General features: G+C 49.9%; 1 protein-coding gene across 1 annotated transcript; it reads right to left on the reverse strand.

Annotated features, from left to right (window-relative positions):
* Positions 1-32,603: 32,603 nt before the first annotated feature.
* On the reverse strand, positions 32,604-120,245 carry ELP3 (elongator acetyltransferase complex subunit 3). The gene is made up of 15 exons (XM_083178833.1): positions 120,053-120,245; positions 114,980-115,079; positions 106,805-106,943; positions 105,970-106,040; positions 105,164-105,227; positions 102,536-102,604; positions 97,677-97,831; positions 75,991-76,152; positions 69,604-69,730; positions 60,897-61,090; positions 46,392-46,482; positions 45,676-45,741; positions 43,208-43,435; positions 42,695-42,776; positions 32,604-32,911 (listed from the first exon to the last, which is right to left on the reverse strand). Exons 1-15 carry the CDS (start codon positions 120,072-120,074, stop codon positions 32,835-32,837), a joined length of 1,647 nt encoding a protein of 548 aa, XP_083034959.1. The 5' UTR covers positions 120,075-120,245; the 3' UTR covers positions 32,604-32,834.
* Between the last annotated feature and the right edge of the window lie 1,651 nt (positions 120,246-121,896).

The raw sequence follows: 121,896 nt of genomic DNA on the forward strand, positions 1-121,896 counted from the left end.
TGTTTGTCTCTTACCCTTTGTGTCCTGGTATGGCTCCAATCGTGATTGGAGCATGTCTACTGGCACCTTAATTTACTGTGCCTTATTCAAATGAATCTCGAAATTTCTTTTTTCTTTTTTGGCAGATCCTCCTTAGTTGTAAATGTGCCTTCAATCAGAACTCAATCTAATTACACCTTTTTGTTTACGTTTCTTTCCTTAGGTCTGGGATTCGATAGGCTCAAAATCTGGGTAGTCGGCCATTCCTTTATCTTTTGGGCAGCCAGGTCAGTCTCCGCAGGCGAGGGTCCGGCTTTCGCTTGCTCCCAGGTAGTTAGGTGGTTAGGTGTTCGGGGTATGCGCTGGAGGGACCTGCGGACGTTCCTTATGGTGAACGTTCGTCGCTACGGGTTGCCATCTGTCTTAGCAATCCATTTGGGTGGCAACGACCTCGGGAAGTTGTCCCAATTAGAGCTGCGGAGCTTGATCTTGGACGATCTTGCTGCCATCAAATCAGCATGGCCGTCTTGCACCATTGTGTGGTCCTACGTAATTCCCCGACTTAGTTGGAGAGGGGCTAGGGATCCCAGGGCGATAGACGAGGCTAGGAAAAAACTTAATGCAGCCGTTGCTCGATGGGTGCTGGCTAATGGGGGGGGGCGGTTGTCACCCATGCTAAGATTAGATTCGGTTGCCAGCATCTTTTCCGACCTGATGGGGTTCATTTAGTGAGTGAGGGTCTTTTTATATTTCTGGAGGGTCTGCTGGGGGTTATTGATTCATTAGTCTAGCTGGTGGCGGGGCGGGGGGAGTTCATTAGAATCCCCCGCTTTGGCGGGAAAGAACGGCAGAGTTAATCAATTAGTTCATACTAAGTGTTAAGGTTGCCATTTTATTGGCCTATTTTTGCGGTGCTCTCACCTCTCATTGGCTTAGGCCTTCGCTGTATCACCCGTGTCGGGGACAGCAACCTACCTGGCTTGGTGGGTAGTCAATGGGTTTGGTGTAGTTGGATACCGTTTGTTTTGAGTTAGGACGATTACGTCAGATTTTGGGGTGGAGTTTTGTAGTTAGCCGTTCTTTCTTGGCCACCATTAATTAAGGTTAATACAAATATAAAATAATCAATCTAGCTTAAAAAGTTGCTATAAATAAATCAGTTAACAATTTCTGCCAAACCTATGCCTCCGAGTCTTTATTTCAGGTTTATTTAGATAAGTTAGAAATGTATAAGGTTATACATGCTAAAAGGTACACATAAGATGTGGGATGTTTAGAGTAACGTAATGCCAGCAGTAAAAATGGAGTGGATTAAACATCCCCATAAGTGTGTCACACTGGGAGCATGTGACTCGGGGACCAATAGGGGCATAGGCTAGGCTAGGTGGGCTGATGCTTAATAGGGCAGGAAGAAGAGGGATCTACCTCTTCTGCCTGCTGAATTTCCCGCCCTCCCTTCCCTTTTTGCTTTATGGGGGGGGGGGGGGGGTTTAATCGCGTTAGCTGATAGGCGGGAAAGAACGGCAGAGTTAATCAATTAGTTCATACTAAGTGTTAAGGTTGCCATTTTATTGGCCTAGTTTTGCGGTGCTCTCACCTCTCATTGGCTTAGGCCTTCGCTGTATCACCCGTGTCGGGGACAGCAACCTACCTGGCTTGGTGGGTAGTCAATGGTTTTGGTGTAGTTGGATACCGTTTGTTTTGAGTTAGGACGATTACGTCAGATTTTGGGGTGGAGTTTTGTAGTTAGCCGTTCTTTCTTGGCCACCATTAATTAAGGTTAATACAAAAATAAAATAATCAATCTAGTTTAAAAAGTTGCTATAAATAAATCAGTTAACAATTTCTGCCAAACCTATGCCTCCGAGTCTTTATTTCAGGTTTATTTAGATAAGTTAGAAATGTATAAGGTTATACATGCTAAAAGGTACACATAAGATGTGGGATGTTTATGTGTTTTATATTGGATACGGTAGAATACAGGTAACCAATGGGGGGACTGGAAGTGTAGATAGTAGTGCCCTTTAGACTTAGCAGTGACCAGATCATTCACTACTTTAGTCAGTGCTGTATATCTGGCATGTAGGGAAAGCCTGAAATAGCTTAATACAGTGCCAGGAGCATTTTAAGAGAGGAGCCAGCCCGTGTGCAGTCCCTTCCAGCGTTGTGTAGTAGGGCAGGCATTCCCAAGCACGGTCCTCAAGGCACACTAACAGTGCAGGTTTTGTAGATATCCAGGCTTCAGCACAGGTGACTTAATTAGTACCTGAGTGATTCTGATTAAACCATCTGTGCTGAAGCCTGGATATCACTAAAACCTGCACTGTTGGTGTGCCTTGAGGACCGTGGTTGGGAATGCATGTAGTAGGGTCGGAGCATTAGAGCGCCATTCACGGCTGGAGAAGACTCGTTAGAAAGTCACGCTTCGTTTTGATACTGTACAATATGTCCTAATATAGTTGTAAAGCAAACACCTACCGTAAGATCGATAGTGCTCTTATACACCCCAGAAGTACAGTACAATAAGTGCGAGCGCATACCTCCCAACTGTCACGATTACAGCGGGACAGTCCCGATTTTCGGGTCCTGTCCCACCCGCGGCAGGCATTGTCCCGCTGCGGGGGGTGGCAGTTGGGAGACCCCCCAATCTAATAGAATAGACGCTGTGCGCATGCGCACAGCGTCTATTCTCGTATGAAAATGAGGTTGCGGCTAATTAGCATAAGTCACACCCTCATTTGCATACTGCCCGCCCCTTTTCGCCGCGCGAGTGTCCCTATTTCACCAACACAGAAGTTGGGAGGTATGTGAGCGTAAGAATAGAATCAGGACAGAATTACAGAATGTGACGCACACTGATGTAAAATAACCTTGTCTGGACATTTCATGGATACACACAGAATTCCAAAATTACTTTGGGGAATTGTCGGCCAAATAAAGTAATACAGACGTGAATGGAGAAGAACTACAGTACCTACACAGGACCCGATTCCGAGTTGATCGCTGATGTGCGAGTTTGCAATCCTATCGATTACTGAATGACTGCACATGCGTACGGATCATTGCGGGGCGAAGTGGGAACTTCATTCCTGTTTTTACTACACCAACTGGGGAGTTTTCGAGGCTGCGGCCTCGGACCTGGATGACGATGATGATGATCGGATATTGGCTTTTGTGAAGATATCTGCGCTTCAGCCAAAACGCTGTATATTCAGGAACAATAACCCGTGGTTCAATGCAGCTTCGTCATGCTAAGGATGAGGCCTATAGCAGCGGGCAGAGGGTCAGAAACACCCGGTATTGGGAGATCAGGGCGACAAACAAGTGCTTCTCTGATAAGCGGATATATAATGATCCCGTGTCAGTGCGCAGAGGAATGCAATCTATTATGAATGATAAGAAACTGTCTTCCCACACTGTTATGAGCCGGAAATTGGCAGACGAGCTGTATAAATGTTATTGCAGGTTTGGAAAGTCTGCACCCACTTCTGTTCTTAGTTCTCAACAGGAAAAAACTTTCCATCATTTCTAGACTTTTGTGTTGTCCTCCAGGATTGCAGGTAAGACAGGCTGAGCCAGTGGTGTAACCAGTAAATTTGTACCCCCCTGCCGAAAATTCCCGCCCCCCTGCCCCAAGGTAGAGTTAACCTCCCCCCAACCCTGCCTTAACCCTCTGCATGCCACGTCCGCCACCGGTCTTGTCTGCAGTCTCGGCACTCCTCGAACTACTGCTAATAAGAACTGAACCTCACAAAATGGCTGCCCGCTGCCGCCTCCTCTAGCATCCTCAAGAACTGTCTGCTGTATGGGGGCAGCCATTTTGTGTGTGTCAGTTTTCATTAGCAGCAGGAGCAAGGAGGAGATCCAGGACCGCAGACAAGTAAATCTGCGGGTCCCGGCCACAGACGCGGCAGATCCCGGTAGGCGGCAACGGAGTAACATTTCCTGGAGACCCCTGGTTTCCACACTTTCACAGCGTCTCCCCGCCACCACGGAGTCTGCGGGGCTATTGTTACACCACTGTGCTGAGATAGGAAGGCACTTGGTAAAATGCGGGTAAATCTACTAAGGCACCTGGGCCCTGATTCTGGTTTGAGATGCCACCTGCCACCCATCTGAACGGCCGCCCCCCACCCCCCGTCATATCCGATTCCCCTCGTTAACATGCGTGGGGATGTGTAACGAAAACACAACCCCTCGCATGCTTTCGCTGTAGGAGAGTGACCCGCCTTCGTACCCATGGGAACTCCCAATGTTTTCATTGTGACCCTGCAATAAAACACAGGGTGCTCCCATGGGCATTCCCTATAACTGCCACTGTCCGCCCCCACCTCCACCACTATGCAAGTCGCTGAAGCCATTCGCAAAGGACCCTCTCTCATCCCTCCATGTCTTTGGCAGGTAAATGCAGGACGGATGAATACCCTCATACAAATGAATGTTTTCTGTAAAATTATAATGTAGCAGTACATACAAGCACTTTACAGAAATGGATAATGGAATGCATTAAGGGAATAAGATAAGGGTATTCCTGAGATGAATTAAGGTCCATGATGTATACGGTATTTGTCAAGTACTTCCTCCCTGGATTGTTTGAAGTAAAGTGAACTCCTCAGCGGCGATTGCCACGGATGGTCCCGGAAAAGTCACGGCAACCAGTCACATTGGGGCAGATGTATTAAGCCTTGACAAGAGATAAATGCAAGGGTGATAAGGAGAGATAAACGTCCAGCCAATCACCTCCTAACTGACTTTTTTCAAACACAGGCTGTAACATGGCAGTTAGCAGGTGATTGGCTGGATGTTTATCTCTCTTTATTACCCTTGTATTTATCTCTTGTTAAGGCTTAATACATCTGCCCCAATGTGTGCTATCAGTTCCCCATGACATAGAGCATACACATTCAGTTTGCTTAAAAGACAGAAGCTCTTAGACTAGGGATGACCATCGACCATTGAAGGCAGAGGAGAAAGAAGGACGGTGGTGATGATGTCACTGTGAAACAGAGCTCAGATGGTCGTGCCGAAGCCTCTCTGCTTACTAAATCAAACACCATGCAATTGTACTTGGCATAATAGTCTATGGCAGTCTGTACAATTATCATTCATTAACAGCAGTGTGAAGGGAAAACGCTTTTATCAAACAGATTTTTATTGCTTGCCACAAAGATTTATGGTTAATAAAATAAAACATCCTGCATTTTGCTGCTTTCATCTCAGTTTGTTATGAGACTGTCAAGTTGTCTAAAGAGATATCACTTATTTGTCATCTTAAATATTCCCAAATCTTCAATTGTCAAGCGAAACAGTACGTGTGTCACCTCTGTATAATGAAGCATCAATTACCACTATGCACCTGTATCCTGATTACAAGGTTAATATAGAAGCTGCGCTGTGATTGGCAGAACACTGACGCTGATCTGTGAAACCGCTGCCAAAATGTTTCTAATTTTCTAAGTACTTAGTATGATTTTATCAAATTAGGAAAGTGATGCGTCTTCTACTAAACCGATGTACAGTAGTTATAGGATAATTGGCAAGATACAGTTAGTCACTCCTCTGATACTTCTTGGCCAATAAAGGGGCACATATTAAAGGTGTCCACACAGTCGTTCATACATGATAAGTATTAAAATGTTATTTTTATTTTACCCATAAAAGTATACTATTTTTCTACTTGTACGTGTGGCCACACCAACACAGTGCATGCCACACCTACATGGCACTAGCCACGCCCTCACAGTACATGTCACACCTACATGGCACTAGCCACACCCTCACAGTACATGTTACACCTTCATGACACTGGCCACACCCACAAAGTACGTGTCACACCTTCATGGCACTGGCCACACCCACACAGTACGTGTCACACCTTCATGGCCCTGGTCACATCCACACAGTACGTGTCACACCTTCATGGCACTGGCCACACCCACACAGTACGTGTCAAACCTTCATGGCACTGGTCACACCCACAAAGTACATGTCACACCTACATGGCACTTACTACACACACACAGTACTGGTCACACCTACATTGCACTAGCCACACCCACACAGTACATGTCACACCTTCATGGCACTGGCTACACCCACACAGTACGTATCACACCTTCATGGCACTGGCCACATCCACAGAGTACGTGTCACACCTTCATGGCACTGGCCACACCCACACAGAACGTGTCACACCTTAATGGCACTGGTCACACCCACAGAGTGTGTCACACCTACATGGCACTGGCCATACCCAGAAAGTGCGCGTCATACCTCCTCTGCTTCTCACAATAGGCCTCTGATGATTTTCAGCCCCAGGCCCAGGGCCTGATTAAGGGTTCCAGCAGCCCTAGGCTAATACAGAAGTGGGCGTTCATTTTGCCACTTGCCGACCTAGCAGTGCTGGTAATGGTGGCAGTGGCCTCAGCCACAGCCTCTACAGTGGAGTGAGCCATGGCAGTCCACTAGAATTTGGTGCAAGGAACTAAGTGCGAGTCTGCAAAAGGCAAATGCGAAGTGTTATACTCGCGCACTTCACCTTTTATGGGTACTGGGAAAGGTTGGGTGACCCCCAAAAAAGTGACAACTTCACTAACAAAAAGAAACAGAAGGCCATTAATGGGCAAAAAGAAAATACTGAACGCTCTTAAAAGGTGTAACGGATGATTTCTGTATTTTTTTAGGTTGTTTTTTTTTAAGTAAAAAATTATTAGAACGCTTCCATCTCATTACAAAGGAATTACACACAAAAAAAAGAAAAAAGTGCTTTGGGTTAAAGGTGAGTTCGACTGCCACACCGCACCTCCGGAAAACTTGGACTTATCACATCCTGCCAAATGTTCTTAGTTGAAGAGAAAGGTGAAAACTTTTTGATGGGGTGTAGGGAACATCCGGTGAACTGCTCTACCATCACAGAATATGAGAAAAGGCGGCTTGCCAGACAAAACTCTCAACTCAGAGAGACACCTGGCTGAGGTAATGTCCATAAGGAAGACCAGCTTCCAAGTAACTAGCTGAAGGTCCACTGAATACAAAGGCTTAAATGGAGATTTCTGGAGTGTGAAGAGAACCAAATTAAGATCCTATTGTGTAACCTGTGGACAAGCTGTGGCTGTATACACAACACACCCTGTAACAAGGTTCAAACCTCTGGAAGAACGGCCATATGCTGCTGGAAATACATTGACAGAGCCAAAAATTCTACCACACTGGCCTCCAAAAGTCCAAGAAACAAGAGAAGGACAAAACTTGTTCACACCACAAGATGTAGATGATCTATACTCTGAGGGAATTATGTGATGAAACTGGTTGCCAGGCTCCTAGCATAGTAAGGAATATCGAGGGAACATTACCAGGCCATTAAAGCAAACCAAGAAACGTTGAGTATAAAAATGGACCTTGTAGGAGGAGAGCTGGATGGAGCAGAAGATAATACGCAGGACCTAGTGGAACTTTGAGAACTGTAGCATAGCACAACTTGCGTAGGCAATCTTGAGCCACTTGGGATACCGTCCCCCCTTGATCTGCTCGAGTATCCTAGGTCACATTGGAAATGAGGAAAATCTTACAGAATCATCATGGCATCTACAGTGAAAGCCACTGGATTTTGTGATGTCACATAAGACTATGAAACCCTGAAATTGTGTTTATGGCCATGAGGCCTACGTACAAAACCACGCCAACTTTTGGAAGACCTCTAGATGAAAAGACCATTCTTCCAGGAGAATGTGGTTTTGCTGAGGAAGTCTGCTTTGCAAGTTCCCATTTTTGGAAGGAGCACTGATGAAAATGCTGGGACAAAGGCCCCTGCCCATGAAAGAACTCAGTTCGCATTTACCCCTCTACTTGCAGTCCATGCTTCCATGAGGATCCACCTATGCCACCACAATGGCCTTGTCCAATCAAATACGCACTGGCTGAACAACTAGAATGAACTGGCACCAAGAGAGTCAGAAAGACGTTTTAAATGTTCAATGAAAGGAATGGACATCTGGAGACCATTATCTCCTAGGCCACATATTAATAGCAGAATCAAAAAGAAGAAAAGAAATGTCCTTTGTAGGTGCACCAGAAAGGAGAATAAAACTTAACCTTTATTATTTATTTATCTAAGAACTGCGAGATAAAATTTAAACATGTAACAACAAACTAAGGGTGGGGTTCACACAATTTTAAAACCAAGGTGGCGGGCAGATGTTGTGGGAGCTTTATTCAAATGATGATGTGTTTCAAGAACAGTGTGTTCCCAGTCTGTACAGAAGAAAACGTCTGTTCTGACAGGCCAGGGTACTTTTATGAGAGCGGGTTACATTAAAACCTCTTTAATATTAGGCTCTCATTGACGCTTGCTCATATAATAAATGAGTGGACCCATAGCCTGGGGGTGGCGTTGGATACGGATCGGCACACACTGCAATAATTGGACAGTGTGTGTGTAACAGATCACTGTTAACTCCAATAAAGGAGGATCCTTTGAACGCCGTAACCCCCTTAGGATTAGTGTGCTGGGCCGGTGCAGCTTGCCCACAACCGTCTGGTATAGGTTGCCTTTAGTGCAGGGGTACACTATCAAGCGTGGAAACGCTCTGTAATTTGATAGTGCAGACTCCCAGTAGCAGAAATTGTATCACTGCACCGCCTAAGTATCTGGTAGCACAAGTCCAGTGGAGCCGCCTCCAATTGGACTGACACACTCAAACGTGAGCGCCTTAAAAAAGGCTGTAGCGTCAGTTCACTGTCTAAGTACAGAATCAAAATACATCAATATGAAAAATAGCGGTGCGTGGGCAGATGTTTGTGGTCTTCATTATTTTTCATATTGATGTACTACTCTTTCTGTGAAGTAATTCCTCCTCAGATTTCCTCTGAATCTTCCTCTAGTTTCAGTGCATGACCTCCATAGCAAACATTAAGTCGACAGAAAATAGAATCCACAACCACTTTATTTTTGAATCCGCTTGCTCTAGGTACTCTTCCTCCGCCTTTATTCACATGAAATGGCTCAAGTGGAGTGAGTACAGGGAGAACTCAGGATAATATTGTATATCTAGTGCCCCCACTGATCTATCTCTTCTACATTCTCCAGACTCTAATTCACACTCTGAGCCTTAATGCTAGCGGGAATGTCACACTTGCCTTGTTTGTACTGACATGCCATGATATCCTTATTTCTTTTGTCCCCTTTGTTATGATGTGCTTTGATTGCACGTGCATTGCTCTTTAACTGACATGTTATACCTTCCCCCTTGTATATATTACTTTTGGTATCCTTTTTACACTTTTTGTATCTCTGAAAAAAACTCAATAGAAACTCATTGCTAAGACAAAAATGTTCAATGAAAGCAGCAGCAGCTGCACTTTTACCGCGGGCCAAATTGGCACAAAAGTGCTTACCGCCATAGGACAGCGATCAATTCTGAGCGAATTGAGCCCAGGAAGGGTGACGGCATTGAAATGCTGTGGCAATGGCACATTGCACCCTCGGATTGACCCCATTGAACCCAGAAATAAGTAACAGACAAAACAGAAACGAATATGTATTACACTCTATGTTGAAACGTATCCATAACTGTACCATGGATCCTTGCATAGTTTATCCTCTCTGTGACAATATATTAAACACAACATAATAGTATATTGGAATGCCTTCATTTTCATATAGCATTCACCGGTAATAACCGAATGACCAGCGGACATAATGCCGTCCCATATTTCAAACAGCTGTCGTGTCGCAATTCGCGGTCTGACATGGAAATCGTTTTTTTTCCTTCACATCTTTCAAGATGATTGAGCTACAGCATTTGTTGTGTGAAAGCTAAACTGTGATTCAACAACATCATTCAGTAACGCACAAAACCGCAGGCAATTTGCACACAAATGGGAACTTTGCACCCCCCCCCTACCAAACACAATCTGAGAAAGTCAAATCATTTAGATCGGCTTTCTCATTTGTAATCAGCAACGCTACTTCTCATACATTATGATAGCCGATCCTGCGGTACCGAGGATATAATAGTCCCCTTGTCCCTTGTTTTAACTAATAACTTCAAACTGAGTTAATCATTTACTGGTGATGTGCAGCTTGCAACATCGTTTAATCTCATTTCCTATTTATGATCATTTCATTTACAAAAAGTTAATGGTGTAACATAGCAATATAAACAGAATAGATATTTATATAAACATAAATGTGTAATGCATTTTATTAAGGGACTGCTGTGAGTAGATATTGTCACATTGGGGGTGCCACATTTCTGTAAACCTAATAATGTTTTTTAGTCTGTTGTTTTTGTTATCTGGTCAAAAGGTCGACAGACAGAGTTGACCTGCACAAGGTTGACATACTGTAGACAGAAGGCCAACACAAGCAAGGTTCAACATGGCAGTGGTCAACACACTTAAGATGTACTGTATAAGAAATAAAACATCTTTTTATTACCAGCAGGAAACAGCCTACAAGTGGATACAACAATTCAGAGGTCCCGAGCATAGTCCCCACACCCAAAGCCTATTGTCCAGCCACTAACAGGCATTGGGAAACGTGACAATTTGTGGGATAGTGCACTTCCTATGGTACAACTCTGGAATCGCGATGGGTTTGAGGTGAGTGAGCAGTGGGGGTATAGATTATAAACAATAGGTACCTAATTTGTGGTATCCGTCATCAGTGTTATCCACTTCAGGGTTTTGTGTTCTCTTCCTCACTGATTGTGAAATGGCGACTGCATGGCATCGCATGCTGGAGGCCATCCACAGGGGTAAAATAGAGGGGCGTGGCCACCAGGAGGGGGCATGGCCTATCCCAGTAAAAAAAAAAAAAGAGCGAGAGAGAGAACAGGCTGCCGCTGCAGCGGCCTCTCTCCCCAGCTCAGGACACAGCACTGGGCAGCATGTGCTGAGCTGGTGAGAGGGGCTGGGCTTTCTTGCTGTTGATCGTGGTCGGAGCTGGCTTCAGAGACCCACCCTGACAAAAATCTGAGTCTGACACTCCCAGAAAACAGCAGCTTATGACCCCCAAACGCCGGCTTCCTGTCAATCAAGCTGCGAGGGGATTGTGTTTGCGATCCATATGCATTTTCTGTCGCTATTTCCCCTCGCGTATGCACATTGCGTTTGATAATCGCTCGATCTGTTTCTGCTTGCAGTCACCACATGAGTACCATGCTGCTGCCATTTTGGGGGCTTTGACGGGGAGAAAACAAGGTTTCGTTATCCCCTTTTTCTGGGTAGGCCGAAGCCAGAGCCTGTGTGAATTTTCTGGACATCCTGCCTAACCTAAGGGTTGCTTGGCTGTTTTGCTGATGTTTTTTACTTTGGGATAACCAATACGGTCGCCCGATAAAAAAAAGAAAAAACTATTTCCTCCGAAAAGACAAAAATGGTGCTGTTTTGGGGGGATTTTGCTTTGACTGTCTAGCAATATCAGGATACGGCTGCAGGCCGGAATCACAGGGGGTATCGGAGGTATATGCTGCGGTCCCTCATACATACAAACATGAAGGGTATACTTAATATTTGCGGCTAACACCCGAAGCGTTTCTGGGGAGTAGCCGCAATATGCAATGTTGCTGTGGCATTCTTCTTATCCAACACCAACAAATGTTTTTTTTTCAGTCTATAGAGGTGTGTAGGAAAATGAACGATGTTGGGTGACATTGTCATGAATGAATGGTTGCAATTCAATTAAAAGTGATTTGCAGCCGGAACGGTGCGGAAACACTATTAATTGAGGCACATCATCACTACTTCTACCTCCAACCTCGTGCAGCAAAATGGGAGTCGTTGCTGTAATTATCGTTGACGTACGCAGCCGCCGCACCTTGCAGATAATTGCACTGCTTCAAAAATAAAAGGAAACCAAATCAAACCTTTTTTTGGTATTTTATTTAACCGACCAATATAAGCTGAGAACTGAGCACTTTAACAATTAGACAAATATATAAGAAGCTGATTTTGTTACACTGAAGTCTGAGTGCCCTAAAACAGTAACGTAGAAATCACACAACGGCTCAGCTGTGGACCGCGGGGAACGTATCTTCTGTCTCTTCTGGTTGAGCAGCCCCTACAGTTATTTGAAGCAGCCGGTCCAAAATCCTATCACTCTGTCCCTCAGGCTGTGGCCGCAGTATGCCTGGGGAATGGGAAGGTGAACCAGCATCGCTTCTCGTCACCAGCGCTCAGATTTCTACATGGCGCCAGAGGTTTTTCAAGGGCGTTACACAGCAAAGGCTGTGAGTAAGATGGTTACCTTCGGGCAAGAGCTCCTTGGTGAGTGCCTTAACCCTTTGCGTGCCAACATCTCTGTGAGAAACGCGCAAAATATCCGCTAATAATACCAGCGTCGCTCACATTTGTTATATAAATTCAAATAAAAGTACAAATAGCACGTTTTGACACGTATAAAAAAACCACACATTACAAATCACATACATATGTTTTCTTATAAAAATATCAAGTTTATGTAATAGGGTGCGATTTTTGGTAAACATTATCAAAAATCGCACGCAAAATAGACAGACCGGTGCCGGCTGGCGAGTTTGACAGAACGATGCACAGATCAGTGAGATCCGTGTTCAGATCAGTGAGATCTGCATACAGATCAGTGAGATCCGTGTTCATGTCAGTGAGATCTTCATACAGATCAGTGAGATCCGCGTACAGATCAGTGAGATCCGCATACAGATCAGTGTGATCCCTGTACAGATCAGCGAGATCCGCTTACAAATCAGCGAGATCCGTGTTCAGATCAGTGAGATCCGTGTTCAGATCAGTGAGATCTTCATACAGATCAGTGAGATCCGCGTACAGATCAGTGAGACCCGCATACAGATCAGTGTGATCCCTGTACAGATCAGCGAGATCCGCTTACAAATCAGCGAGATCCGTGTTCAGATCAGTGAGATCTGTGCATGGTTCTGTCCATAAAGTGTTTACAAGCATAACCAGCCCCAGGCTCTTGGACCGGTCCTGGTTCCCCAAATACAGGGGAAAAAGAACATGGAGGTCCAGGGGCGGATTGGTCCACCGGCCCAAAACTCATTAAAACTGGGCCAACCGCGCTCCCCCCCCTGGGCTGCGACACTTTGCACAAAATCCCAAATGGCCACGGGAAGGCTAGTGCGCACAGCACCTCCCATGAGCCTTCAAGCTGGCTCCCAGCTCCCATTCCCCCTCCGCCAGTGTACCCGGCTAGCAGAAAGAAGCAGCAGGTGAGCCCCCCGCGCATTACATATACATGCACCACCGCCGCCACCCCCCAACTTACTTACGCCGTCGCCACATCCCCCCCCCCCTTCCCCGCTCTGCAGGAAGATTCCCGCGCCGGATTCAAGTCCCAATCCTCCCCGTGGAGGTCCCCCGTATTTGGAACCAGCACCAAGCTCCAACAGCCAGCGGTGTCGTGCCACAACCGGGGGTCACTTTTTATACAATGTCCCCCAGCCGAATCATGACTACTGTGGCTGGTCAGCCTTGGAAGGGGTCCCTGGGGGAGCTCCAGCAGTCCAGACACCTAAAAAAAATATGGCACAGTCGACATGGACACTGAAATGTAGCACTACATCCCCTCTCTTCAGGGACACTATATTATTCTCCCACCACGCCCTAGTGGATGGTAGGGCATGATATACCGCCTGTCGGCACATGTCGGCTCAAAAAAACAGTGAAACACCCCATGGCGACTTTTTGACTGTCGACCTTGCCCATGTAGACCTAATGCTTGTTTTGCCTTAATGACATGTCGACCTACACCCATGTCGACCTTTCTGCATGCTGACCTAATGGTGTCGACCTAATGATTGTATCCCTCCAAATTGGCTCACTGGCAGTTGGTGTCTCAGCTATTTGATTTTTTGAACTGTGCTGCAGCCTCCCCTCTGGATCCGCCACTGGTAATATGTGTTACATTTCAGCATATCTATCTGCCAAGGAAAGAGCCTAATCTCTGTGGGAGAATCTCTCCTTGATAGCCCCAAATGCCTGTACAGCACAGAAAGCCTCTGCCGAGCGAGGTATGCTGTGCGTTCTTCTCTGGGACATATTGGCCTTGAACTCAAAGGAGAGACTCGAAGCATCTGAGCAGGAGAAACGCGGCAAGTAATTATGTTACGGAGAAACGCGTCAGAGGTCTGGTGCGTAGTCTTATCTGTAATCCTGTTCTACAGGTGCTGTCCTCGGGGCAATCACATTATTACTAATCTACACATTGCCCAACATCAGACGATCTAGAATCTGTTTTAGAAACCTGGAATTGTATTTGTGCGTTATGTGGAGAACCAGCTCTGTGTAGTCAGAGGCCAGCGCAGAGCTTTTATAGATGGTTTTAATGGTAAAAACTGTTTACTCTAAATCAGTTGTTCACAGGCCAGTCGGTCAAAGAAAATGGATGACCATCGATAGTTTGCACCATCGATGTTGACTGCAACGATGGCCTTCCCTATATAGTATTCCGTTTTTATTAATAAAAATGAAAACATTACTGTGTAGAGTTAAAGGCTCCCGTACACTAAGCGATTTGGGCCTAATTTCACCCCATTCCGGATGATGGGGCCGAGAAATCAGGTGGAATCGGCCCAAATAGCATGTGCCTGACGCCCGATCCGATCTGATGAGCGGTCCCATACGCATCAGATCAGAGGTCACACGTGCTGCACATAAGATCTCAGGGTCGGACCCCCTTCCTGGCGGCAGGGAACGGGGATCGCATGCGATACAAGATGCGACCTCTCCCGTAGGGGCATTTACACCTACACACATGGGCTCCCCTTGGGGCTGACTGAGTCACACGCACTGACGATGTCAGACGCAGTGGATAAAGGGCGCCGTTGCGGAGCATGCGTTCTGATTGTTTATGCACAGTACGGATTCATACGCACATCTTTGATGTGTATGGACTTGGTGGTGACAGGCGTGGCCTGTCTTGTGAGCGTGGTGCAGCCGTGTAGCTGAAAGTGCTGCTCACACTGGGGCATGCCCACCTATCACGGGGTTGGTGCAAGTTGTGATGATGCACCAGGTAGGATTCCAGCTCCAAGTGGGCGTCTCAGAGCTTTCATGTTTAGACGCATGGCTGTATTTCAAGGAAGGGCTTGGTAGCTGCACTGAGTGACCATCGATGTGACCACCGATGCTGTATCATCTTGTCTTTAACACAACTTCGCTTGTCCATCACCCAAACTGCAGTACAGCACAGGAAGGATGGTGTATGTGGTAATGGTTAGCACTACTGCCTCACAGCGCTGAGGTCATGGGTTCTATCCCCACCATGTGTTATATATACGGGGCAGTACGGACGGTGTAATGGTTAGCATTACCGCCTCACAGCACTGAGGTCATGTGTTCTATACCCACCATGTGTTATATATACGGGGCAGTACGGACAGTGTAATGGTTAGCATTACCGCCTCACAGCACTGAGGTCATGGGTTCTATCCCCACCATGTGTTATATATATGGGGCAGTACGGACGGTGTAATGGTTAGCATTACTGCCTCACAGTGCTGAGGTCATGGGTTCTATCCCCACCATGTGTTATATATACGGGGCAGCAAGGATGGTGTAATGGTTAGCATTACTGCCTCACAGCACTGAGGTCATGGGTTCTATCCCCACCATGTGTTATATATACGGGGCAGTACGGACAGTGTAATGGTTACATTACTGCCTCACAGCACTGAGGTCATGGTTTCTATCCCCACCATGTGTTATATACGGGGCAGTACGGACGGTGTAATGGTTAGCATTACTGCCTCACAGCACTGAGGTCATGGGTTCTATCCCCACCATGTGTTATATATACGGGGCAGTACGGACGGTGTAATGGTTACATTACTGCCTCACAGCACTGAGGTCATGGGTTCTATCCCCACCATGTGTTATATATACGGGGCAGTACGGACGGTGTAATGGTTACATTACTGCCTCACAGCACTGAGGTCATGGGTTCTATTCCAACCATGTGTTATATATACGGGGCAGTACGGACGGTGTAATGGTTAGCATTACTGCCTCACAGCACTGAGGTCATGGGTTCTATCCCCACCATGTGTTATATATACGGGGCAGTACGGATGGTGTAATGGTTAGCATTACTGCCTCACAGCACTGAGGTCATGGGTTCTATCCCCACCATGTGTTATATATACGGGGCAGTACGGATGGTGTAATGGTTACATTACTGCCTCACAGCACTGAGTCATGGGTTCTATCCCCACCATGTGTTATATATACGGGGCAGTACGGACGGTGTAATGGTTACATTACTGCCTCACAGCGCTGAGGTCATCGGTTCTATTCCCACCATGTGTTATATATACGGGGCAGTACGGACAGTGTAATGGTTACATTACTGCCTCACAGCACTGAGGTCATGGGTTCTATCCCCACCATGTGTTATATATACAGGGCAGTACGGACGGTGTAATGGTTACATTACTGCCTCACAGCGCTGAGGTCATGGGTTCTATCCCCACCATGTGTTATATATATGGGGCAGTACGGATGGTGTAATGGTTACATTACTGCCTCACAGCACTGAGGTCATGGGTTCTATCCCCACCATGTGTTATATATACAGGGCAGTATGGATGGTGTAATGGTTACATTACTGCCTCACAGCACTGAGGTCATGGGTTCTATCCCCACCATGTGTTATATATACAGGGCAGTATGGATGGTGTAATGGTTACATTACTGCCTCACAGCGCTGAGGTCATGGGTTCTATCCCCACCATGTGTTATATATACGGGGCAGTACGGACGGTGTAATGGTTAGCATTACAGCCTCACAGCGCTGAGGTCATGGGTTCTATCCCCACCATGTGTTATATATACGGGGCAGTACGGACGGTGTAATGGTTAGCATTACAGCCTCACAGCACTGAGGTCATGGGTTCTATCCCCACCATGTGTTATATATACAGGGCAGTATGGATGGTGTAATGGTTACATTACTGCCTCACAGCACTGAGGTCATGGGTTCTATCCCCACCATGTGTTATATATACGGGGCAGTACGGACGGTGTAATGGTTACATTACTGCCTCACAGCACTGAGGTCATGGGTTCTATCCCCACCATGTGTTATATATACGGGGCAGTACGGACGGTGTAATGGTTACATTACTGCCTCACAGCACTGAGGTCATGGGTTCTATCCCCACCTTGTGTTATATATACGGGGCAGTACGGACGGTGTAATGGTTACATTACTGCCTCACAGCGCTGAGGTCATGGGTTCTATCCCCACCATGTGTTATATATACGGGGCAGTATGGATGGTGTAATGGTTACATTACTGCCTCACAGCGCTGAGGTCATGGGTTCTATCCCCACCATGGCTCTAACTGTGCGGAGTTTGTATATTCTCCCCGTGCTTGCGTGGGTTTCCTCCGGGTACTCCGGCTTCCTCCCACAACCCAAAAATATAATGGAAGGCTAATTGTCTCCCAACAAAATTAGCCCTAGAATGTCTGTGTGTGCATGTACATGTGGTAGGGAATATAGATTGTAAGCTCCACTGGGGCAGGGACTGATGTACAGCACTGGGGAATATGTGTGCGCTATATACAGAACTGGTAATAATTAAATAAGGTGCATGTGCTGTTGCCACAGCGTTTTAACTCCATTCACACCATTCGGGGACTGATTCAGCCCCACTGCGCACAAGTGTTTGGAGCTCACTTCTGTGCAAATCTCGTCCGTGATGACATCACACCTGCGTGTATAGAATAGGATTGACCCCTTGGTAAAAGCCAACCAGCACCCAGCGAGTGCACTTTGTAATTCCCAGTGTGCAATGTTGGAAGTCTTTATTAGGGATGTGCACCGGCCACGTTTTGTGTCTATATCTCCGAACCTGTTTTGGGTCTGGATCTGTTCCATAACACCACCATTTTTCATGTTTTGTGTCTGGATTTACGAAAAAAAAAGAATTCTAAAAATTGCAGAATTTCAGGTTTTTTTGCTCCTAGGCTATTAACCCCTTCCCGACATTGCCTTTTAAGGTAATTTTTTTTTTTTTTTTTCCTCCTTGTGTTCAAATAAGCGTAACTTTTTTAATTTTCCGGCTATATAGACACATGAGGGCTTTTTTTTTGCGGGACAAGTTGTACTTTCTAATGGTACCATTTACTATACCGTATAATATTCTGGGGAATCAGGAAATAATTCAATGTGGGGTAAAAAAAAAAAAAAACGCAATTCCACAATTTTGCGCTGGTTACGGTTTTTTTGGAGTTCATAGTTCGTTTAAAATGATGGGTTATCTTTATTCTATGGGTCGTTACGATTCCGGTAATACCAAACTTATATAGTTTTCGTTACATTTTACCACAAAAAAAAAAAATAGAAAATGTTACGGTTTTTCGAATTTGCGTCGCGTCGCCATGTTCTGCGGCTTATAACTTTTTTATTTTTCCACCTACGGACCTGGGTGAGGGCTCATTTTTTGCGGGCTGAAGTGTACTTTTTAATTAATACCATTATGGGATATGGGCGACTTTCTGATCTCTTTTAGTTATTTTTTTTTGGGTACGCGATGCGACCAAAAAGCGTAGTTTTGGCGTTGGGGATTATTTTCCGTTTACGCCTTTAACCGTGCGGGATAACTAATGTTATATTTTAATAGATCGGACTTTTAGGAACGCGGCGATACCAAATATGTTTATTTTTTTTATTATTTATTTATTTTTATTTGGGAAATGGGGAAAGGGGGGTGATTTGAACTTTTAATATTTTATTATTTTTTTTTTATTTTTAAACTTTATTTTTTTTTTTTTTTTACTTTTACTACAAGGCCCCCTAGTGTACTTGACCACTAGGGGGCGCGATCGCCTGTACTAGGTTCAGCCATAGAGCTCTATGGCTGAACGTAGTGATTTTTTGCACTTCCTATTACATCCTGCCTGAGGCAGGATGTAATAGGTATGAATACACGGACAGCACAGGGGTCTACATTAGACCCCTGGCTACCATGGCAACCGATCGGCACCCTCCGATCGCGCTGCGGGGGGCCCCGATCGGCGCCGGAGGGGGGCGCCCCCCCCTCCGATCAGCTATTTAAGCACTGCGGGCGCTTTGCCCGCGGTGCTTAAAGGGTTAAACGGCCGCGATCGGCGAACTCGCCGCTCGTGGCCGTGAGAGCAGGGACATGGCTGTAATATACAGCCATTACCTGCTCTCTATCAAGCCAGCTCACTCCGTGAGCTGGCTTGATTCACCCCCAACCGACATATGGCGTAAATGTACGTCATATGTCGGGAAGGGGTTAATAACCTCAATAGTATTCATCTCCACCCATTTCCAGTCTATTCTGAACACCTCACACCCTGTACGGGTGTGGTATAGGGTTCCGACAGTCAGGATCCCAATAGTCATTAACCCGACATCGGGATCCCGACTCGCCGGACTCAGACAGCATGGTTAGCGCAACAAAGCCCCTTGCGGGCTCACTGAGCTCGCCACGCTGCGGGCGCGGTGGCTCGCTATGCTTGCCACCTATTCTATTCTCCCTCTATGATACGGCAAAGGAAGCATCACCCATGGACTGATACAGCGCACGTAGCATCACTGTTTTTCACTGTTATTTGAGCCGACAGGCGGTATTTCACGCCCTACCATCCAATAGGGCGTGGTGAGAGAATAAAATAGTGCCCGGAGCATGACGAGTGCAGCGAGCCATGCGAGGGGACGTGGTGCACTTAATCCTACTCCAAACGCTAGCCAGTATTGCTGAGCAATGTCCAGTTACTGGGACCAGTCCTTATCGCCGGCACTCGCCAGTGAAAGGGATCTGGCGGGCGCCGGCCAAGAATGAAGCCTGCTGCATCTGTATAATGCCTCAAAAACAATGAGAAAAAAACGTCATTGATGTTTAAACGATAAATAAAACATTACGCCTAAGTTTGTCCCTTTTGATAACCTGTATTTGATTACGTTGGCTTTATTCTGTGGATATACGATATATGAATATATAATATTCATTATTCCAAGAACTGTCCTGTGTATTCGTTGTACGACGCACTGACGTTCCTTTTGACTTTAGATAATGGTAAATGTAATCTTCTGCAAAGGACATAAAGTGATGATAAATACACCAAAAATAACAATGTGAGTCTAGCAATCAATGATTAAGAAGCACAGACCATTCATATTCTCCGGGCCTGACTGAGTCATTGAGTCATTGAGCAGTCTCTCCAACAAAGAGAATATAATAGGCACTGTGCTCGTTAGTAGATGGGGTATGTGTGTTTTTATGTCTTGAGACCTAAATTACTGATCAATACTGTCATCTTCTTCTACATTGTGTTTTAGAAGAAGCACGGGCGAATGAAATCCTAATTCATATGTACGGTGATGTCCATGGTAATCTTTATTGAAATTAATGAGCAGAACTGAATTGAAGCTGCCAACCAATAATTGTCAGGTTTAATTCATCACTGTGAATGAGGCTGATGTGGTAAAGGATCCTCACCATTGTACTGCAAGTTGTGTGATACGCAGGTATATGGATTTTTTTTTTTTTGTAGCTACAATTTTGAACAATATACGGCATAACACCAGCACAAAGTGCCGTGACTACTACCACCCTGTCACACACTGCGCATTGACTACTACCACCCCGTCACACACTGCGCCGTGACTACTACCACCCTGTCACACACTGCGCTTTGACTACTACCACCCCGTCACACACTGCACTGGCAAAACCTGTTACTGAACCTGTTGCAATCCAAAGACTAAATATAGTATAAATGGCACTATAATGGAAACTACTGAGGAAGAGAGGGATCTAGGTGTCACTATTTCAGGGGACTTAAAAGCAGGTAGGCAATGTAACAAAGCAATGAAGAAGGCAAGTCAGATGCTTGTTTGCATAGGGAGAGGTATCAGCAGTAGAAAGAAAGAAGTAATAATGCAACTGTATAGGTCATTGGTACGACCAAACCTAGAGTATTGTGTTCAGTTCTGGAGGCCATATCTCCAGAAGGATATAAATATATTAGAGACTGTACAAAGAAGGGCAACTAAAATGGTGCATGGCCTACATCACAAAACGTACCAGGAAAGACTAAAAGATCTTCATATGTATACTTTAGAGCAGAGAAGGGAAAGGGGGGACATGATAGAAACTTTCAAATATATCAAGGGCTTTAACAAGGTACAGGTGGGAGACATTCTTCACAGGAAGAGGAGCAACAGAACACGGGGACATGCACTGAAACTAGAGGGAGGAAGGTACAGGTGGGAGACATTCTTCACAGGAAGAGGAGCAGCAGAACACGAGGACATGCACTGACACTAGAGGGAGGAAGGTACAGGTGGGAGACATTAGTCACAGGAAGAGGAGCAGCAGAACACGAGGACAGGCACTGACACTAGAGGGAGGAAGGTACAGGTGGGAGACATTAGTCACAGGAAGAGGAGCAACAGAACACGAGGACATGCACTGACACTAGAGGGAGGAAGGTACAGGTGGGAGACATTAGTCACAGGAAGAGGAGCAGCAGAACACGAGGACATGCACTGACACTAGAGGGAGGAAGGTACAGGTGGGAGACATTCTTCACAGGAAGAGGAGCAGCAGAACACGAGGACATGTACTGATACTAGAGGGAGGAAGGTACAGGTGGGAGACATTAGTCACAGGAAGAGAAGCAGCAGAACACGAGGACATGCACTGACACTAGAGGGAGGAAGGTACAGGTGGGAGACATTCTTCACAGGAAGAGGAGCAACAGAACACGAGGACATGCACTGACACTAGAGGGAGGAAGGTACAGGTGGGAGACATTCAGGGGCGGGCTGGGCCGGGGGGCAGGGTGCCATGTGCCCCCCGGGCCGCTCAATCTATTTGTGTGCGGGCGAGAGTTTCCACTTTCTGAAGCTGTTACTGCAGCCACGGCTGACCAGTCTCTGACTGGTCTTCCGAAACATGGCCGCCGGCCTCCTGCACTGAGGACATGTCTAGTGCAGGAGGCCGCTATAGAGAGAGTGGCTGTGGACTCTCTGAGGAGCTCAGTCCTCTGTGACTGCCAGCAGCTGCTGCGCCTGTGTCACACTGCATTACAGGCAGCATCAGGGACAGCACAGAGGATCCCTCCCTGCTCCTGGTCAGCGTCCCTGCAGGGACCGAAAAAGGGGCGGGGCTAACGTCAGGAGGGGGCGGAGCTACACGATTGTCAGTGTCTATTGGAAAAAAGGAGATGATGAGCTGCCAGCCTGAAGTGCCCTGAACTAATTAAGTAAAATGTGAGTGTACTTTAACTGGTGTCAGCATGTGTACAAGCAGCGCTACTAGTGTCGGCAACTGGTGTCAGCATGTGTACAAGCAGCGCTATTAGTGTCGGCAACTGGTGTCAGCATGTGTACAAGCAGCGCTATTAGTGTCGGCAACTGGTGTCAGCATGTGTACAAGCAGCGCTATTAGTGTCGGCAACTGGTGTCAGCATGTGTACAAGCATCGCTATTAGTGTCGGCAACTGGTGTCAGCATGTGTACAAGCAGCGCTACTAGTGTCGGCAACTGGTGTGGGCATATGTACATGCAGCGCTACTAGTGTCGGCAACTGGTGTGGACATATATACAGGCAGCGCTACTAGTGTCGGCAACTGGTGTGGTCATACAGTATGTATAATCAGCGCTACTAGTGTCGGCAACTGGTGTGGGCATATGTACAAGCAGCGCTACTAGTGTCGGCAACTGGTGTGGACATATATATAGGCATTGTTACTAGTGTCGGCAACTGGTGTGGGCATATGTATAATCAGCGCTACTAGTGTCGGCAACTGGTGTGGACATACTGTATGTTCAGGCAGCGTTACTAGTGTCGGCAACTGGTGTGGCCATATGTACAAGCAGCGCTACTAGTGTCGGCAACTGATGTGGGCATATGTATAGTCAGCACTACTAGTGTTGGCAACTGGTGTGGGCATATGTATAATCAGCGCTTCTAGTGTTGGCAACTGGTGTGGGCATATGTATAATCAGCACTACTAGTGTCGGCAACTGGTGTGGACATATGTACAGGCAGCGTTACTAGTGTCGGACAACTGGTGTGGACATATGTATAGGCATCGTTACTAGTGTCGGCAACTGGTGTGGGCATATGTATAATCAGCGCTACTAGTGTCGGACAACTGGTGTGGACATATGTACAGGCAGCGTTACTAGTGTCGGCAACTGGTGGGGGCATATGTATAGGCAGCGCTTCTAGTGTCGGCAACTGGTGGGGGCATATGTATAGGCAGCGTTACTAGTGTCGGACAACTGGTGTGGACATATGTACAGGCAGCGCTACTAGTGTCGGCAACTGGTGGGGGCATATGTATAGGCAGCGCTACTAGTGTCGGCAACTGGTGTGGACATATGTACAGGCAACACTACTATTGTCGGCAACTGGTGTGGGTGTTACATATAAGCAGCGCTACTACTGTCAGCAACTGGTGGGGGCATATGTACAGGCAGCGTTACTAGTGTCGGACAACTGGTGTGGACATATGTACAGGCAGCGTTACTAGTGTCGGCAACTGGTGTGGACATATGTACAGGCAGCGTTACTAGTGTCGGCAACTGGTGGGGGCATATGTATAGGCAGCACTACTGCTGTTGCGACTGGTGTCGGTGTGGGCGTTACGTATAAGCAGCGCTACTACTGTCAGAAACTGGTGCGAGTGTTGGCATGTAGGCATGTGCAGCATACCTCCCAACTTTTGATCTGATGGAGGCGGGACGGTGCTGCTGCACGCCGAAAATTTCGGGGGCGTGACCTAATTCCGGGGGCATGGCATATACTTGCGGCTCTCCAGTGAGGCCACACCCCCATTTTGACGCTATGGGGGCATGACCCAGAGGCTCTGTGAGCCTCTAGCCATGCCCCCAGCCCCCTGGCTGCGGGAATAGACGCTGCAGAATATTCCCCGCTGCTTAGCAGCCGACAGGGGGGACTCCCAACAGCCCCCCCTCACCGCGGGACACTGCCGGCCACGGGAGGGACAGCGGGACAGGCCCTGATAATCGGGACTGTCCCGCTGAAATCAGGACTGTTGGGAGGTATGGTGCAGGTGTATTTGGGGCATTGCGTGGAGCATAATGTGTGTCGTAATATCATATGGGCATTATGGTGTGCTGCATATTGTGTAAGGGGCATTACGCTGTGTGGCATAATACATAATGGGCATTACTGTGTGTGGTATAATGTGTTATGAGCATTACGATGTTATTAGTACTTTTACTAACACCTCTTCCCCATGAAGTATCGCTCCTACATTTTGCCGAGCGCCTTCGGCGCGCACTCTCCTGTTTTTAGTGTGGTGGTGGGGCACGCACCAATTTCCTTTCTGACACAGGGTACCAAAATGGCTAGTTACACCACTGGTTCTGGCATAACTAGCCAGGGGGAGAATCCTGTGGGGGTCCTGATATTATACAGGGGAGCAGCCTGTGGTGTCCTATTATTGTTTTTTTTTTTTTTTAAGAAAAACCTCCATTTAACGATGCGCTGTTACTTATGGGCCGGTGCTCTGGACTTGCCCCCCAGGCTAAAAGTTGCCAGCCAGCCCCTGGAGACATTAGTCACAGGAAGAGAAGCAGCAGAACACGAGGACATGCACTGACACTAGAGGGAGGAAGGTACAGGTGGGAGACATTCTTCACAGGAAGAGGAGCAACAGAACACGAGGACATGGACTGACACTAGGGGGAGGAAGGTACAGGTGGGAGACATTCCTCACAGGAAGAGGAGCAGCAGAACACGAGGACATGCACTGACACTAGGGGGAGGAAGATTCAGGGGAAATGTGAGGAAGAATTACTTCACAGAAAGAGTAGAAGATAAGTGGAATAGCCTACCATCAGAGGTGGTAGAGGCAAATACAGTAGTACAATGTAAACATGCTTGGGATAGGCATATTGGTATCCTTACAAAAAAATAAGGATCAAATATGGTTTGAGGTAACATGTTTAAAAAAGGGGCAGACTAGATGGGCCAAGTGGTTCTTATCTGCCGTCACATTCTATGTTTCTATGTTTCTAAGCTGGTGCTGCCACATTGCCTGAGATCAGCTGACTGGTGCTTGATCAGTCCCAGACCTGATTTCCTGTACATTGCTCCAGTGGACCTATCAGCAGCCATGATGCCCTATATAAGTCTCCCCCTGGCCACTACTCATTGCCAGAACAATGTTAGCTGTAACTTGTTAAGTTCCAGTCTGCACAGTTTAGTGTGTTTGATCGGGTACTGTGATTCTCTAAGAGTTAGTCAGTATTGCTGAGTGCTGTCTAGTCTTCTGTGTATTCCTGACATATGCCAAGTGCTAGCCAGTATTGCTGAGCGCTGTCTAGTCTCCTGGTTATTCCTGGCATCCTCAAAGCCCTAGCCATTATTGCTGAGCGCTGTCCAGACTTCTGTGTAATCCTGATCTACTCCAAACGCTAGCCAGTATTGATGAGCAATGTCGTCTCCTGTGTATTCCTGACATCCTCCTAGCGCTAGCCAGTATTGCTGAGCGCTGTCTAGTCTCCTGGTTATTCCTGGCATCCTCAAAGCCCTAGCCAGTATTGCTGAGCGCTGTCCAGTCTTCTGTGTATTCCTGACCTACTCCAAGCGCTAGCCAGTATTGCTGAGCGCTGTCCTGTGTATTTTTTACATACAGTACTCCGAGTGCTAGCCAGTATTGCTGAGCGCTGTCCTGTGTATTTTTTACATACAGTACTGTGTGCTAGCCAGCATTGCTGAGCGCTGTCCTGTGTATTTTTTACATACAGTACTGCAGTACTGCGTGCTAGCCAGTATTGCTGAGCGCTGTCCAGTCTCCTGTGTATTATTTACATACAGTACTCCAGTGCTAGCCAGTATTGCTGAGCGCTGTCCTGTGTATCTTTTTTACATACAGTACTCCGAGCAGTGGCGTAACTATAAAATCAGCGCCCCCCCCCGCGCCGGCTAGCCAGTATTGCCGAGCGCTGTTCAGCCTCCTGTGTATTCCTGACATCCTCCAGGCACTAGCTATGGACTTACCTCCACTGCTTACACATAGCATAGGCAAGAGTGCATCAGGAACAAATTGGCGCGTTTTCTTACCCCCTGTACACTTCATCAGGGGGGATGGTGATAGGTTTAACAAAATCCTCTTAAATAGCTTATTAAAAATATTATTTCATGTGAGCTCTAGATATGTAGGACTTATATAAATCATGTTCATATAATAAAATAAAACCACCACAAAGTAATTGCAACAACTGCAAAAAAAATTATACTGTCACAGTGTACCGCGCCCCCTCGCTGCTCTCGCCATGCTTGGAGCACGGTGCCTCGCGCACACTATTCTCCCTCCATGCCGTAGTGGGCATGAAATACCGCCTGTCGGCACATGTCGGCTCAAAAAAAAAAAAACTCCTGCTGAAATGCTATCGGTAATCATGTTTGTACTGAGACGTTTATAAATATAAATGACTTATACTGTTTATGTATTTACTACATTCCCATGAGATTATATTATTACTGATTTATGTTAATAGCTTGGGGTTTATTTTTTATTTTTTTGCTTTTCAATTTTTAGCTTCACCGGACCTGAAATGCAGCAGATAATCTATCCGCTGGTATTACGTCAGTGTCAGCAGCCGCTGATCAGTGTACGTCACCCAACACCGATCATTACCCCGCACAACGGGCAGACGCCAGATATAGCTGCAAAATCATATTGCCGAACAAGTACAAGGTATAAACATCCGCTTGTCCGTCACTACATAAGGAGATGAAATATACTTCTACATTATACGATTGGTATTATTGTTGTGGAACAAACCAATTCTTCTCGGTATTTTTGTTTTCTTTTTGTGCCATGCTTGGAAATGTTTTTTGTGATACCTTGCCGCGGAGACCGACGGAGGCGCTCGCTCAGTGGGAGTAAATAGACGATAAAACGCAAACGTTTTTTTACTTTTACTACAAGCCAACTTTCGTTAAGCAATGGTGTCTCGCACATCTAGGATGTGATAATTAATGAAGGCCGCAGGCAAATAAATTGTTCCCTGATTGCATGCAGAGGCCCAACCGTGTGAAAAGAACCATCGTATTAATACCAGAGATCCGCCGTAATAAATGCAACTTGCCGATAGTGGTTCCAGTCTCACTGCATTGCGATGTAGCGCTCTACGTCGGCTTCTCAGCAGAGTACACAGAAGGGAACTGAGCGGCGTGGTGTCCTAGATTCACATGGCCAACCGGCGCGCAATAAATGTATTGAGAAAATGATCCATTGCTTTTCCCTGTTGGGGACTCCCGTTGTAACCTGCATTGATTGCTCGGTTTTTGTGACGGAATTAGGTCAACTGTAATTTACTGTGACTGTGGGCCAGTCTGCCCCCCCCCACCTGACGTTTTTTCATGCACAGCCTGTAACACGACAGCTAGGAGCTGATTGGCTGGTATTATCTCTCTCCGAGGATTAGTAAATAGAACTCCTAGTTTTGTATGTATAAGAGGTGCAGTGATACGTGTATAGGCTGTGCGGATTTCTGTGTGTATTGTAGCTCAGTCTGTGGTCGGATTACTGTATATATGTGTATTTAGCCCATAGGAGACATTAGCCATGCCTAACTATTGAGTAGGGATTTGAAAAAATGCTCGATCCAGGGATTGGCTCCCTAATAAACCCCCAAAACCGGCCACACTGCACATGTAATCTCGTAGCCATAAGAGGGCAGTGCGGTTGGGAGCGGTGGTGCGGGAGTAGCGGTGCGGTCAGGAGACGTGGTGCGGCGATACATCTGGGATCGGTGCAGCTGTACAGGAGAGCAGTGGTGCGGCCCACTCAGACGCTGTGCACCTTAGCACAGCCTGACGTGGTTAATGGTCACGCTGATGGTGTATCAGTATAAAATAAACATTTGCTTTACTGTTCTGACCTGAAATACACCCAGGGGTAGATTTATTAAGCTCGTGAAGTGATAAAGTGTCTGGTTTTTATCACCGGCAAATCAGCTCCTACCTGTCATTTTTCAAACCAAACCTGTAACTTCAAAGTTAGGAGCTGATCGGCCGGTGATAAAAACCAGACACTTTATCACTTCATCGAGCTTAATAAATCTGCCCCCCCCCCCCATGTCAAATCTGACAGTACACACTGAGACACACAATCACTATCAGCATAATTGACTTTAAGCAGTGTGCAATGGGGACAGGTCATAACCGTATGAAATCCCCCCATACATAATGGTTATCAGCAGATTGTCATAGAACCCGGGAGATGGTGCGCGTGACGTGTCAGGAATGATACAGGTTCCTCAGCAGCACTATTCCTGGTCTTGGTCCCCAAGGCAGCACAGAGCTGACATATAAGTCATATTGAGGGGCAGGGTCACCACTATGGCCCTTATTCAGATCTGATTGCAGTACAAATTTGTTCTCAAAATGGGCAAAACCATGTGCACTGCAGGTGGAGCAGATGTAACATGTGCAGAGAGAGTTACATTTTGGTGGGGTGTGTTGAAACTGAAATCTAAATTGTAGTGTAAAAATAATGCAGCCAGTATTTACCCTGCACAGAAACAAAATAACTCACACAAATCAACTCAATTTATACATGTTATATCTGCCCTACCTGCAGTGCACATGGTTGTGCCCATGTTGAGAACAAATTTGTACTGCAATCAGATCTGAATAAGGGCCTATATCGGGAGAGTTATTCTCAGGTAACGGATATGTTATTATTATACTCTGCGGTCTGGCGGTTCTCTCTTATAATGAAGATTACACAGAAGGATCAATAATCTGCATGAGATATGTCTCCTGCCGGTCTCAGTGTGTCATTGCTTATTATCCTGCATATTACATATGGATCCGTGCCTAATATTCCATCAGGAGAGGATAATGAGGGTAATAACTAGACATTTATGGACCCGGGATGATTCCCACTCAGAAACTAAGATTATTACTTTTAGTGCTGTGATCTCTGATTTGTAGACAAACACATCTACCCTTATACAGAATATGTGTGTGTGTGTGTATATATATATTGCATATTACACACAAACGCAGGGATGTCCTGTTATTACTAGTAAGCAGGCTTGAAGCAAAAGCTTCGAAAGCTAGTCTGCTACCTGATGCTTGTGCATGTGTAAGAAAGAGATGTAGTTTCACTCTCTGCCAGCAGGTGGCAGTGTTTCAGAGACTCACGGACACCAGATATATATATATATATATATATATATATATATATATATGTGATAAAGTAACAAAATGCAATCTGAATGAACAAGAGAAATGTAAATAACCCCTCCCCCTTCTACACAGCATTGAAGGAACTCGCCAAGGAGGTACCTGGGTCCCACTGGTTTCTGCAAGTTCAGAGCTGATGGCACTGCTGGACATCTTCCGATTTCAAAGAGAAGCATGTGGTGTCTTTCACCTGATGCACTTGGCTGACCACTGCATCTGCAGTTCTCAATGTTGCCCGTTGGTTTCTGCTTCAAAATAGCTTAAACAGCGCATCTTGGATGTCCAATCTGTTTTGAAACTTTAGCCTGGGAGAGACCTTGCTGATGCAGTATAATTACCTTGTGTCTTTGCTGCCGTGCTCAGTCTTGTCATGATGTATGACCACCGACATGACACAGTCTTCCACAACCTAACCTGTGTAGCAGTTTGGCTGTTCCTCACCCAGTTTTAAGCCTTCCATATAGCGGTTTTGATTTCAGTCAATGACTGTGTTTCAACCTACATATGAAAATAATGATCATTATCACCCGTTTGATATGATTAGTTAATCAGGGCGAGCAGCTGACATCCGGTGATGTCAGCTGCCCACCACCCGCAACCACATCATGGCCTCATTAGCCTGAGAATGTCCAGTGTTCTCATGGGAACGCCCCCGTAAAATGCTGTGCGTTCCCATATGGTAATGGGGCTGCCCGCCTCCCTCCCGCTCTGTATAATTGCACAGTTTCATGAACATTTGCATTGCGCACAAATACGAATTAGGCCCCATGACCACCGCTCCTCTGTAATGGAAGGTTGTGCACAGATACCGTTATTGCTCTCTATAAGAGCTCTCGGCCAGTCCATGTTTTGACTCGGAGATAACGCACTTTCCTGTTCAGTGCGCGGCTGCTTTTATTCTCCTCTTTAAGTTCATCACTGTAAATAGGGCACAAGAGTATTGTGGTAATTGTGGTAATTCCTGGCTCCTGCCGTGTGTGTGTAAGCAGCCGCTCTGCTCCCTTCTGTGCATTGGGCTAATGTATGCTGCCAGCGTAATTCATCATTAAGCCAATAGGAGGGTCTGTACACTGTGCTGCCTTCTTCGCTCTGCTAATAAGTCTCATAAACAGTCCAATGTTCCTAAACGGCTCATCCAGACCTGTACAATCATTCAGGGGAAATTTCATTTTACGCCATATTTCCAAGAATAAGAGGACTTAATGAGAAAGGTTTATGAGGTTTTTTTTTTTTTAAGAAAACAAGATGAGGGAGGATAAAGAAAAACACTTAACTGATTTAACTAGAGTGCTGCAAACACACGCACACTTAGAGGTAGAGAGGGAGCGCGCAGGGGGGGGGGGGGGGGGGGGGGGGGGGGGGGCAAGGCAAACTAGCCCCTGCAATACTTTTGGTAAATAAAAATTATACAAAAATAAAAACGCACAACCTTCTCTGTTGGGACTAATTGAAAACCTTCTATGTCGAAATTTACATTTTAACTCTATCTTTTTTTATTTGCTTCATGTGTAAATTTGCAACAAAGGAAATTCTCTTTCAGTTCCCCAATAGAGTCCTTACTTACTGAATGGCGACAGCAACGTGAAGAGCAGGGTCCCCAGCAGCACAGAGTATATCAGGAGATGAGTGATGTGTCAGAGAGGACAGGGCTGCATGTGACAGGGGCAGTGACATGATGTGAGGTGGGGAATGGGGACAGCAGGAAGCCACAGACTGAGAGTTATATAGTGGGAGGAGCAGGGTCCCCAGCAGCACAGAGTATATCAGGAGATGAGTGATGTGTCAGTGAGGACAGGGCTGCATGTGACAGGGGCAGTGACATGATGTGAGGAGGGGAATGGAGGCAGCAGGAAGCCACAGACTGAGAGTTATATAGTGGGAGGAGCAGGGTCCCCAGCAGCACAGAGTATATCAGGGGATGAGGGATGTGTCAGTGAGGACAGGGCTGCATGTGACAGGGGCAGTGACATGATGGGAGGAGGGGAATGGGGGCAGCAGGAAGCCACAGACTGAGAGTTATATAGTGGGAGGAGCAGGGTCCCCAGCAGCACAGAGTATATCAGGAGATGAGTGATGTGTCAGTGAGGACAGGGCTGCATGTGACAGGGGCAGCGACATGATGTGAGGAGGGGAATGGGGGCAGCAGGAAGCCACAGACTGAGAGTTATATAGTGGGAGGAGCAGGGTCCCCAGCAGCACAGAGTATATCAGGAGATGAGTGATGTGTCAGTGAGGACAGGGCTGCATGTGACAGGGGCAGTGACATGATGTGAAGAGGGGAATGGAGGCAGCAGGAAGCCACAGACTGAGAGTTATATAGTGGGAGGAGCAGGGCCCCAGCAGCACAGAGTATATCAGGAGATGTGTGATGTGTCAGTATGGACAGAGCTGCATGTGACAGGGGCAGTGACATGATGTGAGGAGGGGAATGGGGGCAGCAGGAAGCCACAGACTGAGAGTTATATAGTGGGAGGAGCAGGGTCCCAGCAGCACAGAGTATATCAGGAGATGAGGGATGTGTCAGTGAGGACAGGGCTGCATGTGACAGGGGGGAGTGACATGATGTGAGGAGGGGAATGGGGGCAGCAGGAAGCCACAGGCTGAGAGTTATATAGTGGAAGGAGCAGGTTCCCCAGCAGCACAGAGTATATCAGGAGATGAGTGATGTGTCAGTGAGGACAGGGCTGCATATGACAGGGGCAGTGACATGATGTGAGGAGGGGAATGGGGGCAGCAGGAAGCCACAGACTGAGAGTTATATAGTGGGAGGAGCAGGTTCCCCAGCAGCACAGAGTATATCAGGAGATGAGTGATGTGTCAGTGAGGACAGGGCTGCATGTGACAGGGGCAGTGACATGATGTGAGGAGGGGAATGGGGGCAGCAGGAAGCCACAGACTGAGAGTTATATAGTGGGAGGAGCAGGTTCCCCAGCAGCACAGAGTATATCAGGAGATGAGTGATGTGTCAGTGAGGACAGGGCTGCATGTGACAGGGGCAGTGACATGATGTGAGGAGGGGAATGGGGGCAGCAGGAAGCCACAGACTGAGCTTTATATAGTGGGAGGAGCAGGGTCCCCAGCAGCACAGAGTATATCAGGAAATAAGTGGTATATCAGAATGCCAAGAATCTACTGTCCAACAATGAAGCTCAGTAGTAACATATACCCCTTTCAAATCGCAAATGTCGGCAGCAACCCGGGATTTGTGAAGTGAAGCTGCCACTCAGCGACCCGGCTGCCAGTGTGTATGCAGCTTACCTCTGTCAGATGGTCACTTCTGTCTGTGCCCAGATAATTTATCCTGCCCCCATTCCACAGTCATACATCCGTTCAGATATTCTAATGCACCCGTGGTCTGTAACCATGTGACGCCGGGCGCAGGCAGACCACCAGGTCAATAACAACAATATATGGATTGTGTGCGTTTATTTGCATATAAATAGAAAATAGCGGTCTCTGTAACAATTTAAGATGCAAGAAATCCGTTCTGTAAAATATTTCGTCCTGGTAGATACAAGCTGCTAGGCTGTCATTAGGCTGTTCCGTAGGGGCCAGACCCTGGGGTGGGGGGGTGGGGGGGGGGGGTGGGGGGGGTGTTGAGAGGGGGTCACTGCTCATTCCTGGCCCTTCTCCCCACGGCTCAGTCCAGTCTCTTCACCATATACGGCCCCTCCAACTCATACCCAATCTTCCTGTAATAATTTCTAGTGCCGACACCTGAGGGAAAACAAAATCAACAGGTCAGCAACTCTGGAAACATATATGTCGACGGGGATCGGCTCTTGGAGAAATGAGAAATAACAAACGTGTAATAACCAATACGCAGATGGCAGTGGTCTAGTTTTAACCCCGTGAGGGCTAAATCTGCCTCTGCATACAGTAGCCAGCAAATTCTTCAGCATATCCCAAGTGGCAGGGTTGAAGAGTCCTGGACATTAAATCTAAAATATATAGCATAGCAAGGGTGTGGGTTCCTCCAAACCCTCCAAAATCTTACCATTCCGAGGGTCTGGGAGATATTCCCGGGGACTGCTGTGGCCACAGTTTCTGCTCCTACACTGACAGGAGCCAGATGCTGCATATATTGTTACAATGCAACATTGGGCTACTATTAGTGAGCAGCAGCCACCATTTAAGTGTCACCCCCGTCCCGTACCCCTATAGGTGACGCCACTGAGCACAGCAAAAGTTATTGAAATACATACGGTACTGTGCAAAAGTTTTAGACGGGTGAAAAAAACACTGCATAAGTAACAACGCTTTCGTAAATAGACGTGTTATATCGTTTATTTTTTATCAATTAACAAATTGCAAAGTGATCGGACCGAAGAGAACCATGGTAGATTGCGGTTTAATAATTACAATGATGGTTACCTATAAAGGGAGAACCAGATGCCGAATTGTTTCCCATTACACATAAGGCAGCCTGCTCCTTTAAACCCTTAATGTATGATATGTAGAACGTTGCTGTTTCCCAGGCAGACGGCAGAGGACACGTCACTACCTGCGATATAATTACACCTTGCGCACAACAATAAGTAACTTTCTGCAGAACTTCTGCGGTTCTAAGGCCAATGCAGAAAGTATCATTATTATGTTAAATTACACGGCATTGTCCCCAGTTCTTTGTCTGGTCTATACTTTATCTTGTGAGAATGTGTTTGTCCTTTTCTAAAAATATGTTTCTTACAAAGAGCTGGTGACAAAGTTCAAAGTGATTAAACCTCGCTGTATCCGCGCCTCGCGTCAGCGCAGGGAACGTAGTCAGGACAATTATTCTCCGCCTGAGTCCGACAAAGACGACTCGTCTCGTTCATATATTCCATTTATACGGGTTCATTATTAACTCGCTTAATGCAATGCTGGGGAACGCAAAGCGGGGGGGCTCTGACCCCAAGTGTGGTATCTGTCACCTCTACATATCAAACAATGGCAGCCCCCCCCATTTAGTGACATCTGTAGTCCAGCCCCCCCATGCAGTGACACATGTAGTACAGACCCTCCCCCCATGCAGTGACACATGTAGTACATACCCTCCCCTCCATATGTGACACATGTACAGTCGGGCAAAAAAGTATTTAGTCAGCCACCAATTGTGCAAGTTCTCCCACTTAAAAAGATGAGAGAGGCCTGTAATTTTCATCATAGGTATACCTCAACTATGAGAGACAAAATGAGGAAAAAAAATCCAGAAAATGACATTGTCTGATTTTTAAAGAATTTATTTGCAAATTATGGTGGAAAATAAGTATTTGGTCAATAACAAAAGTTCATCTCAGTACTTTGTTATATACCCTTTGTTGGCAATGACAGAGGTCAAACGTTTTCTGTAAGTCTTCACAAGGTTTTCACAAACTGTTGCTGGTATTTTGGCCCATTCCTCCATGCAGATCTCCTCTAGAGCAGTGATGTTTTGGGGCTGTCGCTGGGCAACACGGACTTTCAACTCCCTCCAAAGATTTTCTATGGGGTTGAGATCTGGAGACTGGCTCGGCCACTCCAGGACCTTGAAATGCTTCTTACGAAGCCACTCCTTTGTTACCCGGGCAGTGTGTTTGGGATCGTTGTCATGCTGAAAGACCCAGCCACGTTTCATCTTCAATGCCCTTGCTGATGGAAGGAGGTTTTCACTCAAAATCTGACGATACATGGCCCCATTCATTCTTTCCTTTACACGGAGCAGTCGTCCTGTTCCCTTTGCAGAAAAACAGCCCCAAAGCATGATGTTTCCACCCCCATGCTTTACAGTAGGTATGGTGTTCTTTGGATGCAACTCAGCATTCTTTCTCCTCCAAACACGACGAGTAGAGTTGTTACCAAAAAGTTCTATTTTGGTTTCATCTGACCATATGACATTCTCCCAATCCTCTTCTGGATCATCCAAATGCTCTCTAGCAAACTTCAGACGGGCCTGCACATGTACTGCCTTTAGCAGGGGGACACGTCTGGCACTGCAGGATTTGAGTCCCTGGCGGCGTAGTGTGTTACTGATGGTAGCCTTTGTTACTTTGGTCCCAGCTCTCAGCAGGTCATTCACTAGGTCCCCCCGTGTGGTTCTGGGATTTTTGATCACCGTTCTTGTGATCATTTTGACCCCACGGGGTGAGATCTTGCGGGGAGCCCCAGATCAAGGGAGACTATCAGTGGTCTTGTATGCCTTCCATTTCCTAATAATTGCTCCCACAGTTGATTTCTTCACACCAAGCTGCTTACCTATTGCAGATTCAGTCTTCCCAGCCTGGTGCAGGTCTACAATTTTGTTTCTGGTGTCCTTTGACAGCTCTTTGCTCTTGGCCATAGTGGAGTTTGGAGTGTGACTGTTTGAAGTGTTGGACAGGTGTCTTTTATATAGATAAAGAGTTCAAACAGGTGTCATTAATACAGGTAACGAGTGGAGGACAGAGGAGCCTCTTACAGAAGAAGTTACAGGTCTGTGAGAGCAAGAAATCTTGCTTGTTTGTTTTTGACCAAATACTTATTTTCCACCATAATTTGCAAATAAATTCTTTAAAAATCAGACAATGTCATTTTCTGGATTTTTTTTCCTCATTTTGTCTCTCATAGTTGAGGTATACCTATGATGAAAATTACAGGCCTCTCTCATCTTTTTAAGTGGGAGAACTTGCACAATTGGTGGCTGACTAAATACTTTTTTGCCCGACTGTAGTACATACCCTCCCCCCATGCAGTGACATCTGTAGTACAGACCCCTCCCCCCATGCAGTGACACATGTAGTACATACCCTCCCTCCATGCAGTAACACATGTAGTACAGACCCTCCCCCCATGCAGTGACACATGTAGTACAGACCCTCCCCCCATGCAGTGACACATGTAGTACATACCCTCCCCCCATGCAGTGACACATGTAGTACAGACCCTCCCCCCATGCAGTGACACATGTAGTACATACCCTCCCCTCCATATGTGACACATGAAGTACAGACCCTCCCCCCATGCAGTGACACATGTAGTACAGACCCCCCCTCTATATGTGACACATGTAGTACAGACCCCCCATGCAGTGACACATGTAGTACAGACCCCCCCTCTATATGTGACACATGTAATACAGACCCCCCATGCAGTGACACATGTAGTACAGACCCTCCCCCCATGCAGTGACACATGTAGTACAGACCCTCCCCCCATGCAGTGACATCTGTAGTACAGACCCCCCCATGCAGTGACACATGTCGTACAGCCCCTCCCCCCATGCAGTGACATCTGTAGTACAGCCCCTCCCCCCATGCAGTGACATCTGTAGTACAGCCCCTCCCCCCATGCAGTGACATATGTAGTACAGACCCTCCCCCTTATGCAGTTACACATGTAGTACAGACCCCCCCTCTATATGTGACACATGTAGTCCAGCCCCCCCATGCAGTGACACATGTAGTACAGACCCCCCCTCTATATGTGACACATGTAATACAGACCCCCCCATGCAGTGACTCATGTAGTACAGACCCTCCCCCCATGCAGTGGCACATGTAGTACAGACCCTCCCCCCATGCAGTGACACATGTAGTACAGCCCCTCCCCTCCATATGTGACACATGTAGTACAGACCCTCCCCCCATGCAGTGACACATGTAGTACATACCCTCCCCTCCATATGTGACACATGAAGTACAGACCCTCCCCCCATGCAGTGACACATGTAGTACAGACCCCCCCTCTATATGTGACACATGTAGTACAGACCCCCCATGCAGTGACACATGTAATACAGACCCCCCATGCAGTGACACATGTAGTACAGACCCTCCCCCCATGCAGTGACACATGTAGTACAGACCCTCCCCCCATGCAGTGACATCTGTAGTACAGACCCCCCCATGCAGTGACACATGTCGTACAGCCCCTCCCCCCATGCAGTGACACATGTCGTACAGCCCCTCCCCCCATGCAGTGACATCTGTAGTACAGCCCCTCCCCCCATGCAGTGACATCTGTAGTACAGCCCCTCCCCCCATGCAGTGACATCTGTAGTACAGCCCCTCCCCCCATGCAGTGACATATGTAGTACAGACCCTCCCCCTTATGCAGTTACACATGTAGTACAGACCCCCCCTCTATATGTGACACATGTAGTCCAGCCCCCCCATGCAGTGACACATGTAGTACAGACCCCCCCTCTATATGTGACACATGTAATACAGACCCCCCATGCAGTGACTCATGTAGTACAGACCCTCCCCCCATGCAGTGGCACATGTAGTACAGCCCCTCCCCTCCATATGTGACACATGTAGTACAGACCCTCCCCCCATGCAGTGACATATGTAGTACAGACCCTTCCCCCATGCAGTGACATATGTAGTACAGACCCTCCCCCTTATGCAGTGACACATGTAGTACAGACCCCCCCTCTATATGTGACACATGTAATACAGACCCCCCATGCAGTGACTCATGTAGTACAGACCCTCCCCTCCATATGTGACACATGTAGTACAGACCCTCCCCCCATGCAGTGACATCTGTAGTACAGACCCTCCCATATACAGTGACATCTGTAGTACAGAACACCCCCCCCCCCATACAGTGTCATCTGTAGTACACCCCCCCCAATCTCTCCTGCAGCAGTATCATTGTCACACAGGCCTCCTTGCAGTGACATCTGTGGTCTGAGGGTGCGTCTGGTGACAATATTTATCGGAGACTTTGTACACAGTATGGAGAAAGGGTTTTGTGTATGAATGGTTAGAGAAGTGTCAGCCATGAAGAAGGAGCCGGACGTCTGTCCATGTCTACGAGTGATATGAACATTGAGCGGATTCTGTTGGATAGACGAGTGGCAGTGGATTATGTTGCAAATCATTTACAAATCAGCCTATGCAATATTCCACGGCAGACTTGGGGGCATTCATGGACCGGAGCTCAGCCTAAAACATTTTTTAATGAGGGAATAGGAAAGCTCATTGACAGATGGACAAAGCCTACAGAAAAGCCAGATTAGGTAAAAAATTATGTATTTGTCTTTTCTGAGAGTGAATTAAAATAAATTCTACAGCCAGAGCCCAACGCAAGGTTGTAGAGCAACTTGGTGTAAGCCTGCGGTTATTGTAGGACCAGCTGACCAGCGACATGGCACGTACACAGATAAGGTGCCACAAATGCAGTAGAGCTGCTCAGTTACAGTATATAATAATAATAAATCAATATCTAGGAGTATATGTCCCATATTAGCCGGGTCCTCCATGTAAGTGGTCACTGTGTTCTTCTCCGCTGTTCTGAGATGGTGCGGTGACGCAACAGGAGGGACGCGGCAGGAAATGTTACAGAACACATCCGTTACATGGGATTTATTTACTCCTACTGTATATACAGTCCCACATCCCCAAACCTCGTGTTACTAAGTATGTGCAAATAACGCTGCCATTTAATGCCGACAGCTGCCATAAGTTACCACCGCTGCCGCCGCACCCAGATCACGGCTTACACAGACAGCGGCGCTGTGAGAATGTTCCCATCCCAGAGATGTTTGCTGTTATAATGCCAAGCGATAAGGGAGCAGAGTAACGCGTGAGGCCAATTGAGCCGTGGTTCATATGTAAATTGATTTATTAAATGACAAGGTTCATTTCCAGAGAAACTGTTCATTTCCTCTGTACGGAGAAGTGACACCTGTTCATGTCTACACTGTATGGACAGAAGCTGCAGCTTACACTGTAGCCAACAATGCACTGTTCTGTTCTGTTCTGTTCTGTGGACATTCAAGATGGTAAATTCACGAGGAACGTAGACATGACGGACCGTGTGCCTCACTAGTATCTAGCAATTTAATAAACTGCTTTCTTATGAGCACTGCTCCAAAATATTAATATATAGGGGGTTAAAGGTCTGTAAAAGTGAAGATGCTGAGTAGTGCCTGAAACCTCAGCGATGCCACCACTTCTCAGGGAACGGACAGGCCGCATGCCCCTAAATACCGGGTCAGCCGTAACAATGAAGCAACAACCACTAACAGCAATGCATATACGTTCCATATGGCAAGTAGAGGGAGGTGTTTTGTGATCCAAACATACGCGTAAAGTTTTTATCCTGAAAAAAAAAAAGTGCATGACTGCACACATCTGACAGCGTTCACAGGGTCTCTGGCTGATCGGTCAACAATGTCTAGGATGTCACCAGAAGGTCCACAGGGTACAGTAATTGGGGGTCCGCATTACCCCAATTGTACACAATACAATAACGCAATGAAGGGCCACGGCAGTTTTATTTAAAAAAAAAATTTGTTGCCTTTCTCATAGGAAATGCCATTAAAAACCAAGCAATCAACATAGACGGCAGTCACGCAACATAATCATACTGCAACGCTATTGGATAACACGCCAGCAGCCAATCAGAAATGGCTATATACTGCTGCTATCACAACCACAATGTACCAGGACCCAGAACAGATCCAACTCCTGAGAAGCTCATCAACAAGCGTCTAAGTGGTATTCAATGTGCCGCCACTTTTCCCGACGGGGGGAAAATAGCGGCGGCACCCTATTCAATGCTGTCTTTAGCGACAGCACTGATCACGGCAGACCGGGCCCAACTTTAGAAGCTGTCAGGCCCGTTCTGCCGATAACGGCCATGGATTGTCCCGATCCCGGCCCCAGATCCCGCCTGCCGTTCAGCTGTCGATCAAAACGCAAACGAGCCAGGATCATGGCTGTCAGGAGGGATCCTGTATTGAATAACCCCCCCCCCCTATGTCTCTATGTCTACCTAGTGCGGCCCTAAAGGCGGGGCAACTAGGATGCGCCAGGAGACTGTGCTAAGACTGGATATGGTGTGTGACAGTGTCTGCATAGGAAGCACAGGCGAAGTGGCGCGGAGAATGCCAGTGGCCGCTTCATCATGTGTACAGATTTGGAGTCTCATTTGCACCCTGTCCAAGTGCTGCAAATCAGACATACAGTGCCAAGTACCACACAAATACACACAGTATCCGCATCATGGAAAATAAGACGCCCAACTCCACCAGCGTCTCACAGGATCTGGCGCATTGAGAGGGGCAGAAATAACATATTGAGGACACTTCTGTCCCACACCGCATCATGTGACCGTGGGAACCAATCCTGCAGGCCGTGCGGCTGTGCTAGCCTCTCAGTGGTGTCACAGGAGAACACACAAAGTGGTGATTTTCCACCGGATCACGACTGAGTTTTAAATTAATTTAAAGCCGGGTGTATCCGGTCACCAGACCCCAGTGACAGGGGGTGACTGCAATGTCTCATCAGCCTCCTTGTAGCTATAGGTGGTAATTATTGTAGAACCAGCACTACAATTGTACTAGCAACCCATGGCCAGAGGACATTGGGGGGCAGAGACGCAACTCCTGAAGTCTCTGAGGGGCTTGAAGACTCATATGGAAGTCAAGACAGAATACATATGACAAAGGCAGGCAGATATAAGGTCATGTCACAAAGACAGAGAGGAATCCAGGGGTTTTGGAGCCGGGAGAACGCCAGCCATTGCCCCATCTACGGATGACTGTCACACAGGACCGGCATCCAGCTGGGACGATACCAGTATCCCTGTAGCGCTGCCACTGGGAACAAGAAGGAATTTTACAGCGTTTTTGTTTTACGCCCTGACTACAGATCCGTGGCCGGTCCTTACCGCCACGCCAAGAGCTAAGCAGCCAGGAGCTCGCCCATATACACAGGACTGGTGGATGCCAACCTGCGCTGTGTAACGCACTACAGAAAAGTCACGGCCCAGTTCTGCCCGTTCCCTGGCTGATGTCCATGTTCATTTTCTCCTTCAAGGATCCTGGATCACTGCGGCACAGTCCCCCGTGCCCGGCCTCATTCAGGGGAGTATGAGGCGGGGTGACTGGTGCAGCACTTGCCAGCTGTAATCTCCGCTCTGAACGCTGGGCATCATCGCACAAGTTACCCGCTTCCTCCGTGTGGGCTTGGAATGAAGAGACAGTAGCAGGCAACGTGGGCAATCCAGGATCCGCCGTTCACCCATCAGAGGACAGCTTAGCAGGCTGATGGGATCGGATACTGCGTTTTAATTCAGACACATGAAAGATTTCATTATCGCAGAACATCCAGAGCGGTGGCGTGAATGGACAGAGGAATGTTATCGCGGCAGAGGGGACATCAGCGATGACTCACAGGGTTTTCTTTCATTTGTTTATTGTTTTTTAATGATAAATAATCTCCTGGAGAAGTAAAGGGAGCCTGGTCTGTTCCCGTCATTACCGAGAACCAGCCATCGCTGGAGAGATAACACGAGTGCGAACAGTGAAAGTGTCATTGTACAGAGACGCTTATGTCACAGACAGGCCGCATCCTATTGGGTACGGCCTGGCAACAAAGAGCGATTCATATTCAGGGTCCGCGTGCAATGGCGCCAGGGATCGGAACAAAGGGAGAAGGCAGCACCGTCAGTGAATGCTGCATATTTCATTACTGCAACTTATTAAAAGGGCTTGCACTCCGAAACGACACAGCATCTGGGCACAGCGCACCTGGTAGCCAAACATCACCACGCTGTGTCATTAGGCAATCATTAAAGAAACTATCAGTGCGGGGATGGGGGGGTAAAGCGCTGTCCTTGTGCCACACACATGGGAGACGTGTACACCAGCTCGCTCGCAGTTCTAGAAACCAAGACCAGCGAGGGAACAATAATTATTCTGCAGAATGCAGGGATTCTGGAGGGGAAGGGTGCACAGGACACATGGAATAGAACCATGATCATCAGATGATATTGCTGGTTTGCATCACGCTCTCCTTTAACCCCTTAATTGCCACTACACACATCACACAGCGGGATCAGTATGAAATCCCTGCGGTTGGAATCCCGAAGGTCACAATACTGATGCCGGAATCCCGACAAGAGGGGCCATGGAACCCCCCCGCGGGCCCGGTGCCTCGCTACGCACACTATTGTGTTCTCCCTCTATGGGTGCCGGCATTGTGGTGGTCGGGATTCCGGCTCACTCGTGATTCTGTGAGGAGACCTGCAAAACATGCACTGTTGGTAGCTGTCGAGGACTAGGGTTGGTTACCCCAGGGTTAGTCTATATATTGTTTTAGTGCACAGTATGGCTGGCGCTGTGCGCAGGTGATGGGGACAATGCAATGATATTGCTGTGAAAGAGGATTCAACGCAGCTGGGAAACAGCCGGTCTCTCATTGGAAGGCACATGCGTCCCTCCTCATCCAATCAGAAGCTGCCTGCATCCGATCCCTCCCTAGATTGGTGCTCAGAGATTATAGATACTGGTCAATTGAACAGTACGGTTAGTGCGGACACCACTGATCCCACTAAGACAGGCATAGCCAAACTATGGCCCTCCAGCTGTTGTGAAACTACAAGTCCCATCATGCCTTGCCACAGCTTTGCTATTAGGGAATGCTAAAACGATGGCACGGCATGCTGGGATGTGTAGTTTCACAACAGCTGGAGGGCCACAGTTTGGACATGGATGCCAGATATGATGATATATTACACAGTACACGTTAGTACATATGAAATCACCTGAGATGACAGCGATCTTGCATGAGCCATGCTCGTCTCTGGCTACGCGTTCCGCCTCCTCCATCAGTAACATCCCGAAGCCCTGCGCGTGGAGAGAAAGAAACGCGTTACAGTATCACCCATCCCCCATGTGGTAACCGCTAGGAATGCCTGTGGTAATTGACCATTACTGTAAAGATGTGACAGTTACTGGCAGCAAAGACCTTGTTATTGGTTAAGATTGGGGGATCAGGGATATTAAACAAGCGTAACAATCCCGATTCCCCGATCCCAGTATTTGTTCCAAGATGGCCGCTGTCACGCTAAGACACTGCTTACAAGACCCAGCGCAGGCAGACCTGCCCACTCAGGGGGAACACCAAGAGAAGTGTTTTGGGATTCTTCATTGATGAGAAGTACAAACGGTATTAATCCATAAAGCCAGTTTAAGGAACCTGTGGAACTAAAAGCCCCAGCATACTGTGCCAGACGGTGAGCTGCACTTGTCACATATCCCTGACCACACATCTGTACCTGATGCTGAAACTTGGACGGGTCGCGGCTGCTGACAGGGACCACGCTGCCGTACACGTGAAGCTCTCGCACGATGGACACGCCTCCCTTTAGCTCCGGTCTGAAGGATTCCGGGGAGCACTTCCTCAGACGCAGGAGGCCAATGAGGATGTCCTGTTCCGGGTCCTCATAGGACAGAAACGTCTCCCAGCCTCCATTGGCCACATAATCTCTGCGGATCAACTCTACCTGCACAAATAACAGTATTAGTAATATATCTGCTTGCCGGGGGCCCCACGTCTGTGATAGCGCACGGGTGTAACTAACAGAGTGGCAGGGATGGCGGCACTCCGAACGGAAATAAGTAGCCAACAAAGCATCTGGCGGACCAATGTTTCAGCGCTGCGGTCAAGACCCGCACACATAATACAACAGTGGGTACTAACCCATCAAATAACCCAGCCTGGCAGCCACTTGGCGCAGATTCCTTCAGCCAAACAGCGCTGGCGTCGCTCGGGAGTGACATCAGCAAGGCGCGCCCCCCCATAACCTGGTAACAGAAATACAAACAAAATAATCATATAGACCTATTATAGGAAAGAATGTACTGTAAGACTGGTGTCCCGATTGTTCCCCTTGGGGAGAACGTTCCTAATTTATAGATCCACATTGTTTCACGCTGCATTAACCCTTGACTTCTATACGGGGGAAGATAGTCAATCATCCTATATTTGATAACAATAACATTGTGTTTTCCGAATACTATTGACTACACCCCCTGCCACACAGAGGTCTGTTGTTATTGGTGTGAAACAATGTGGATCAATACATTTGGAATGTTATCCCCCAGGGTGACAAACGATACCCTGAGCTTACATGGTTTCCAAATATAGATAGTATATGTCTGTATTGTTTATTTCTACAGTCGCTGTATCAGTCTACCACTTACATAGTAGTCATTCTTATGTCAGCGCTATTTAGCAGTTTTGCACTTCTGTTATATACATCACGTGGAACATTGGGGCAGATGTATTAAGCCTTAACAAGAGATAAATCCAAGGGTGATAAGGAGAGATAAACGTCCAGCCAATCACCTGCTACCTGCCATGTTACAGGCGGTGTTTGAAAAGGTCAGTAAGGAGCTGATTGGCTGGACGTTTATCTCTCCTTATCACCCTTGGATTTATCTCTTGTTAAAGCTTAATACATCTGCCCCATTGCTCCTTGTCCCTGGTATATGATTTTGACCCACTGCCTATGGGATTATTTTGTTAGAATTTCTGTACCCAGGTTACAGGTTACGGGGGGGGACCTGCATTGCTGACATCACGCTCAAGGGATGCCTGCGACTTGTGGATGCGTTGGCTTGGCAGTGTTCACCAAGCCATCGGCCATACATACCACTGTTGTACAATGCGTGCAGGTCTGGACCAAAGCGCAATAAACAGATGAAACACCGATCCACCGGATGCTTTGTTACAGCAGCGCCTTGCATCTGAGAGAGATGTGCAAAATAACCGCTAAAAATGCCGACATTGCTCACATTTGTTATATAAATTCAAATAAAAATGAGGTGTAAAAAAAAAAAAAAGATGATATTTCCTATATAAGTAACGTTACAGGTCATTATGAAGAATAAAAATGTTTGCTGGGCAATTTTCTCACCTATTGTGACAAACCCACTTGGCATTCAAAGGGTGGCTGGCACCTCCGCTTACACCCAATACGACGGACATTTATATTAGTGATATAACTAATGAGCATCATTACAGCAATAGGGCCTGTCCGTGTTATAAGCCCCCACAGACAAATGTCTGAGTTCTGTCACTGTACTCCGCATCACTCACCTTGTAGGGACCAGTCACGCTGAATATTGGATTTGTCCCCCCTGGCTACAATAGGCAGCAATGTCCCCATATACCGATGAGAATGTGCATTAAAGTACAAAATAATAATAATGTCATTTACATTTATTATATGTCAACGAAAAATAAACTGAGCAACGAGAAGACGTCTCCGGCTCGCCCCGTCTGTGGCAGCTGCTGCTGGCGGCTGCGCACGTCCGCCGGTTCCTAAGCATGTGTTACTAATGAGATTTCAGAACATATAGCGACGTTCCTAATGTGATTGCTTATTACGCACTAGAAGCTGTAATATGACGGAGGGGAACCACTGCATCCACATAGGCAGGTTCCCCGGCGGGGGGGGGGGGGGGGGGGGGGGATGGGATGGGATGACGGATTACTTCCTCTGTCAGGGGACACAGAACAGTCACAGATGTGGTTACGGTGGCATTGATAATACTAAGCCTGTAGGTGTTCACTGGCCAATGGCCTACAGAGAGGAGGCTGAAGCAATCATTTGCTTCTAATCAGCGAGGTCTTTGTGCCTCATGCCTCAATGAGATTCTGAGTGGACTGAAAGGCGCACAACATGGCTGACTCCATTATAAGTAGGGTCAGGTATGCTGTAAGGTACTTGGGTCTCACCTGGTACGGTCTGACTTTGTGGTGGATTTCTTGGATCCCTACTTCTCTTGTCCGGACATCCCGGCTCTGTGTATGGTGCAGAATAGAGAGATCAGGTCTACAGCAAGATGTCACCAGGGCGGATACAACAGTCAGTACATAGGTGTCTGTATGCCGACACCAGCAGCTCTGTCATCCCCACTGCCACCCGTGTCATGTGACATGGAGAAATGGAGAACAGGCCACCCCTGCCAACTCCGTAACGCCCCTCTGTAACATACCTCCCTTGTAATCCTCTGGGTTACTGACCCACCCTGTCACATCAGAATCCCCCCTCCGGGTTACTGACCCACACTGTCACATCAGAATCCCCCTCCGGGTTACTGACCCACCCAGTCACCTCAGTAATCCCCCCACTCTGGGTTACTGACCCACCCTGTCACACCAGCGACCACCTCTACCCTCATACCATTCCCCCCAACACAAAGTGCGTGTGACACCGATTCACCAATGTACAAGTTCCCACCGCCTCCGCACATGGCACCTGCTGTATTCTGCAGAGCACAATCACAATTCTCTGAATGTAACGCTGCATAGTAAACTGGTGAGTACAGACACGCGGGCACCCGCCTATGTAAGACCCTACTATAAGGCTAGATTGGCACCTGTCACCTGATAGCAAGCGGTCCCAGCTCTATACCCTCTGTAATTACCAGGGGTCTCTCCGGATGTCTTACCTCTGTGCCTAGATCCTTCATCCGGGCTAGCGCCAGCTCCCTCAGGTTACCGTGCTCCACCCCAGAGCTCACCAGTGGCATCGGAATGTCTCTGCAAGGCAGAAGGAGGTTATAATGCTGCAATAGGTGCTCCCGGTACAGTATAATGTGCCGCCTCTGCTGTATTACAGGGTGACTAACCCCCGCAGGAACTGATCTGCCACCTACACACAGAGCGTCTGCAATAGGTGCTCCCGGTACAGTATAATGTGTCGCCTCTGCTGTATTACAGGGTAACTAACCCCCGCAGGAACTGATCCGCCACCTACACACAGAGCGTCTGCAATAGGTGCTCCCGCTACAGTATAATGTGCCGCCTCTGCTGTATTACAGGGTAACTAACCCCCGCAGGAACTGATCCGCTACCTACACACAGAGCGTCTGCAATAGGTGCTCCCGGTACAGTATAATGTGCCGCCTCTGCTGTATTACAGGGTGACTAACCCCCGCAGGAACTGATCCGCCACCTACACACAGAGCGTCTGCAATAGGTGCTCCCGGTACAGTATAATGTGTCGCCTCTGCTGTATTACAGGGTAACTAACCCCCGCAGGAACTGATCCGCCACCTACACACAGAGCGTCTGCAATAGGTGCTCCCGCTACAGTATAATGTGCCGCCTCTGCTGTATTACAGGGTGACTAACCCCCGCAGGAACTGATCCGCCACCTACACACAGAGCGTCTGCAATAGGTGCTCCCGGTACAGTATAATGTGCCGCCTCTGCTGTATTACAGGGTGACTAACCCCCGCAGGAACTGATCCGCCACCTACACACAGAGCGTCTGCAATAGGTGCTCCCGGCACAGTATAATGTGCCGCCTCTGCTGTATTACAGGGTAACTAACCCCCGCAGGAACTGATCCGCCACCTACACACAGAGCGTCTGCAATAGGTGCTCCCGGTACAGTATAATGTGCCGCCTCTGCTGTATTACAGGGTAACTAACCCCCGCAGGAACTGATCCGCCACCTACACACAGAGCGTCTGCAATAGGTGCTCCCGGTACAGTATAATGTGCCGCCTCTGCTGTATTACAGGGTAACTAATCCCCGCAGGAACTTATCCGCCACCTACACACAGAGCGTCTGCAATAGGTGCTCCCGGTACAGTATAATGTGCCGCCTCTGCTGTATTACAGGGTGACTAACCCCCGCAGGAACTGATCCGCCACCTACACACAGAGCGTCTGCAATAGGTGCTCCCGGTACAGTATAATGTGCCGCCTCTGCTGTATTACAGGGTGACTAACCCCCGCAGGAACTGATCCGCCACCTACACACAGAGCGTCTGCAATAGGTGCTCCCGGTACAGTATAATGTGCCGCCTCTGCTGTATTACAGGGTAACTAACCCCCGCAGGAACTGATCCGCTACCTACACACAGAGCGTCTGCAATAGGTGCTCCCGGTACAGTATAATGTGCCGCCTCTGCTGTATTACAGGGTAACTAACCCCCGCAGGAACTTATCCGCCACCTACACACAGAGCGTCTGCAATAGGTGCTCCCGCTACAGTATAATGTGCCGCCTCTGCTGTATTACAGGGTGACTAACCCCCGCAGGAACTGATCCGCCACCTACACACAGAGCGTCTGCAATAGGTGCTCCCGGTACAGTATAATGTGCCGCCTCTGCTGTATTACAGGGTAACTAACCCCCGCAGGAACTGATCCGCTACCTACACACAGAGCGTCTGCAATAGGTGCTCCCGGTACAGTATAATGTGCCGCCTCTGCTGTATTACAGGGTATCTAACCCCCGCAGGAACTTATCCGCCACCTACACACAGAGCGTCTGCAATAGGTGCTCCCGGTACAGTATAATGTGCCGCCTCTGCTGTATTACAGGGTGACTAACCCCCGCAGGAACTGATCCGCCACCTACACACAGAGCGTCTGCAATAGGTGCTCCCGGTACAGTATAATGTGCCGCCTCTGCTGTATTACAGGGTGACTAACCCCCGCAGGAACTGATCCGCCACCTACACACAGAGCGTCTGCAATAGGTGCTCCCGGTACAGTATAATGTGCCGCCTCTGCTGTATTACAGGGTAACTAACCCCCGCAGGAACTGATCCGCCACCTACACACAGAGCGTCTGCAATAGGTGCTCCCGGTACAGTATAATGTGCCGCCTCTGCTGTATTACAGGGTAACTAACCCCCGCAGGAACTGATCCGCCACCTACACACAGAGCGTCTGCAATAGGTGCTCCCGCTACAGTATAATGTGCCGCCTCTGCTGTATTACAGGGTAACTAACCCCCGCAGGAACTGATCCGCCACCTACACACAGAGCGTCTGCAATAGGTGCTCCCGGCACAGTATAATGTGCCGCCTCTGCTGTGTTACAGGGTGACTAACCCCCGCAGGAACTGATCCGCCACCTACACACAGAGCGTCTGCAATAGGTGCTCCCGGTACAGTATAATGTGCCACCTCTGCTGTATTACAGGGTATCTAACCCCCGCAGGAACTTATCCGCCACCTACACACAGAGCGTCTGCAGTAGGTGCTCCCGGTACAGTATAATGTGCCGCCTCTGCTGTATTACAGGGTGACTAACCCCCGCAGGAACTGATCCGCCACCTACACACAGAGCGTCTGCAATAGGTGCTCCCGCTACAGTATAATGTGCCGCCTCTGCTGTATTACAGGGTAACTAACCCCCGCAGGAACTTATCCGCCACCTACACACAGAGCGTCTGCAGTAGGTGCTCCCGGTACAGTATAATGTGCCGCCTCTGCTGTATTACAGGGTGACTAACCCCCGCAGGAACTGATCCGCCACCTACACACAGAGCGTCTGCAATAGGTGCTCCCGGTACAGTATAATGTGCCGCCTCTGCTGTATTACAGGGTAACTAACCCCCGCAGGAACTGATCCGCCACCTACACACAGAGCGTCTGCAATAGGTGCTCCCGGTACAGTATAATGTGCCGCCTCTGCTGTATTACAGGGTGACTAACCCCCGCAGGAACTGATCCGCCACCTACACACAGAGCGTCTGCAATAGGTGCTCCCGGTACAGTATAATGTGTCGCCTCAGCTGTATTACAGGGTAACTGACCCCCGCAGGAACTGATCCGCCACCTACACACAGAGCGTCTGCAGTAGGTGCTCCCGGTACAGTATAATGTGCCGCCTCTGCTGTATTACAGGGTAACTAACCCCCGCAGGAACTTATCCGCCACCTACACACAGAGCGTCTGCAATAGGTGCTCCCGGTACAGTATAATGTGCCGCCTCTGCTGTATTACAGGGTGACTAACCCCCGCAGGAACTGATCCGCCACCTACACACAGAGCGTCTGCAATAGGTGCTCCCGCTACAGTATAATGTGCCGCCTCTGCTGTGTTACAGGGTGACTAACCCCCGCAGGAACTGATCCGCCACCTACACACAGAGCGTCTGCAATAGGTGCTCCCGGTACAGTATAATGTGCCGCCTCTGCTGTATTACAGGGTGACTAACCCCCGCAGGAACTTATCCGCCACCTACACACAGAGCGTCTGCAATAGGTGCTCCCGGCACAGTATAATGTGCCGCCTCTGCTGTATTACAGGGTGACTAACCCCCGCAGGAACTTATCCGCCACCTACACACAGAGCGTCTGCAATAGGTGCTCCCGGTACAGTATAATGTGCCGCCTCTGCTGTATTACAGGGTAACTAACCCCCGCAGGAACTGATCCGCCACCTACACACAGAGCGTCTGCAATAGGTGCTCCCGCTACAGTATAATGTGCCGCCTCTGCTGTATTACAGGGTAACTAACCCCCGCAGGAACTGATCCGCCACCTACACACACAGAGCGTCTGCAATAGGTGCTCCCGGTACAGTATAATGTGCCGCCTCTGCTGTATTACAGGGTAACTAACCCCCGCAGGAACTGATCCGCCACCTACACACAGAGCGTCTGCAATAGGTGCTCCCGGCACAGTATAATGTGCCGCCTCTGCTGTATTACAGGGTGACTAACCCCCGCAGGAACTGATCCGCTACCTACACACAGAGCGTCTGCAATAGGTGCTCCCGGTACAGTATAATGTGCCGCCTCTGCTGTATTACAGGGTAACTAACCCCCGCAGGAACTGATCCGCCACCTACACACAGAGCGTCTGCAATAGGTGCTCCCGCTACAGTATAATGTGCCGCCTCTGCTGTGTTACAGGGTGACTAACCCCCACAGGAACTGATCCGCCACCTACACACAGAGCGTCTGCAATAGGTGCTCCCGGTACAGTATAATGTGCCGCCTCTGCTGTATTACAGGGTAACTAACCCCCGCAGGAACTTATCCGCCACCTACACACAGAGCGTCTGCAGTAGGTGCTCCCGGTACAGTATAATGTGCCGCCTCTGCTGTATTACAGGGTATCTAACCCCCGCAGGAACTTATCCGCCACCTACACACAGAGCGTCTGCAGTAGGTGCTCCCGGTACAGTATAATGTGCCGCCTCTGCTGTATTACAGGGTGACTAACCCCCGCAGGAACTGATCCGCCACCTACACACAGAGCGTCTGCAATAGGTGCTCCCGCTACAGTATAATGTGCCGCCTCTGCTGTATTACAGGGTAACTAACCCCCGCAGGAACTTATCCGCCACCTACACACAGAGCGTCTGCAGTAGGTGCTCCCGGTACAGTATAATGTGCCGCCTCTGCTGTATTACAGGGTGACTAACCCCCGCAGGAACTGATCCGCCACCTACACACAGAGCGTCTGCAATAGGTGCTCCCGGTACAGTATAATGTGCCGCCTCTGCTGTATTACAGGGTGACTAGCCCCCGCAGGAACTTATCCGCCACCTACACACAGAGCGTCTGCAATAGGTGCTCCCGGTACAGTATAATGTGCCGCCTGTGCTGTATTACAGGGTGACTAGCCCCCGCAGGAACTTATCCGCCACCTACACACACAGAGCGTCTGCAATAGGTGCTCCCGGTACAGTATAATGTGCCGCCTCTGCTGTATTACAGGGTGACTAGCCCCCGCAGGAACTTATCCGCCACCTACACACACAGAGCGTCTGCAATAGGTGCTCCCGGTACAGTATAATGTGCCGCCTGTGCTGTATTACAGGGTGACTAGCCCCCGCAGGAACTTATCCGCCACCTACACACACAGAGCGTCTGCAATAGGTGCTCCCGCTACAGTATAATGTGCCGCCTCTGCTGTATTACAGGGTGACTAACCCCCGCAGGAACTTATCCGCCACCTACACACAGAGCGTCTGCAATAGGTGCTCCCGGTACAGTATAATGTGCCGCCTCTGCTGTATTACAGGGTAACTAACCCCCGCAGGAACTTATCCGCCACCTACACACAGAGCGTCTGCAATAGGTGCTCCCGGCACAGTATAATGTGCCGCCTGTGCTGTATTACAGGGTGACTAACCCCCGCAGGAACTGATCCGCCACCTACACACAGAGCGTCTGCAGTAGGTGCTCCCGGTACAGTATAATGTGCCACCTCTGCTGTATTACAGGGTGACTAACCCCCGCAGGAACTGATCCGCCACCTACACACAGAGCGTCTGCAATAGGTGCTCCCGGTACAGTATAATGTGCCGCCTCTGCTGTATTACAGGGTAACTAACCCCCGCAGGAACTGATCCGCCACCTACACACAGAGCGTCTGCAATAGGTGCTCCCGGTACAGTATAATGTGCCGCCTCTGCTGTATTACAGGGTGACTAACCCCCGCAGGAACTTATCCGCCACCTACACACAGAGCGTCTGCAATAGGTGCTCCCGGCACAGTATAATGTGTCGCCTCTGCTGTATTACAGGGTAACTAACCCCCGCAGGAACTGATCCGCCACCTACACACAGAGCGTCTGCAATAGGTGCTCCCGGTACAGTATAATGTGCCGCCTCTGCTGTATTACAGGGTAACTAACCCCCGCAGGAACTGATCCGCCACCTACACACAGAGCGTCTGCAGTAGGTGCTCCCGGTACAGTATAATGTGCCGCCTCTGCTGTATTACAGGGTGACTAACCCCCGCAGGAACTGATCCGCCACCTACACACAGAGCGTCTGCAATAGGTGCTCCCGGTACAGTATAATGTGCCGCCTCTGCTGTATTACAGGGTAACTAACCCCCGCAGGAACTGATCCGCCACCTACACACAGAGCGTCTGCAGTAGGTGCTCCCGGTACAGTATAATGTGCCGCCTCTGCTGTATTACAGGGTAACTAACCCCCGCAGGAACTGATCCGCCACCTACACACAGAGCGTCTGCAGTAGGTGCTCCCGGTACAGTATAATGTGCCGCCTCTGCTGTATTACAGGGTATCTAACCCCCGCAGGAACTTATCCGCCACCTACACACAGAGCGTCTGCAGTAGGTGCTCCCGGTACAGTATAATGTGCCGCCTCTGCTGTATTACATGGTAACTAACCCCCGCAGGAACTGATCCGCCACCTACACACACAGAGCGTCTGCAATAGGTGCTCCCGGCACAGTATAATGTGCCGCCTCTGCTGTATTACATGGTAACTAGCCCCCGCAGGAACTTATCCGCCACCTACACACAGAGCGTCTGCAATAGGTGCTCCCGGCACAGTATAATGTGCCGCCTCTGCTGTATTACATGGTAACTAACCCCCGCAGGAACTGATCCGCCACCTACACACAGAGCGTCTGCAATAGGTGCTCCCGGTACAGTATAATGTGCCGCCTCTGCTGTATTACAGGGTAACTAACCCCCGCAGGAACTGATCCGCCACCTACACACAGAGCGTCTGCAATAGGTGCTCCCGCTACAGTATAATGTGCCGCCTCTGCTGTATTACAGGGTAACTAACCCCCGCAGGAACTGATCCGCCACCTACACACAGAGCGTCTGCAATAGGTGCTCCCGGCACAGTATAATGTGCCGCCTCTGCTGTATTACAGGGTAACTAGCCCCAGCAGGAACTGATCCGCCACCTACACACAGAGCGTCTGCAATAGGTGCTCCCGGTACAGTATAATGTGCCGCCTCTGCTGTATTACAGGGTAACTAACCCCCGCAGGAACTGATCCGCCACCTACACACAGAGCGTCTGCAATAGGTGCTCCCGGTACAGTATAATGTGCCGCCTCTGCTGTATTACAGGGTAACTAACCCCCGCAGGAACTGATCCGCCACCTACACACAGAGCGTCTGCAATAGGTGCTCCCGGTACAGTATAATGTGCCGCCTCTGCTGTATTACAGGGTAACTAACCCCCGCAGGAACTGATCCGCCACCTACACACAGAGCGTCTGCAATAGGTGCTCCCGGTACAGTATAATGTGCCGCCTCTGCTGTATTACAGGGTAACTAACCCCCGCAGGAACTGATCCGCCACCTACACACAGAGCGTCTGCAATAGGTGCTCCCGGTACAGTATAATGTGCCGCCTCTGCTGTATTACAGGGTGACTAACCCCCGCAGGAACTGATCCGCCACCTACACACAGAGCGTCTGCAATAGGTGCTCCCGCTACAGTATAATGTGCCGCCTCTGCTGTATTACATGGTAACTAACCCCCGCAGGAACTGATCCGCCACCTACACACAGAGCGTCTGCAATAGGTGCTCCCGGTACAGTATAATGTGCCGCCTCTGCTGTATTACAGGGTAACTAACCCCCGCAGGAACTGATCCGCTACCTACACACAGAGCGTCTGCAATAGGTGCTCCCGGTACAGTATAATGTGCCGCCTCTGCTGTATTACAGGGTAACTAACCCCCGCAGGAACTGATCCGCCACCTACACACAGAGCGTCTGCAATAGGTGCTCCCGGTACAGTATAATGTGCCGCCTCTGCTGTGTTACAGGGTGACTAACCCCCGCAGGAACTTATCCGCCACCTACACACAGAGCGTCTGCAATAGGTGCTCCCGGTACAGTATAATGTGCCGCCTCTGCTGTATTACAGGGTAACTAACCCCCGCAGGAACTGATCCGCCACCTACACACAGAGCGTCTGCAATAGGTGCTCCCGGTACAGTATAATGTGCCGCCTCTGCTGTATTACAGGGTGACTAACCCCCGCAGGAACTTATCCGCCACCTACACACAGAGCGTCTGCAATAGGTGCTCCCGGTACAGTATAATGTGCCGCCTCTGCTGTATTACATGGTAACTAACCCCCGCAGGAACTTATCCGCCACCTACACACAGAGCGTCAATCATTTCTCGGTTATGGATCATTAGGTCCCCAGCAAGTAGGTCGACAATCATTAGGTCGACACCACTAGGTCAACATGCAAAAAGGTCAACATAACTTAAGGTCAACATGCTGGAAGGTCGACATGGGTTAGGTCGATAGGGTCATTAGGTCGACATTGAAAAAGTCAACATGGTTTTTTTTTTGCCACTTATTTTTACCCGAAAGTCGACACAGTCAACATAAACACTAAAACGTATGAAATAAATGCCTGTCGGCACATGTCGTGTCCACCGAAACATACCCCCGCTGCGCTCGCCATGCTCTCGGCACACTATTTTATTCTCCCGCCACGCCCTAGTGGATGGTAGGGCATAAAATACCGCCTGTCGGCACATGTCACCCCCAAAAAACCCACCATGTCGACTTTCTGACCGCCAACCTTCCCCATGTCGACCTAATGATCCTGTCGACCTTCCTGCATGTCGACCTTTAGTCATGTCGACATACTTGCTGGCGACCCAATGACCGTATCCCCATTTCTCTAGCAACTAAGGAGGCATGAGGCACTGGTTACCCCCTGTACGAGGTGCATTCTGTGAGTGGGGGCAATCGTTACAGAGTAACACGATCAGCATTGCTGTGCTATAACACTTGCTTAGCCAATGTGTAACAGCACCCTGACCGATGACATCATCATCATAGGAAATGATGCAATCACTGATGCGTATCCTCCAAGATTCCGGGTCTCCCTCAGGAGTAACAGACCTACACAACATGCAGTAACATAGGAGGGTTCCTGAGGTCGTCACCTTCAGCCACGTCTATATATCAGCAGGCCGAGGGGGTGATTACATGGCTCTCTAATGTATATACTACAGAGCTGATTCTTGTGTTATCCCTGGACAGCACAGATCGGTCTTCTAACACAGAAGCGCAGAACATGACCATAGTAAAAGTTACAAGAGGGTACGTCAAATAATTAAAGTCATCGGCGGAGGGGGGGGGGGGGGGGGGGCGTGTCCCCGCAAGCACATGGCTACACAATGGCATAGGTAAGATCCCAGCAATGAGGTTTGTCTTAAACACAGACACAAATAATAAAGTGACAGAGCGCCCCGGACTCTCCAGAAGATAAGAGACAGCCCCATTAGAGAACAGTCATCCGTCACTCTTTGTAGCTGAACCACTCCAGGGGACACTTGTAGTGCGAGACACCACGTTCGATGAGAGCAGAGGCTTTGAACATCTGGGCCACACAAAGGGATCTGAGAGTTCTAATGGAGAGCATCGCATCTCCAGCTGGGGCTAATTATGGAACTGTGGCATCCGATACGACTTGAATATCAAAAAGACCTCTTAGCAAGGGGGAGGTATAGGTGATGAAAATAACAATGAATGCATGTCGCTGTGAGGACATACAGAGAGGAGACGGCGTGAGCGCAGAGAGGAGACGGCGTGAGCGCAGAGAGGAGACGGCGTGAGCGCAGAGAGGAGACGGCGCGAGCGCAGAGAGGAGACGGCGCGAGCGCAGAGAGGAGACGGCGCGAGCGCAGAGAGGAGACGGCGCGAGCGCAGAGAGGAGACGGCGCGAGCGCAGAGAGGAGACGGCGCGAGCGCAGAGAGGAGACGGCGCGAGCGCAGAGAGGAGACGGCGCGAGCGCAGAGAGGAGACGGCGCGAGCGCAGAGAGGAGACGGCGCGAGCGCAGAGAGGAGACGGCGCGAGCGCAGAGAGGAGACGGCGCGAGCGCAGAGAGGAGACGGCGCGAGCGCAGAGAGGAGACGGCGCGAGCGCAGAGAGGAGACGGCGCGAGCGCAGAGAGGACGGCGCGAGCGCAGAGAGGAGACGGCGCGAGCGCAGAGCGGAGACGGCGCGAGCGCAGAGCGGAGACGGCGCGAGCGCAGAGAGGAGACGGCGCGAGCACAGAGAGGAGACGGCGCGAGCACAGAGAGGAGACGGCGCGAGCACAGAGAGGAGACGGCGCGAGCACAGAGCGGAGACGGCGTGAGCACAGAGAAGGACTTCTCTCCTCTACAAACGCTCCGGGGACATTATTAACCAAAATAATTACGAGGTCAATCATAAGGAAGACGGGAATCTCACTCAACAACGAGAGAGAGAGAGAGAGAGAGAGGACGAGGGCAACGGATAGGCTGTGGGGGGTTAGGAAGAAGCCTATATGCATGGCTATGGTGTAGGACGCAGGGAACAAGGGGTGGATGGCCCTGCACCTTTCTCACACCTACCAGTGACTAAAGTGGGCAAAACACAGACAGGAAGAGGCTTTGCGGGCGATATGGTGGCTGTATATTGGCCCAGGCCACAAATCATCTCCGGCCTTAGGTGAGGTCACTAGCGAACGGATGTCAGACTATTGGCTGGGTGCACAAGATGGCTGCCTCCACCCTGAACAGCCGCTTAAAGGAAAGGCGACAATAGTGCCATTTAATAGGTGGGGTATTCCACATGACTAAAAATTCAGATTTGTCACTGGTGGCCCATTGGAAGGGATTTGGGGTAGGTCAGTCCAGTCATGTGAAGATGGGCAGAATTGGCAGCATATTGGGAGAGGAGCCTCCTTCCTGCACAGAGGATGAGGAAGATTGGCGGTGATGGCCACTGATATAGGAGGACCAGCCCTGAAGGCGAGAGTGTGAGGTGCCATCGCCACGCCAGGCTACAGCTGACATCACAATAGGATATTAGCATGCCACCAGTTGGTACACGCCGGACAGGTACATAACGGTTATGGGAAATCAGCCACCAAGGTGTCATCCTATGTAGAGATAACAAAAGTCTGGAAAGGACCCGATCGTTCTCCAAGGTCAGCACTGTCCATGCCCAGCGGGCATCTGCGGGGTCCAATCATTTCATATATAATGCTCCCTCTCATAGCAGTCAAAGGGGGTTATTCAGTGGCTGGCATGCCTACATTCTTCGTGACACTCCCAGAAAACATCTGGGTGACGCCCACAAATGGCGCCTTACTGTCAATCAACTTGCAAACCGCTTGCGATTAGAAAAAAAAAAGACAGATATGTTTCGTTGAACGGCCCAGCGCAGCGATCAGTACACATTGTTCGATAATCGGATGCCTTGCGGGATCGCAGGGCTGCGATCAGATTTGAATAACCCCCACAGTGAGTTCTACAACACAGCTACAGAACCGCTCTTGCTGAGGTGGAATCACAACTCGATGTAACGTCAGGAACATGAACCATTCCTGGGTGTAAGAAAGCAGAACCCCCGGGCGTCACATCTCATACGGAAAGAACACATTTACTACCCTCGGATACAGAGAAACGGGATTGCAGAGGTGTCACTTTCTATATACAGGTGACAAGGCCAGCGGACTTATTACTGCTACATAGTACATACACGGCAGGGAACAGAGTGCATTAAACACAGCCTACGTGCACATACATGTAACGGGAAAGAAGACAGACGTGAGGTACAAGAGGAATTACTCTTAGATATAACATTTATATCAGCGGTGCCGAGTTTTTTTTGGCCATTTTTTTTATAAAAAAATCGGTACTTATGTAGTATCTGGGCTGCCGATTTTTTGATTGTATGCCTTAAGTTAAGGCATACAATCAGATGCGATGCGATGCGATATCGCATCGCATCGCATCGCATCCGATATCGGATGCGATGACCCGATTTTTCCATAGGAATCAATGTTAAAATGATTCCTATGGAAAAATGGGTCCTTTTCATACCCCTACTATCCAAGTGGGCATGGAGTTGGATATAAACCTGTGGCGGGCGTAGCGAGCCACCGAGCCCGAAGCGTGGCGAGCGAAGCGAGCCCCGCGAGGGGACGGTATTCGTCCCCTCGCGGGGCTCGCTTCGCTCGCCACGCTTCGGGCTCGGTGGCTCGCTACGCTCGCCACAGGTTTATATCCAACTCCATGCCCACTTGGATAGTAGGGGTATGAAAAGGACCCATTTTTCCCATTGAATTCCATGTTAAAATGGACTCAGTCCATTTTAACATTGATTCCTATGGAAAAATCAGGTCATCGCATCGCATCGCATCGCATCGAATCGCATGGTCGCATGCGATGCGATGCGATCTCCCGATCCGACCCGATTTAGAAATCGGCAGCCCAGATACTACATAAGTACCAAAAAATCAATTGCGGCTCTATTCCGATTGTATCTTTATAATTGTAAAGTTTAACATTAAGTTTTTGCTAATCCTCAGATCAGATAAACTCCGGAAGCCCAATTGCAGAGCTTGGTTTATCGGTAATAGGCCTGTCGCTTTCCGCCGTCATAACGATGTAATTCAGGAAACGCGATTCACTGTTCAATCAGCGAGTCCCCTTAATAATGCAGATAATGAACGTTGCGGATTCATCTGCGACCGGCTTATCTCCTTGTGCAATGTGGTTCTATCCAGGATGAGCTGCTAACATCTTATTAATACCAGCAGGTCCTCTGTACAGAAATATGAGCGTGCGCGCACACACACGCACGTATATATAAATCAGATACCATCTTATTCTTTTATCCTGTGGGGTACCAGATTTTAAGGTGGCCATACATCTACAGATCGATTGTCAGATTGGGCTGGATGGAACAAAAACCTGGTAATTTCTGAATGACAGTATTTGGCAGTTTTCCAAAATCTCACAGCAAATGGTCAACTGTCATTTGCTCTCATCCATTACCAGGATTTTGTTACAACCAGCCCAATCTGACAATCGATCTGTAGATGTATGGCCAGCTTTAGAAAGTAGCGCTGGGGATGAGAACACCACCTGCTATCAGACGACTCTCCCCATGAGCCCCCCACACTATATAGCACCTCTGTGTGCAATGTAGTAAAATGAAAGCGGTAACACCTAAGAAGCAGCTATTTGCTAAAGTGTTCCATTGCATCGTCACCGCGATAGTGCTGTGCAGCAAATCGTTCCGTTTATGGCACCTATAAGGTAATAGGCCGACGTCAGCACATACACAGGACAAAAATTAAATTCTGCCAGGGAACGGCATCACGGGATTTACAGGATCTGTGGCCATTGTCAGCGACAGGGAAGCGCTCACTGAGGGCCACATCGGACTCAGATGGGAGACCGCTTTCTGGGTGAAATAAATCCTGTTCAACTACTGGATCATACGCATGTCACCTGGATGCAAATCAGTCTCCGGTATAGAGGTAACGCAAGCTCTGACGTAGTGACAGGTGCTGCGGAACCAACACCTAAGGGATATCACATCAGTGGCGCCCAACCAGGGAGCAAATAAAAGGGGATGCTTTACAACAGGGGTACCCTCTTACCGCTGTAGAACTAAACATCCCAGCAAGCCCTTGCCAGTTTTGCTATTGAGCGTGCTAAAAGTGCGTCAGGGCATGCTGGGATGTTTAGTTCCAAGGCAGCTAGAATAATATTGGATTACGGGCGATCTTGATTATTTTAACATCAGAAGAAACAAACTGTCTGTCTGTAGCCACTGAATGACTCATACGCATCACATTCTGCAGTGCGGGAACACAGTGGGTCACTGGAATCTGAGCACAGCACCAGGGGAGCAACCTGAAACAAACACTATAATCTTACCAACCAAGCGCTCAGTAATGCACCAGGGAGTGACGATCACTGAGAGGTATATGGCACTGTCTTCAGAGCAACCAAACTAGGACTTGGCCACACACTGCATGCAACAACTGAACTCTGGAGGCTTAGGGCAACTTTAATACCAGCCACAGTAACAATGTCACCCCATTCCGGGTCACTGCTTTATAGCAATCTGCATCCATCCAGGAGTTAAATGTGAAAGCGGACAGATGGAAAATCAGATTCCCCAATCCTGGAGGATCCCTTCCAGCATCTGCACAGTTAAATGTTGGAGAAGGAATACAGAGGAAAGTCATTTATCCTTGTACGGCCATTGTCCCCAGCGCGCAGTCTATAATGGAGCATGAAACGTATTTGTTTAATGGTTTGATTGTTATTGGATCTCAGGAATCCGATAGTCTCTTTTATCCGGCCTGTGGTTCACAGCAAGGTCATATATTCTGCTGTCAGATCGCGGCGGTGTGTGACATGTGACAGGACCACCACAGCAGTTTCTTCTGTACCGCAGCGCACAAGCGGAACATCTTCTCTGCAAGGACAGGGGAGACCAGTGCAAATTGTCCTACCCCCCCCCCCCCCCCCCCTGTGCAGGGGAGACCAGTGCAAATTGTCGTTCCCCCCCCCCCCCCTGTGCAAGGACAGGGGAGACCAGTGCAAATTGTCGTTCCCCCCCCCCCTTTATTCTGGGACTAATATAAGGTATTTTTGTGTGTGTTTTTAGACTTACCTCTGTACCCGGTATACTCTTGTCCAGGGAGGAACCAGTGCCAGAATTCGAGCCACCAAATCTACCAGCGTGCTTGGAGAATAACTTCGGTATCTCCCGGTTTTCCAGAGTTCGTACAATCCGGTCCCTCGGATGACGAGCGTCGGATAGAGCTTCATTCCGTCTGGCCGGAAGGCCGGGTTTTCAAAAAACTCCTGCAACAATGAAAAAGCAGATGCATTTTTAGTAAACGGTGGGGTATACGCTGTATCGCTGGGTGCACACTGTATCCATGGTTACACACTGTATGGCGGGGTACACACACCGTTTCCTAGGTGCCCACTGCACCGCGGTGTACATACTGTATGGTGGGATACACACCGTATCCCTGGTTACACACTGTACAGCTGGGTACGCACCGTGTCCCTGGTTACACACCATACGGTAGGGTACACACAATATCCCTGGGCGCACACTGTACGGCTGGGTACATACGGTTTCCCTGGTTACACACCCTCCGGAGGGGTACACACCCTATCCCTGGGTGCCCACTCTACTTTGGAGAAAAAACACTGAATCCATGGTTACACACTGTACAGCAAGGTACACACCGTACCCCAGGGTGCCTACAGTATGGCAGTGTACAGATTGTATCCCTGGGTGTCCACTGTATGGCTTGGTACACACTGTGTCAATGGGCACATTATACAGTGTGTACCCAGATATACTTAATGTGATTTGTCTTCCGAGGAAGACCTCAGATAGTCACGTGTACACACTATGGCCCTTATTCAGATCTGATCGCAGTACAAATTTGTTTTGGGTGGGGTGTGTTGAAACTGAAATCTAAATTGCAGTGTAAAAATAATGCAGCCAGTATTTGCCCTGTACAGAAACAAAATAACTCACACAAATCTAACTCTCTGCACATGTTACATCTGCCCCCCTGCAGTGCAGCATGGTTTTGCCCATTTTCCAAACAAATTTGTACTGCAATCAGATCTGAATAAGGGCCTATATAATCGTTTCGTCCAAGCCCGCTAATTATCTGTCCTCCTGACTGGCTGGTAAGATCTCATGTCCCTGCACAGGCCGCACAGATAACAGTGATCACAGTGTACAACGTCCGGACTGAAAATCCAGTTGTGCAATCAGAACAATGTATCGGAATATTTGGAGACTGTACATATTATACAACCATCTGTCAGATCATAGCGTTCCCTGCTGATTGCAGACAATCGTACAGTGTGTATCCCGCTTCTATGGAGAAATAACACATGCTACAGATGTGAGGGAAAGATTACACAACACATTAGGTTATGTAACTACAGAATACACTACATTAATCCCTCCCATAAGGCCTGAGAGCTATCCTCTTATCCCATCCTTGTAAGATACATAAATACTGGCTCATGCACAAGCTACATGGTGCAGATCCTATGCAATTACAACATGTGTGACTCATCATCTGCCATGGAACTACAAGTCCCAGCATGACGGTACAAGCAGAGCCTGCTGCTGGGGTTTTCAGCTTGATTTGCAGGCAGTGCAGAATCCTCCAATCATGACACCGATCACGCCATCATTTCCCATCTACCGGTGACACGGCGACTGTGCGGGACATTTATCACCTGCTGAGGGTGCTGTGAATGTGTCAGTCTGCTTTATAGCTCCAGACTCATCAATTATCCTGTAATCGGCTCGGCCTGTGATGTTCAGCGATACCGCAGCCCGGTTACAGGGTCCCTGGCCGGCAATTACTACGCGACACGTGGACTGCGTTATAGCGGCTATGAATATATAAACAGTTTGTCATCGGACTACAAAGGAAATCAAAGCATAAATAATGGAAAAGAAATGCTGTCTGTAGTGAGACTTTAATGACTTTGTCTGTTCCCGAGGGGATGACGACACAGACCAACAAGCAGGATAAACAAAGGCGAAACGCGTCAAATAAAGTCATACAGCGGTCCCTGATACACCAACAACGCCATACTCATTTATTTCCAAATTTGTTGGTTTCACATGATACCCCAACATTAGCAACCATATTACAGTGCCCGTGTACATGAGCCAATATACCTAGGGTGGGCCTTCTCTATCTCCAATCACTCCAAGAATGAGAACCCCTATACACAAGACTAAAGTTTGGTGGGGTCAAGTGAGGACCCAAGGAAGGATTGTTACTACATTTTGTACTTACTATGACTAAAACCTCTATTTATATAGGAGGGGAACAGTGGTGACTCCAACATAGCTCCTGGGACCAACCTAAAACCGAACAGCGCCATGCTGGTTTTTGGGAAGGAAGCACCCCCCTTTCCAGAAGTCCCTCTGGATCCTGGAATCAGGAGAAAGCAACAAACAGGAATTGCGCTCGTACTTCGAGATATAAACTGCACAAGTTGCAGAAAATGTAACAGATGAGCTGGTGGCAGCGGCGGCGGCGGCCGTCTACTCCACCCAGCTTGTTCCACCTCACAACACAGAGATCTGATGATGGGGATTACTACATTACACAACCACTGAAACAATAGTTCTGTGCCAAATCGGGTCTTGCACTGGGTAACACAAATGTGTGTTATCCATCTGTATATCTTATGGTGATATCTAAAACCTCTTTTTCCCAACACTAAAAAAAATGGTGGTGGACCCAGGCATATCCCCAATGTCATCATAATAGAAACCTAAAGTTCCAAACAGCCCATGTCTCTGGTAATCAGGCCAAAGCCTTAAAACCATTTAACTTCTCTGAGAACTCTGAACTGCATCAGAGGGGCGAGTGTACCAAACAATGTTTTCTTGTCCAATCAGGAGCCTCCTCTCAATTCTGCAGCTGGGATCCAGTGTCTTGCAGAAATCGCTCCTACGCTAATAACTGTTGGGGGACAGATGAATAGAGGGGAGAATCACTAGTATACGAGATTAAGGTTTGTACTCTCCCCAAATCAGAGCGGGCACCCATTCCTAGAGGCCGGGACAGCAGGCGTACCTAGAATGAGATCCTACAGAAAAGAAAGGTCATATACGGACAATGCTCTCTTCTGCGCTGGTCATTGAGGGCACCCAGTGTCCTATCATTTGATACCATTGTGTAGAGACACTGAGCGCCTACTGAAGATGTCTCCAAACTAACCCGGAGACCGGGTAATAGCCACATCAAAGGCAACGGCACCAACATTGTTAATGTTGGTAAATACGGACAGGATGTGGCCACTCACGGCTGCAGTCGTGTTTGGTGGCAGCGATGCCGGGAATAATTTTGCAGATCTGGCCAAACTGAACTCTCTTCCTGCCGCTTGTTTAAGAGTTCTTGCCAACAAATAATAAGCGTCAGTCACCCCGAAGAATCAGACGTTTGCTTAGATCTGATGAGGATAAATAAGATTCACAAATACATAGCGCCCGCTTCCGCATTCCAAAAACATCGCCCATGTGCAAATATCGGCGTTGTGCGCGGCGCAATCTGTCCCATAGTTGCAAAAAGCCGCAGGAAGCGAAAAAGAAAATAATTTTCTTGAAAAGAGGGAAGCCAGTCAGCCATACGACATACGGAACATATACTGTACATTCTGCCAGAACATTATATAATAATCATTTATTGCCGTAGATCTGAATGAGTGAGAGCTGTCAGTCCGGGACTCCGCCGTTCCGCTCAGGTCACAGTCTGGGAGTTTGCGGGGCCGGAAGATCATTGCTGCACTTCAGAGCGTGGGAGTCCGTCAGCCGACAAGCTGTTGAAGTGGTTATAATTCATTTCTCAGAACATATTCTACTTTATAACATTAAATATAATTCTGACAGTCGCTTTGTCTGACGAGTGTGATTACCTATCAAAGACATCAGGGAGTGTGAGCTCTGGAAAGGCATAGCACAATGAAATGGGCCCCAGAGAATTCAGTGACTGCAGACACATTATTCCTGTTCTGTAACTGTATAATGCACTAACACCGCCTCGCTATTTTGCGCATTCAAATATTAAAAATTGGATTTTTCTTTCTGATAAACACAGAAGAGTAATTATAGGCAGAATGTAAATTAACGTTCGTGTCTGGTTAGGTGTCAGTGTTCCCGATCGGCTGAATCCACCCTGCCCAGAGTCTTACGCAGGTTGGATTAGAAATCGGTTGCACATACCTTTGCCTAATACTGTTTAGAAGGTTTGTACCTCCCTGCCTCCTGTACTTTGATGGCGGGGGAGATTCAACACCCACCTTGCACCCAAGAAGTTCATTTAAAAAGAAAAAAAAAAAACGGATCCCCGTCACAAAGCAGCAGCGATTTGGATTTGTGAAGTCTTACGATATTTTTGAATTTTGAAATTGTAACAAATAAATGAAAAAAAAAAACGAAAAAAAAAAATTGGGGTACCCCAAAATTGTATCTAGAACTACTAGGCATTGAAGTCTAGATTGGCGGTGGGAAACTTCAGAGGAACAGAGAAACAAGTTCGGCCTCGGATTGTCGAATTCACAGACTTTTTTTGACAATCCGCGGATTGGATTCCGACTGTTGAGTTCCTAATCGAACAGAACAAATACGGCCCGGGATTCCAACTCTCGGGACGTTCCGACAGTCAGAAATGCGGATTAAATAACCCCCTAAACTGGGTACAGATTATACGATCTAGTTAACGATATCGCTAACGATTTTCCTTTGCACTGCCTATGCTCCTGGACATACGATACCGTGCATACACATTGGACAACATTGTTATCTATATCATTAACGACCCGCAGGAGTGCACATGGTTAACGATATATTGTGTACACACTAAACGATAATATAGTTAGCGAAATTATTGTGCGTATCGTTACAAAAATAACTCGTACAGTGTGTAAACACCTTTAAGTTCCGTACGTTGTGTTTGCACATCGGGGATATTCCCAGTCTATTGTTGACATAGCTTTACAAGAAGTCATTACCATAGACAGGACATTGCTAATTAATAGCGGCTCTACTGGGATCGAGAGCCATTACTAATTCAGATCATAAATCTATTTGGCTCTGTAATACCGGGGACACCAGCGGAAGGCAGGATGGCGTACAGGGCTGGCACAGACAGTGGCAGTAAGCAAAGGTCACCATCGTACCTAATGGTATTGCTGGGACACTGCTGACTGTGCCGTGTAATAATGAGATATCAGCGCTGACGATAAGAGTACTTAGATCTGGAAGTTCCCTCTAGTAAACAGCATCCTGGTATTGACTTCTGTTTCTCGGGTCCAATTCTGCAGCCGTCAGAGAAGCGGTGATTAATGAGCGTTCGCCTGCAGGCCAGTTACGGTGCCTCGCCGCCCCCCCACTCTCGCGGAGCTGCAGAACAGTGGAAGAGTTGATCGCGATCTGGGGAATGATGTGTCAGGACCAGCCAGAGCCCCATTAATCCTGTCTCAGCCAGTCTGTGATTTATTTCAACTATTACTTTAATTATCTTATCTGTGGCACCACGAACACTCAAAGCCGTTCAGCGTAGAATATCCATTTGCCGGGGGAGGCAGATCGGAGGATGCTGACTCTGCGACGCGGAGGGTGGCCGGAACAACTACAACCACTGTATATAACACATTCTGGGCACTAATAAAGGGATATCCACACCTGCTTCCCTCTAATCTAATCGGGGAACCATAATGACCAGATACATAGAGGCGAAGACTTAATAAAGGAAACTTCCCTGGCTGTACATTCTACATAGACCTGTCATGCATGGAAGATGGTATTCCCTGGCATCACCACATGAGGGCGCACTCCTGCAGCCAGGGTATCCCACATTGGGCACCTTCCAATGGGATGACTAGCTGTAAAACCAGGCGCACACTTACATGCGATCGCATCTTTCTTACACAAAATGTGCCTGCGCAGGCAGACAGGGGAAGGGCGCGGCAGGCAGACAGGGGAAGGGCGCGCGCAGGCAGACAGGGGAAGGGCGCGCGCAGGCAGACAGGGGAAGGGCGCGCGCAGGCAGACAGGGGAAGGGCGCGCGCAGGCAGACAGGGGAAGGGCGCGCGCAGGCAGACAGGGGAGAGGCGCACGCAGGCAGACAGGGGAGAGGCGCACGCAGGCAGACAGGGGAGAGGCGCAGGCAGACAGACAGGGGCAGGGCGCACGCACGCACGCAGGCAGACAGACAGGGGCAGGGCGCACGCACGCAGGCAGACAGGGGCAGGGCGCACGCAGGCAGGCAGACAGACAGGGGCAGGGCGCACGCAGGCAGGCAGACAGACAGGGGCAGGGCGCACGCAGGCAGGCAGACAGACAGGGGCAGGGCGCACGCAGGCAGGCAGACAGACTGGGGCAGGGCGCACGCAGGCAGGCAGACAGACTGGGGCAGGGCGCACGCAGGCAGACAGGGGCAGGGCGCACGCAGGCAGACAGGGGCAGGGCGCACGCAGGCAGACAGGGCGCACGAGGGCAGACAGGGCGCACGCAGGCAGACAGGGCGCACGCAGGCAGACAGGGCGCACGCAGGCAGACAGGGCGCACGCAGGCAGACAGGGCGCACGCAGGCAGACAGGGCGCACGCAGGCAGACAGGGCGCACGCAGGCAGACAGGGCGCACAGGCAGACAGGGCGCACAGGCAGACAGGGCGCACGCAGGCAGGCAGGCAGGGCGCACGCAGGCAGGGCGCACGCAGGTAGACAGGGCGCACGCAGGCAGACAGGGCGCACGCAGGCAGGGGCAGGGCGCACGCAGACAGGGGCAGGGCGCAGGCAGACAGGGGCAGGGCGCACGCAGGCAGACAGGGGCAGGGCGCACGCAGGCAGACAGGGGCAGGGCGCACGCAGACAGGGGCAGGGCGCACGCAGACAGGGGCAGGGCGCACGCAGGCAGACAGGGGAGAGGCGCACGCAGGCAGACAGGGCGCACGCAGGCAGACAGGGGCAGGGCGCACGCAGGCAGACAGGGGCAGGGCGCACGCAGGCAGACAGGGGCAGGGCGCACGCAGGCAGACAGGGGCAGGGCGCACGCAGGCAGACAGGGGCAGGGCGCACGCAGGCAGACAGGGGCAGGGCGCACGCAGGCAGACAGGGGCAGGGCGCACGCAGGCAGACAGGGGCAGGGCGCACGCAGGCAGACAGGGGCAGGGCGCACGCAGGCAGACAGGGGCAGGGCGCACGCAGGCAGACAGGGGCAGGGCGCACGCAGGCAGACAGGGGCAGGGCGCACGCAGGCAGACAGACAGACAGGGGCAGGGCGCACGCAGGCAGACACACAGGGGCAGGGCGCACGCAGGCAGGCAGACAGGGGCAGGGCGCACGCAGGCAGACAGGGGCAGGGCGCACGCAGGCAGACAGACACACAGGGGCAGGGCGCACGCAGGCAGGCAGACAGGGGCAGGGCGCACGCAGGCAGGCAGACAGGGGCAGGGCGCACGCAGGCAGACAGGGGCAGGGCGCACGCAGGCAGACAGGGGCAGGGCGCACGCAGGCAGACAGGGGCAGGGCGCACGCAGGCAGACAGACAGGGGCAGGGCGCACGCAGGCAGACAGACAGGGGCAGGGCGCACGCACGCAGGCAGACAGGGGCAGGGCGCACGCACGCAGGCAGACAGGGGCAGGGCGCACGCAGACAGACAGGGGCAGGGTGCACGCAGGCAGACAGACAGACAGGGGCCGGGCGCACGCAGGCAGACAGACAGGGGCAGGGCGCACGCAGGCAGACAGACAGGGCGCACGCAGGCAGACAGACAGGGGCAGGGCGCACGCAGGCAGACAGGGGCAGGGCGCACGCAGGCAGACAGACAGGGCGCACGCAGGCAGATCTGATCGCACTGAGCCATAAATACCTGTCAGCACATTTCTGTAACAGATCTGTTCTAATGTTAGTTGCAGTCTGTAAATGTAGGACAACAATTATGTGTGTAGTGACACCGCAGGGAGCCGCAGCATCAGGTCACACAGATACCACGCAGCCTGTTACGGATCAGGACCATGTTCTCCCAGAATCTGCTCTTCTGTACACTGCTGCTCCGTGTGTGCGACACTGCCACTTGTGTTCTTGTCATCTGTGAGCTGCTGTACTACACCCCGGAGAGCAACGTTACACTGATCAATACATGATGTAAACAGCTCTTAATGGCAGCAAGCTGGATGCACAGAAGTGTTTAACACCACAATCTCCATGCATCAGTTTCCCTGTCACATGCAGCCCTGTCCTCACTGACACATCACTCATCTCCTGATATACTCTGTGCTGCTGGGGACCCTGCTCTGCCCACTATATAACTCTCAGTCTGTGGCATCCTGCTGCCTCCATTCCCCTCCTCACATCATGTCACTGCCCCTGTCACATGCAGCCCTGTCCTCACTGACACATCCCTCATCTCCTGATATACTCTGTGCTGCTGGGGACCCTGCTCCTCCCACTATATAACTCTAAGTCTGTGGCTTCCTGCTGCCCCCATTCCCCTCCTCACATCATGTCGCTGCCCCTGCCACATGCAGCCCTGTCCTCACTGACACATCCCTCATCTCCTGATATACTCTGTGCTGCTGGGGACCCTGCTCCTCCCACTATATAACTCTGTCTGTGGCTTCCTGCTGCCCCCATTCCCCTCCTCACATCATGTCACTGCCCCTGTCACATGCAGCCCTGTCCTCACTAACACATCCCTCATCTCCTGATATACTCTGTGCTGCTGGGGATCCTGCTCCTCCCATCATATAACTCTCAGTCTGTGGCTTCCTGCGCCCTGGCTATGGAACACATTACCCTCTGGATACTTACTATGAACTGTTCGATATCTCGCTCCAGGCCCATGTTAGGTAGATCCGGCATCATGTGAGACACCACTTTGAATCCAGCGTCCTTGGACATGTGGAAAGACTCGCACACCGCCTTTACAGTGTGGCCCCTGGAAGAGAGAGAGTGTAGTGAGAGCTCAGAATGGAAAAGGCAAGTGTGTCATTATACACAATACAGGTCACCGAGCTCATCAAGGGCCCAGGCGTAAAGAAGAAAATATATAAAGGCTAACTACTCCCCACCTCTAGGAGGTAAAGTACCTCCATTGACCACTAGAGGCCACTCGACAGTCCAAATTACTCCTTTGTGTGCTAAAGGATGTAATAATAGAAAGTGAAAGCAATTTTTGCAGGGACATTGATCTGTTTCAAACTTGCTGGACATGGAGAGAGGGAGCGGGGAAGACAGAGATTGGAGGTAGGAACAGATAGGGACTGGGGGTGGGGTGGAGATTTTGAGGGCTAAAACATGTCACTGCTCAAAGTGAAAGTAAAAACTGTCACAGCTCAAAGTTCAAGTGCATTACAGAAACAGTCATTTTGATGGGATTTCAACTAGTAAACGAATAATATGTAAATATGTTTTTTTGTTTTATTTAATCGATAGTGAAGAATGAAGTTAATGAAGCGAACACAAGGCTACTTTGGTTTGTAATGCCATTGGCACCATATTAGTAATGGAACCCTACAACGTGCTCGCTACCTTGGCGATGACATCATATATATATGGGGCTCATACATGCACTCTGCGTCTCAGTGATGTCATTCATTCCTGATATAAACCAACATAGCTGCCTCCACTTATATCTTATCGACAGAAGATTATTCTCATAGAAATATCCAGCCATACATACAATTACCTGCAATAAATTATAGTATTTCTATATTACTGAGAACAGAGGTGACGAGTGGTTGTCCCTGGAGCTGCAAGGGGGTTTTCTCCTCTCTCAATGCGTCTTATATGTCCTGACCCACCTGCCCCCCAAGCCTCTCTCTCCAGCCCCCTCAGTCCTCCTTCCTGTGCCTCCTCTTCCCTCTGACCCACCTGTCCCCCAAGCCTTGCCCTCTAATGTCCCCTCAGTCCTTCTTCTTGAGTCTCCTCTTCCCTCAGACCCACCTGTCCCCCAAGCCTCGCCCTCTCCAGCCCCCTCAGACCTGCTTCCTGTGTCTCCTCTTCCCTCAGACCCACCTGTCCCCCAAGCCTTGCCCTCTAATGTCCCCTCAGTCCTTCTTCTTGAGTCTCCTCTTCCCTCAGACCCACCTGTCCCTCAAGCCTCGCCCTCTCCAGCCCCCTCAGACCTGCTTCCTGTGTCTCCTCTTCCCTCAGACCCACCTGTCCCCCAAGCCTCTCTCTCCAGCCCCCTCAGTCCTCCTTCCTGTGCCTCCTCTTCCCTCAGACCCACCTGTCCCCCAAGCCTCGCCCTCTCCAGCCCCCTCAGACCTGCTTCCTGTGTCTCCTCTTCCCTCAGACCCACCTGTCCCCCAAGCCTCGCCCTCTCCAGCCCCCTCAGACCTGCTTCCTGTGTCTCCTCTTCCCTCAGACCCACCTGTCCCCCAAGCCTCGCCCTCTCCAGCCCCCTCAGACCTGCTTCCTGAGTCTCCTCTTCCCTCTGTCCCGCCTGCCCCCTCTTACCTTCTCTCTCTCCAGCATTATTAGTCTTGTACCCTCTCCTTTCCTCCCCTAGCTGTTTGTTTCCCACATACGTTTAACTTCTCCATCATGGGCCTGTAGTATACAGATGCTAGGTGGGTGTCATTGGCTAGGTAGGTTGCCTGTCATGTAGCACATGCAAGAGCCCACCAGACGACCAGTCACCACGGACAGCATCAGAAGCTCATGTCGGCAGGCCCAACTGTGCGCCTAAGGCCGGACCAGTATCCAACACTTTTTATCGCTGGCCATCTTTATTATATAGAATTGGGACGCGGCATTCCCCACGTCAGCGGCGAAAGGGTTCATACGAGTTGCATTGAGCACGCCGGAACGCTCATGAACACAATTTGTAAACTGCCATTCAGCAATCAATATCGGCAGTCACCCGTCACTAATGACCATTGTGTATACTAAACAGATGAGCGTTCCGTCTGAGCGAGCAAGGAGTGTGGGCGAGAGGCCTCTATGTACAATGATGCAGTAGGAGGGTGTCACTAATATTAATGCAGTGTGTGCAAAGTCAATAGAAGTCGCAGGAGTGTTTAACATTCCGTGGGCCGGACCGATATCCGTGAGAAGGCAGGCCATCAATTCCCAAAGAACAAGCATCATCGCCGAGACACAAGGCACCTCATGCCTCAAAGCTGTCAATATTCCCTAATGAACCGATGAGCAGAAAGTGCCTGCTACACTGAGTGTTTCTGTACCAGCGCCCAGTACCGTAGACCCGGCTATCCGTGCGCTCATTTCGTACAGCACAACAGTCCCAGCTATGGATAATACACATTCATGTGACTGTACGTCGCTAATAAGCCCAATTACATTGCCGATGACTAAATAAAAGCAAGCGGAAACTCTGGGGGAGAAAACAAAAATCTGCAAATGAGAAAACGCTGGGATACTGATTACGTTAGCTGATAGACATAATAGCCCCGTACTGTTCGCCTATTATCCGCGGAGCAACAAAACAAAAGGCCCTTCGCAGTAATAGGACCTCCTCCCCGCAAGACAATTACTTACCGCAATTACTCCCGATTGTTTTGATGTTTAAAATGTGAAGAGAAAGAATTTCTGGTGCGCTCAACAACTGGTTATCGTCAGAGCAGCTGCTGCGCGCTCGCTGTACCAGGGGCGCATCTGCTGTATGTTATCGGACAGGTCAATGAGAGAGAGAGTACAGGCTGAACGGGAGGATGTGGTCAGGAAATACTTGGGAAGAGGAGGATTCTGGGAACAGTCATTCATCTTAACCACTGTTTTATTCACCTGTTTCTATGTAAAAGTATACCTGAATAATCTAAAGTTACCTAGGGGCAGGCATAGCACTGTCCAAACTGCAGCAGACTTTACAATGAATAGCTTGTTTGCGTCACCCTCATGTTGCACCGAAATGATGGGAATGCCAGGGCAGATCACAGTTAGGTGATCGATGCTGATGGCGGATATGCGGGGCCACAACCGGCACCATAGCGCCACATAGTCCAAATCTAGCACGCAAAGAGTAACGCATACATTAATCTTCACACCCCTGTTCCTGGTAGTGCTGATTTTAGCTTTCTTATCCAAAACAATTCAGTTTTGGGAAATCTGCTGCCATGAATGGGACGCCAACAGGGTCTAGCCCAAAAAAGTAATGGCATGCAATACATCGCACTAACAGAGTGGTAGAGAGTGCCAGTTATTGTGGTGCCCTTCTCCCCACTGCATAGGAAGTCACATTAAGCAATAGATTTATTTAATACTCGTGACATCTGCATCTAACACAGGTGTTCTCTCCACAACACGCCAGCGTCAGAATTACGAAGCCCCTTTCTTTTTACTCTTTTGTATTGCTGAAGGGGCGCTTGACATTTAGAAATGTAACGGATCCGCGGGGAGCAGATCGCGCCCCACGTATGACAGACGCTGGCAGGATCTCGTTCCCGGACACACAGGAGAATCACGATCTAATGAACACGTTTCTCTATTGAGAAGGGTCAGTGATGACCCCACTCCAGGGATAACTGACAGATAATTGGGCGCAAGGACGCTGCGTAAGTGCCACTTGTGCTCCCCTGCTAAGCTTTCTCGCTCTTTTTTAATTTTGATAGACAAAGAGATAACACTTGATGTACTCTGAAGTATTTTCTATATAATGGAGGTGAACAAACCGCTAACAATGCCGCCTACTAATTAATAGACAGACAATGGCATTAATGCGATCTGCCAACAGCCAGATGCTGGGGAAGATGGGATATTCACAGCAGCAACTTGCTAAACGTGGTGATCAGTGCGCCTCCTCGCTCGTTACTGGGAACACCACTGGCACAATAAGGAGGGGCCTTGCAGGTAACAGGGTAAATCAGCGGCTGCCGCCATGCCAAGTGGCGATCATTTACTCAGCGCACAAAGAGCCTGGGTCTGATCTGGCAACTGTGCACCAGGACACACCATGCTGCAATGCAAGGGATGCACTTATTAGATCTTTTTTTTTTTTTGTATGCAGGGTAAATACCGGCTGCTTTTGCATGTAGCCCACCCATGCTGGACAGAGGCTTCAGCGTCCACTTAGACATGATCCTGGACCAGCCCAGCAGTAGTAGTGTGACCCAAAGCCAGCACTACCCCCCTCTGCTTCTTTATTTAACCTCTCTCGTATTCTGAGAGACCTCCCCAGTCCTCAGATTCCTTGAAGTGCGGCTCCAGCGTGTCTGCTAAATAGAGCGCAACTAGATTTCTTTTTGAGGAGCAGCCTTAGCGATACGAGATGGGGAAGAGGTACACATAATTCCCACTCCCAATAGAACTCAATTCTTCTACCAGTTCTGGAAAATTAATCTGTTGCATTCACTGGAATCCTGGTTCTTCTCACGAACCAGTTCCACCGAATCTGTTAAAAGAAATTAAAATATTCTAAACTTTTTCTCTGTGATTCGGCCACTAGGTGGCTCTGCTGTACAGAAGTCTATGGATGATATACGGTTAATCCAGCTTCCATATAGGTAAATATGTAGAACATGTAGACTCTCCGTGTGATCAGTGAGAGGCTGAGGAAAGCAGATGCGCCAGTGACCAGACAATAGTGGTTTCATCGGTGTCACAGAGTTTTAGTGGCAATACCGTGGCGCGGATAGCCATACCTGGTTACTTCATGTACATAACAGCTGCGGAGAGATCGTACATCGCCCTGCAGCACGAGCCGGCGATCGGACCGGACAGAACAAGGCGGATTTTCCCTACGTCTGCAGGACGGGAACGCGCAGCTGCTGCCAGGGACGGAGCCCGTCCTGTCAGCACGCGTCTGCTTGTGACAAGGACAGGCAGCAATATAATGGAGGTCACAGAAAGCCAGGATTACAAGTCTCACAGCTGAAAGATTTATTGATTGCGCGGATGTGGCGCCTCAGCAGGACGGTTATCTCCCATCTCTTCCCACCCACTCACTCGTTACTGACTTATAAGCAGCTTTCACAAACCTCTATACGTTGTACAAAACTCTCAGCAACTCTGGGCCTGATTCAGTGTGATTCCATATGGGGCAGCACGGAGGGTGTAATGGTTGGCATTACTGCCTCACAGCACTAAGATCCCGCCGTGGTCATGTCTGTGTGGAGTTTGTATATTCTCCCAGTGCTTGCGTGAGTTTCCTCCGGGTGTGCCGCTTCCTCCCACAAGCCACGCTGCATCGCTCGCACAGAATTTACACCGCTACCGTATACAAGACAAATCGTACACAGCTAATGGGAATGTTCCGGATCACAAAAATGTCCTTTACGGGTCACTCCTACATGCAAGGCCTGGAAATAGGGACCCCCAGCCCATTACAGGACCCCCAGACTGAGGATGGAGCACATCGGGCTCTTTGCCAAGACCAGGGCTCTGCCTAAATATATAAACACCAGGGGCAAATTTGGAAAAGAGCTCAAAGACAAAACAAGTAGCATTGCCCATAGCAACCAGTGTGGTTTCCTTTTTTTGTGCACTTTAGAACAAAAAAACTGGTTGTCAGGGCAACCCAACCGCCTCCTTTGCACCACTTATCATAACTGTATTATTTTTATATTTCTAACTGGTTCAGCAATATGTTCATATTATCCTCTTATATCAGTGATAGACAACTGCTAGCTGGCCGACGTCGTTTTACCCTGCGCCAAACAGCAGCCATAGCGCTCACCTGCTTACTACAAAACCCTCAGCCTGGCAGGAAACCGTATAAGACATCAGACAGATGTCTACCATTGTATCGTCCATTCAATGGAAACCCCCATAGCCTTCATCTGGGAACACACTGCTGAGTCACTCAGGACATATAACACAATGCGCCGACAGGGGACGGAGGACGGGGCTTTCATGATAAGGGAACTGCGTAGGATGTATCCGGACATCAGTGTCTCAGGCTGGCGCATAGCTGGGGAGCAGGACTTCCGGGGATCCCCTTCATTAAAGTTCCAAGACATCGGAGCGTCTGTCTCGTGCCGGTTACACAGCACAGAATATTCCACCGCTGACTATATAGTCAAAATTGGAAGCTCAAATCGCACCTTTAGATCATTCCACAGCCCCTAAAATTATGGGCAATGTCGACCGTTTTTAAGTATATTTTCAACCATGCCTTTTAACTTTTTTTTTTTTGTCGAATTGACAAAAGACAAAAACGGATCCAAAATCGCCGGGTCAGTGCCCCATCCGTAGACATGGGATAACGTCACACCAGCACCGGGAGAAGACAGCACTTACCGGTTGGTGTCCCTGGCCACATCCTCGTACACGCTCTGTACCCCGATCTCCAGCCTGGTGCAGCCGTAGGCCAACATATCGCTCAGATGCCGCTTCAGGCAGTAATCCGGCCGGGTCTCTATAGTGATCCCCACGCACTTTGTGTTACTCCGTTCCGAGTACCTGAAGGGACAAAGGACGGACAGACGTGAGGGGGAGTCAGGAACATTCTCTAATAATCAGTAATAGGTAGTGTGATTTCTATGGGCGGATGCTGACGTAATATATTACCCAGGTCTCAGAAACTGTAGAATATTGATGATATATAGAAATGTGTAGGTTCTTAATCCCCCATAACAGAGAGTATGCTTCACTTCTCCCTGCCCCTATCCAAGCCCTAATACTCCCCTTTATACAGCTTATCCCTAACACCCACGTGGCCCAACCGTAACGATCCTACCCCAAATCCTAGCCCTCCATGCCCGCAGCCTATCTCTAACCGCTTTGTTTGTTTAGGACCACAAATAGATCATGAAATCCGGCTCTACGGCATCAAATCAAACATATCTTTCTCCCGTGCACCTAGGAGAAGCCGCTAACGCAACTTGGGGGAAATTAGTGGGGCGGCACTAGCGGTGCTAAGGCGTGCTTGGCCTTTCTACCCTATACTCATCCAAATTGCACTCACTAGAATAATATAGAATTTTGAGAGTCAATATGTGATGACCGGTCTGGCCGCTGACGCACAAGGCCGTCGCTCCTGTGATCCAATTCTCAGCGGACAGGAAATATAATAATGGGGGGCGATAGAGAGCACAAAGGAAAGGAAGACTGCGCCCATTGTGCCATGTAATGAGGTGTACAGAATTAAACGTCCACACGACGCGTGACAGCGAGCTTGAGTGGAAATCTATACCATCCACAATGGCCGCTCGCTTAAACAAATGACTCCACGCACCCTAATGTTTTACAGCCGATGGGATTGTAAACGAGGAGTTCTTTTTTCCACCCTCTTCCGGAATTATACAATAGGAAAGAATCAATGGTCCCAAAAAGCATCAGCGGTAGGAACAATGGGCAATCCGTATAATTACGCATCGACATTAGGGAAAAATGACTTTCTAATTTGCTCTTTTGTGATAAACAGAGGTTAGAATTGAGCAAGAAGTCAAAAAAACTGACATGAAAGATTATACAGGGCTCAAAGCAACATGTGACCTGTATGTTATATCATTACTATATTGCAGCCCTATTACTGGCGTTGCTTATGTGCATTTCACTCTCCGACTTTCCCATTACCCAGGGAATATGGTCACAATGTCAATCCAGGCCAGATGTACAAAGCTTGGAAAGTGATCAGAGTGATAAACCACCATACAATCAGCTCCTCTCTAATAAATAGAATTAATAAAATTTAAATTAAAATTAATACTTAAATAATATTAAATACTTACAAAACTACAATAGTAAATATCAGGGTTCGACAGTGAGGATACAAATCCCTAGGAGTCTTATAATTACCTGGGATGTCCCACCTGGCCATTATAGAAACCGGTTCAAGTGGTTTCTCTATAGGGATGGCCATCAACGGTGAGCAAACCTCGGTGGTCTGATAGCGATGGCAATCATATGGTCAGGAGTGGGAGGATCACCGATGGCGTACACAGGTGGTGGCGTAACGGCTATCGATGGCCACGGCCTCAGCATTCGCGCAATTGCACCATTGAAGTTTTAACCATCAACGTCACACTAATGTCAGAGCGGGTCCGGTTCATTCGTCAACGTCACACTAATGTCAGAGCGGGTCCGGTTCATTCGTCAACGTCACACTAATGTCAGAGCGGGTCCGGATCATTCGTCAACGTCACACTAATGTCAGAGCGGGTCCGGTTCATTCGTCAACGTCACACTAATGTCAGAGCGGGCCCGGTTCATTCGTCAACGTCACACTAATGTCAGAGCGGGTCCGGTTCATTCGTCAACGTCACACTAATGTCAGAGCGGGTCCGGTTCATTCGCCAACGTCACACTAATGTCAGAGCGGGTCCGGTTCATTCGTCAACGTCACACTAATGTCAGAGCGGGTCCGGTTCATTCGTCAACGTCACACTAATGTCAGAGCGGGTCCGGTTCATTCGTCAACGTCACACTAATGTCAGAGCGGGTCCGGTTCATTCGGCCTAGTTCTGTACCTGAGACAATTCCTGTCACGTCAGCGGACACGTGGCAACGGGACCGCAGGAGGACACGTGGCAACGGGACCGCAGGCGGACACGTGGCAACGGGACCGCAGGCGGACACGTGGCAACGGGACCGCAGGCGGACACGTGGCAACGGGACCGCAGGCGGACACGTGGCAACGGGACCGCAGGCGGACACGTGGCAACGGGACCGCAGGCGGACACGTGGCAACGGGACCGCAGGCGGACACGTGGCAACGGGACCGCAGGCGGACACGTGGCAACGGGACCGCATGCGGACACTTGACTTATTTAAAGCTGCATGATAAATTGCTCTGACAGGCAGCAAAGTCATGAATACCGAGGGCAGCTTAGCACTCTTAGACAAAACGGCCGCCTCCACTACACTAAATGCACTTGAAGGATTGTTTGCTGCTGACCCGCACAGTGGAACCGGCGCTATTCGACAGTGACCGCCAGAAAGCACTTCATTCTATTCTGAGAGAAAACCAGCCATAAATGCAATAGAAGACATAACAAATCTACAACTCCCCTGATTTCCCCGGTCCTTGCTTTGTCTGTGAGTCACAGGGCTCTTGGAGAGGAGCTGATGCAGATTTGGAGACGTGGGGAGACGGCGCCCTTGCAGGATAATCCTGTTTTGTCCTTTATCTAAGTTCATCCTAAAAGCTCAATGGGGGGGAAAGTCAATGAAATACACAGATAGAAGCAAGTTCTGTGCTGCAATGACCCAACTAGGCCCTATTCACTGACCAAATGCGCCGTACCTACTAACCCATCGTAGCCCCCTCACGGACAGAACACGCCAGCGCTGTGAGGCCAGGTCTGTATTCTGTGCATCAGGCCAAACTTTTATAATTTGTGTTTTCTGAATTGCGGAGGCTCGTGGGAGTTCCAAAAGCTCAATTTGACCCTGAATACAGCCATTATGTACGCGTACGACAAACAGAAACAAGGGCCAGAGATTGTTATAGTATTTAGCAGCAATTATTTTCGCAGTTATTTTCTGTGTAAGTGCTGCTCACGCTGTGCGTATCATTAGCAGCATCGGGGCAAAGTGGGAGGGGGGTGGACCGAGTGCTACTTTACGGTGGGAGGTTAAAAAGAAAAGCAAAGTCACAGGCTTTGTAAGAACCAGCATCCTGACAAAGGCTCCAGCAGACCTCAGAGGCAAATAAGGCAGGTAACACAATGATACCCGCGAGTCTGCGCCCCGCCGTACCATTCGGGAGGAAATGCTAATACTGCTGTTGTAATGCTTTATTGTCTGAAGTGAGACGCAGCGAAGTTTAGTGTGTGACGCGCCGTTATCTTCTGCACAGCACCAGCAGGAAACAGCTTTAAAAGGTCTGTTAGAACATATAGACTCCACACAGATCCTACAAGATCGCACCGGACCTTTGGTCTGGGAAGCAGCAATGCTAACCCCTGTGCCACTGCCCTGCCCATATTTATATCATGCAGAAATATCTTTAACGCACAATGGTAAGGGATTTACCGAATTAGCAGAAGAGCGTTGGCTTTCATCATGGCAAAGTTTTTCAATATAACTTTTTCACCCATGGAAGAAAATAGAACAGCAAAATATCCTTAGTTGTTCTCTAATTCCATGAAATATGGATATGGATGCATGTTGGCTCAGAGCTGTCGCTGAACTTTTAAGTGTCTGAATTTAATAGGGAGGAAAATAATTGAAGGGGTCAATTCCTGCATTCCCCGTCATCTATAAGAGGGAAGACTGGAGACACCAGGGAAGCCACCACTGGGCACATCCATCCTGTTCCCACATTCCCAGTCATCTATAAGAGACGAGACTGGAGACACCAGGAAAGCCACCACTGGGCACATCCCTCCTGTTCCCACATTCCCCGTCATCTATAAGAGGGAGACTGGAGACACCAGGGAAGCCACCACTGGTCACATCCATCCTGTTCCTGCATTCCCCATCATCTATAAGAGGGAAGACTGGAGAGACCAGGGAAGACACCACTGGTCACATCCATCCTGTTCCTGCATTCCCCGTCATCTATAAGAGGGAAGACTGGAGACACCAGGGAAGCCACCACTGGGCACATCCCTCCTGTTCCCACATTCCCCGTCATCTATAAGAGGGAAGACTGGAGACACCAGGGAAGCCACCACTGGGCACATCCATCCTGTTCCCACATTCCCAGTCATCTATAAGAGACGAGACTGGAGACACCAGGAAAGCCACCACTGGGCACATCCCTCCTGTTCCCACATTCCCCGTCATTTATAAGAGGGAGACTGGAGACACCAGGGAAGCCACCACTGGTCACATCCATCCTGCTCCTGCATTCCCCATCATCTATAAGAGGGAAGACTGGAGAGACCAGGGAAGACACCACTGGTCACATCCATCCTGTTCCTGCATTCCCCGTCATCTATAAGAGGGAAGACTGGAGACACCAGGGAAGCCACCACTGGGCACATCCCTCCTGTTCCCACATTCCCCGTCATCTATAAGAGGGAAGACTGGAGAGACCAGGAAAGCCACCACTGGGCACATCCATCCTGTTCCCACATTCCCCGTCATCTATAAGAGGTGAGACTGGAGACACCAGGGAAGCCACCACTGGGCACATCCATCCTGTTCCCACATTCCATGTCATCTATAAGAGGGAGACTGGAGAGACCAGGAAAGCCACCACTGGGCACATATATCCTGTTCCTGCATTCCCCGTCATCTATAAGAGGGGAGACTGGAGACACCAGGGAAGCCACCACTGGGCACATCCATCCTTTTCCTGCATTCCATGTCATCTATAAGAGGGAAGACTGGAGAGACCAGGAAAGCCACCACTGGGCACATCCATCCTGTTCCTGCATTCCATGTCATCTATAAGAGGGAAGACTGGAGAGACCAGGAAAGCCACCACTGGGCACATCCATCCTGTTCCAACATTCCCCGTCATCTATAAGATGCCCAGTGGAGACACCAGGGAAGCCACCACTGGGCACATCCATCCTGTTCCTGCATTCCATGTCATCTATAAGAGGGAAGACTGGAGAGACCAGGAAAGCCACCACTGGGCACATCCATCCTGTTCCCACATTCCATGTCATCTATAAGAGGGAGACTGGAGACACCAGGAAAGCCACCACTGGGCACATATATCCTGTTCCTGCATTCCCCGTAATCTATAAGAGGGGAGACTGGAGACACCAGGAAAGCCACCACTGGGCACATCCATCCTGTTCCTGCATTCCATGTCATCTATAAGAGGGAAGACTGGAGAGACCAGGAAAGCCACCACTGGGCACATCCACCCTGTTCCCACATTCCATGTCATCTATAAGAGGGAGACTGGAGACACCAGGAAAGCCACCACTGGGCACATATATCCTGTTCCTGCATTCCCCGTAATCTATAAGAGGGGAGACTGGAGACACCAGGAAAGCCACCACTGGGCACATCCATCCTGTTCCTGCATTCCATGTCATCTATAAGAGGGAAGACTGGAGAGACCAGGGAAGCCACCACTGGGCACATCCATCCTGTTCCTGCATTCCATGTCATCTATAAGAGGGGAGACTGGAGAGACCAGGAAAGCCACCACTGGGCACATCCATCCTGTTCCCACATTCCCCGTCATCTATAAGATGCCCAGTGGAGACACCAGGGAAGCCACCACTGGGCACATCCATCCTGTTCCTGCATTCCATGTCATCTATAAGAGGGAAGACTGGAGAGACCAGGGAAGCCACCACTGGGCACATCCATCCTGTTCCTGCATTCCATGTCATCTATAAGAGGGAAGACTGGAGACACCAGGGAAGCCACCACTGGGCACATCCATCCTGTTCCTGCATTCCCCGTCATCTATAAGAGGTGAGACTGGAGACACCAGGAAAGCCACCACTGGGCACATCCATCCTGTTCCTGCATTCCCCGTCATCTATAAGAGGTGAGACTGGAGACACCAGGGAATCCACCACTGGGCACATCCATCCTGTTCCTGCATTCCCCGTCATCTATAAGAGGTGAGACTGGAGACACCAGGGAAGCCACCACTGGGCACATCCATCCTGTTCCTGCATTCCCCGTCATCTATAAGAGGGAAGACTGGAGACACCAGGGAAGCCACCACTGGGCACATCCCTCCTGTTCCCACATTCCCCGTCATCTATAAGAGGCGAGACTGGAGACACCAGGGAAGCCACCACTGGGCACATCCATCCTGTTCCCACATTCCCCGTCATCTATAAGAGGCGAGACTGGAGACACCAGGGAAGCCACCACTGGGCACATCCATCCTGTTCCCACATTCCATGTCATCTATAAGAGGGAGACTGGAGAGACCAGGAAAGCCACCACTGGGCACATATATCCTGTTCCTGCATTCCCCGTCATCTATAAGAGGGGAGACTGGAGACACCAGGGAAGCCACCACTGGGCACATCCATCCTTTTCCTGCATTCCATGTCATCTATAAGAGGGAAGACTGGAGAGACCAGGGAAGCCACCACTGGGCACATCCATCCTGTTCCTACATTCCATGTCATCTATAAGAGGGGAGACTGGAGAGACCAGGAAAGCCACCACTGGGCACATCCATCCTGTTCCAACATTCCCCGTCATCTATAAGATGCCCAGTGGAGACACCAGGAAAGCCACCACTGGGCACATATATCCTGTTCCTGCATTCCCCGTAATCTATAAGAGGGGAGACTGGAGACACCAGGAAAGCCACCACTGGGCACATCCATCCTGTTCCTGCATTCCATGTCATCTATAAGAGGGAAGACTGGAGAGACCAGGGAAGCCACCACTGGGCACATCCATCCTGTTCCTGCATTCCATGTTATCTATAAGAGGGGAGACTGGAGAGACCAGGAAAGCCACCACTGGGCACATCCATCCTGTTCCTGCATTCCATGTCATCTATAAGAGGGAAGACTGGAGACACCAGGGAAGCCACCACTGGGCACATCCATCCTGTTCCTGCATTCCCCGTCATCTATAAGAGGTGAGACTGGAGACACCAGGAAAGCCACCACTGGGCACATCCATCCTGTTCCTGCATTCCCCGTCATCTATAAGAGGTGAGACTGGAGACACCAGGGAATCCACCACTAGGCACATCCATCCTGTTCCTGCATTCCATGTCATCTATAAGAGGGAGACTGGAGACACCAGGAAAGCCACCACTGGGCACATCCATCCTGTTCCTGCATTCCATGTCATCTATAAGAGGGAGACTGGAGACACCAGGGAAGCCACCACTGGGCACATCCCTCCTGTTCCCACATTCCCCGTCATCTATAAGAGGCGAGACTGAAGACACCAGGGAAGCCACCACTGGGCACATCCATCCTGTTCCCACATTCCATGTCATCTATAAGAGGGAGACTGGAGAGACCAGGAAAGCCACCACTGGGCACATATATCCTGTTCCTGCATTCCCCGTCATCTATAAGAGGGGAGACTGGAGACACCAGGGAAGCCACCACTGGGCACATCCATCCTTTTCCTGCATTCCATGTCATCTATAAGAGGGAAGACTGGAGAGACCAGGGAAGCCACCACTGGGCACATCCATCCTGTTCCTACATTCCATGTCATCTATAAGAGGGGAGACTGGAGAGACCAGGAAAGCCACCACTGGGCACATCCATCCTGTTCCAACATTCCCCGTCATCTATAAGATGCCCAGTGGAGACACCAGGAAAGCCACCACTGGGCACATATATCCTGTTCCTGCATTCCCCGTAATCTATAAGAGGGGAGACTGGAGACACCAGGAAAGCCACCACTGGGCACATCCATCCTGTTCCTGCATTCCATGTCATCTATAAGAGGGAAGACTGGAGAGACCAGGGAAGCCACCACTGGGCACATCCATCCTGTTCCTGCATTCCATGTTATCTATAAGAGGGGAGACTGGAGAGACCAGGAAAGCCACCACTGGGCACATCCATCCTGTTCCTGCATTCCATGTCATCTATAAGAGGGAAGACTGGAGACACCAGGGAAGCCACCACTGGGCACATCCATCCTGTTCCTGCATTCCCCGTCATCTATAAGAGGTGAGACTGGAGACACCAGGAAAGCCACCACTGGGCACATCCATCCTGTTCCTGCATTCCCCGTCATCTATAAGAGGTGAGACTGGAGACACCAGGGAATCCACCACTAGGCACATCCATCCTGTTCCTGCATTCCATGTCATCTATAAGAGGGAGACTGGAGACACCAGGAAAGCCACCACTGGGCACATCCATCCTGTTCCTGCATTCCATGTCATCTATAAGAGGGAGACTGGAGACACCAGGGAAGCCACCACTGGGCACATCCCTCCTGTTCCCACATTCCCCGTCATCTATAAGAGGCGAGACTGAAGACACCAGGGAAGCCACCACTGGGCACATCCATCCTGTTCCCACATTCCATGTCATCTATAAGAGGGAGACTGGAGAGACCAGGAAAGCCACCACTGGGCACATATATCCTGTTCCTGCATTCCCCGTCATCTATAAGAGGGGAGACTGGAGACACCAGGGAAGCCACCACTGGGCACATCCATCCTTTTCCTGCATTCCATGTCATCTATAAGAGGGAAGACTGGAGAGACCAGGGAAGCCACCACTGGGCACATCCATCCTGTTCCTACATTCCATGTCATCTATAAGAGGGGAGACTGGAGAGACCAGGAAAGCCACCACTGGGCACATCCATCCTGTTCCAACATTCCCCGTCATCTATAAGATGCCCAGTGGAGACACCAGGAAAGCCACCACTGGGCACATATATCCTGTTCCTGCATTCCCCGTAATCTATAAGAGGGGAGACTGGAGACACCAGGAAAGCCACCACTGGGCACATCCATCCTGTTCCTGCATTCCATGTCATCTATAAGAGGGAAGACTGGAGAGACCAGGGAAGCCACCACTGGGCACATCCATCCTGTTCCTGCATTCCATGTTATCTATAAGAGGGGAGACTGGAGAGACCAGGAAAGCCACCACTGGGCACATCCATCCTGTTCCTGCATTCCATGTCATCTATAAGAGGGAAGACTGGAGACACCAGGGAAGCCACCACTGGGCACATCCATCCTGTTCCTGCATTCCCCGTCATCTATAAGAGGTGAGACTGGAGACACCAGGAAAGCCACCACTGGGCACATCCATCCTGTTCCTGCATTCCCCGTCATCTATAAGAGGTGAGACTGGAGACACCAGGGAATCCACCACTAGGCACATCCATCCTGTTCCTGCATTCCATGTCATCTATAAGAGGGAGACTGGAGACACCAGGAAAGCCACCACTGGGCACATCCATCCTGTTCCTGCATTCCATGTCATCTATAAGAGGGAGACTGGAGACACCAGGGAAGCCACCACTGGGCACATCCCTCCTGTTCCCACATTCCCCGTCATCTATAAGAGGCGAGACTGAAGACACCAGGGAAGCCACCACTGGGCACATCCATCGTGTTCCCACATTCCCCGTCATCTATAAGAGGCGAGACTGAAGACACCAGGGAAGCCACCACTGGGCACATCCACCCTGTCCCCACATTCCCTATCATCTATAAGAGGGGAGACTGGAGAGACCAGGGAAGCCACCACTGGGCACATCCATCCTGTTCCCACATTTCCTGTCATCTATAAGAGGGAGACTGGAGACACCAGGGAAGCCACCACTGGTCACATCCATCCTGTTCCTGCATTCCATGTCATCTATAAGAGGGGAGACTGGAGACACCAGGGAAGCCACCACTGGGCACATCCATCCTGTTCCTGCATTCCATGTCATCTATAAGAGGGGAGACTGGAAACACCAGGGAAGCCACCACTGGGCATATCCATCCTGTTCCCACATTCCCCGTCATCTATAAGAGGGGAGACTGGAGACACCAGGGAAGCCACCACTGGGCACATTCACCCTGTCCCCACATTCCCTATCATCTATAAGAGGGGAGACTGGAGACACCAGGAAAGCCACCACTGGGCACATCCATCCTGTTCCTGCATTCCCTATCATCTATGAGAGGGGAGACTGGAGACACCAGGGAAGCCACCACTGGGCACATCCATCCTGTTCCCACATTTCCCGTCAGGGGAGACTGGAGACACCAGGGAAGCAACCACTGGGCACATCCATCCTGTTCCCACATTCCCTATCATCTATAAGAGGGGAGACTGGAGACACCAGGGAAGCCACCACTGGGCACATCCCTCCTGTTCCCACATTCCCCGTCATCTATAAGAGGGAGACTGGAGACACCAGGGAAGCCACCACTGGTCACATCCATCCTGTTCCTGCATTCCCCATCATCTATAAGAGGGAAGACTGGAGAGACCAGGGAAGACACCACTGGTCACATCCATCCTGTTCCTGCATTCCCCGTCATCTATAAGAGGGAAGACTGGAGACACCAGGGAAGCCACCACTGGGCACATCCCTCCTGTTCCCACATTCCCCGTCATCTATAAGAGGGAAGACTGGAGAGACCAGGAAAGCCACCACTGGGCACATCCATCCTGTTCCCACATTCCCCGTCATCTATAAGAGGTGAGACTGGAGACACCAGGGAAGCCACCACTGGGCACATCCATCCTGTTCCCACATTCCATGTCATCTATAAGAGGGAGACTGGAGAGACCAGGAAAGCCACCACTGGGCACATATATCCTGTTCCTGCATTCCCCGTCATCTATAAGAGGGGAGACTGGAGACACCAGGGAAGCCACCACTGGGCACATCCATCCTTTTCCTGCATTCCATGTCATCTATAAGAGGGAAGACTGGAGAGACCAGGAAAGCCACCACTGGGCACATCCATCCTGTTCCTGCATTCCATGTCATCTATAAGAGGGAAGACTGGAGAGACCAGGAAAGCCACCACTGGGCACATCCATCCTGTTCCAACATTCCCCGTCATCTATAAGATGCCCAGTGGAGACACCAGGGAAGCCACCACTGGGCACATCCATCCTGTTCCTGCATTCCATGTCATCTATAAGAGGGAAGACTGGAGAGACCAGGAAAGCCACCACTGGGCACATCCATCCTGTTCCCACATTCCATGTCATCTATAAGAGGGAGACTGGAGACACCAGGAAAGCCACCACTGGGCACATATATCCTGTTCCTGCATTCCCCGTAATCTATAAGAGGGGAGACTGGAGACACCAGGAAAGCCACCACTGGGCACATCCATCCTGTTCCTGCATTCCATGTCATCTATAAGAGGGAAGACTGGAGAGACCAGGAAAGCCACCACTGGGCACATCCATCCTGTTCCCACATTCCATGTCATCTATAAGAGGGAGACTGGAGACACCAGGAAAGCCACCACTGGGCACATATATCCTGTTCCTGCATTCCCCGTAATCTATAAGAGGGGAGACTGGAGACACCAGGAAAGCCACCACTGGGCACATCCATCCTGTTCCTGCATTCCATGTCATCTATAAGAGGGAAGACTGGAGAGACCAGGGAAGCCACCACTGGGCACATCCATCCTGTTCCTGCATTCCATGTCATCTATAAGAGGGGAGACTGGAGAGACCAGGAAAGCCACCACTGGGCACATCCATCCTGTTCCCACATTCCCCGTCATCTATAAGATGCCCAGTGGAGACACCAGGGAAGCCACCACTGGGCACATCCATCCTGTTCCTGCATTCCATGTCATCTATAAGAGGGAAGACTGGAGAGACCAGGAAAGCCACCACTGGGCACATCCATCCTGTTCCTGCATTCCATGTCATCTATAAGAGGGAAGACTGGAGAGACCAGGGAAGCCACCACTGGGCACATCCATCCTGTTCCTGCATTCCATGTCATCTATAAGAGGGAAGACTGGAGACACCAGGGAAGCCACCACTGGGCACATCCATCCTGTTCCTGCATTCCCCGTCATCTATAAGAGGTGAGACTGGAGACACCAGGAAAGCCACCACTGGGCACATCCATCCTGTTCCTGCATTCCCCGTCATCTATAAGAGGTGAGACTGGAGACACCAGGGAATCCACCACTGGGCACATCCATCCTGTTCCTGCATTCCCCGTCATCTATAAGAGGTGAGACTGGAGACACCAGGGAAGCCACCACTGGGCACATCCATCCTGTTCCTGCATTCCCCGTCATCTATAAGAGGGAAGACTGGAGACACCAGGGAAGCCACCACTGGGCACATCCCTCCTGTTCCCACATTCCCCGTCATCTATAAGAGGCGAGACTGGAGACACCAGGGAAGCCACCACTGGGCACATCCATCCTGTTCCCACATTCCCCGTCATCTATAAGAGGCGAGACTGGAGACACCAGGGAAGCCACCACTGGGCACATCCATCCTGTTCCCACATTCCATGTCATCTATAAGAGGGAGACTGGAGAGACCAGGAAAGCCACCACTGGGCACATATATCCTGTTCCTGCATTCCCCGTCATCTATAAGAGGGGAGACTGGAGACACCAGGGAAGCCACCACTGGGCACATCCATCCTTTTCCTGCATTCCATGTCATCTATAAGAGGGAAGACTGGAGAGACCAGGAAAGCCACCACTGGGCACATCCATCCTGTTCCAACATTCCCCGTCATCTATAAGATGCCCAGTGGAGACACCAGGAAAGCCACCACTGGGCACATATATCCTGTTCCTGCATTCCCCGTAATCTATAAGAGGGGAGACTGGAGACACCAGGAAAGCCACCACTGGGCACATCCATCCTGTTCCTGCATTCCATGTCATCTATAAGAGGGAAGACTGGAGAGACCAGGGAAGCCACCACTGGGCACATCCATCCTGTTCCTGCATTCCATGTTATCTATAAGAGGGGAGACTGGAGAGACCAGGAAAGCCACCACTGGGCACATCCATCCTGTTCCTGCATTCCATGTCATCTATAAGAGGGAAGACTGGAGACACCAGGGAAGCCACCACTGGGCACATCCATCCTGTTCCTGCATTCCCCGTCATCTATAAGAGGTGAGACTGGAGACACCAGGAAAGCCACCACTGGGCACATCCATCCTGTTCCTGCATTCCCCGTCATCTATAAGAGGTGAGACTGGAGACACCAGGGAATCCACCACTAGGCACATCCATCCTGTTCCTGCATTCCATGTCATCTATAAGAGGGAGACTGGAGACACCAGGAAAGCCACCACTGGGCACATCCATCCTGTTCCTGCATTCCATGTCATCTATAAGAGGGAGACTGGAGACACCAGGGAAGCCACCACTGGGCACATCCCTCCTGTTCCCACATTCCCCGTCATCTATAAGAGGCGAGACTGAAGACACCAGGGAAGCCACCACTGGGCACATCCATCGTGTTCCCACATTCCCCGTCATCTATAAGAGGCGAGACTGAAGACACCAGGGAAGCCACCACTGGGCACATCCACCCTGTCCCCACATTCCCTATCATCTATAAGAGGGGAGACTGGAGAGACCAGGGAAGCCACCACTGGGCACATCCATCCTGTTCCCACATTTCCTGTCATCTATAAGAGGGAGACAGGAGACACCAGGGAAGCCACCACTGGTCACATCCATCCTGTTCCTGCATTCCATGTCATCTATAAGAGGGGAGACTGGAGACACCAGGGAAGCCACCACTGGGCACATCCATCCTGTTCCTGCATTCCATGTCATCTATAAGAGGGGAGACTGGAAACACCAGGGAAGCCACCACTGGGCATATCCATCCTGTTCCCACATTCCCCGTCATCTATAAGAGGGGAGACTGGAGACACCAGGGAAGCCACCACTGGGCACATTCACCCTGTCCCCACATTCCCTATCATCTATAAGAGGGGAGACTGGAGACACCAGGAAAGCCACCACTGGGCACATCCATCCTGTTCCTGCATTCCCTATCATCTATGAGAGGGGAGACTGGAGACACCAGGGAAGCCACCACTGGGCACATCCATCCTGTTCCCACATTCCCCGTCATCTATAAGAGGGGAGACTGGAGACACCAGGGAAGCCACCACTACTGGTCACATCCATCCTGTTCCCACATTCCACGTCATCTATAAGAGGGGAGACTGGAGACACCAGGGAAGCCACCACTGGGCACATCCATCCTGTTCCTGCATTCCATGTCATCTATAAGAGGGGAGACTGGAGAAACATAGAAACATAGAATTTGACGGCAGATAAGAACCACTTGGCCCATCTAGTCTGCCCCTTTTTTTAAACATGTTACCTCAAACCATATTTGATCCTTATTTTTTTGTAAGGATATCAATATGCTTATCCCAAGCATGTTTAAATTGTACTACTGTATTTGCGTCTACCACCTCTGTTGGGAGGCTATTCCACTTATCTACTACTCTTTCTGTGATGTCATTCTTCCTCACATTTCCCTTGAATCTTCCTCCATCCTGTTCCCCTTCATCTATAAGAGGTGAGACTGGAGACAACAGGGAAGCCACCACTGGGCACATCGCTCCTGTTCACGCATTCCCCTACATCTATAAGAGGGGAGACTGGAGACACCAGGGAAGCCACCACCAGGCACATCCATCCTGTTCCGACATTCCCCGTCATCTATAAGTCGGGAGACGGGAGAGAACAGGGAAGCCACCACTGGGCACATCCATCCTGTTCCAGCATTCCCTATCATCTATAAGAGGGGAGACTGGAGAGACCAGGGAAGCCACCACTGGACACATCGCTCCTGTTCACGCATTCCCCTACATCTATAAGAGGGGAGACTGGAGAGACCAGGGAAGCCACCACTGGGCACATCTATCCTGTTCCAGCATTCCCCGTCATCTATAAGAGGGGAGAATGGAGACACCAGGGAAGCCACCACTGGGCACATCCATCCTGTTCCCACATTCCCTATCATCTATAAGAGGGGAGAATGGAGACACCAGGGAAGCCACCACTGGGCACATCACAGTTGGAAAGATTGGGCTGGATGGATGGAGTTGGTAGTCAGGTGTTTGGTGCACAGTTCTAGCTGTATAAACATTGGACAGTTTGTTTACAAGATGTAATTACTATACGGCCTGCTTTATAGATTGTGACGTCTGAACTGCAAGAATGGAGCAACCGTCGCCATATTTCAGAGAGCAGCAGCTGATTTTGTCGCCATGTTAACCAGGGCCAAATGCCAGAAGGGCTGACGGTATGGTCCGGCCTATAAGCATGGCTGAGCAGCCCCACCCAACCATGCCGACATCAGTGGAATCTCGATAACACGCATCCCGACTAAGGGGCTGATCTTATTAGATGCGGATGATTTGTGAGTGCAAATCTTCACGGCACCGGGTGCACTTTACGGCAGAAAGCATTCACCTGAAATCGCTTGCACCTCCATAGGGTTGCGAGCAATTTTAAGCGAATTACGCCCAGCGAAGGATCGGGATAATTGCTGGCATCTAAGCACTTTGGAACGGAACCTCGCACCATTCGCAGCTAATAGGATCAATCGCTAAGTATGCTGGGGAATACTATTTAGAGAGACGTCGCTGTCTGTCACCTCATCGCCCCCATCCCGTACGCTAGTCACGCATATTGAATACACCTAATAAACTTGCGCCTCAGTACACAGATTCCGTAGTGTTTTAATGGCTTCTTTGAAGCATGACTGTACACGGAGCCTAGATGCGGCACTGACGGACTGGATAATAGTAAATACATCATGCTTTTACCCCCAGACCTCTGTGCTTGCCACAGCAGCCCCGAATGGCTGCAGACCGCACACCGGCAGCGTTACATGTGGACAAAAGAGGTCAAACTGTTTTACATAGCTGCAGTGATAGTCACCCAACATCTGCATTGTGTTCCAAAAGTCTTTGAAGTAGTTGTATCCCCCTTCTGTGGCTAGAGGCAACTTCACGCCTACATATATTTGGATGGGACGCAGGTGGAAGTCTCTTAACCCCGTGCGGGATCCAGAACAGGATTCACATTCCATTTAGGATGATGATAAAGGGACAGAACATTTCAGCCACCCTGTAATATTCCACTTTTTTTTTTTTAATCTTTTCTACATTTGTCATCTTCGACCACCTGACGGATTCCAATGTCCTCTCACAAAGAGCGTCTGCACATCCCGGCATCAATCAGTAGCAGTCAGACAATTCATGTCGGGCGCCCGTTGTGAACGGCAGGGGAAGGAGAGGTTTGGTAGATACATCACAGCCGTATGCCGGATCACACCATACAGGACAATATACCGACCGCTGGGTCCAGCTTGCTCACTCTGCGCTCATTATTATTTTCTACAATCGGTTGGCCGCGCGGGGACTTGGGCTATGCAGAGAGAGGACGGTGGCTGTCGCTGACAAGGAGAATTACCAGCTAATATAGAGAGATAAGAGCTATCAGCATTAGGGTGGGTGTAATAGGGAAGATAAGCACTGTGTCCGCAGCCCACTGCTGGGCCTTTCTTTATTCCAATCTCTGGTGCTGCAATCAATGTCGCTCAGGATTAGCGGGTCAGGGGGGTGCGCGCATGCTGTGACTGATTACACAGCAGCAATGGAGCGCCCCCCCCCCCCGGCCGTGAGATGAGACCTAACCATGCCAGCCCGGGAGGGAGGGAGGATGACTACTTACTGCAGATAGCCATCGCCCCGCCATGCGTTACTGACCGCGGGTATACTCTGTGCTACTGCAGTACCTGCTTTATAGATCTGAAATAATGGAAAATAGTGTATTTGGGCTAAATGTTAATGCATTCGGAAAGCAGACAGAGATCGTTATCCAACCGCTATCAACACAAGCATAAGCTTCTGGGGAAGAGCAGAAACAGACAGCTAGGATACTTCTACACCAGCTGCGGCCACTAGAGGGAGCACACATCCCACACACAGGATACTCCTACACCGACTGCAGCCACTAGAGGGCGCGCACATCCAACACACAGGATAATCCTACACTAGCTGCCGCCACTAGAGGGAGTACACATTCCACACACAGGATAATCCTATACTAGCTGCCGCCTCCATCCCACACACAGGATACTCCTACACCAGCTGCATCCACTAGAGGGAGCGCACATCCAACACACAGGATAATCCTACAGTAGCTGCCGCCACCATCCCATACACAGGATACTCCTACACCAGCTGCAGCCACTAGAGGGAGCGCACATTCAACACACAGGATAATCCTTTACCAGCTGCCGCCACTAGAGGGAGCACACATCCCACACACAGGATACTCCTACACCAGCTGCAGCCACTAGAGGGCGCGCACATCCCACACACAGGATACTCCTACACTGACTGCAGCCACTAGAGGGAGTACACATCCCACACACACAGGATACTCCTACACCGACTGCAGCCACTAGAGGGCGCGCACATCCAACACACAGGATAATCCTACACTAGCTGCCGCCACTAGAGGGAGTACACATTCCACACACAGGATAATCCTATACTAGCTGCCGCCTCCATCCCACACACAGGATACTCCTACACCAGCTGCATCCACTAGAGGGAGCGCACATCCAACACACAGGATAATCCTACAGTAGCTGCCGCCACCATCCCATACACAGGATACTCCTACACCAGCTGCAGCCACTAGAGGGAGCGCACATTCAACACACAGGATAATCCTTTACCAGCTGCCGCCACTAGAGGGAGCACACATCCCACACACAGGATACTCCTACACCAGCTGCAGCCACTAGAGGGCGCGCACATCCCACACACAGGATACACGTACACCAGCTGCCGCCACTAGAGGGAGCACACATCCCACACACAGGATACTCCTACACCGACTGCAGACACTAGAGGGCGCGCACATCCAACACACAGGATAATCCTATACTAGCTGCAGCCTCCATCCCACACACAGGATACTCCTACACCAGCTGCATCCACTAGAGGGAGCGCACATCCAACACACAGGATAATCCTACACTAGCTGCAGCCACCATCCCACACACAGGATACTCCTACACCAGCTGCAGCCACTAGAGGGAGCACACATCCCACACACAGGATACTCCTACACTAGCTCCAGCCACTAGAGGGAGCACACATCCCACACTAAGGATACTGCTACACCTGCTGCCGCCACTAGAGGGAGCACACATCCCACACACAGGATACTCCTACACCTGCTGCCGCCACTAGAGGGCACGCACAACCCACACACAGGATACTCCTACACCAGCTGCAGCCACTAGAGGCAGCGCACATCCCACACACAGGCTACTCCAACACCAGCTGCCACCACTAGAGGGCGCACACATCCCACACACAGGATACTCCTACACCAGCTGCCGCCGCTAGAGGGAGCGCACATCCCACACAGGATACTTCTACACCGGCTGCATCCACTAGAGGGAGCGCACCTCCCACACATAAGATCCACATACACCAGATGCAGCCACTAGAGGGCGCACACATCCCACACACAGGATACTCCAACACCAGCTGCCGCCGCTAGAGGGAGCACACATCCCACACACAGGATACTCCAACACCAGCTGCCGCCGCTAGAGGGAGCACACATCCCACACACAGGATACTCCAACACCAGCTGCCGCCGCTAGAGGGAGCACACATCCCACACACAGGATACTTATAACCAGATGCAGCCACTAGAGGGAGCGCACATCCAACACACAGGATAATCCTACACCTGCTGCAGCCACTAGAGGGAGCACACATCTCCCACACAGGATACTCCCACACCTGCTGCCGCCACTAGAGGGCACGCACATACCACACACAGGATACACGTACACCAGCTGCATCCACTAGAGGGAGCGCACATCCCACACACAGGATACTCCCACACCTGCTGCCGCCACTAGAGGGCACGCACATACCACACACAGGATACTCCTACACCAGCTGCATCCACTAGAGGGAGCGCACATCCCACACACAGGATACTCCTACACCAGCTGCCGCCACTAGAGGGAGCGCACATCCCACACACAGGATACTCCTACACCAGCTGCCGCCACTAGAGGGAGCGCACATCCCACACACAGGATACTCCCACACCAGCTGCATCCACTAGAGGAAGCACACATCCCACACACACAGGATACTCCTACACCGGCTGCCGCCGCTAGAGGGCGCGCACATCCCACACACAGGATACTCCTACACCAGCTGCATCCACTAGAGGAAGCGCACATCCCACACACAGGATACTCCTACACCGGCTGCAGCCACTAGAGGGAGCGCACATCCCACACACAGGACACTCCTACACCAGCTGCCGCCACTAGAGGGAGCACACATCCCACACACACAGGATACACATACACCAGCTGCCGCCACTAGAGGGAGCGCACATCACACACACAGGATACTCCTACACCGGCTGCCGCCACTAGAGGGAGCGCACATCCCACACACAGGATACTCCCACACCAGCTGCATCCACTAGAGGGAGCGCACATCCAACACACACAGGATACACATACACCAGCTGCCGCCACTAGAGGGCGCGCACATCACACACACACAGGATACTCCTACACTGGATGCAGCCACTAGAGGGAGCGCACATCCCACACACAGGATACACCAGGGGTGAGGAACCTTTTTTGTGCCAAGGGCCGTTTGTATGGGGAAAAAATCCTTCGGGGCCATATGTAAAAATTTCTCTTACAAATTGTCCTGATGCAGCCGTTTCATGCTCTAGCGGCTGGCGCTGAATAGGACCGACTGTCTCCGGCTGCTGTTAATTAAGAGGAATCTCACAAGAACTACCAACTTCTTGCGAGAATTCCCCTGTACTTGACTCCTGGCAAAGGGTGGGAGGGCCACTCACACCAGCTACGGGGGCCGCATACGGCCCCAGGGCCTGAGGTTCCCCACCCCTGGGATACACATACACCAGCTGCCGCCACTAGAGGGAGCGCACATCCCACACTAAGGATAATCCTACACCTGCTGCCGCCACTAGAGGGCGCACACATCCCACACACAGGATACTCCTACACCAGCTGCCGCCACTAGAGGGAGCACACATCCCACACACAGGATACTCCTACACACATCCCACGTACAAGGTGTTCATACAGAAATTCTGCACGCATTGGGATAACTGGAAGTTGGGATGCATGGTGTAAATTAAACATTTTTTTATCACATGCAACTCCTTGGGAGCTGCAGATGGAGCGAACAGGGTGGGGGGCAATTTGGTCCGATTTATCGTCCCGATCCGTCGGAAATTGGGTCATATCAGACCAAATCTCACTAGCGTATGCGGCCCTTAACGGTTATTTTTCAAACACAGCCTATAACTTGACAGTTAGGAGCTGATTGGCTGGTAAGTTATCACCTTCACTTTAGCAATTCTCCAGGCTTTATACATCTGCCTTGGTGTTCTTAGAGGGCTTATCCCCCAGACCAGTGGTTCCCAACCCTGGTCCTCAAGTACCCGTTAACAGTGCATGTTTTGCAGGTCTCCACACAGAATCACAGGTGACATAATTAGCTCCACCTGTGGATCTTTTCAAATGTGCCTGAATAATGAGTGCACCTGCCGGGTGACCTGGAAAACGTGTACTGTTGGGGGTACTTGAGGACCAGGGTTGGGAACCACTGCCCCAGACAATGGCATCATTTAACGTCATCACCCAAAATGATTGGATGAGAGCCTCATGTGATCCACTCCGACTCAATGGGGAACGCCCCAATACACTTCTCAGCCAGGACTTGTTTTAGTGACAACTAGAATGCGCGAGAACTAGAAGAATACTTTTACATTTAAAACCCAAAAAGCTGCAGTTTAAAGACCTTATTCTAGTTCACTCTTAGATACAAATTCCTTCTCAGATGGACAAAACCATGTACACTGCAGGTGGGGCAGATGTAACAGGTGCAGAGAGAGTTAGATTTGGGTGAGTTATTTTGTTTCTGTGCAGGGTAAATACTGACTGCTTTATTTCTACACTGCATTATAGATCTCACTTTGAAGAAAAACCCCACCCAAATCTAACTCTCTCTGCACATGTCACATCTGCCCCACCTGCAGTGCACATGGTTTTGTCCATTTGAGATAGAATTTGCCTCTAAGAGTGAACTAGAATAAGGCCCCATGTTCGTTACCGAGATCTTTTCCTTTAGGGCACAGGTCTTCAACCTGTGGCCCTCCAGATGTTGTGGAACTACATGTCCCAGCATGCCCTGACAGTTTTGGCATGCCCTTATAGGAAAAAATGTGACAATGCATGTTGGAACATGTAGTTTCACAACATCTGGAGGGCCACAGGTTGAAGACCCATGCTTTAGGGTAACGATTGCACCAGGTTTCAATTAAATATGATGTAACACAATGTTATATTTTACCCTTAGCAACAAGTACAGAAGCTGCAAATTGTTCCATTGTCTAAATAGGTCTCTAAAAAAAACACGTTATATAAAAAAATAAAGATTAAATGCTAATACTGGTCTAATAGTTCCCTGCACAGACAAGAAACCCCTACATAGATGTAATGTACAGCAAGAACACACAAGCCAGGGAAACGGCCGGGACGCGGAGAACAGATCCAGGTTTATTACTCCTCTCTTACCGCACCGCCTCCGAGACGCTGTTGGAGGTGTTCCCGGACAAGGCGTCATGCAGGTTCCGGATGAAATAATCTCTGTACTCCTCCGAGAGGGCCATGAACGTTCCCCCCATCACAATGAACTCCACTTTGTCCACGCTGTGGCCCAGCTGCTTGAGCTGTAAGAGAAGAACGTGAGGTGTAATTACTGGGCCTAATTATATCAGGCAATTATGTATTAAGGAGACAATTGGGCACACACTGTACTGAGGGCTCTGACACCTTCATATTGCGGAAGGGACAGAAACTACGTAAACCAAGAGCAAAAACAGACTACGTAACAGCAACAGTACAACGCTGGCTGTGAGGGTGAAATTACCCCTCTCCCCCATATTGTCCGAGTACGGAGATACATAGATATATATGCCAGATGCGAGCCAACAGGTTTGTGGTCAGATCCGGTAAAAACGGATGATATAACATGGTAACATAGGATGTAACAGCAGCCCCCCCCCGTGTCAGTGCGTGTCCTCGTCCTCTAATACCTCCCTTCATCTGTAGAATGTCTCCCACCTGTACCTTGTTATAACCCCTGACATATGTGACAGTCTATCATGTCACCCCTTTCCCATCTCTGCTCCAAACTACACACAATGGGTACGATTTGTAATGTAGGCCATACAGCATTTTAGTTGTCCTCTGTACAGTCTCTAATGTATTTATATCTTTCTGGAGATATGGCCTCAAGAACTGGGCCTATCGAAACTAAGCCGCACCAGTGACCTATACAGAACCGGGCACAGTATCGTGATGAGGCCGCACCAGTGACCTATACAGAACCGGGCACAGTATCTAGATGAGGCCGCACCAGTGACCTATACAGAACTGGACACAGTATCTAGATGAGGCCGCACCAGTGACCTATACAGAACTGGGTACAGTATCTAGATGAGGCCGCACCAGTGACCTATACAGAACTGGGCACAGTATCTAGATGAGGCCGCACCAGTGACCTATACAGAACTGGGTACAGTATCTAGAGGAGGCCGTACCAGTGACCTATACAGAACTGGGCACAGTATCTAGATGAGGCCGCACCAGTGACCTACTACAGAACTGGGCACAGTATCTAGATGAGGCCGCACCAGTGACCTATACAGAACCGGGCACAGTATCTAGATGAGGCCGTACCAATGACCTATACAGAACTGGGCACAGTATCTAGATGGTGCCGCACCAGTGAACTGTACAGAACTGGGCACAGTATCTAGATGAGGCCGCACCAGTGACCTATACAGAACTGGGCACAGTATCTAGATGAGGCTGCACCAGTGACCTATACAGAACTGGGCACAGTATCTAGATGAGGCTGCACCAGTGACCTATACAGAACCGGGCACAGTATCTAGATGAGGCTGCACCAGTGACCTATACAGAGCTGGGCACAGTATTCTAGATGAGGCCGTACCAGTGACCTATACAGAACTGGGCACAGTATTCTAGATGAGGCCGCACCAGTGACCTATACAGAACTGGGCACAGTAACTAGATGAGGCCGCACCAGTGACCTATACAGAGCTGGGCACAGTATTCTAGATGAGGCCGCACCAGTGACCTATACAGAACTGGGCACAGTATCTAGATGAGGCCGTACCAGTGACCTATACAGAACCGGGCACAGTATCTAGATGAGGCCGCACCAGTGACCTATACAGAACTGGGCACAGTATCTAGATGAGGCCGCACCAGTGACCTATACAGAACTGGGCACAGTATCTAGATGAGGCCGCACCAGTGACCTATACAGAACTGGGCACAGTATCTAGATGAGGCCGCACCAGTGACCTATACAGAACTGGGCACAGTATCTAGATGAGGCCGCACCAGTGACCTATACAGAACTGGGCACAGTATCTAGATGAGGCCGCACCAGTGACCTATACAGAACTGGGCACAGTATCTAGATGTGGCCGTACCAGTGACCTATATAGAACTGGGCACAGTATCTAGATGAGGCCGCACCAGTGACCTATACAGAACTGGGCACAGTATCTAGATGAGGCCGCACCAGTGACCTATACAGAACTGGGCACAGTATCTAGATGAGGCCGCACCAGTGACCTATACAGAACTGGGCACAGTATCTAGATGAGGCCGCACCAGTGACCTATACAGAACTGGGCACAGTATCTAGATGAGGCCGCACCAGTGACCTATACAGAACTGGGCACAGTATCTAGATGAGGCCGTACCAATGACCTATACAGAACTGGGCACAGTATCTAGATGAGGCCGCACCAGTGACCTATACAGAACTGGGCACAGTAACTAGATGAGGCCGCACCAGTGACCTATACAGAGCTGGGCACAGTATTCTAGATGAGGCCGTACCAATGACCTATACAGAACTGGGCACAGTATTCTAGATGAGGCCGTACCAATGACCTATACAGAACTGGGCACAGTATCTAGATGAGGCCGCACCAATGACCTATACAGAACTGGGCACAGTATTCTAGATGAGGCCGTACCAATGACCTATACAGAACCGGGCACAGTATCTAGATGAGGCCGCACCAGTGACCTATACAGAACCGGACACAGTATCTAGATGAGGCCGCACCAGTGACCTATACAGAACCGGACACAGTATCTAGATGAGGCCGCACCAGTGACCTGTACAGAACTGGGCACAGTATCTAGATGAGGCCGCACCAGTGACCTATACAGAACTGGGCACAGTATCTAGATGAGGCCGCACCAGTGACCTATACAGAACAGGGCACAGTATCTAGATGAGGCCGCACCAGTGACCTATACAGAACCGGGCACAGTATCTAGATGAGGCCGCACCAGTGACCTATACAGAGCTGGGCACAGTATTCTAGATGAGGCCGTACCAGTGACCTATACAGAGCTGGGCACAGTATTCTAGATGAGGCCGTACCAGTGACCTATACAGAACTGGGCACAGTATCTAGATGAGGCCGTACCAGTGACCTATACAGAACAGGGCACAGTATCTAGATGAGGCCGCACCAGTGACCTATACAGAACTGGGCACAGTATCTAGATGAGGCCGCACCAGTGACCTATACAGAACTGGGCACAGTATCTAGATGAGGCCGCACCAGTGACCTATACAGAACTGGGCACAGTATCTAGATGAGGCCGCACCAGTGACCTATACAGAACCGGGCACAGTATCTAGATGAGGCCGCACCAGTGACCTATACAGAGCTGGGCACAGTATTCTAGATGAGGCCGTACCAGTGACCTATACAGAGCTGGGCACAGTATTCTAGATGAGGCCGTACCAGTGACCTATACAGAACTGGGCACAGTATCTAGATGAGGCCGTACCAGTGACCTATACAGAACTGGGCACAGTATCTAGATGAGGCCGCACCAGTGACCTATACAGAACTGGGCACAGTATCTAGATGAGGCGGCACCAGTGACCTATACAGAACTGGGCACAGTATCTAGATGAGGCCGCACCAGTGACCTATACAGAACTGGGCACAGTATCTAGATGAGGCCGTACCAATGACCTATACAGAACAGGGCACAGTATCTAGATGAGGCCACAGCAGTGACCTATACAGAACCGGGCACAGTATCTAGATGAGGCCGCACCAGTGACCTATACAGAACCGGGCACAGTATCTAGATGAGGCCGTACCAGTGACCTATACAGAACCGGGCACAGTATCTAGATGAGGCCGTACCAATGACCTATACAGAACAGGGCACAGTATCTAGATGAGGCCGCACCAGTGACCTATACAGAACCGGGCACAGTATCTAGATGAGGCCGTACCAATGACCTATACAGAACAGGGCACAGTATCTAGATGAGGCCACAGCAGTGACCTATACAGAACTGGGCACAGTATCTAGATGAGGCCGTACCAGTGACCTATACAGAACTGGGCACAGTATCTAGATGAGGCCGCACCAGTGACCTATACAGAACCGGGCACAGTATCTAGATGAGGCCATACCAATGACCTATACAGAACAGGGCACAGTATCTAGATGAGGCCACAGCAGTGACCTATACAGAACTGGGCACAGTATCTAGATGAGGCCGCACCAGTGACCTATACAGAACCGGGCACAGTATCTAGATGAGGCCATACCAATGACCTATACAGAACAGGGCACAGTATCTAGATGAGGCCGCACCAGTGACCTATACAGAACTGGGCACAGTATCTAGATGAGGCCGTACCAATGACCTATACAGAACAGGGCACAGTATCTAGATGAGGCCGCACCAGTGACCTATACAGAACCGGGCAAAGTATCTAGATGAGGCGGCACCAGTGACCTATACAGTGGCATTATTACTTCTTTCTACTCCTGATTCCTCTCCCTATGTACCAAGCATCTGACTTGCCTTCCTTATTGCTTTGTTGCATTGCTTTCCTGTCTTCATGTCCCCTGAAATAGTGACACCTAGATCCCTCTCTTCCTCAGTAGTTTCCAATATAGCCCCATTTATACTATATTTAGCCTTTGGGTATTTGAGACCCAAGTGCATGATTTTGCACTGTAATTGCCATGCTCTTAACGATTCCTCTAGTCTACCTAGACTAGGCCTGACCAACCTGTAGCTCTACAGCTGTTGTGAAACTACAAGTCCCGGCATGCCTTGCCACAGATTTGCTATTAGGGAATGCTAAACCTGAGGCAATGCATGTTGGGATGTGTAGTTTCACAACAGTTGGAAAGCCACAGGTTGGCCAGATCTGACCTAGAACAGTAATTTGTGATACCCCTCCTGCTGTGTCTACCATATGACAGAGGATCTTTACGGGGTTTTGCTTTTAAGGCAGGTGAAGGAAGAGCTTCCAGTGTCATATGTAGGACTGTACCTGTTCCACTCGGTGTCGAGTCTGCAGGAAGGGGTCATACCGGGCACGGATGGCACGCATGGAGGTTGGCTGCAGAAACAAACGGAACACTGTCAGTCATGTGACCTCTTCCCAGGTCTGAAGCACTCTGGGCACAAACTGCCCCCACAGCTCTCATCAGAGGTTGTCCATATGCTGATACATACAGTCAGGTCCATAAATATTGGGACATCCACACAATTCTCATATTTTTTGCTCTATACACCACCACAATGGGTTTGAAATGAACCAAACAAGATGTGCTCTAACTGCAGACTTTCAGCTTTAATTTGAGGGTATTTACATCCAAATCAGGAGAACGGGTTCTATATGTGCCGCCCACTTTTTAAGAGACAAGTAATGGGACAAAACTAAACAATCCTACTTTTTAATACTTTGTTGCAGATGCTTTGCCGTCAGTTACAGCCTGAAGCCTGGAGCACACAAACATCACCAGACGCTGGGTGTCATCCCTGATGATGCTCTGCCCGGGACTCTACTGCAAATGCTTTCAGTTCCTGCCTGTACTTGGGGCATTTCCCCTTCCGTTTTGTCTTCATCAAGTGAAATGCTCAATCGGATTCAGGTCAGGTGACCGACTCGGCCATTGCAGAACATTCCACTTATTGCCTTAATAAACTCTCTGGTTGCTTTTGCAGTATATTCGGGTCATTGTCCATCTGTACTGTGAGGCGCCGTCCAATGAGTTCTGAAGCATTTCACTGAATATGAGCAGACTAGGCGATTCATCGCTCCCTACGCGCGGTCTTCACACCGTGGTAAGGGCTCCGCCCACTGAACATGTGACCGCCTTTAGTGTGTGACATCTGGTTTGTATTATATGGAGGATTCCCTGTATTGGTACTATATATAGTTAGAGGTTTCATTTGTAAGATGAAAAGGGCGTTTGATTGTGAAGAGGGTGTAGGTTATTTCGTTGGAATGAACAGTGCTTGCTGACGATGGGCGTCTGTGGTGTTGGTGTGGCTGGTTGCAGGTTTAATGCGAAATGTAGAGGGGCAGGTGCAGTGTTTTGGCAGGTGGATGTGGGGGTGCTGCGTGTGGTGAAAGGGGGGGGGGGGGGGCTTCATCATCCTGCTTCTTTTTTCAGCAGTCACATTATCAATAAATACAAGAAAACCAGTTCCATTGGCAGCCATACATGCCCACGCCATGACACTACCACCACCATGCTACATTGATGAGGTGGTATGTTTGGAATCATGAGCAGTTCCTTTCCTTCTCCATACTCTTCTCTTCCCATCGCTCTGGTACAAGTTGATCTTTGGCCCTTATTCAGATCTGAGCTCAGTACAAATTTGTTTGGAAAATGGGCAAAACCATGTGCACTGCAGGTGGGGCAGATGTAACATGTGCAGAGAGAGTTACATTTGGGTGGGGTGTGTTGAAACTCTAATTCTAAATTGCAGTGTAAAAATAATTAAGCCAATATTTACCCTGCACAGAAACAAAATAACTCACACAAATCTATCTCTCTATACATGTTACATCTTCCCTTACCTGCAGTGCACATGGTTTTGCCCATTTTCCAAACAAATTTGTAATGAGCTCAGATCTGAATAAGGCCCTTTGTCTCCTTTGTCCATAGGAAGTTGTTCCAGAACTGTAAAGGCTTTTGTAGATGTTGTTTGGCAAACTCTAATCTGGCCTTCCTGTTTTTGAGGCTCAGCAATGGTTACATCTTGTGGTGAACTCTCTATATTCACTCTTGTGAAGTCTTCCGTTGATTGCTGACTTTGACACAGATACACCGACCTCCTGGAGAGTGTTCTTGATCGGGACAACTGCTGTGAAGGGGTTTTCTTCACCAGGAAAGTAATTCTTCCACCTCAGGTGTTTTCTGTGGTCTTCCAGGTCTTTTGGTGTTGCTGAGCTCTCCGGTGCGTTTTTTCGTTTTAAGAATGTTCCAAAAAGTTGATTTGGCCGCACCTAATGTTTTTGCTATTTCTCTGATGGGTTTGTTTTGATTTTCAGCCTAATAATGGCTTCACGGATAGTAAAGTGGATCTAATATTAAGAGTCGACAGGAACAGATTCCAAATGCAAATGTCACACCTGGAGTCAACTCCAGACCTTGTACCTGCTTCATTGATGATGGAATAACGAGGGAATACCATTACTTTTAGTCCCTTAAAAAGTGGGCGGCACATATAGACACCATTGTAATTCCTACACCGGTCACCTGATTTGGATGTAAATATCCTCAAATTAAAGCTGAAAGTCTGCAGTTAGAGCACAATCTTGTTTGGTTCATTTCAAACCCATTGTGGTGGTGTATAGAGACCAAAATATGAGACTTGTGTCCCAGTATTTAGAGACCTGACTGTACCCATGTAATTGTGCATTAGCAGCTAAGTATTAGGCGGTGTGATTGGATATTCCAAGGTCAACACAAGGAAAAACCCGTTGACACATAAAAAGGTCAAAATGAGATTTTTTTTTTAGGTTTTGGGGCGACCATGGTAAATATTTCATATCCAGCCCCCCTGACGTGTGCTGGCCGCACTGTCTCTGGTCAGTATGTTCCCTGAGGAATCCCCTAACAGCTGGATATGGATCAGTGTGATGGTTTCAGGCTGTAAATCCTACCTCGTATCCTGTATAAGACTGTGTAGAATACTCAAAGTCAGAATCGGGACCCCCCGGACAGTACCTGTGGGACAATGCATAATAATGTTACTAGGCAACCATCATCCTGAATCACCAACCGCATCACACCCTCTACCTGTGACCACAGCTTTCATCTCTAGCCTGCCTGCCCCTACCCTACTTTATCCATAATATATATATATATATATATATATATATATATATATATATATATATATATATATATATATATATATATATATATATATATATATATATATATATAAATAAATCAGAGGGGGTTCTCGGGTCGAGAATAGGCCCCCCTCACCCCCCCCCCCCCTCAGCAGCCTAACCCTGACAGCCCCCCTCCATCAACCTAACACTAAGCGCCCCCCTCCCCCCCTCACCTCAAAGCTTAAAGCCCCCGATCCTGTCAACACATGAACCCTCAAACTAGCCAGTACCTCTTCGGATCCCGCCAACAATAGTATCAGAATCGCCAACTACATCTCAGCTTATCTGGTATATCCAAGCGTTAATGCGTAGCATTTATTTCACATTTAAAATGTGTAAAGTTAAAAATACTGTAACAATCCCGCCCTCTGGTGGTCGGAAGGTGGCACTGCAGAAGTCCCTTCTGACATTCTAAATCCAGGCACCAGTAACTTGCTACAGTAGGTCCTATGGGAGAATGAATCTGTTCTCACGGCTAGCTTATTCTTAGTTTGATAAAACAGGTTATGCATTATTTGTCACGAGAACACGTGTAACGCGCACACAGAAGACATGTGCTCCGTACTCACACGCAGATGTTTCCCGTGAAGTTAATGTGCGGGCATCGGTGGGGTTTACACATAACTGCGACCACGGCAATCTGTAATGGAAAATAAATGGCTTCTAGTAATGGAATCAGAAATTAGCATAATTGCGATTATCGGGGTGCATCGGTTATTTCACCCCAGTCTTTATTTCACAGATAAGCATCCGTATTGCACAATGCGCACTACACAAAGACGCTAGTGGTTTCTACCGTGCTTTTGTAGCAAAACGGGCACAGCAACCAATGAAATTGTGACATTTTCTTTGCTCAGGAAAACCAAATGTGTCATTACTAGAAATGCCTACTTCTATTGCGCCACCAGTTTACACAGCGCTGTTCAGCGCAGATGGGTCCACTCATATCAGCCCCCGTCCCATAATGCAATAAAATACAGAGCAAAGAGACTCTAGACGCAGGTTAGTAGCCCCAGATGGGGCTACCTGGGGTGTTCGGGTCATAGGTGTGAAGATATCTAGAGTCTGGCTGATAACAGAAAACAACAGCTGGCACTCACATAACGATGCCGTAGTATCGGAACCTTTCTAACGTACATCTCTGAATGAATAAGAAGTGCAGCAAATATAAAGTCTACATAGATCCCCACCCACTACCCAATGTATGATTCATTCCAGCACCCTGCATCTTCAGAAACCCGTGCAGTTCACCTTCCCTGCCTCGGTTGCCACTATGTTGTGGCTCTTCTAGCACAGGTCTGGTCTGCATCTCAGCACTGAAATACAGACAGCACTGTGGTATAAACACCACAGCAGAGAGTGACAGAAGCATGTTCTGGCACTGGGCATACGGCAGCTTCTTACCCCACTGGCGGTGCGGATGGGCTTTGCCTTTAACTTGGGCACCAGAACCTTGCGGTGCTGCTGAGGAACGGCGGCGATGATGTCCACCAGTCGCGGCTGGGCTGAGAGGCCGTATTTGGCAGAAGTCTTCGTCTTGAGCCTGCGGCAGGGAACATTTAGGGGCATAGATGAAGAGCAGCGCACCGGTAAAACGCCATCGTTCCCATCAGCCAATGGCATTCCGGCATTATCATTGCTCAGGAAATGGTAAAAAGTCATTATTAGCACTGACACTGTGTCACATGCACACATGTATAACCAATCAGCATGCTTTCGGAGTGCGGGACGAAACCAAACTAATATGGGGAGAACATACAAACTCTACATAGAGACATCAGCGCTGTGCGGCAGTCAGTTACACCAGTGTTTTCCTCAGCTGACAAATGGCCCCCGCCGCACACAAGACACACAAGACTGGCATGAGACGCACACGCGCCACCCCCGTCCGCAGGAAAGGGAGAAGGAGAGAGGTAGTTTATTTTTTCATTATCTGCGGAGTCTGAACTCCACTCTGGCTGCCTCGGAGTAGCTGCGGGGATAAACACAGAAGCACCGACAAGACTTTCCGCACACAAATCCAATTACAGAGCACAGCGCTGGCCTTCATCAAACACACAGCAGCCTCCGCCTGCCCAGCTCTGGACTCCAGCTGTTCCAGTAATACACACAAGCAGAACACTTCCCAAGGTGCACAAAATGCAATTTACAGAGCGCCCAATGGAAGGGGAGCGGAGGAGCCGCATGGAAATTACAGCTATGCACAAAGTCAAATGGTACGCATGCCGATGGGGGGGATTCACGGGACACGGAGAGAACGTCATGGGAGCGGCCGATGGGGGGGATTCACGGGACACGGAGAGAACGTCATGGGAGCGGCCGATGGGGGGATTCACGGGACACGGAGAGAACGTCATGGGAGCGGCCGATGGGGGGGATTCACGGGACACGGAGAGAACGTCATGGGAGCGGCCGATGGGGGGGATTCACGGGACACGGAGAGAACGTCATGGGAGCGGCCGATGGGGGGGATTCACGGGACACGGAGAGAACGTCATGGGAGCGGCCGATGGGGGGGGGGGGATTCACAGGACATGAAGAGAGCATCATGGGAGCGGCCGATGGGGGGGGGGGGGGGATTCACAGGACATGGAGAGAATGTCATGGGAGCGGCCGATGGGGGGATTCACGGGACATGGAGAGAACGTCATGGAAGCGGCCGATGGGGGGATTCCCGGGACATGGAGAGAACGTCATGGGAGCGGCCAATGGGGGGATTCATGGGACACGGAGAGAACGTCATGGGAGCGGCCGATGGGGGGATTCCCGGGACATGGAGAGAACGTCATGGGAGCGGCCGATGGGGGGATTCACGGGACACGGAGAGAACGTCATGGGAGCGGCCGATGGGGGGATTCCCGGGACATGGAGAGAACGTCATGGGAGCGGCCGTCGGGGGGATTCACGGGACACGGAGAGAACGTCATGGGAGCGGCCGTTGGGGGGGGGATTCACGGGACACGGAGAGAACGTCATGGGAGCGGCCGTTGGGGGGATTCACGGGACACGGAGAGAACGTCATGGGAGCGGCCGTTGGGGGGATTCACGGGACACGGAGAGAACGTCATGGGAGCGGCCGATGGGGGGATTCACGGGACATGGAGAGAACATCATGGGAGCGGCCGATGGGGGGATTCACGGGACATGGAGAGAACGTCATGGGAGCGGCCGATGGGGGGATTCACGGGACATGGAGAGAACGTCATGGGAGCGGGACACGGAGAGAACGTCATGGGAGCGGCCGATGGGGGGATTCACGGGACATGGAGAGAACGTCATGGGAGCGGCCGATGGGGGGATTCACGGGACATGGAGAGAACGTCATGGGAGCGGCCGATGGGGGGATTCACGGGACATGGAGAGAACGTCATGGGAGCGGCCGATGGGGGGATTCACGGGACATGGAGAGAACGTCATGGGAGCGGGACACGGAGAGAACCTCATGGGAGCGGCCGATGGGGGCATTCACGGGACATGGAGAGAACGTCATGGGAGCGGCCGATGGGGGGATTCACGGGACATGGAGAGAACGTCATGGGAGCGGGACACGGAGAGAACGTCATGGGAGCGGCCGATGGGGGCATTCACTGGACACGGAGAGAACGTCATGGGAGCGGCCGATGGGGGGGATTCACGGGACACGGAGAGAACGTCATGGAAGCGGCCGATGGGGGGGATTCACGGGACATGGAGAGAACATCATGGAAGCGGCCGATGGGGGGGGTTCACGGGACACGGAGAGAACGTCATTGGAGCGGCCGATGGGGGGATTCACGGGACACGGAGAGAACGTCATGGGAGCGGCCAATGGGTGGATTCACGGGACACGGAGAGAACGTCATGGGAGCGGCCGATGGGGGGATTCACGGGACACGGAGAGAACATCATGGGAGCGGCCGATGGGGGGATTCACTGGACACGGAGAGAACGTCATGGGAGCGGCCGATGGGGGGATTCACGGGACACGGAGAGAACGTCATGGGAGCGGCCAATGGGTGGATTCACGGGACACGGAGAGAACGTCATGGGAGCGGCCAATGGGTGGATTCATGGGACACGGAGAGAACGTCATTTGAGCGGCCGATGGGTGGATTCACGGGACACGGAGAGAACGACATGGGAGCGGCCGATGGGAGGATTCACGGGACACGGAGAGAACGTCATGGGAGCGGCCGATGGGGGGATTCACGGGACACGGAGAGAACATCATGGGAGCGGCCGATGGGGGGGATTCACGGGACACGGAGAGAACATCATTTGAGCGGCCGATGGGGGGATTCACGGGACACGGAGAGAACGTCATGGGAGCGGCCGATGGGGGGATTCACGGGACACGGAGAGAACGTCATGGGAGCGGCCAATGGGTGGATTCACGGGACACGGAGAGAACGTCATGGGAGCGGCCGATGGGGGGATTCACGGGACACGGAGAGAACATCATTTGAGCGGCCGATGGGTGGATTCACGGGACACGGAGAGAACGTCATGGGAGCGGCCAATGGGTGGATTCACGGGACACGGAGAGAACGTCATGGGAGCGGCCGATGGGGGGATTCACGGGACATGGAGAGAACGTCATGGGAGCGGCCGATGGGGGGGGGGGATTCACGGGACATGGAGAGAACGTCATGGGAGCGGCCGATGGGGGGATTCACGGGACACGGAGAGAACATCATGGGAGCGGCCGATGGGGGGGATTCACAGGACATGGAGAGAACGTCATGGGAGCGGCCGATGGGGGGATTCACGGGACACGGAGAGAACATCATGGGAGCGGCCGATGGGGGGGATTCACAGGACATGGAGAGAACGTCATGGGAGCGGCCGATGGGGGGATTCACGGGACACGGAGAGAACATCATTTGAGCGGCCGATGGGGGGATTCACGGGACACGGAGAGAACGTCATGGGAGCGGCCGATGGGGGGATTCACGGGACACGGAGAGAACGTCATGGGAGTGGCCAATGGGTGGATTCACAGGACACGGAGAGAACGTCATGGGAGCGGCCGATGGGGGGATTCACGGGACACGGAGAGAACATCATTTGAGCGGCCGATGGGTGGATTCACGGGACACGGAGAGAACGTCATGGGAGCGGCCGATGGGTGGATTCACGGGACACGGAGAGAACGTCATGGGAGCGGCCGATGGGGGGATTCACGGGACATGGAGAGAACGTCATGGGAGCGGCCGATGGGGGGGGGGATTCACGGGACATGGAGAGAACGTCATGGGAGCGGCCGAAGGGGGGATTCACGGGACATGAAGAGAACGTCATGGGAGCGGCCGATGGGGGGATTCCCGGGACACGGAGAGAACGTCATGGGAGCGGCCGATGGGGGGATTCACGGGACACGGAGAGAACGTCATGGGAGCGGCCGATGGGGGGATTCACGGGACATGGAGAGAACGTCATGGGAGCGGCCGATGGGGGGATTCACGGGACATGGAGAGAACGTCATGGGAGCGGCCGATGGGGGGATTCACGGGACATGGAGAGAACGTCATGGGAGCGGCCGATGGGGGGATTCACGGGACATGGAGAGAACGTCATGGGAGCGGGACACGGAGAGAACGTCATGGGAGCGGCCGATGGGGGGATTCACGGGACATGGAGAGAACGTCATGGGAGCGGGACACGGAGAGAACGTCATGGGAGCGGCCGATGGGGGGATTCACGGGACATGGAGAGAACGTCATGGGAGCGGCCGATGGGGGGATTCACGGGACATGGAGAGAACGTCATGGGAGCGGGACACGGAGAGAACGTCATGGGAGCGGCCGATGGGGGCATTCACGGGACATGGAGAGAACGTCATGGGAGCGGCCGATGGGGGGGATTCACGGGACACGGAGAGAACGTCATGGGAGCGGCCGATGGGGGGATTCACGGGACACGGAGAGGACGTCATGGGAGCGGCCGATGGGGGGATTCACGGGACACGGAGAGAACGTCATGGGAGCGGCCGATGGGGGGATTCACTGGACACGGAGAGAACGTCATGGGAGCGGCCGATGGGGGCATTCACGGGACATGGAGAGAATGTCGTGGGAGCGGCCGATGGGGGGATTCACGGGACACGGAGAGAACGTCATAGGAGCGGCCGATGGGGGGATTCACGGGACACGGACAGAACGTCATAGGAGCGGCCGATGGGGGGATTCACGGGACATGGAGAGAACGTCATGGGAGCGGCCGATGGGGGCATTCACGGGACATGGAGAGAACGTCATGGGAGCGGCCGATGGGGGGATTCACGGGACATGGAGAGAACGTCATGGGAGCGGGACACGGAGAGAACGTCATGGGAGCGGCCGATGGGGGGATTCACGGGACATGGAGAGAACGTCATGGGAGCGGCCGATGGGGGCATTCACGGGACATGGAGAGAACGTCATGGGAGAGGCCGGAGGTTCGCGGGACACAGAGAATGCCATGCATGCACCCAGGTGGGATTCACAGGACACTGAGGAAATATCGCGGCAGCATCCACAGTTATGTTTGGAACAAATGTGGCTGCGATATGCAACACATCCCAGAAGCAGAAAGACTTGAAATTGGGGCTCAGTTAACCACGGCTTGGAGCTATATTAATATTGGTCAAAATCAAGTTATTCTAGTAGTTTAAAAAGAAAAAGTCAGGCGTGTATGCAAATTAGTTGCTATTGGTTACAACACCTTTTTTACCCTAGATTTTCTAATAGATCACTCATCTCCTGATATACTCTGTGCTGTTGAGGACCCTGCTCCTTCACTATATAACTCTCAGTCTGTGGCTTCCTGCTGCCTCACATCATGTCACTGCCCGTCACATGCAGCCCTGTCCTCACTGACACATCCCTCATCTCCTGATATACTCTGTGCTGCTGGGTACCCTGCTCCTCTCACTATATAACTCTCAGTCTGTGGCTTCCTGCTGCCTCCATTCCCCTCCTCACATCATATCACTGCCCCTGTCACATCCCTCATCTCCTGATATACTCTGTGCTGCTGGGGACCCTGCTCCTCCCACTATATAACTCTCAGTCTGTGGCTTCCTGCTGCCCCCATTCTCCTCCTCACATCATGTCACTGCCCCTGTCACATGCAGCCCTGTCCTCACTGACACATCACTCATCTCCCTATATACTCTGTGCTGCTGTGGACCAGGTTTCTCCCACTTGGTGGATTATGCGCACAAGTCGGCATATGGGCGGATATACACATTTAGGTCCATGTACCCAATGAGCCTACAATTGGGGATAACATGGGTAACACTGTTGGGGAGTTGTACTAAGCTGTAGAGATAGAGTGGATGGAGAGAAAGTGCAAGCCCCTAGCTGTCATGTTACCATCATTGGGGCAGATGTATTAAGCCTTAACAAAAAGATAAATGCGAGGGTGATAAGGAGAGATAAACGTCCAGCCAATCAGCTCCTCACTGACTTTTTTCAAACACAGCCTGTAACGTGGCAGTTAGCAGGTGATTGGCTGGACATTTATCACCCTGGCATTTATCTCTTGTTAAGGCTTAATACATCTGCCCCAGTGTTTGAAAAAAATGGCAGTTGTGAGCCGATTGGCCGGTATTATCCGTCCCCATGGCTTTGTACGTCTGCCCCTGAATCCGTCCCACCAGCAGCAGGGTGACCGTTCCCTATGTTATACTGCCCAGGCTGGGTCGCTGCAATCCAAACATAGCAGGTGTAGTGGAGCGTTCCCTGTGTGCAGCGGTTAGTGACTAGCACACGTGGCCCACGACAACAGGTGATTGGGGGGCATAGCATGGGGAAGCTCAAACTGCTACAGAATGCCCATGCCGGCTGTGATAGAGGTGTCAGGACACGCATACCATCGCAGCATGATGGCGGATAGCCACTGACGGGTGCCCACCTCCAATGGGCATGTGAGCCTTAGAATGGGAACAAAGAGCACTGGAAGCAGGTGGCCCGCTCTGATGAATCACCTTCTCTTTTACATCATGGGCCTCATTCAGGTCCGTTCGCAGTTTTGCCTGCGTTCGCACGGGACCGATGTTTTGTCAGTGCGTATGTGCATACGCAGATTGCGTGCACCCACGCGAACATTCTATTCGCCGGATTCAAGCACCCAACACAGCGGGTGGGGGCGAAGTGGGGAGTGAGGAGCTGGGCAGCCCTATTAGCATATGGGAACACCCAGCGGTTCATGCGAACGCTAGGCAACTGTCATGTGCATGTTACTGCGACACATAGCCCCTACCTATACATTGCTGCAGACCCAGCGCACCCCTGCATGGCAGCGGCATTTCCTGATGGCAGCGGCCTCTCTCAGCTGGATAATGCGCCCGGCCACACTGCAGACCCAGCGCACCCCTGCATGGCAGCAGCCTCTCTCAGCTGGATAATGCGCCCGGCCACACTGCAGACCCAGCGCACCCCTGCATGGCAGCAGCCTCTCAGCTGGATATTGCGCCCGGCTGTACAGCAGACTCAGTGCACCCCTGCATGGCAGTGGCCTCTCTCGGCAGGATAATGCGCCCAGCCACACTGCAGACGTTGCTCAGGAATGGTTGGTGGGACATGGTGGAGAGAGCAAGGTGCTGGTTTGGCCCCCCACCCCCCAGATCTCAGTGTGGCATGTGGAGGAACGTGGCCACACCTCACAGCACCTGCTGCTGCAGATACCACAGGATACCTGCACAGTACTTCTGGAGGTCAGACCTCGCTGGGTCATAGCTGGATTGGCAGCACCAGGGTGACGGCACAATATCACACAGGTGGTCTCCTTGTTACGGCAGATTTGACTGTAAAGCTTTATTTTTTCAGGTGAGGGTGCAATAATAATGAGCAGATGGGGGGGGGGGGGGTGTGAAAGGTAAAAGGTATACATATATGATAATTAGGCATATGGTGACATGATTTTAGCAGCGCACACACTCAGGCCCCACGTACCTAGCAATATCTACAGCTGTAATCTAATGGAACACTCTGAAAACCGCTCAAAAAAACCTCTGGCGCCATCTGCTGGTAATATACATGAACTGGTGGATGTATGGTACTGGTGAGAGCAGTGACACTGAGAAGGGCAGGTGCTGTATGTGCTACTGATATACAGAGAGAGGCCCAGACGCGCTGCCCTCTCCTGGTCGCAGCGCGCCCAGACGCGCTGCCCTCTCCTGGTCGCGGCGTGCCCAGACGCGCTGCCCTCTCCTGGTTGCGGCGCGTCCAGACGCGCTGCCCTCTCCTGGTTGCGGCGCGCCAAGACGCGCTGCCCTCTCCTGGTTGCGGCGCGCCAAGACACGCTGCCCTCTCCTGGTCACGGCGCGCCAAGACACGCTGCCCTCTCCTGGTCACAGCACGCCCAGACGCGCTGCCCTCTCCTGGTCACAGCACGCCCAGACGCACTGCCCTCTCCTGGTCACAGCACGCCCAGACGCACTGCCCTCTCCTGGTCACAGCACGCCCAGACGCACTGCCCTCTCCTGGTCACAGCATGCTGAGACGCGCTGCCCTCTCCTGGTCACAGCATGCTGAGACGCGCTGCCCTCTCCTGGTCACAGCATGCTGAGACGCGCTGCCCTCTCCTGGCGAAGGCATGCTCCTCAGGGACACTTACTTGTTAAGGTTGACATCTTTCCCTTGCTCATGGGCCTCTAGAAGTTGCGTAATGACATCAGCAATGGTCATCATCATCAGCTCAGCCTTGCTGAGGTCCCCTGGGGAAGACAGAATAAGAGAATGCAATAAGCCAGCAGCAATATAACAGTATTGCTATCCCCCATATATACATATAATACCACATGAAAAGTGTGTGTTTGTCCCTCTGTACCTTATAGGAGCCCTGACAGGCTCAGAACTGCCTCTGATTAAAAACCCTCCCATGACAAGGCCGCTGCTGCTGCTATTCTCCATGGGCTGCTATCCGCCATCACACTACAGCATACTGGTATAGACGGTGCAATTCTGCAGGCACCGATATTCATACGAGGGACGGCGTGCGGGGGCCATGTGAAGCCTGCCCTCTTCACTCTGCACCCACGGGACACACTGCAGTATAGTGCTCACCGCCGTTGTATAGATGCCAAGCGTGTCACAGTGAGGGGAGTGGGGGCAGCCCAGCATGTCTGTTAGTTCTGAGCTCAACCCCAAGAGTGACCCAGATTCAGCCTTCTCACCCTAATGTATGAAGGGAGCGTATACAGTTAATAGGCCCTTATTCTGGTCCCCCAGACACCGCCCGCCCCTAGCACTGCTGCAAACGGATGGTTTGTACAATCATCCATTTGCAGCCTTGGGTGTGGGGGAGAAATCTTTCGATGGTCTACAGCGTTCGCAGATCTGAGACACCCCTGTGTGGGAAGCGGACGGACAGCTGACATCAGCTGCCCGCCCCCAGCACCATCGGAAAATATCCATGGGAACGCCCAGTGGTTTCATGGGAACGCCCATAAAACGCTGAGCGTATCCCCCCGGCCTGCCGCCCAGACTTCTGTTTGTGAATGCCGTGGTCGCTCGCAAACAGCGGCTGCACATGCGCGTAAATAACTATGCACAGTACTATGCAAAAACGGTCCCCCATGCGGTCCACAGGGTAACCTATTCAACCAGAATCACGCCCATAATGTACAGGGTGGTGCATGTAGCACACTTGTCTTAAGGCCCGTATGACGGAAGGGCAAACGTTTCTGCTTATGGAATTCTCAACAGTTGTGAAAAGTGATGTTTTCATGTAATGGACCCTTATAGGCGTTGCAGGAGCGGGGTCTCCCCAGAAATGTCTGGGCATGCCACTGTAAGGAAAGGGTGCGCCAGTGGTACAGTACAGGAGGTGCATACACAGTATATATAAGGTACAGTACAGGGGGTGTGTACACAGTATATATAAGGTACAGTACAGGGGGTGCATACACAGTATATATAAGGTACAGTACAGGGGATGCATACACAGTATATATAAGGTACAGTACAGGGGGTGCATACACAGTATATATAAGGTACAGTACAGGGGGTGTACACAGTATATATAAGGTACAGTACAGGGGGTGTACACAGTATATATAAGGTACAGTACAGGGGATGTGTACACAGTATATATAAGGTACAGTACAGGGGGTGTATACACAGTATATATAAGGTACAGTACAGGGGGTGTATACACAGTATATATAAGGTACAGTACAGGGGGTGTATACACAGTATATATAAGGTACAGTACAGGGGATGTATACACAGTATATATAAGGTACAGTACAGGGGGTGCATACACAGTATATATAAGGTACAGTACAGGGGGTGCATACACAGTATATATAAGGTACAGTACAGGGTGGTGTGTACACAGTATATATAAGGTACAGTACAGGGGATGTATACACAGTATATATAAGGTACAGTACAGGGGGTGCATACACAGTATTTATAAGGTACAGTACAGGGGATGTATACACAGTATATATAAGGTACAGTACAGGGGGTGCATACACAGTATATATAAGGTACAGTACAGGGGGTGTACACAGTATATATAAGGTACAGTACAGGGGGTGTACACAGTATATATAAGGTACAGTACAGGGGGTGTATACACAGTATATATAAGGTACAGTACAGGGGGTGTATACACAGTATATATAAGGTACAGTACAGGGGGTGTATACACAGTATAGATAAGGTACAGTACAGGGGGTGTATACACAGTATAGATAAGGTACAGTACAGGGGGTGTATACACAGTATAGATAAGGTACAGTACAGGGGGTGTATACACAGTATAGATAAGGTACCGTACAGGGGGTGTATACACAGTATAGATAAGGTACCGTACAGGGGGTGTATACACAGTATAGATAAGGTACAGTACAGGGGGTGTATACACAGTATAGATAAGGTACAGTACAGGTGGGGGTGTACACAGTATATATAAGGTACAGTACAGGGGATGTATACACAGTATATATAAGGTACAGTACAGGGGGTGTATATACAGTATATATAAGGTACAGTACAGGGGATGTATATACAGTATATATAAGGTACAGTACAGGGGGTGTATACACAGTATATATGGCACAGGGGGTGTATACACAGTATATATAAGGTACAGTACAGGGGGTGTATACACAGTATAGATAAGGTACAGTACAGGGGGTGTATACACAGTATAGATAAGGTACAGTACAGGGGGGGGGTGTACACAGTATATATAAGGTACAGTACAGGGGATGTATACACAGTATATATAAGGTACAGTACAGGGGGTGTATATACAGTATATATAAGGTACAGTACAGGGGATGTATATACAGTATATATAAGGTACAGTACAGGGGGTGTATACACAGTATATATGGCACAGGGGGTGTATACACAGTATATATAAGGTACAGTACAGGGGGTGTATACACAGTATATATAAGGTACAGTACAGGGGATGTATATACAGTATATATAAGGTACAGTACAGGGGATGTATACACAGTATATATAAGGTACAGTACAGGGGATGTATACACAGTATATATAAGGTACAGTACAGGGGATGTATACACAGTGTATTTATAAGGTACAGTACAGGGAATGTATACACAGTGTATATATAAGGTACAGTACAGGGAATGTATATACAGTATACATATGGCACAGGGGGTGTATACACAGTATATATAAGGTACAGTACAGGGGGGTGTACAAAGTATATGTAAGGTACAGTACAGGGAATGTATATACAGTATATATATGGCACAGGGGGTGTATACACAGTATAGATAAGGTACAGTACAGGGTGGTGTGTACACAGTATAGATAAGGTACAGTACAGGGGATGTATACACAGTATATATAAGGTACAGTACAGGGGGTGTATACACACAGTATATATGGCACATGGGGTGTATACACAGTATATATGTGGCACAGGGGGTGTATACAGAGTATATATATGGCACAGGGGGTGTATACACAGTATATATAAGGTACAGTACAGGGGGTGTATACACAGTATACATAAGGTACAGTACAGGGGGTGCATACACAGTATATATAAGGTACAGTACAGGGGGTGCATACACAGTATATATAAGGTACAGTACAGGGGGTGTACACAGTATATATAAGGTACAGTACAGGGGATGTGTACACAGTATATATAAGGTACAGTACAGGGGGTGTATACACAGCATATATAAGGTACAGTACAGGGGGTGTATACACAGTATATATAAGGTACAGTACAGGGGGTGTATACACAGTATATATAAGGTACAGTACAGGGGGTGTATACACAGTATATATAACACACAGTACAGGGGATGTATACACAGTATATATATGGCACAGGGGGTGTATACACAGTATATATAAGGTACAGTACAGGGGGTGTGTACACAGTATATATAAGGTACAGTACAGGGTGTGTGTACACAGTATATATATGGCACATGGTGTGTATACACAGTATATATTAAGCACAGTACAGGGGGTGTATACACAGTATATATAAGGCACAGGGGGTGTATACAGTATATATAAGGTACAGTACAGTGGGTGTATACACAGTATATATAAGGCACAGGGGGTGTACACAGTATATATAAGGTACAGTACAGGGGGTGCATACACAGTATATATAAAGGTACAGTACAGGGTGTGTACACAGTATATATAAGGAACCGTACAGGGGGTATATACAGTATATATTAAGGCACAGTACAGGGGGTGTGTACACAGTATATATAAGGTACAGTACAGGGGGGGTGTACACAGTATATATAAGGTACAGTACAGGGGGGGTGTACACAGTATATATAAGGTACAGTACAGGGGGGTGTACACAGTATATATAAGGCATAGGGGGTGTACACAGTATATATAAGGTACAGTACAGGGGGTGTATACACAGTGTATATATAAGGTACAGTACAGGGGGTGTATACACAGTATACATAAGGTACAGTACAGGGGGTGCATACACAGTATATATAAGGTACAGTACAGGGGGTGTACACAGTATATATAAGGTACAGTGCAGGGGGTGTGTACACAGTATATATAAGGTACAGTACAGGGGGTGCATACACAGTATAAGGTACAGTACAGGGGGGGTATACACAGTATATATAAGGTACAGTACAGGGGGTGTATACACAGTATATATAAGGTACAGTACAGGGGGGGTGTACACAGTATATATAAGGTACAGTACAGGGGGGGTGTACACAGTATATATAAGGCATAGGGGGTGTACACAGTATATATAAGGTACAGTACAGGGGGTGTATACACAGTATATATAAGGTACAGTACAGGGGGTGTATACACAGTATACATAAGGTACAGTACAGGGGGTGTATACACAGTATACATAAGGTACAGTACAGGGGGTGCATACACAGTATATATAAGGTACAGTACAGGGGGTGCATACACAGTATATATAAGGTACAGTACAGGGGGGTGTACACAGTATATATAAGGTACAGTGCAGGGGGTGTGTACACAGTATATATAAGGTACAGTACAGGGGGTGCATACACAGTATATATAAGGTACAGTACAGGGGGGGTGTACATAGTACATATAGAAGTGACAACAATGTAGTGCGGGTCACACAGCTGCTGGCTGCAGTACTGACACCCGGACACTGTGACCCTACCGGCAACAGCTCGGGCTATCGGGTGTCATTACCACTCACCCTGTTTCTTCCGCGGCTTCATGTTCGGGTGTAGCGGGTGAGCCGGGCGTGCAGGAAGCGGAGATGTCACATAAACAGCAGTGACATGTGTGTACGGGGCGCGGAGAGGCTCATACTGCGCCGGGAGCGAAGCGGGAGGTAACGGCGGCCGGCAGGGGACACGCCTCAGGGAAAGGCGAAGCGGGCAGAGGCAGACCAGTGTCTCAGTGTCAGTGTGTGACGTGTGCTATGTGACTGGCAGCAGGGCTACACACACAGTATACAGGGAGCAGCTCATACCCGTCTTCTGTCTATACCTAACTATACTGTAGGTCTCCTGTCGATAGGGCGACAGTGTCTAAGTTGAAAAATTCAACAGAGAAAAGGTTGACACAAGCAGAGGTTGTCATGGCAATGTTTTTCACAGGTTACCATCCATGTGGACTGTGATTGGTGGGCGATGCAGTGCGCGGAGCGCCATGCAGGAGGGCGCGGGGCACTCATTTGGAGTCCCTGAAGAACAGTCCATGTCGCCCATTTCCATGTCGATCTTTTGTTTTTGTTGACTTATTGTCGAAAATATAGCGACATATGGACTTTCGACCCTCTATAACAGTGGTGGGGAACTTTCGGCCCTCCAGCTGTTATTGAACTACACATCTCAGCATGCCATGCTACAGTTTTGCTATTTGGCCATTCTAAAACTGTTGCAGGACATGCTGGGATGTGTAGTTCAACAACAGCTGGAGGGCCGAAGGTTACACCTTCCCTGCCTTATAACGTAACACTGTTAGCGGACTATGGTGTTATGGCAAGAGCTGCCTGCAGAGGGGGCTGTGGTCACTGGGATCATGGCAGGAGGAGGACACCGGGTTATGCATCCCCTGCACTTCTGGGCCTGTGGAGAGGCCTGGCCCTTAATACTTAGTTACCCCCCTTCTCTGCGCAGTCATTTACCCAGATTTACCCAAGCACAGTAGACATGTCGCCAAGAATAAGGCACTGGCGCCATTTTCCCGGAGACCTGCAAATGTGCAGTAGACCACACTCAGTGCCGCAGCTGCTGGAGAGTGGAGAGGTCCGCACGGAGCATACACACAGGTCTTCCTCCTCTCTGAATCCACCCCTTTGCCCAGACTTTTAAACTTTTGATGTAATCAGGGCCATCTTAACAGCAGTGTGGGCCCCTGGGCAAAGCAATGCACTGAGGCCCTTACCCACTCTCCCCTCCTAGGGGTGGGGGGTGCTATCAGCAGCAGCTTTGATGTCCCACGGGAGGCAGGGGGTGCTCTATCTCCCATTCAACATGTAGGACCTGGAGCAGTAACTTCTGCTAATTACTCCTTTACTGCACAGGTGGTGGGAGGGAGAACACTAACGTGTGGAAGGGGGCACTGAGCTGAATGAAGGGTCCCTTGTAAATGACTTCCAGGGAGGTAGGGGGTGTTTTATACGCAGGGGAGGGTTGAATAATGGAGTGGGCTTAATATTCATCATTTTCCGGTGGATGGGCAGCTTGTTTGACTGCAGATATCGCCACCTGGAAATAGATTTCTTAGCCTTCAATAGTATAAAAACCTAGAGTCCCAACTTTCAGGAGGTGCTGGGAACTTGGGGATCAGAGATCAGGAGCCAGAACAATCCATTGACAAAAATATAAAACTGTACACCAGACGTTTGGAGCTGGAGCAGGGACCGGCTGCTGGAAGGCTGATATCTCTGGTTCTGGGCAGGATAGAGACAAGACGCTAGTGTCGTCAGAAAGGGGAGAGTCCCAGCTTTTGGAATATACTCTCAGAAAAACTGTAAGTCAGAGAGAACCTGAGAAATATGACTGGGAATTGCAATTAACAGGTCGGATGTGG

Source organism: Crinia signifera, chromosome 3 (assembly GCF_055691185.1).
Source record: "Crinia signifera chromosome 3, ASM5569118v1, whole genome shotgun sequence".
In the NCBI taxonomy this organism is placed as follows: domain Eukaryota; kingdom Metazoa; phylum Chordata; class Amphibia; order Anura; family Myobatrachidae; genus Crinia; species Crinia signifera.

Bases quoted from the DNA above. Each gene is read 5' to 3' on its own strand.
- ELP3 (XM_083178833.1), bottom strand. From the start codon at position 120,074: ATGAAGCCGCGGAAGAAACAGG. The intron at 61,091-69,603 runs GTAAGTATCCAG...TCATTGTTGCAG, and splicing joins GAGATATCGAACAGTTCATA to GAGTTTTTTGAAAACCCGGC. The intron at 45,742-46,391 runs GTAAGACATCCG...CACCATACACAG, and splicing joins TGAAGGATCTAGGCACAGAG to AGCCGGGATGTCCGGACAAG.